Below are 142,290 nucleotides of genomic sequence, written 5' to 3' on the forward strand. Positions count from 1 at the left end.
TTAATTGACGCAGTATAGTTCCGCTAACATTAGATACCCAATACTATCTGCCAATTTTTCCCACACGCACACAAAGGGTTAAAAGGCCCGGCTCTATTGTAAGAGGATATCTAATTTCCTTGAAAGCAAAATTGGCGTAACATTGCCAAGGTGGGTTTTTTACTTTTTTGTACCACTAACCCTTTTGCGCCGGTGGCTTTGTTGTTTTTTAAGCGTAAAGAAAAGGCGGTTAGTTTATATCCGGCCTCCTTTGACATTTCGAGGGTGCACCTATGTTCTCAATGAGCATTAATTATTTGAAGTGGTATTCGGTTTACGAGTGGATTGACATGTATTGTAGGAGGTCGGATTTAAAATTCTTTTTTTTTCTGTAGACGTTAGTTTTTTTACTTATAATTTGTTTTTTTTTTCTTTTATTTATATTGTTCAGTGGAAAGATAAGCGATTTAAAATGATGATTTTCGTAATATAAATATATTTCGTGTTAATTATTTAATTTCTGAGTAATAGATAGTAATTTTATTGTCCAATTTAATATTGCAGTATTTAGAAGAATTATTGGGATATAAATATATTACAATAGTAATATTATTTTACATCTAATAAAATGCAGATTTTTATCAAATGTACTTTTATTACATTAGGTACTATTAAGATTTTATAGATCTCTCTACATCTATACAAATTCTTCTAAATTGATTTGATTAAAAAAAGTGTGTCAGTCAATTTGATTGACTAAAAGTTGATCCGTTTTTACACTCGTTGCTATATCTATATAATGTAAGCATTTTTTTTTTTTGATGGGTGAAAATGGTATGGTAACCCCGCCTGCGCTAACGGGATACGCTGGCGCAGCACCAGTGAAGGGTGATAGATGAGGATGAAGTAGGTCAGTTAGCCCGTCGTGACGAATTCAACAAGAATTGTTCACGATGGTTTCCAAGGTGAACCACGTGGAGGTCGACCTAATAAGGCATATTGCTATCAATAGGGCTGTCAAACTCCATTGATAACAATCCCTTAATCGCATAATGTAAGCATTACTATTAGATACTAATTAGGTACAGGTATTTGGTATTTAGAAAGTGATTTTTTTATTAGTACTTAATATTCATATTTTATTTCATTAAAAAAAAAGCGATTACTATTTTTACAATTAAAACTTATAGGTTGTATTGTATGTAGGTACTACATTCAATTGCTTATAATCTTTAAATAAAGGAAAGTAACATGTTATAGCGCAAGTAAAGGAAAGAAAAGACAAGAAACCCTCAAGGCATATGTTATATTGGTCTTAGTTTATTAAAGGTACTTACCAATAATATATGAAGGAATATTTACTGATTTCATGTAATATTATTTGCAGGAGTATTATTGGATAAAATTAATTGCATAAAATAAAGATAACTTTGAGTAAGTGCTAATTTAATTTTCATTTAATTTAATTTAAGCAATGTTTATCTGTTAATATTTGTTAATATACGTCAAACTATGCAGGTATATATGGCAAAATAATAATTTATATATTATAAGTTTAAAATATGTATTAAAGAAAAGAGCATATTCCTTTTTAAAAGGCCGACAGTACACCAGCAATGCCGTTAGTTTTGCGGGTGATCATGGGCGGCGGTAGTCACTTACCTCCAGGTGAGCCGCATGCTCGTTCGCCTCTGTGTTGTAAAAAAAAAAATAAACAAAAATAAATATTAATATAAAGTATTAACAAAATAATCATTTACTTATATATTTGACATTGTCACGACCTTTCTTATTATTTATAATTATTACAGGCATCCTGTCGATACCAAGCTTTATATATTTTTTAATATCATAATAATCCGTAAAGGGTATTGTAGTTACTGATAATTTACGACGCCGCCATTTTATTTTAATTTATGATGAGAGCTATTAATTTTCACACTTCATCAGACGCCGTGAGATCCGATCACAAACGTGGCGCTTAAAAAAATTGAATTTTACGCGTATCAGGAAGCATCTGCCGCCACCTGTCGGACTAACCCTTGATTACCTTTCAACTTTTTGATTCTTGGTCTCTTCGACCCGCCGCGGATCTCAAAGGGTTTGGCCCTTTGTTTGTGAACTGTTATATTACGGTTTACGGCCAGCTGGTAAGGGTTGCGTCTTCCGAGTTCTCACGAGATGATAGCGGATTTTGCCATTTTTTCAAAGGGTTAACTCTTGCAACTGTTTGTTTTTTTTTTTGAGGGTCATAATGGATTTTTGTATGCAATAAGGGTGAACGACAAAGTAGTGAGGATAAAATATTCTTGTTCATTAATAGTGAAGGTATTTTTTTTCCAATTCAAACACCTTATTGTTTGACTCCATGGAAAATTGGTTTTGATTCTTTTGCATAGATTTTATAATTCTACAACTCTGTACCCGCGACATTATTATTTTTTTTTTTATGCAACTTATAACGGTGAACAAGCTGACGATCCGCCTGATATAAAGACTACAGTGTTATGCCTCTGTATCCAGTATTTTAAATATAAAATTACATTTATTTATACATTTCACCCATTATGAATAAAGTATTACATAAAATATTACAGTAGTTAAATAGTAATCTATTTATGAAAATGTATGAGTGGTATGAGGTTTATTTACTTGAAATTTTATATTATTTAATGTCATAAAAAAGTCATATCATTATAATTTTAAATTTGTCTATCTAAATTATTTTTTGATATTGCAAGAAATACTTCATTCATTTATTTAATATTTAGAAATAAAAAATATTTTATAAATTTCTTATTAGATATACTATAATATTATATGGCAACAAATATTAGGTACGAGTATATGACAGAAAATATAAAAAGTTCTAACATAGAATAAATACGTTCTAAAATACAATGGCAAGTAAAATAGTAGTAATAAATCGAATGTGGTCCTGGAATTCGAATGATATCCATAAAAGTGTCTCCGTGTTCAGGTCATGCGGAGCTTTTATTCCGGTAGACGGAGCGAGGTGAACGCGACGAGCGTGCGTGATTGACTGTCTGGACTATAGAGTGAGGCGAACTTCGGACTAAACATATGTAAAGTGTCTCTCAGAGACAACCAGTATATTTATTTTTCGATATAACAAAATATTACAGGTCAGGTAATACAGAAATAAGTTTTGGCACAGAATATATACGGTCTAAAATTCAACGGAAAGTAAAATATAATTAATAAATAGAATAAATAAAATTATCAACATGTTCAGGTCATGAGGAGCGTTTATTCTAATAGACGGAGCGAAGTAAAAAGAGTGTACGTGCGTGATTAACTGTTTCGACTATAGAGAGAAGCGAACTTTAGCTTTGGACTGAACGTCTGTCTGATAGTGACTCTCAGAGACAACCAGTTCATTAATTTTCGATATGATCAAATATTACGGGGCAGGTAGTAGAGAAATAAGTATTGGCACAAAATATATACGGTCCAAAATATAACGGAAAATATTAGTATGTAATAGATCGATTTGATAAAAGTGTTATCATGCTTGAGTCACGCGGAGCATGAAATCTACAAGAAAATATCTTGTAGATTTTAAGGATTTGTATATGATATGAAATGGTTTACTTTCGGAAAAGTTTCAATCTTGTATGAAAAGTGTAAGTTCTTAATTATAATATGTTTTTCCTTTGTACATAAAAAATATGGGTACATATATTTTATTACCTATTTTACTTAATTCTATGGATCGACACATCTGTCCGTTGTTTATTCACAGCAAACATTTCTCTAGATCGGGGGTGAACAAACACGAGCATATTTTTTCTTTCGTTATGTTATAACAAGTTATGATAAGTTATTTGTGAAGGTTCAGTAAACTGGATTGGGCAAATAAAATTGATACGACAATTTATCAAGTGGAATAATAATATGTACGAGTATATATATATTTGAAAACTACTATTTCTTGTGACACATTCGCAAATCTTGGCTAGTACTTACGTGCCTTGTTGTTTAAGAGATACTAAGACTTTTTTAGTCCGAATGTCCGAAAGTGAAAAAAATAGTTCAGGTATCTTGTTGAATCTTATTTTTCTTTATAGAGCTAGTTACACCTTAAGATTTAAGTCCATTCAAATTTAAATATCCGTGCCTCTTATTAAGTGCCTTCTAGAAGTACCTACTAGGTATAATAATCACAGGTAATTTCAAATTCATGAACAGTTCCATTGCAGGCAATATACCCTATCAGATCGACCTCCACGGAATTCCCCCTGGAAACCTGTGATTAATTATTGTTAAATTCATCACAAGGGGCCAACTGGCCTGCTTTGATTCTCATCTATCATCTTTCACTGGTGACCCGTCAGCGTATACCTATAGAGCAGGCGAGGTCACAATTTTATTTTCACCCACAAAAAAATGATGATGATGATGGTGATGGTATACCGATTATGATTAAGTGTGTTCACATTAAGTACTCTATTTATAAGTAATGCGATAGCCGACTCGAGTTGTTTACGAAACCACAAATGCTATTTGCCGAATCCATCGGCCACTGGCAGTGTCACGTTGCGAATGTAAACCAAATAAACCTAAATGTTTGTTTGTACAACGAAAACCTATGTCTGGCGGCGACGCTTCGATTTTACGGGTTTATAGTTATATGCCATTTTAGAGTTAGAGATATATACGTATTTATATTAAAAAGTGCATTATTATATCATGATAATTTATTTAATTCAAATAAGTTATATATTTATTTATGTACATTTATATTTGTATGTAGGTATTTGTATTACATATTTGTATATTTATGTAATATTTGTTTAATGTATTTATGTATGTATATTTATATAATCATAATGTGCATTAGTTCTCTATTGTATGTGTTGTAATTTTTCTCACCGCATAATAAAATTTCTGTTTTGCCAAAGGTTGACTGCGAGAGAATGCTATATAGTATTAAGTCCGCCTTTTGTACCAGAAATTTTTTGTAATGTGGTCAATAAAGAATAAATAAATAATTAAAAAATAAATAAGTTTATATAAAAATACATATTATATAAGTGTACCTACATCTAAAAAAATTAAGCAATACTAGAAAAACCTAATAGATGTTGTCTCATTATATTGAATTACCTGTGTAAATAAATTTTATTGAAACTAAAAGAAAATATTTACACCATGTACACATATTTGTACTAATGAATAAATAAAATAAATAAATAAAATATTTATATCAACAATAGAATAATTCCAGTATAAGTGTAAATCGATTAAAAAAGGAAACCCAAAATCGATTCACAAAGTGGTAAAAGATCGCGCTTAATATAATGTATTTTATATACGTATGAATTTCTCTTAAAAAAAATATAATTGAATTTGTTCCTTTTTGAAATCGGTTAAAATATGTCAAGCTATCCACTACAGATAGAGAAACTACAAAACCAAAATGTATATGAATAGGAAGCCATATTTCCCAGCGAACCACCCCGGTATCCGTGCATCCAAAAAAATAGTAGATAATCTAAGTTTTTCCTAACGCCCCCTGGCCCCATAACAGGCACCAGTGTAACTTGGCCCGCGATACCCTACCTATTAGTATCAATGTGGAACAAATCCAAACTAATTCCAAGTTCATAATATTTTGGTATTCGAACGTGGGGGCGTTAGGGAGAGAAACGGTAGCAAATCATTACTGACAGTTGACCAAACGGGGTGTATGTCCCCTAAAATATGTATGAGACTACGAAAGGCCTGTTATGGTGTCCGAATGTTGATAAGCCAAGTATTGGGGCGATAGATTGGATGGCATTAGGGGAAACAGGGGTGAAATTATTAGGATTTGTCGCACGAGTCTTTTGGTGTTGCGAATTGGTAATATTAGGACGTATTGGTTTGTTATATATAGGTAACATTGTTTTTTATGCAACTTTTTTTATATCCGTAGATCTAAATACAAATAATTAGTATCTAGGTCTGCGATTATGAATACGGATCTTTTATTTTTTACTTAGTCAGAGAATTATAATGGAATGTTTATCCTATGCGGTATACGCTAGTGAGTGAGAAATAGTGCGTGAGGATGAAAAGTCTAGTCTGAAAATGAGTTAATCAAGAATTAACTATTTTTTTTAAGCAACTTAGAATGGTAAACAAGCTGCTGGACCACCTGATGGAAAGTGGTAACCGTCGCCTATAGACATGAGCCGTACCATGGACATAACAGAGTATACTGTTTCGCCCATGATACCCCCTATGCGTTGCCATTCTTGAGGACTCGGGTGTTATTCCTCTGTATCCTGTAATTTTACTACCATGTCCCGATTTGTTTACGTGTATAAGAAACGAGTAACATAATCGTTTAGATAAATTATAATAGTGCAATATGAAAGTTCAAAAGTTAATATGTAGGTAATAATTGGCTGGCCTCGTACTTTGGTCAACGCATCTCTATAGCTATTCAGCGTGGAAATGTAGCAAGTCTCCTAGGTACTATACCAGTTGGCAGTGATCTCAAAGAACTTTTTTATCTCTAAGTATTTTTTTAAGGTCTTGTTTTTGATATTTATAGTACATAAAATAGTTTGCATAATTGTACTAACGAATGAATAAATAAATAAATAGATGTAAGGTAAAAGTTGTATTTTGTTATTGTCTTCTGTACTTATAATAAATCTGTAGAGAGGTCAATTCTGTACATGAAATATATTTCAAAAATTACTATCAGGGGGTGATTAGTGATCGATATTGATGCCAAAAATGCAATCAGTAAAATTTTTGTCTGTCTGTATGTTTGTTATAGAAACAAAAACTACTCGATGGATTTTAACGAAACTTGGTACAATTAGTCTTCATACTCATGGGCAGGTCATAGTATACTTTTCATCACGCTACGATCAATAGGAGCAGAGCAGTGAAGGGAAATGTCGGGAAACGGGAGAAGTTACTCCATTTTTAAGCGGCCTTAATGGCCACTTTTTAAAATGTAAAAATGTCCACCCGTGAGAAGCCGGGATGGGCCGCTAGTTCATAATAAATTTGAAGTTGGTTAATAAATTTTCTATTCTTTTAATGAGCTATTAATGAGAATAAGATCTGCTATATTAAACTAAGCCATTGTTGTTTATTTTTTATTGTTTTTCTTCTCTTATATTGGTTTATTATTGGTTCTTTTTTTATAATAGAAGTAGATTAAGGGTTGATATTATATTAATTAAGTCAAGATATAAAATGATTTTTATCATCATATTAGCCGTTAACTATCCACTGCAGCATAGACCTCCCCCATAAGGAAGGTTTTGCCAGTAGTTGCTACGCTTGGCGGGAGAATTGACAACCGCAATATAATATTAATTAATAATATAATATGCAAATTCTATGCCGGGCCAACACGGCAATAAAGAATGCTTTTATTGTGGAATAAACAAAAAAAAAAAACAAAAAAAATTATAAATATTTTTATTTAACAGTTGAACTTTTTAATTGCCGTAAAGAAAACAAAATTAAATAAAAATATATAATTTCATATTTATTTCATGTTTTACTCAAAAAATAAAGTTAATAAATTAAAAACTTTCTATTAAACGCCATTGTATGGTAAAAGTGACTACGTACACCGTGAGAATATAGAAAAAAACTCAAAACCCTAAATCAGAACAAATATCGATCTCCACAAACGTCATTGTTGCCACAACAAAGTGTCTAAATCCCTTTAAATCCGAGAAATAGGATTCTGTAAAAAAAAAAACCTAAAAAAAAAGAATGTATTGCTCGTTGACTCTTGCAAAAAGATACAATAGCTGTTACGGGTTTAGTAAAAAAAAAAAATCATTCCAATGGTAGCGATGTAAGCTACCAAACTACTAAATGCAACTGATTGTGTTTGTTTTGCTAGGGTTTTTTTCTAATAAAAAATTTCGAGAGTGTATTAGAGATCACCGATTTCATATTTTTGTAACTGTGTATTGTTAATGTAAAATATTTAAAATAAATGTTAATATTATATAAATATTTATTTAACTAAGTATATATATATATATATATATATATATATATATATATATATATATATATATATATATATATATATATATATATATATATATATATATATATCTACCTATTATGTAAGTATATATTTATAAAATCATTGTACATTAGCATAATGATAAGTGTTCTTATTCTAATACTTGATTTCACCTGAAGTTTATCTTTTATATATCTCAGGTCAGTTTGTATAAATTTCCAAAGATTTTTGTCCTAAGTTATTCTAGATTTCAAAACTGATTGCGTAGATAAAAATAATAATATGCCTTTAGTTTGAATTGCAGTCCGATATACTTAAACAATAGGAATGCACAAAAACATTTAAAAATTAATAAAAAAAAAAACTACATTACATACAAATGATTATATACGTATTCATTATATTCATTAAAATAATTATTAAGAAAAAAAAAATATTTCCAAATTTCCCATCGACAATGACAAGTTAATAAATTAAACGTTATCTATTAATTACCGTCAAATGAAATAAAGTGCACAAAATACCAAAACAGATTCCCTGCAAAACACCATAAAAAGTACAACAAATGACCCTTCAAATCTAAAAAGCTATACAAATATAATTAGTTTTGTTGCGTACAATATATCAAACAAACTGTTTTTACCCCAAAACATTCCTTTTTAACCCCAAAAATGCAACGACCCGATCTTTTTTTTTGTGGCAATTCGTGAATCAGTATTTTATAGTGTCAAGAGGTGATCGCTGTGAAATCGTCGAGTTCTCATGACCCTTGTGATATATTTTTTATTGGTCATTAACTTATTAATGATAATAGGTTTTTAGTTTTAGTTTTGTTGAAATTAAACCTCAACAAAATAATACTATAAAAATTAACAATACTCAATTAGAACAAGTAAATACATTTGAATGTTTAGGCAGTTTAATCACAAGTGATTTCAGCTGTACTTCGGATGTAGTCACGAGAATAGCCGTGGTCAAACAAGCCTTCAATAACAAAAAAAAAAACACCTTTTACAGGCTAAGATAACAAAATATATTAAAAAGCGGCTTATCAAAACCTATATCTGGAATATAGCTTTGTATGGATGTGAAACGTGGACATTAACTCAGAAGGAAAATGATAAACTTAGAACCTTTGAAATGTGGTGCTGGAGAAGGATGGATAAAATTAGCTGGAGGGATCGAATTAGCAATGAGGAGGTCCTGCTTAGGGTTAAGGAAAAAAGACAAACTATTAGAACTATTGAGGACAGAAGGGGAAAAATGTTGGGACACTTGATACGACACGACGAACTTCTAAACATTATAATAAAAGGTAAGATAGAAGGAAGGAGGAAAGAGGGAGACCGAGACATAGTTACATTAGGCAGATCAAGGAAGGAGTTGGTGTCGTGTCGGATCAAGAGGTAGAGACTCGCTAAAAATCGTAGTGAGTGGCAAGAGATCTACCGACAAGAGCGCAGCTCTTAAATAGGAGAGTTAGATGTATAGGTATATATGTTCTGGCATTGAATGGGCTTTTTCTTTACCGTGAGTGTCGTCAGCGATTACGGAAACTTAATGGTCGAGGGATGGGAAGCAGCGTTCCTCTTAAAGCAGTATCAAAGTCTAACTGCGGTTGTCAACCTGCCTGACAAGCGTTGCAACTACTAGCAAACTCACTCTTACTCATTCTCTTTCTATCTCTTACTCGCTCACTTCCCTTACGGGGAAGTTCAGCAGCGAACAGTTAATGGCTGATATAATAATAATAATAATAAATTTAGTTATATTTTATGAATAACAATATTGTATAAAGACATTTTATCTGACTATACAGACGACACATACATATCTACCTATAATATGACAATTAAGTAATTATTATAAAAGAAATGATTAATTAGACACTTAATTTGATTATTAAACTGCTTGATAAACCCAGATTTACATCGTATCTTATTGTAAAGGATGTTTTTTCAATTGCAAAAACATAAAAAAGTTTAAAGTTTATAGTCGCTAATTGGGAATCTATTTTATTGATTATTTTTGAGATACTATATATACTATTTAATGAATATTGATGTTTTCTTAATATGGGATTTACTTTATATTATACTAGTTCATATTGTCTTGAATTAATATAACAATAAACTGGCCTATTTAAAATTAGATATATCTCGTTAACAAGTAACATAAAGAAAACCGTTATAAAAAATACCTGGCCATAGATAATCCCCCTCTATATCTCCAACAATAGAGACTTAACCCTTGCATAGATCACGAACTAGTTTTATTATTTTATTAATTTGAATGTTGCGATTTTTGCGTATACCTGATCTATGACAATGGGCTTTCGAACCTTCGCCAAATCCGCTATTCAGTTTTTGCATAGGGGCATATTCAAATATAGAATTATTTAAAAGAGCATATCCTATGAGGCAGATGTGTTGGTAAATTGTGTTTGGAAAGCTCTAGTGTGGTTTTGATATTGATTCTATTTAAACATGTATAATAATAATATAATAATAATAATAATAATAATAATAATTTATTTCAAAAATAAATGTTACATTTTAAATATAGGTAAAACTCTGCTCCCTAAATAGGTAAATCCTGTACTTTAGGATAAGCAGTGCTCTTCCCTATATGGCACAATGACACAAAATTATACAAATAAAGAAACAATACAAGTTAAGGTACTAATACGGTAATAATTTAATTTGCCCAAAATAATATTTTGTAAATGAAATCTTGACTGTGTAATTTGTGAATGTATGGAATGGATGAGTTATTTTAAAATGGCAGTCATAACCTAACATACTACTAATAACAAATCCTCAGTTTCATCATATGTCTTACTTAATAGCCAATTACTAACAATTCTTTTGCATATATGTTTAGTTTTTGAATATATAGATAATTCCTTATTTGCCTTTTTATATAAATATGGTCCCAAAAATAATAAAAACTTCCGAATAAATGATGTGTGAAATTTATTATAACTTTTTAAAGCTTGAACATCATTAACTCTTCTTTTATGCTCAGAAATATTTGCATCAAACTGATATATAGAATGTTGTTTACTTATAGTATTAAGAATATATAATTTACGGACAGAAAGAACATTACATTTTTGGTATAGCAAGTTTGTGGGATATTGAAAATCATAGAAATTAATAACCTTTAAAACAGCTCTCTGTGCAATCTCAAGATTTATTAGAACTGTCTTAGGAGCACCACCCCAAGCAACTATACAGTAGGTCAAAAGGGACTGACACAATGTAGTATAAGTTAGTTTTAGAATTTTCATATCTGCAACTTGCCTCAGACGTTTGAAAATGTAAATAAGTTTCCTAATTCTACAAGTTAATTTATTTATATGCTGTTTAAATGTTAAATTATTATCAATAAATACACCTAAATATTTTATTAGCTGTGTTCTTTCCAAAGATTTACATGAGCATGTTCTATTGTTTTTTAGATGTAATGGTAAACAAGTATGGGCAGTAATACATAAATTAACAGACGGTTGAGTAGACTCCCGGATGGAAAATGCAAGATATTTAGTTTTTTCTGTATTTAGAGATAGAGTATTATTAGTAAGCCATTGTGTGACTTCATTAATTCCCTCATTTGCAGCACGAAATACCTCCTCCCAAGTATCTGCAGTGAAAAGGAGAGCCGTATCATCGGCATAACATATGATATTACCATGGAGGGGTTTCAGTTTACATAGATTATTTATATAAATTAAAAATAAAGTAGGGCCAAGAATACTGCCCTGAGGGACACCATAGGTTATGGGAAGAGGTTTACTCCTATAATTGCCTATTGCAACCATTTGTGTTCTATTTGAAAGATAACTCTCAAATAGTGCAAGCTGAGTACCCCTTATTCCACTTTTCTCCAGTTTATGTAAAAGTGTAGTAACAGAGACCGTGTCAAAAGCCTTAGCAATGTCCAAGAAGATCCCCAGGCATTTTTTACCCTGATCTAGGCTACTAGATATAAAATTTAACATCTCTTCCACTGCATCATCAGTGGACCTTCCTGAACGAAATCCAAATTGATTATCTGACAAAATTTTATTTTTCTCAAGAAATTTTATTAGTCTAATATTAATAATACGTTCTAATATTTTAGATAGAGACGGAAGAATTGAAATTGGTCTATAATTTATTACACGGTCTCTATCACCACTCTTGTGAATTGGATAAAGTAGGGAAATTTTTAGTGCATCCGGAAAAACACCCTGGCCAAGACATAAATTAAATATGTAAGTTAAATATGGAATTAATTTATTTTTAAATTTTTTAAGAATTACATTAGATATGTTATCCCATCCAACTGAACAATCATTTTTTAGGTTCATTATTAATTGTGAGATTTCATTTTCGTCAGTACTGAGCATAACAAAAGAATTAAAATAATTATTACCGGAAGAAACATAAGGAATATTAAGATAATTTTGTCTAGTCTGGGGTATCTTTCCTGCAAGATTTTGGCCTACATTTGCATAATAGTCATTAATTTCATCAACTGATAGCTGGGGATCATTTAAATTTATAAGCTCATGAGGTGGTTGTTTATTTTTAGCACTATGAGTTATATTTTTTAAAGTTTTCCATAATTTTTTACTATCATTACCAGCTTTACTTAATTCTTGTCTTTCATATTCAGTTTTAACCTTCTTTATAATATCATTACAGAAATTACGATATCGATGGTAAGTTAAACGGATAGTTTCATTATCTGGAAACTTTTTATGTTTTCTATGTAGTTGATCTTTATTCTTTATACATTTTAGTAAACCAGGAGTAATCCAAGGTTTTAAGATTCGTTTAGACCTAGGAACTTTATACGTAGTCGTGTGTTTATTAATCAATGACTGTAGATTAGAAATTAAAAAATTAATGGCATCATTTGGATCGGTAATTTGAAAAATAGACTCCAAGTCAAGATTTTCTATATTTTTGCTAAAACTTATCATATTTAATTTTGAACGAATTGGATCGGAGACATTTACAATCTGATTAAATGATAAGCATAGTAACACTGCTTTATGGTCCGTTAATGTTGATTGAAGTACAATAGTTAAGGCTCGACTCTTAGATTTTAGCATCACATGATCTAAACATGAATTACTTTTATCACGTGTTACGAAAAGGTGTGCTGGAAATAAACCATGTGTTGCCAAAAGAGTCAAATACTGAACTGATCTATGATCCTCACAATCATTTGTTATATTTATATTAACATCTCCCATTACCGCAATGTTATTGAATGTTTTTAGTTTCGACAAAATTAAATTAAGTGATTCAAGGAATTGTTCAATATTGCAGTAAGAAGGCGATCGATAAATAGCTATTATGGCATACTCAGATCCAAACTCCATTACAAGAGCATTACCGTGTTTAAAAGTCGGTTCTTCTATATTAATATTGAGAGTATTTTTCCAATAGATGATGACACCCTCATTCTGATTGTGATAGATTTTGTTTGCACAGTGATTATATCCTTTAAGAGTTGGAATTACAGGGGAGAATGATAACCAACATTCAGTTAAAATCAAAATGTCAACATCTACGTTAATTTGCGCCAATAGCACCACAAGGCCATCAAAGTTCTTACCGATACTGCGAACATTTTGAGTTAAAATTTTTAAACATTTTTCTTTAGGAACAAAGTCAATACACTTTTCCGTGTCACATACCATAGATTTAGATACCTCAATCTGATCCAAATCATCAGCAATATTATTTAATATATTGAATTTTAAAAATAAAAATAAATGAACCATTTTTTTTCTTAATGATAAGTAATGATATCACCGACTTCAAAATCTGAGCCATTTTTAAGTTTTTAGACAAAAAGGCAAACAAATATAAGACCATTTTAAAACAGACAGATGTAATATGATGAGATATATGTGATGTAAGTTGTTGTGTAAATGCATGTACTTTTCTAGAAGTAAATGTGGATAATTTAACAGCAGATTTGCTTAATATGTTAATACTATAATAATTACTACATATAATAAAATAAGTAAGATCAAAGTAAACCAGAATAAAATTAAATGCGACAAACAACAAGAAATCTAGTCAAATTATCTGTTTCGGCTTAGGAAGATCACTCTCGTCGTTAATTCTGTATAGAGGCATATTTTCAGCTTTACGAAGATATATAACTCCTCTGGAGGTCCAGCAAAAAGCATAGCCATTATTTCGAGCATATTCTCGAGAGAGATAAAAAAGTCTTCGAGTTTTTTGGGTCAGAGTTTCAGATACAAATATTTTTTTTTAGGTACTTTCAAATTTAAATGAGATGTATTTAACTTATCATTAGGAGCTTTATTCTTATTGAACTTTTTAATCGCTTCTAATATTTTGTCTCTTTTAATCACTGACGAGAATTCAGTAATGATTGTTTTGTTGAATTCTTTATTTGTATTAATTCTGTATACATCTTTTATTTCAGCATCATGAACTTCAATATTTAGAGACTTCCCCATACATTTAACTATGTTACTCAAGTCTTCCTTCGACTCTGATTTTCCGGTTTCAGAACCACTCAAAGGTACATTTCTAATTTCAAGTCCTGAGACTAGATTTTTACGTTCCATTTGCTCTATTTTGTCCTCTAGAGAGTGAATACGTTTCTTATCCTCCGCTCTCTCCTCTTTAAGAGTTTGTATTTTGGTCAGTGTCTCCTCATATTTTGCGGATAAGAATTCTAAGCACTTTGAAATATCAGTGTTCTGCCTTTCAATATTAGCAACCGTCTGCTGTAGTTCATTGAAACGAGTAGTCTGTTCAAGCGAGAATTTATTAAACATGCTCTTCAATTCTTCCACATAAGGGTTCATGTCACCAGAATCATTTCGTCGTCTTTTACTACGCAGTATTTTAGTACTTTTATCTATTTGTTCTTGTGGAATATTCAAGTCTGGCGCTGAATCATAATGCTGCAGTAGTGATTCCCTAGATGACAGGGAAGCAGTCGACGCCGTTACTACTGATTGGGATGTTGATATTTTGGGTGGAGTTCGTTTCAGGGGCATTATCAGTCAATACAATTAAAATCAGAAGAAATAATAGATACAAAAAATTTTGTTATTTTGTATATAAATATCAATTGCCCACCGACGAAATCAAAGATCAGACTACAATGGTCAGTGCTCAGTTGAATGTACAGATATCCACTTTAATGAGAACTTTAAGTGACACACAAAAAATATCTAGTGATGCACAGGTGTCTTGATAAATGGACATCGATCGCCAAAATAGAACAATATCGCTTTCCGTCCAGTTACGGCTGACCCCCGATAATACAGAACGCACTATCTCCTTCTACCCTATATAATTACATCAATTTGTCGTTTCTTCTAGCTCTAGCTGACAAAATTGCGTGGATTATCGTAATAAAAATTATAAAAGGGTTCAATATCAAACTCACGCAGCAAGTTGTGCTTAATTTCGATGCTCGTGATATACTTGCGCTGTCTTCATACACTCCTAGTATTACTAGAATTATTATAGTGTATTTCTATTTGTTTAGAGTACTATTAAAATAAACTATTGAAACAGAATTTGTACACACGTCCATACACTACGGAGATCCGAGGGGAAGCCTGTTTTCCGTGTTTGAAGATGGTTTGAAAAAGTTTTTATTTCATCTTATATGATTTACTTCATTGTGCATTCAAAACATTATGCTATATACTATATCACTAAAAATTTTTGACAATATATAATTATTCATTATTATGTATATATTTTTTATTTACACTATTTATGTATTTTGAAAATACCGAAAGTTGTGAAATATGTATTCTGAAAGCGATAAGACGAATTTTTTAAATATTAAATCATTAAGATATTAATTTTACATGTATTTGTGTAATATTACGCAGTTATTAAAAATTATTTAACCTTTTTTATTAAATTATAATTAAAAATACAAACAACTCCATATATTAATATATATAGTACATAAGTTATTTACATTGTTTAACAATTCGACACTTTTTTTATATATAAAAAATATAATAAAACATACTAAATCACTAAATCATTTGAAGTGCCTCTTCATATAATATCTGATAATCAAATTTAGAATACAAAGAAATTAAATTAGGCGTATAATTTGAGTGCACTACTCCGCGGCATACGTCAAGTACTCGATGATTATTTCTGAATCTTATCTAAGATCTCTGTACTATAAGTGCGACTGCTTTATAAATGTATTGCCGACCCTTTTATTTTTGAAATAGTTTTTTAAATATTTTTGAATTTTTGCTTGTAAATTTATTATAGATACAATTACTAAAGATGGCGCTGTTTTTAGTATATAATATTACACAATTTAGACTATTATAATATTTTAATTAAATATATTTTAGGTTTTTATTACACTAATAAAGAAACGGAAGAATTTTTATTTGCATACTTACCGTAAAAATTACGGGACTTATTTATCTTGAACTATTTCTCTGTCAGTGGATGTAATTAATTAACTGTATTCTTGTTTGTTTGGTTATTAACACTTCCTTTTTTGTTTTCTTAAAATTAAAGTATATACAAATAGATAAAGTTACACTAATAATAATTAATAATGTAGTTGTTATAAATTAAAAACTTTCACTTGAAATACGTTTGTCACAAAATTTAAAAAAATCGAACTGTTTGAGATCAAAGTGTCAATCGATTACGCTTCAATTCGAATGTCGAACATTAAATGCAACGGTTGGTTATTTCCAAACTGATTTATGGCCAGAGACAAAGTTAAAAAGCGAACGCGTTTTTTTTTTCTTAAATATTTGTATTCGGAACGGGTGTTTTATTTGTGTCAAAAATTTCGCAAGGGTCGATCAGACAACGGTGCCGCGTTAAAGGGTTATTACTATTACTAAAAGAAGTAAGTTTTGTTCGTTAATGAATTATTGGGTTGGGACGTTTCAGGTACATTAGGTAACATGCGAAGGGTTTAGTTCGGTGATAGTGTAACAATATGACAGTTTGCAAGTTTCACACGCGAAAGTATAATCAAGCAGTATGGGGATTTTGCATATTCTTAACGTAAAAGTGTCGTAGAAACTAAATAATTACAAAATTTAATAATTCATTAAATTAGAATGTACATAAAATTTTAATGGAGTACAATTTAAAATAAAATTTTAATAATTAAGAAGTTGTATATTTTAATTAATTATTAAAATATTTAGTATATATAATATAAATAATTTTTACTTTAAGTATTTACAAGCACTTTAAAATAGTCATATAAAATCATAAATATTGACTTATTAGCAAATTAGCAAACAAAAATTAGATGTAGTATATGAAAAAATACACATAATCTGCACCTATTCATATAAAGTCTACATAAGTGTTATAATGTATAATATTAGGTTTACCTAATATTACAATCCGTACAAATTTCAACGTACTTACCCAACACACTAGAATCTCTTTAAAAAACGTCTTTTGTGTAATCCCTAACCTTATAATAATAATTATACCTTTGTATATTAACCCTTTAACACGCCGGTAATTCTTAAACCCCGCTACCTGACCCCCGGGTCTACCTTACTTCCTGAACCATTCTTTATTAGAGCTGTCTCGAGAGTGCGTGTGCGCAATTTGATCGATCTGTGTTCGATTTTTAAAATCAGATGTGTTATAAAGTGATGTGCAAGTGAAAATTATATTTAGTGCTTTAATTTCAATATGGTAAGTGAAGTGTGTGCAGTAAACATAAAAATAAATATATAGATTTAGATATTTAGAGTTTTTATATGTTTTAATTTAAAATTTGGGACTGCAATGCAATTTTATATAAATAGTACATACAAACCTACGTTTCCAACTAGATTACTAAAGTTTAGTCTTGTGAACACATAAGCATGGATTTTAAATTTATAATTACTCCTCTCCATCCAAAGGTTGCCTGGAAGAGATCGCTCTTAGCGATAAGGTCGCCCATTGTTTTCTCATTGTGATTATTTCTTGTATATATTTATAATAAGTTTACTATTGTAATCTTTTGGAGGAAACAATAAAGAGTATCTATCTATCTATCTATTGAGTCATCTATTTTTTAGTATAATTAGATATATGAGGTATACTTACAAATATAAAAATACGTCTGTTCCATTGGATATTTCTGCTAAATATTATATTTTAGATACAAATATGACTGACTGAATATATATTTTTATTATTAATTAAAAAAATAATAATAACTCTGTACAAAATAATATATTATATTATAAAATAGCAAGACATTGCTTTTAGTGTTACTAATGTTATAAATGAATTTTTAATTAATTATTCTGATTTCATATTTATACCAATTACAGAAACATAAGTTTTATAACATTTTATCCTATCATATCTTATAAATTGACAAACAGTCCGGTTAGAAGACACACGTTTCAACCTAATTAAAGAAGTAACCATTTTTCCCTACAACTCCCTGGATTCCAATAGAGACTGTCATAATTTTATTCATACTGCACGATATAAGAAATACGAAGCCGTTACATTACGTCAGCAGTTTTGCCGAGACAATAAAAAGACCGGACTCGTCAGGGCTCGAACGTCCTCGAAGGAGCTCGGTATCCAAGCAGTGGATGATACTATGTTATTTCCAACATATTCCAATATATTATTTTTTATTGCCCTCCCTGCACGGGTGGGGGTGGGAGCGAGGGCGGGGGCGAGGGGCGAGTCGCGTCATGCGTGATATTTGATATAAAGTCGGAACTCAACTTCGTTATGTGATATTCTTTTTTCAAAGGACAATGGATCTGAGACGTAACATATTTTTGAAGAGATAGTGGATATTTTTCTCGTGACGCTCCGATGGCACCAATTATTCTTGACATGAAAATGTTCGCAATAAGAGTTTGTTAGCGATGTTATTTGTGGGTAATTCGTATGTTACTGGAAAATATGATGTCAGTAATATTCTTGGATATGAGCAGACGATAGGTACGGTAACTGTAATATTTGAGATATTTACATTGTTAAATAGAATTCTTTATATAATGATTGAAGTTTTTGAACCATTGTTAGTGGATATATATTTTGAATAACGATATTATATTTAATGATATTAAGTAATAGCTATTTATTATATATATATTTTCAAAAATAATTTGAAACTGTGTTTTTATAATATTTAGATAATAAAATAAAATTCCAGATGCCTTTTTATGAAACATGTCCTTAGTTTTTGTTGTATCAAAAAAAGACCGACTTAATTTTTAATAAATTTAGCATTGGGATTAAGACGAGACTATAGGAGTAGATACTTTGCATAAAAAGTAGTCGTCATTAATAAATAAAGATTGACAAACAAATTAAGGACTCCTTTTTATAATTACTTGAAAAATTAAATAAAAATAAAAAATAATTTAAAATAATTTTAGTATGATAATATTATTTACTTACTAACTTTACTATGTAACAATTTATTTTCATATTTATAAAAATTATAAAATGATAATTAAATAATAATTTGTGTAATATTTAATGAAATGAGAAAGAAAAATCTACTGACACAATTCATTTTCGGTCGAAGAATAATGTCCACAATGCAAAATGTCCGCGCTAAAGGAACGGTGGCCATGGCATGTGCAAATAAAATCCGCAGTAAATAAGCAGGGGCGAGGGTGGCGGTCAGTTCCCCTGGACCCGCCCCTGTGGGGTGGTGTGCCGACTCGGCCAAATGTACCCCACTGTCGTTTGGAGGGTTGGGTCACAATAGTTATTAGTAAAATTGATCAGAATTGTGATTTTATATCAAATTTGCTTATCATAATGTATTTCATATACCCAATAATATATTATACATATATGCAATATTATGTTTTTGTAAATATTATAATTATATATAGAATTAATTGAATATAATTTAGTTATAAATTTAATATTATAATGTTCTCGTAATCGTAAAATATTATAATAAATCGTACTCGAGACTTTGTTTATACGAAGCAACATAATTTTGTGTTAGGCAAATCGTTTATGGATATTATAATACTAAGTATATGAATGTGACGCTCTCTAGTGGCAAAAGTTTCAGGTCATTGACATCTATTAAGGTGAATATTATATCAATTTTAATCAATTTATCCACATGTTTTTTTGTAATCATTTTATTTATTTGATGGTCCTATATTAATTTTGTGATAATCCTTACTAATGGAGAATAATATGAGCTACTAATATGGGTTTTTAACCCGGTCAGTAAACATACATATCCTGGTTACGTAAACGAGGTTGCAGGTAAAAACTAGTATAAGGTAATAGAAAGAAAAAGAAAGAAATATTTTTATTTAATTTAAATTTAGGTGTTCTTAAATAGACATTTTTTTATTATTTTATCTTAGCGCTTATTCGCACATAGAGCAATAGAAGCTGCCGTTTTAAAAATTCATTTGTAGACACACAATTCAGCATTAAATAATTAAATATTTACAATCTTCTATTAAATTGAAAAGATTTAAATTTAGAACACATATTTAAAAAAAAAAAAACTTGATTATCGGCGTATGTTCACTGTCTGTTGTTTTTTTTTTCCGGAGCATAAATACTTATTTAACATTAACTTTTTGCTGATTACGTTCTAAATCTAGGGATGGGACGGTGGTTACCACAAAGCCCCCGACTTTGAATTAAGGGCACACTGAGAGCACGGACAGCGACTAATGTGGCGGTCAGTACCCGTTCTATCCCCTATCATCTCCCCCACCATCCTTGCACCCCTCCACCCACTTTACGTGAATCGTAGCCATTTGCAACACCCATTGTGCTACGATATTAAGAAACACAAAGGTGTTGCTAATTTTTTTATACAGATTTGCGTATTAACCTGTAAACTCAATCTGATAAAAAGTGATATTCATCAATTACAGTCATGAAACTATGTAAGAACATATAGTGACATCTATTGTACGTTTTATACATTACTATCCAAAATTTATAATTATATACCATTCTTCAAATTATAACACAACCTTACAAGTACAGTTTTCTGTGGTAAAAACATAACATAAGCTCCCCCCTTCCCTCATTCTGCTTATCTATTTATTTAAATGTTGTTTAATTAACCTGAATAAAAATAGTATGAATTTTTCACAAAAAAATAATGGAAATATGATAATTTGTATTAGGTTTTCAAAGAATTTTATTAAAATGAACGTTTCCAATATATTGTTTTGAGACGAGTTTTAGCTTGCATGAACTACATACTTTATACATAATACGTTATACATAATTAAAATTTTAATATTCACACACCTATTCTAAGACTTATCCTTATATTTTATGATCATATTTGGTAATTTTTTAAGAGTGATTTTATTCAATTTGTTTAAAACGTACAGAGATAAGCTTCAGCCAATTACTTCTTAATATGAATAAAGATATTAAATCAAAGGTCGTGACATTCCCAATATAACTCACCCTTAAACCCGATAAATCTTCCGGAATTTATTTGAATATGGAACGGGGGGAATCAATTAGACTGGATTCAGATTTCAAATTCCGAACTGGCCAAATAGCCAATAAAGGCAAATGGCGCGAGTCTACATTTGTATGTACGCATTTTACACACATTGACCCCTGGACAGTCCCGAGTTTTCCCCTTTATTATGGGAGGGATCTTAGAAATTAAGAGGACAGGGAGGTCTAGTTAATTTGGCCGACTATATCTAACTTTACGATGCCATTAGCGTGTTTTCTGTTTGGCCAGTATTTTTGCTAACACTGCTTTTGGCCGCTTCCCTTATTGACTTTGTTATGTTATTATGTAAGAGGAGGGTTGAATTGTCTTGACAATAAATCAAATAGATGCCAATGGCAGTTAGGATAAAATGTTATTAAGTACAATTTATTAAGTAATTCGTAATGTAGTAGTTCGGATTCGATTCCTTTTTCGTCAATCTTTCATAAATAGTTTCATATAAAACGACATTAAAAAGGAGATTTTTAGATCATCACTAATTTTGAACTAATGATTCTTTTTTAAAATCGATATTGTCAACTTCAACATTGACATCAAATTCTTTTTTTTAAATTCGAAGCTGTCTTTATATGGAGAAAAAAATCTGATTCATAAATCTACTACCTATATGTATGGTTATGTCGCGTAGTCCCCGCACAGAATGGGCCACCCCTTTCTTTCCCGTGGGCGTCATAAAAGGTGACTAAGGGAACTTAATGATCGAGGGATGGACAGCAGCGTTCCTCTTTAAATATCACCAAAAGCTAACTCCGGTTACCAACTTGCCTGTCAAGTATGGCAACTACTGGGCAAAACTATGCCGATAGGTGGAATCCTATGTCCAGCAGTGGACAGTTAACGGCTGATATGATATTAATGTATCATTCGAATCTCAACATTCGACCTTCAGCAGTAACATCCCATAGGATAACTAAAATAATCCTCTAAACCTTACAATGTAGGTGATTATTAAGAAGAACAACATAGAAAGGATAAATTATTTATTTTATATAAAATCATGTTATAATATTATATTATAACAAATACTTCAGCTAATATGGAATTTTATTAATAATACTTTACATTGTACCAACAAAATCAAATCCAATAACAAACAAAGCTAATCAAAAATCACAATGTCCGTAAACCTTAGAAGGAGTATTACATATAGCTAGCTACCTATCTATGTAAATAATCGGCGGTCACCATCGCAACGTCATAGCAACGCGGTATTAAACTATACTTGTATAAGTATAAGGCATGATTTCCCCTGACAAAAGAACGCGAGATACAAATAGCCCTCCCGCCATAGATACAACGTTACTGGAATGACTCTATTTATATTATTACTAGCTGATCCGGCAAACGTTGTTCTTCCATATAAATACATTTGTCTGGATTTTTTTTAAAGGATGATAATGATATGGTACGCACCTGTGTCAACGGTATACGCTTGCGGGGCACCAGTGAGGGATGATAGGTGAGAATGGCAAGACAGGTCAGTTTGTTCATCATGATGAATACACCAGGAATTCAGCACGATGGTTTTCCAAGGGGAACCACATAGAGGTAGACGTAATAGCGTATACTGCTAATAATGGCACTGGTAGTCCACATTACTAACAATCCCTTCCCCCCCTTTTTTTTGGATTGAGACACTCTAATCATATAGTGATACCTATTATAATATAGACAAATAATTTCATAAAAAAAAAAAAAAAACATTAGAATCGTTTCGGAGGAGTTCAACCACAAACACCGCGACATGAGATTTTTATATATAAAATTAAATTACATATTTCTAGAATTCATATATTTGTAGAAATTAAGTATCTTTTTTTATTAATAAATATTTCAGATTTTGAGTTCTATTATTTTGCTCCGCAAAAGAAATTAAGAGTTTAAATTAGTGACAAAACTAATGAGACCATTACGGGCATAAGCTGTATTAATTAAAAAAAAAATCTAAATCAGTTACCAGTTAAAAAATACAAATTAATTGAGAACCTCCTCTTGCTTTTGGAATCATTTTAAAACCAAATTCTCAATTAGACTTCATTTTATTATTTTATTTTGTGTGTATATCTCCGCTAATTGTAATATATTTTTTTAAATTTATAGTATCAAAAATATATGATTCTGTATATTAGTATTTTATTAATTGTACTTTATTTTCTAAAAGAACTTAATGATTACATTTTAGACTTACATGTTACATGATTTATAAGAGACGAGAATTAACTAAACTTGACGTTAGGGATAGACAGCAGAGTCCCTCTTAAAACACCACTAAAGGCTAATTGTAGTTGCCAACTCGTCTGCTAAGCGTGGCATCTATTCGCAAAACCCTCCTGTATGGGGGAAGCCTATGTTCAGCAATGGACAATTACCGGCTGATATGATATAATGATACGATCTCGATTTTGGCCATGTTACTCCGGCCGTGGTCACGAGTAGACTGATATAGCGCTGTCATGTCTCTGCTTCGGAGAGATGTTTTTTCTTCTACCCACACATTATTCCACAGCACACAAATTTTGACCCTATGTATTTCCTTATTTATTTATTTTATACTTTATTGTATACACTAATAATACATAAAAATATGACAGAGATAAGCAAATGTACAAAGATGAGGTTAACTCTAAAATAGTCAAACCCAAAGTGGAAAGGAACATTGATGTCAGCGGGTAGAGCAGTGTATAATATTGTGACAATTCCCAAACGAACTAAATATACTATTAAATTTATTTCCAAGGTTATTTATATTTATTTATAAATTATTGTCTCATCTAGTAACACGTGCTCTTCGCTACGAAGGTAGTGGGACAGTTAATATATTTGAAGTAAGGTAGAAAAAGGGTTCCTTGTGCTACCTTTGTGCGGGGATGCCCTTTAGTGGGATCTAATAAAACCTTGTTACGGCCAAAGGGATACCAATCCCAATATTGAAAGTGTTCTTTTACATGATACGGAATTTACGGTCTTCCTTCTGATATTAAATCTAGGGAAATCATGTTACTGTGAGATAACGTAATATTGCGGTCGGATATGTATCAATACGGGGCTATGTAAGGGATTTGTACGCCGCGGGCTGATGCTTTGACGTTAATCGTGTTTGTTGGAGTTTTAATTTATTAATAAGTTGGCGGTATTATCAGCTTTTAAGTATGTACACGTTACAGTATATTCTTTGATGTTCATGGTACTGTTCATGTTTATAGGTGATGGTTGCCACTTTCCATCAGGCGAGCCGCCATCTTGGTTGCCATTCTAAGTTGCATAATTAAAAAAATATTACATTGTATTGTAAAAGGCCTGATTGTAATACTTTACATAGGACATTAAAAAGAATTAATGAACAATGATACAATTATCTCATAGAGGGATTTCTTACAGTACATTATATATGTGTACATATAAAATATTATAAATGTTAAATTGACTTTGTTCCTTTGTTACATATAGAGTGCCTTAATGGCTATATATTATATGGCCTTAATGAATATATTGATTCGACAAGTAAAGCGGAGTGTTGCTGCTAGTTTATAAGTAATATTAGTAAGAAGTTTCAACGCGTTATATATATCTTGTTACATTATATATGAAAAAAAAAACATAAAAGTTTATATAAAAGTTCCTATCTGCCATATGATACCTTTGCTTTTTCACTGATTTTGAAGATTTTTTAAATAGTAATTTTAAAAAAATTATCTCTGACAGCTTCACTGGACGAAATTCTATTAAAACTATTTCTTCCGTGGCACAATTACTAAAAGGTACAGGTTTGAATCCCGTCGGATTTAGTTGTCAGAAAAAAAATCTAACAAACATGACAGTAAAAATGTAGGTCAGAAGTTGGTCAAAGTTTAGAGGGATTGTGCGGATCACATTAGCTATATGGGTCCCCATAGGTGGATCGAAATCTCTACCCAGTTTTTTTTTTAATCGATGTCAATAGAGTGGTAACCCCGCCTGCGTTAACGATATACGCTGGCGGAGCACCAGTGAAAGATGATAGGTGACAATGAAAACGCAGGTCAGTTAGCCCATCGTGATGAAGACACCTAGAATTCAGCACGATGGTTTCCAGGGGGGACTACGTGGAGGTCGACCTAACAGGGTATATTTCTAGTAATGAGATTAGTAGTCCGCATTACTAACAAACCCTTCACCCAGTAGGTGCCTACTGCTGGACAGTTTCACCGAGGACGGCCCAGGAAACGATAGCATAATGACTTAGATGCATATAGAAGAGACTGGTTTAAGGTGACACTGAATAGGAAGTTTTCGAGGAGATGGAGAGACCTTCACCCAGCAGTGGGATATCATGGGTTAATAACTAAATGAAATAGAATAAAAGAATATTAAGGTTTCCTAAATGCAGGATTGCCCATTTAAAAATATTATTTAAAATAATAAAGTAAAACCAAAACCCTCTCTTGTTACACAAAAATAATAAACCTAATAATATTAAACAAAGGAAAATGTTTAATATGTAATATCATCTCATAATAATGTACACTTATTTTTTTAATAATATAAAATAATTAAAAACGAACAACCCTAGTTCGTATTTTATGAATTCTTATTTTTTTATTAGGAGCATGTCTCCACATGATATGCAACAGTGGCTTGGTGGTGGCTACGCATGCGCCGCCCGGTGGCCGAGACTACCTGACCGCGGCCGGACACTGATCAATATTAAAGTCCGAGGGAGGATGCTGGGGGATGTCTGTTTGTCTGTTGTATGTATACGGAGTTGATAATACCATTGTGGAATAAAAAAAATATTAATTTACGAGTATATTTTCCCCTAAAATTATTAGCATGCTGGCCAGGCATATTCAACTATATTTTAGTTTTTCCTCCTTTCATAGAAGACACAGTACTATTCCGGCAGCACATGAACTACTTAAACTAGGAATAGCATAAAATTCAGTCAACAAAAACAAAATAATTAAAATGTAAGAATATTGAAATAAACATTCAAAATAACATTTAATATTATTTTCAATTTTATTAAAAATAGTCCCCATATTATTTCTATGTAAAAATGTTTTAATTAAAATTTATCCCGATGGTAATATTTATTTTATTATTATTTATTAAAAAAATATAAAAAAAAATTCGGGGTTGGCAATGATTATTATGATAATTTATCTACTTTTATAATATTTTATTTTTTTGTGTTAAATAAATGTAGAAGCTTACAATATATGAAAGACATAATGCTTTACGGCGCGTAGGAATGCAAACCGATATCATCACACTTTACTCGCTATTATAAGGTATAATTTCAAACATTGTAGTAATAAGGCGTAAAAATAAAAATAAAAAATGTGCATGAAATGCATATTTATAGTATAATAAGTAAAAAATATATTAACTTACTTCAAAAAGCTTAAAACTAGATTAACCCTTATGGGCACTTAACATAAGACAATTATGGTTTAAAACAATCATCAAATTGAAGTCTTAATTTAATAGATTATTATAATTTAATAAAACTTGTATTTTTTTTCTATGGTATATAATATAAATATAACTTTAGTTATTCTAATTAAATACTTAAAAAAATACGGACAATATGTTTACTCATTGGAGGTTCTAACAGCTCCATGTGAATCTGTCTTAACTCACCTTTCTGCGGACACTACGGGGGAGGGTCCAAGAGAAATGACGACCCTTAACTAAAAACACACACATAGACACGTACGGCGATCTCACCCACACGTACATAAACACCTTTCACTTTACATTGATCATGTTGTGTGCGTCTGTGTGTACAAAGGAGTTTAATGTGCATCTGTGTGCGTGTCCAGTTTCCGCGCGCCTGGGTTTTGTTAATTTAATTAGAGGCACAAAAAGATTAAGGATGGAGGACGTGGGCATTAGGAAAATGCTTTTGTTGGGTTACTCTGTGTGTGTTGCTATATATTGGTATATAATATAGAGTTGTTTTGGTCTCGTTAGGGATTGGCATGAAAATAATGTATTTATAGGTACATTGTCGAGCGTTACATTTAAAGGCAATTTGATTAGAACTTTTTATATAGTTTAAATACATTTAAATACAAACTGCGTAATACATTGCTTTACCTTCTAATGGTCGCGGGTTTGATCACAGTACAATACTAATATTTGTATCTATGATTTTATCTGTTTGTTTGTACTCTCAGTGTTTTCTGTGTAAAAAATATATTTATGCAAAAGTATCTAAGATGTCCATCAGTTATCCGTACTATGAGCTCTGCTTAGTTTGGAACTAGATGGCGTTGTTAACTAGTGTTTACGTACTTATTACTAGTTGTATCCCGCGGCCTAACCTATAACACGATATAACTTGTATATGTTTTATTATTCCAATTTTCAGAGTTTTTTGTTTCTATGTTACGGAGTTAGATCCCCATGGTTGAAACAATTTTTACTACACTTTTTGCCATCGATACGGTTTCTTCCTTTCACAATCGACAGGATGTATTTCTATATTGGTTTTATATTAATTTTATGATGATTAAAGTCATTGTTCATGTTAAACTATTTTATGATCAATAAAGTGTTTTCTATTCTATTTCTGGAATTTTACTAGCGTTTTATTAAAGGTTTTCTAATTACGATTTCATTTTCAAAATCAACAAATTCAAATTATGTAGGTACTATTCTTATACTTAGTTACTAATATTATAAATGTAATTTTGGGAGACTTTGTACAAAAGTCGATTGCTTGCGTACCTCTGTCCCATTCGCGTTTCAACCGTGAAGCAGTTGTGTTTGCATGGCTGTGTTTCGGTTTGAAGAGTGGGATATGGCGTGAATTTACTGGGTACAGAGGAATAACACCTGAGTCCTCATGAATGGCAACGCATGGGGGGTATCATGGGCGAAACAGTATACTCTGTTATGTCCATGGTACTGCTCATGTCTATAGGCGACAGTTACCACTTTCCATCAAGTGGGCCGTCAGCTTGTTTGCCATTCTAAGTAGTATAAAAAAATAATGTAAAAGTAGGTTTGTTTGTTTGTTTATTTGTTATCTATTAGCGCTTTAACGGTTTAAACGATCACTGTAAAAAATTTCGTATATACATACTATGGGATACAACTATACAGAAAGACATAGGTTACTTTTCATTCTGGTCATGCGAATGAAGTGGTCGGTAAAAGCTAGTAATCTATAATAATATTTGACTATCGTGAAATCGCTGTGTTTGCCTACGTGGGACCGCCACTCGAGAAGTATTCTGACTCATCATCATGTCACATCAACTTTATATAAAACTTTTAATTTAATAATTAAGCAATTATATTTTTTATCTACTTTCGAATTTAGAAGCCACGGAGAAGATTCAGCCAATAAAATACAAAAGTTTCCACGTACATTCTCCGAATAGCACGTGTAGAGGCTTTGCTGGGAGCCGAAACGTTTATTCTCGTAGTTTTCATAAATATACTTTATGTTTTTTCTATGTTCGTGGTTTATGTACCTTTCATATACGCCTGCTTAGATATTCAGCCGACAAAAGTACTCAGATGTATGTAAATATGATACTTTTTACCAAAGGAGATAAGACATATTTATCTTCAATTTTATCAGTGGAATATTAAATATATACTTGTGTGGTTTTCATCAAAACAGGATAAACAAAATAACAGGTTTAGGACTGTAACAAAACCAATCAATGTACTTACGTACTGGTAGCAGAATTCTGTGCAAATCGCCCGTGAAAATACCATTTTACCTATTTTAGTTGTAACGCAGCGAAGCGTAAGGTTGTACGTTTGGTGCGCCCCGGACAATCCATACAACGAGTTGATTTTGCACAAACAAACAATATCACTTATATTGTAAACAAATGCAAATTGATTAATATTTTTTTTTTATATTATTTTAAGGGCTTTTACCTTCTTCAGGTATATCAGTTCTATTAATAATGAGATGTTGTGTAGATATCTTATATTGAAAATATTTGAATTTAGAACAGAAATCACGTATATTAAAGCAGTTTATTCCCGCAAATAAAAACAGCAGCTTTCAATTTTAAATTATGGAATTTGTGATTAAAAAAAATATTGAATTAAATCACATCATCATTATCATGTCAGCCTTTAACTATCCACTGCTGAACATAAGCCTCTCCTTTGGGGGGTTTGCCAGTAGTTGCCACGCTTGACAGGTGGATTGGCAATGGCAGTTAGGCTTTAGAAATGTTTTAAGAGGGACACTGCTGTCCATCCTTCGCCCTCCTTAGTCGCCTCTTACGACACCCACGGGAAAGGAAGGGTTGGCCTATTCTCTGTCAGGATCACATGATCGTAAACATGTATATTGTTTAATTATTTTTGGAAATTGACAGATAATTGCAACATTGGGACATTTCATTAAAAGTTACAGTCAAATATTATGAACATTCTTAAATTGTAAAAAATATAAAAATCTAATTAGAATTAAAGACGTAACAGCCTAATGGTTAGGTATTACAAATACAACATAACTCATACTGCAGTCGTGGGAGGGAACTGTTGGTAACAAAGTCTAGTGATCCCATTGTTAGCAATATCTTGTTAAACGAATTCCACGTGGTCCTTCCTGGAAACCATCGCGGTTCATTTCTAATGAATTGACCACTGACCTGAAATTATCTTCACTTATCATCACTCTCTGATATCCCACCAATAGCACCATGGGATTATAAATCCAATTTTTTCACATAAAATGCACTGCTTACTTAATTTTCTGCTTGCCTCATGGTTGACTGGTAGAGAACGCCATTAGGTATTTTTTTTTATGGGTGAAAATGGTATGGTAACCCCGACTGCGCTAACGGGATATGCTGGCGGAGCACCAGTGAAGGGTGATAGATGAGAATGAAAACAGGCCAGTTAGCCTATCATGATGAATTCATCAGGAATTAACCATGATAGTTTCCAGGGAGAACCGCGAGGAGGTTGACCTAGTTGGGTATATTGCTAGCAATGGGATTCTCAGTCTCCATCACTAACATTCCCTTTCCCCTCCGCCATTAGGTGTTAAGCTTACCAAATGTACACTTACTTATATTGTATAATTGTCCATTGAAGTTTAAATAAAAGAAGACCTTGTGGTCATTAGTTGAGATAATATTTTATAACTAATTTTTATTTGTGACTTCCTTCGTGTGACGTTTTTGACTGGGATAAAAAGTAAGCTATATCCTTCTACATCACATACAGTTCGTATAAATAGATTTCATGGTGATTGGTTAAGCCGTGAAGGTGCTAAGGTCATCGTCATCATATCAGCTCTTAATGATCCAGTGCTGAACATAAGCCTTCTTGGAGACTTTTTTTAATGGTTGTTAATGGAATGGTAACCCCACCTGCGCTATCGATATACACCGGCGGGGCACCAGTGAAGGATGATAGGTGAGGGCGAAGCAGGTCAGTTAGCCCATCGTGACGAATTTAACAAGAATTGTTCACGATGGTTTCCAGGGGGAACCACGTGGAGGTCGACCTAATAGGGCATATTGCTAGCAATGGGGCTGTTAAACTCCAATGCTAACAATCCCTTTCCCCCCTCTTGGAGGGTTTTGCTTGGTGTAAAAATACTGTTGAATATTCCCTATTAGGGGATTTTGCCAGTAGTAGCAACAATTTTTAGTAGTAGTAACTGCAACACTGCTGCCCATCCTTCGTCCGTATGGTCTTGGCATAAAATACGCCACTACGTCCTTTCCCGTGGGTGTCGTAAGAGAGACTGAGGGAGGGCAAAGGTGCTATTACGTAACGAATAGACAAACTTACAACAAACATTTATAATAGTAGATAAGAATAATATAGCGCTCAACAAAATTTTTTAATAAAACATTAAGACAAATTATATATTTAAATAAGCATAAGCTATGTGTCTAGTAGATGTATATGTGTCTTTTTACCAACCCCATAACAGACTTACACCCTTAGTCATAAAAACGTCAAACCTCTCATGAACTTATATTAGTTATTTAACTGTTCTGTCTCTTTCTTTTATGCTAAAGTTTTAGTTTGAATGAAAGGGAGAAAACAGTGTAATAGTTAAAATAGCCCTGTAGGAGATTTTAGTTCTTATGAATATTTCGTGTTTCTACCGTGAAGCAGTTGTATTTGCATGGTTGTGTTTCGGTTTGAAGGGTGGGATATGGCGTGAATTTACTGGGTACAGAGGAAGAACACCCGAGTCCTTAGGAATGGCAACGTATGGGGGTATCATGGACGAAACAGTATACTCTGTTATGTCTATGGTACTGATCATGTCTATAGGCGACGGTTACCACTTTCCATCAGGTGGGCCGTCAGCTTGTTTACCATTATAAGTTGTATAAAAAAAAAAGAATACGGAGGATAATGTAAATATATGAATAAATTTAAACAAACCTTACCAGTCAACAATCTTCTATAATCTGCTCAAAGGTTTTACAATAACATTTCTTATAACACGTGTCATAAAGCATGTTTGTCTTGAAAACAGTGGGCCATTCGCGATGCCGCGATTCTTTCGAATATAAAAAGTAAGACGATAGCTTACCGCCAAAATTTATACTTTTGGATATCCAAAATATGTTTCAACAACCATCCTAACCTGACCTCCCACACTTCCCCCAATAAAACGTTTACAGGACGCCGAAACGGTCGCATACCCACATATGGGGGTCCAAATGAAATTGGTTATCACAATACTGAATATATCGTATGAATTCTACCCACGGGTGAAAATAACCGTGGTAGTCTCCGGGTTGTTTTCACATAATAGAGCCATTTTCTTTTGTTTTTGTTACGTACGCTTACAATGAAAACAAAGACGGGTGTCTTGTTTCACTGGTTTTTACGCGCGGCCCTTGATAGGCGTTTTATGAATATAGCTCAGTGTGTGATCGGAAATCTAATGGGGGTTGATCTTGAAGGTGAATTATGGTAATAGTAGACAGTGCTATAATGTGTTTTAATAAAACAAATCGGCTGTGTGGTCCCGGCATAAAATAGACCCTTCCTTTCCTGTAGGTGTCGTAAGAGGCGACTAAAGGAACATAATGGCAGAGGGATGGGCAGCAGCGTCTTTCTTAGAACAACTCTAAAAGCCTAACTGCGGTTGTCAATCCACTTGTTAAGCGTGGTAACAACATGCAAAACTCCCCTTCTGGAGAAAAATTATGTTCAATAGTAGACAGTTAACGGCTGAAATGATGATGACGAGTAAAACATAATAAAAAGTTAACCAAGTTTTATTGAAATTATCACAAGAATACTTTATAAATGAAATTAGTAACGGATCGAGAACATTCGATCAATTAGTCGATTTTTTTTATTTAAACGATAGAAAACACTGTCCACTAGATAGAGGAACGACTTCGGATACATTCTAGGGAGTTAGTGAATGCATCTGTCTCGGGATCGTACCTTATGTCATTCTAGGGGAGAGGCCTATAGTCAGCAGTGGAAATTTAAATATTTGGTATACAAATAGACAGTATCCAGGTTTATACATAGAGTACTTTATACTTACTTACGAGGGCAAAGCCATGAGATACAGATAGTATGTTTAATTGTTAAATCACCATCCCATATAGTACGTGGTTGTCAAATTTTGTGACGATTAACTTAGTGGTCAAAACATCTAAATGAAAAAAAAAAAACGCTAAAAATTACTTCCACATATACAGCATTAGGTTATAAAATAAGTAAATTACAAATATCTATTTATTTATTTCAACTTTATTGCGATAAAAATATTGTACATATTTTTCGGCAAAATTAACACTGAACGGTGTTCTCTACCAATCAATCATTGGACAAACCGAAAAATAAGTATTTTTTTTATATAACTGCCATCCAATCATACCAATCACTGGTCCTCAAGATAGAATACCCTGTGTTATGAGGAGCCAGGTTATGAACAGAATCCAAAATCCAGATCATTCAGACATGAGCCAACTTGGAAAAATTCGTTTTTTAAATTGGCTCGACCGAGAATCGAATCCGAAACCTCATTACCCAAAGCAAGCATCTACCGTTGCTTAACAAAGATCGTGAAGTTCTGTCCTATTCTATTCTAGATATCTAGTACGAGATAGTAAAGCCTTTTTAAATTTTATATGCAATGTTAACTAGTTTGCAGTTGGAATGTACATTTCAACTGGACGCTCGGCAATAGCATTGGAAACGCGAGGAATTTAGTTCCATTTAGTTACCGTTGCCTCTACTCTTTGGCAGATGTTTGGTTACTGTGTCCATTCAGTTTGTTAAATGGTGGGACAAATAAAGTATTTCTACTAATAACAGTCAACGGTCTGTACGAAATTGTATTAAATATAATTTTTTCCATTACTACTACTCTTTTTAATATATAATATAATTAAAAGATTTATGCATTAAAACAATTCATTAACGTCCCATTGCTGGGCATTTATTTGTTTTAAGTTTTGCTTGTCTTGCTCTCTTTTAATTGTTCTCCTTGTTCGCTTCTTACTCTAAAAATCTGTAATGTATTATTTATTTATTTAATAATTTATTTATTTATCTATTACTAGATAATAATTTCTCAAAGTAGCTAGAACTAAATTTTACACTTTACAATTCTCTTTTCTGTCGAAGAGAAGAGAATGATGTTTTTCGGGTGTATGTATGTTTGGATTATTTTGGAGATATGGACCTATAGTGTAATTAGAATTAATTAAATATTATTTTATTAAAGCGAAGTAAGGGACTACGTTATAGGTTACATTAATAGAGCGTCCATCTATTGAAATTTTGCACTACATTATGCATTATTTTGTACAATGTAATTACATTACAGTTGCACTTTCACCTTCTTAGGTTTTACCGGTAAAATTTTTCTATAAAAACGAATACTAAAATGTGAGCTATAATACTATAAAAGCATCATTTTCCAATCTTGAAATGTACGGACATAAAGTTCAAAACACCTCAATTGTAATTATTATATTTCTCGTTTCGTTTCGAATCAAGAATGTCCCATTTTTTTATGGTCACCCCCTCAATAAGGAACTTGCTGAAATACAGCGCAACTTGTTACCGGTCGGTTGCGGTACAAATTCGTAACATTACACTATTTGTGCAGCACTACTCACAAAGTTCTTTGTGATCCTGTTTCGAAGAGACATATTGAATCGCTTAGAAATTGTGTTATATTTTTAAGCGAATTTCAAAAAGAGATGGTCTCCAATTTGTCTTTTTTTTGTGTGTATGTTGCGCGATATCTTCGCCAATCCTGAATCGACTTTAATATTTTTTACAACCAATAGGATATATATATCTATAAGAGTGTTAGTCCTATATTAATTTTCAACCTACTTCAAAAAGAAGAGGTTCTCAATTCGATTGTATTAGTTTTTGTTTTATGTTTCGTATTTCATAACTCTATCAGTTAATAAATAAAATGTTATTATCAATCAAATATTTATTACAATATTTTATGAAAGAGTGCAGGTATTTTTTCTAATAATATCAATGTGATGCATATATTATTAGAAATTATATATTTGAATTTGACCTTTATCTTTTAGGCAATACGTTACATTAATGTTGTAAACAGGAAAGACTAGATTTTTTTAACCATTTAATAAAAAAAATCTTTCACCTACAGAAAGTGATATTATCAAATAGTAACGTGGATTGTAAGGGGAGAAAGGGATTGTTGATAATGGAGTCTAACTGACCTATTGCTAGCAATACACCCTGTCAGGTCGACCTCCACGCGGTTCCCCCTGGAAACCATAGTGGTTAATTCTAGTGGAATTTGTCACGATGAGCTAACTGACCTGCTTTCATTGTCACCGATCATCTATCACTGGTGCCCCGCCAGTGTATACCGAAAGCGCAGGCGGAGTTACCATTCCATTATCACCCATTAAAAAGAAAACATGGATCGTAATTTATTAAAAAAAAAAAAAAAACACGAATCCGGCACGTGCCTTTAAATACATACAAATATACAGCTAAACACGAGTGCCTCACTTCCTTCGTGAGTGGGTAAGAACAATTGGAATTGTGGATTTGTTTTTAATAATACACTTATTTATTTGTTTTTTTTTTTTTTCACTTGCAACATTATGTCTACCTTCAACAGGCGACGTTATCTTAACATGTCCAGTCAGTGCGAATGGTTCCGAATTTCTGTCTCCCTTTAGAATTGTTACCTTTAATTAATAATTTCTCTACAAACGACAGATACATTACTTAATATTGTATGTTATAATAAATTAGAAGAATAGAATAGAAATAGAATAGAACAGAAATATTCTTTATTTAAATAGACATGTTTGCAAGCTCTTTTAAATCTTTATTTTTTTATAATCGTATTGATGGGTTCGGGATGTTATCTGGTGAGAAAAACCCATAAGAAATTAAACAGTTACTCTTTTCAAATTATTATGTAGGTACAAGATGATTTTACATTTGCATGGGTTCTGTGACTATTTGTATGTATTATTAAATGGAAAATAAACAATTCAACATATGCAGAACTGTCCTTATAAGCAGTACCCGTTCACGAGTATGACGGATAAGTCAACAATCATTGGACTCGACGATATTTTAGGGAATACGACACGGTGCGTCACGCCGCTGTCAAGAAAAATAGCAGGTATAGATTTTGTATTATCTGATATCTATTTATAGTTGGGAGATTTCGAAAAACGATTTGCATTCTACTTTTTTTATTTTAATTGTACTGGTATATAATAAATAAGTATATTTGAATTTTGTTGGTGTATTGGTAACAGTTCGGTATGATTACTAAGTATATGTAAATATGGTAAAATCAAATTCATTAATAACTTTTGAAAACAGTATTCTAACAGTAAAAAAAAACAGTTTTTGAAAGAAAGATGGGTCGAAAATGACATGAAATTTAGGGCCTCCCGTACTTATTTTTTTGCTTACACGTGTTTACCCTCATCACGTGATCATGTGACATTATCGTCGACACGTCCAGCCAGGGACCCAGGCCGCGCCCGCGGTCATACTGTTGTCACTTTAGAATAAACAGCCTCCCTAGATAAGTAGTAAGCAAATCTACCGTTAGACATGTTTTCGTCACTTCACGCATGGGATAGAACAAGAAGCCAAACGTCATTGTCTCTTTCTATTTAATGTAAGTACCCAACAACCATAACATATTTATCAATAGACTCGTATGGCAATTGTCTAGGGGTAGAATAACTAAGCTATAACGTTGACTCTACTCGCGAAAATTAAGATGAAAACTATCGCAGAGTTTTAATAATGTATTATAATTTTTGTTTTTGTGAAGCAAAATATACTTACCAAAATAATAAAAATGTATTTTTTACTTAGTATCAATATATATATATATATATATATATATATATATATATATATATACATATATTGACATACCTATTTACTAAAAAACACAAACGTATTTAACATACATTTTAAATAATTATAAACAAATCACATACTTACACATAATTATAAAATAAAAATAACTTTAAACATGTACACAAAATAATAGAATATAAGAAAATAACACCAATTAATATATCAACACGACCAAAAAATCGTGCACGCACTCACGCAAAAAATGCAACAAAAAATAACAAGGGGGCGAGTTGGGTGGACCCCTGTCCCACCCCACCGCCTACTGGCCCCTCATATCTCTGCACTCGCCAGCGCTAATCTGTATATTTTACGAAAGCATTTTGTACAAAAACATTCTAACTGAATTTGGTCTCTATATTGTATTATTCAAGTGTAAATTTCGTTTGCTCCTATTTGGCATGTGTTCGCAAAAGAGTTTCCCAAAACGGCAGACAGGGGGAGTGAGGTCTACCTACCTAAAAACGTGGAAACACTGATGAATGTCCCCCATTAGATGTTATTTATTTAGAATGTGGCCGAGAAAGGGACTCGGCCGTTTAAGTTTACCTAAAGTTTACTTAGGACCGACTATATTGGGTTAAACTGAAGACGTTACAGCTCAAGACAAATGGTGCACAGTTACAGGGGTCCAGTTTTTCGAGTTTTGGCTTATGATCGTATTTATCATGACGATGTTCCGACACTGCAGTAAGGAACACTCACGAGTCACCAGTAATATATTTGTGTTTGTAGTATTATAATATAGTTAGGAAATAAAGTAAAATGCTATAGTCTCAAATTGTATATACGGGACTTCTCAATTGGCTTATTATCGTGAAGTCATTAAAATAATTGTAGCTAGTTATTATATTTTTCATTTTATATATTTATCTTGTGTATGTGTACATTTCAGAGGGAAACTTTGTACAAAAGTCGATTGCTTGGGTACCTCTGTCCTATTCGTGTTTCTACCGTTAAGCAGTTGTGGTTGCATAGCTATGTTTCGGTTTGAAGGCGTGAATTTATAGAGTACAGAGGAATAACACCAGAGTCCTCAGGAATAGAAACGCATGGGGGGTATCATGGGCGAAACAGTATACTCTATTATGTCTATGGTACTGCTCATGTCTATAGGCGACGGTTACCAATTTCCATCAGGTGGGCCGTCAGCTTGTTTGCCATTCTAAGTCGTATAAAAAATAAAAAAATAAATACATATATATATTCCTTTATATTTATATATGCATATTATAATCATCATTGTATGATATCATCATTTATTTTATTTAAAATTTTCACACCTTTTCCCATGAGAGTCGCGACTAAGAGAGGGCAAGGGATGAGCAGCAGCGTCCCTCTTAAAGGCTGACTGCGGCTAACAAGCCCAAAGTCAGGTCGACCACCACGCGGTTCCCCCTGGAAATCATTGTGGTTAATTCTAGTGGAATTCGTCACGATGGGCTAACTGACCTGCTTTCATCGTCACATATCATCCCTCGTTGGTGTCCCGCCAGCGTATACCGATAGCGCAGGTGGGGTTACTATTTCATTATCACCCATTAAAAAAAATCGCCTGCCAAGCGTGGCAACTACTGGCAAAACTCCCCTTATGGGAAAGGCTTATGTTCAGCAGTGGACAGTTAACGGCTGAAATCATAATAATAAAATTGAATATATGATACTTATAACAACTGGTTGAGTAGTTACGACGTAAAGAGGTGACAAACAAATAAACATAATAACTTTCACATTTCAGGTATTACTGAGAAAACAAAAATTCGAATTTATATAGTAAATTTGCGATAGGACAGATTATGCAGCGGTCTGTCTGTCTGTCGGTGCGTCAATAGGTAACTAATGGTATCCGCTCCGCCTACACGGACGGCCCCGTAACGTGAGTGATGGGACGCCATTTAAAAAATGCCAATCTGCGATTTATACAGTAACATAGGTATATACTGTGACTTCACATACGTGACAGATAGAAAGAGTAATACAGAAAAAATAAGACAAAAAATCTCAGAGTCTCGACGTCATATTTTTTCAAATTTTGTAAATAAACAATATTGATAGAAATGTCTAAATTAAATTGATTGAATGTTTTCTGTCTAATTTTTTTTTGTGTTCCATTTATGCGTGCTGGTTTTTTTCTTGTAATATAGATTTAATAGATTTATTTATTTTCTCTACAAATTTCACAGAAAAAAGACAGACCTGACCTTTTCTCCTGTTTTTTTTTTTTTACTACTTAGAATGGCAATCAAGCTGATGGCCCACCTGATGAATAATGGTAACCGTCGCCTAGAGACATAAGCAGTACCATGGACATAACAGAGTATACTGTTTCGCCCATGATACCCCCCATACGTTGCCATTCCTGAGGACTCAGATGTTATTCCTCTGTACCCTGTAAATTCACGCCATATCCCACCCTTCAAATTGAAATACAGCTATGCAAACACAACTGCTTCACGGTAGAAACATGAATGGGACAGAGGTACCCAAGCAGTCGACTTCTGTACAAAGTCTCCCTCTGGTAAAAAAAAAGTAAGTTACATAAAAATAAAGTTTGTTGCTTGGTTCCTCAAAACACTATACACATAGCTTGAGGATCAGGCAATTTATGTAATTGTGTGGTAATTACTTACAAACATCACAATCTGGGGGAGGGGGATTGTTAGTAATGTGAACCACCAGTCCTATTGCTAGCAATACACCCGGACAGGTCGACCTCCACGTGGTCCCCCCTAGAAACCATCGTGCTAAATTTCAGGTTTTTTTTCTTTTGATGGGTGAAAATGGTATGGTAACCCCGCCTGCGCTAACGGAATACGCTGGCGAAGCACCAGTGAAGGGTAATAAATGAGAATGAAAACAGGACAGTTAGCCCATCATGATGAATTCATTAGGAATTAACCATGATAGTTTCCAGGGAGAACCGCGAGGAGGTCGACCTGGTTGGGTATATTGCTAGCAGTGGGATTCTCAGTCTCCATTACTAACAATCTCTTTTCCCCCTAATTCCAGGTGTATTCATCAAGATGGGCTAACTGACCTGCCTTTTCATTCTCATCGATTATCCTTCATTGATACCACGCCAGCGTATACCGTTAGTGCAAGCGGGGCTACCAATCCATTAGCGTCCATTAAAAAAATAATCACACCCTAGAACCGTTAAGGCGCTAAAAGATTACAAACAAATTCCCTTTCATATTTTAATGTTAGTAAGTATTATATTAGGGAAACGACATCTTTCGCCCCTTATAATCTTGTTGTGGCAAATCTAATATGAAGAACGCCATATCCAGGTGAGTAAGTACAGTGTAAAGTAGCAAGTAATCCTATCACATAGTTTGCACTATACCTGTGTTATATGTCGTATCGGGCACGATATTATGTCGTATTCATGTCTAATGTATACTGTTTTTTAATACATCTACCTATCAACTCGCATTATGGACGAGTGAACAAGTACGGTGAGCAGAAAAATCTTTGTTTTCGATTATTTGGCCGATAATATTAATTTCGTTCTTAATTTGTATATATTTATTTTTGTTTATATGTTTGTATATATGTCAATATATTAAGAAATATAGATCTGTTAGAGACTCTTACGACATGTCCTTTAAAATATAGTTATTATCTCAGGAATAATCTCCATAGAAAATATTGATTTAATTAATTAACAGTCATTAAAATCAGAAGAAAAAAGTAATTATTATACCTTTCAAATTAATACGAAATCCAAATCCACGGATTATTTTTATTTAATTAGTAATTTATTTTATAATATGCTTTAGTAAAAAGAATTGTTTTTAAATATATATATATAATTTTCTTTCATTTCATTTTAAAACATTGTTTGGAAGTTTATTATAAAAACATTTATAGACTCTATGAACGATCGAGTATATTTCCTGTCAACCCAATCGTTTGAGCCTATTTTTAAATTTTCAAATGACCACAATAAGAATGAGGCTCTAAATTCGGTTCTATTTTTGTTATTTTTGTTACCTTATAACTTCGTTAACTGTAAACAGGTTTGGACATATCTTTTTTATCTGAAAGAATATACTTATTGATTAATCTTATAGAAATTTTATTAAAATAGAATCAGTAGTTTAGTTTTTAAATCAAATAACTGGTTTGACAAACACAATTGAAATTAATTATAATATTGCCACAATTATTTTTTTTATGTGGGGAAGTAAGATAAATTTTATTTTGTTTGAATTACGTTTTATAGACATTACAATTGTGTTATTTGTATGGCAATTCGTTTCGAACTCTGAATATCACGTAACAGTTAAAAGACGCTTAAGTATAAAATAATTATAGACCTGTAAGTTAGATATTTCCAGTAAAATTTTCACCTAATAACTTTTTCTTAAAAAGTTAACTTTATTACAAGCAATTTTGAGTAGTCATTTTTTTATTAATCTACCGCCCATTCGAAATATAATGTCAGCTGATAAAAACGAGCAAGAAACTTAACTGTTGCTTCTTTCAACAAAAGTTGATTTTACATTTGTAGTAACAATACAGAGTAGTACAAGGGTTATTTAAATTATTAGATAAATCAAGTTTATTATTGTAAATATTATTATGAATTAAATATGTCATTTATATGACAAACAAATTATATTCAGATATATGGCAGACTTCATTCATAATATATCTTATGCATGGATATTTAGAGTCAGGCACGCTTGTTTTGCAAGTATTGGTTTAAAGGCAGGAAACGACACCACCACCACCTGTAAAACTGTATAAATTATTTTATCAATGTAATCTTTACCTTTTTTTGCCAACTGTACGCCGCCCACGTCCCTAGCAAATGTTGTGGTGAATTTCATATTTTTGTAAGTATCTACTTCGTCTGTTTATTCTCCATGTGTTTCGGTTCACATGAAAATTTCTTGATTTTTTATGCTTTCATAAGCTTTATATGTAAGCGGCGTGTTTGAAGAGCTCTCTTACATATGGAATATCATATTAGAGCACTTTCTGCTGACTCATTATTTTATTACTTTAGAAAAGTGCTCGAAACATTATAATAATGTTTATTTTCAAGAATGTATTATTTTATTGTAGTTTTATTGGTAGATACAAACGGATAGCTATCGTTTTTTTTTAATTTTCTTCAAAAATTATACCTTAATTGTGTACCTCATTAAATCGACTTTAAAAACAAGTAGGTTCTCTTATCATTCTTAACCGACTTTGGAAAATTATTTTGTTATCGGAAAGGATATACTTTCAGATTAGTTCCATAGAAAGTTTATCAAAATCGGTTTAGTAGTTTAATTTTCAGATCTAAATAACTGGTTTTGTCACAATTAAATATGGTTTTTTAGTGGGATTTTAATTATTAGGTATTAAATTGAAATTGTGGCTGTATTCTTAATTAGCTATACTAATTATGACTTTGCTCTTATTAATTGGAAATAAATACCTTATATTATTTTTATTATATTTATTACATTACTGCCTATTATTATTATAGTATCAGTCGTAATACCATGTTGTTATACTATACTGACACCCAGTAATATATCGAAACACCATGATTTATCCCAAACAACGAACATAGATAAAATTTGAATTTTTTTTTTGTATATTATGATTATTTACTTTTTTTTTTAATAAAATAACTAGAAATCGACCGCAGGATAGATTGGTCAGTGTAAACCATTTTTAAAGATGCTTCCGCAGCGAATATTGGTTTGCTGGCGTTTGTAATTTTTATGTTGTATTAGATTTTTTTTTATACAAATTAGAATGGCAAAAAAGCTGACGGCCCACCTGATGGAAAGTGGTAACCTATAGACATGAGCAGTACCATGGACATAACAGAGTATACTGTTTCGCCTATGATACCCCCTATGTTGAAATGTTAATGTGTGTGTACAATTCACTTCTATACTTAAGCACTCAAATTTTCTCATATTGAAAAATGACCTCCAAACTCCAAGGGATTTACTGTTATCCCAAATGTCATTTCACCCCTTCTTGAACAAAACCTGGCTCTGAAGCGAACGGATTGCTCGGTACATTGTCTAAACAATCCTTAAGTGATCAATGAATCGATCAAAAAGTCTCATATAACTGACATCTTTGTTCAAAACCGGACTTTATTATCTGATTATTTAGCTATAAATCAGAATGTTGAATCGTCGACTTTGTTTTTAAATTTAATATTTTCGACGCTAAAGCGATATAAAAGAATAAAGTGTTGTTAAACTAAAAGCTGCATTTTGCACTATTGCAAAAAGTCGCTATTCGTTCGGTGCGCTCAACTTTAAAGCGTCCAGTGACGTAAGTTTTTTGCTTTAAATTCAAAAAGACATAACATCAGTTTATTTTTAAAGCGATTCCAACTTTAACGTCCTTATTTTAAAATCGAAAATAGGGTATATTTGATAGCGAGTTCATCCAGTTTCTTCAGGGTAATTGCTCCAGTAGTCGGTCCATAACAAAACACATAAATTAAGTGCTCAATAATAAATGGAAATGTCCCTTGCAGAGGACAGGGCATTAGGGCGGGATTATGAGCGGCAGAGTGTTGGAGTACCCTCTGCACTCTCGCCTCCAGACCAAATGTCTGTATGGACTGAATAAAGGTTATTGTTTAAATAGAATTGTTTTCCAATTATTTTATTTAGACTACCGTGTTAATATTTTTTTTCATATTCATTCTTAATATTAACAGATACTTATGTTTTACCTATTGCATCAAATGGTAGTTCTAATTAATTCTAATTAAAATGTAATCATGCTCTTGATTTTACATCAAACTCTTTTACTATTCTTACTTTAAGATTGTTTAATTTCTTTATAGATAAATAGTTGTGTCCTACGATATTGTTTGAATAAATTTATGTTGAAAATACAGGGTAAATTGTAGTGTCATTTTAATTTGTTTCTTTGTTTGTATAACAAGAATAGATAGATATATAAACAGAAAAAATAATAAGTAAAATAAATCACACACCAATCTATTGACAAGCATTATTCCATTTTATTTAAAAATAAAATACGATAAGTATCTACACACACATCAAACTTGTCGATTGCAAACACACACACACACACACACACACACACACACACACACACACACAAACACACACACACACACACACACACACACACACGCACACACATGCATACACTCATATACATGCAAAAATATAAGTAAATTGAGAACTTTTTATTTGAATAAGATTAAAATAATCACCAGATATTTTATTACGAAATTCTTTTAAAGAAATAATAAACAAATATTTATTCTACTGTCATTACGAGAACAGGTTAAACACGCGACTAAACGCATAAAACGAATTTATAAGGGAGACGAATCTTTGGTGTCCATTTATCCCCTGTCAAGTTGACCACAAAGTGGCCAAATGTATGGGCTGTGTCAAACCGCCTTTTATGATACAAGTACCTGTAAATAGACATAAAAGATATTTATCTGTATGAAGTCAAACGGATCTGAGATACAGCATCAATTTATGTGCTATAAAACGAACGCGTGGACACAGGGGTGTCACGCTTGACCAGTTGTGCGCGTGAGGAGGCAAGGGTGTATTGGTCAGCACGCGCCCGGTAGAACCGGTTAGTTATTGGACAAGGGGAGATTGGGTAAGTTGGATGACCGGTATTCGATTGGAGGATATTCGCCAGGTGGCTGATTCGTTTAAAATTGAATTTGGAATTGGCTTATAAAATTTAAATATGTTTTTTAAATATTTTTTATTTACACGAAAAGGTATAAAAGAAACTATAAATAAGTAATTAAAATAAATATAGAAAAGAGAAATAATTACCTGTCATAATAAAATAAAAAGAGAAATATCAGAATACAAATAAAAAAAAATTGTTTTTAATTAGTAGAAATTTGCAAAAAGTTAAAATTATTTACTCTACTCTAACATTTTACATAGTATTTCTACTACATATAAAAAAAAAAATTAAATCATCCATACTGACCTTAGAAATTCTCCATTTTCTTTTATAAAAAATCTCTCATGAATTCTATCGAATCTAATTGCCGGGGACGGATAGCGTGGCGCGGCAAATGCGCGCAATCCGTTTGATATTTAATATGTCGCAAACTGAATACTTTCGAATATGCATGCATGCACGGATGCACCCGCGTTCGTTGGATACTGATCGATTTTATACGTGCAACTTTGCCCCATTTGTCCGCGTATCCACATTGTATTAGCGTTGCTTTGAATGTGGAACGTTCTTTATGTAAGTTTATGGACTGATTTAAAACAATTGTATATTTTTTTAATGTAACTCAAAATGGCAGTACCATGGACATAACAGAGTATACTGTTTCGCCCATGATACCCCCCATGCGTTGCCATTCCTGAGGACTCAGGTGTTATTCCTCTGTACCCTATAAATTCAATGCTATGTCTCATCAGAGAACTGCTTCACGGTTTGTATCTTTTTAAGTTTTTAATTATTAATAATTGATTTTCATCATTATCTTTACAATAGGTAATGTTTACACGTTTGTTAATTACATATTATAATAAGTAATATTATTCAGTATCCTATTTTTTAAAGATTAAAATTTCGCTTTCAAATGTTACATTAAGCATTTTTGTTTCAAATTAATATTTCCTATTAAAATCTAATTGTTCACCATGGAATTTCTTCGGAACCTGAGATTCAGAGAATAACATAGAGAACAACATCTTTAGTACCATAGAGTACTCTGCGATGCCTATAATACTTTTTATACTTTGCTATTCTTGAGGACTAAGTTAGGATCCTGTGGTTTGACTATCATATCCTTTCATGAAAAGGTAAGATACAGATTTTTCAATTAAAATACCACCGTGAAGTATACCTTTTTGACAGCAGAAACACGAGTGTATAGAGCAGTTAATGCTTCCATGGCCTTAATGCAGGATGACTTTCGTACAAAATCTCTTACGATGCCTATAGTAAGTGTATGTTTCTACACTATTTACACTAGTTCATTTTAAAGTTTCGCGTTGTTTACATATATTTTATTTCAAATACACAATTGAGACTTAACGCGATGATAAAACCAAGACTGTCGTGATCATGTCGTGGTGCAATCCATGTCGAAACGTCGGCAATAAAGAAGCAGGTATATAGGTACTACATATTATTTACCTGCGAAGGTTTTTTCATCCCGTTAAGTCCCAATTGTGTAATTAAAACTACTTACACTAATTATAATTAATAATAATTCTTCCAAATATCTTTTCAAACACATAATATTTGTAATTACGTCACACCAATAATGTAACTGGGGAATAATCATTTCTTTATAGTCACTCTTAGCAAGTCACAACTTTCCAGACAGCAAATAACACAAACAGAATGTTACTGCTAAAACTATTTATTGTCCAAACTAGCTTTGATAAATTGCGAAATTTAGTTCCACATCAAGATTTTGTAACTAAGAAGTCAATAAATTTATTATAAACATTTTTGAAGGGTCATTTTAATATTTCTACCATCTAATTTGACAAAAAAATAACGCCACATAAAACTCTTCTGACATGCAATTGAACAATAATCCTCTGAGCACATTTCCATTCTCAATAAACAAAATTGGTGGCATATGGGAAGCATTCACTTGTTTGGTCGAAACCCACCTTAACGTAACTCCAATAACCATAATACAAAAAAAAAACAAAGGCAACATTCGACGAAACATCGCACACTAGTAAATTACAATTTGAAGGATCGTTTTGGGAAAACAAAAAACATTTATATCAATGGCGGGCCGGTTCTAAATTTAGTAGTCATTGACAGGCCGTAAAGAGGCGGGGCAGATCTCTTGAGAGCCATTCGACTATGGATGTTTGTACGTAGATAAGAAAAGGAGATACTGCCCTGTTGGTGTGGCCATAACCTAACTACGTTTACAGAGCTGCTAAATACCCCATATGTTGTATAACCGTGTTTTGTAGAAATTTAAATATATATTGGTTTTAAATTTACTGTCATCTTTACTGTAATTTTTGTTCTCTTAAGAAAATTCATATATACCAGGCACTGTATTTACACTCCAATCATCGAATTTCCCATTAAATGTAGCACACTAGCTAATGTTAGGTACTAATATTAATTTCTGTTTACATATCTGGCAATAAAATGCAAATATTGGCTCGTGCTAACGTGATTTTGGTACATGGTACAACAATAACAATGTTCTGCCTTGTAACCACCGCTCGGAATAAAATATTTATTCCACTACGCCATGGTGTTTTCATCTTTGCAATATTAACATTTGAGGGGGATAAGGGATTGTTAGTAATACGGACTATCAGTCCCATTGCTAGTAATACACTCTATCAAGTCGATTTCCTCGTGGTCCCCCCTGGAAACCATCGTGCTGAATTCCAGGTGTATTCATCACGATGAGCTAACTGACCTGCCTTTTCATTCCCACCTATTATCCCTATTATATATATATATATATATATATATATATATATATATAATAGGGATAATATTATACTATATATATTATAGGCGGAGTTACCATTCCATTATCATCCATTAAAAAAAAATTAACATTTGTTTTCCATTGCCATATTTCTCTAAGTTTTATTTCTGTGTACAATAAAATTTATATCAATAAATAAATGAAACTCTCAAGAAATAAGAAAGAAAGAAAGAAAGAAAACATTTATTGACAACAACAAAAAGTTACATACATTATGAATTAAAAAAAAAAAACTTTACATTTATTATTGCCAACGTGGTCACCACTCAGCATGTGCTGCAGCAATTTAATTGCTACAGCGCTGATATTCTGTGGTGCCCATACGTGACATTACGAACGACGACAGCAAACATACGCATATATATATACATACACATATATATACATACATACATAAAAGTAACAAACAGATGGACCGATTCGTATTTGTATTAAAAATCAAATACGTTAATCTAATACACTACTGTTATTCTAATTAAGAAATAAAATAATTTAATCGTATAAACAACTCTACGTTTATCCTATTGCACGGTCAAAGGCAAACTTTTCGGACGGCGGTTGCCCAGGGGACGGGATGGGGTTCGAGCCCTGGATAAAACTGTGGGTAATTCGCACGTACTACCCCCACATTTGTCAGTGGACCGCATATAGTTTGAGGAATATGTATCTTAGTAGTTGTCTATTGATGCTAAACTATTCTAAGTACCAATACAAAGTAAATGTAAATTTATACAAAGTAAATTTATATAAATCTTTAGATATATATATATACCTATCACTTACCATCAGGTGAGCCGCATGCTCGTTTGCCCCCTGTGTTGTAAAAATATATATATATATATATTGCATTTTGCGTGTACATTTTTGACTCTAAGTTATTTGAGAGAACCTAAGTTTAGGCTAAGGTTAACTGTAGTTAGGATTTGGTGATGTTTTAAGAGAGACGCTGCTGCTCATCCCCCAACCATTAAGTTCTCTTTGTTACCTCTTACACACGGGAAGGGAACGGGTGGTCCATTCTATGCCGGGACCACACGGTCATCTAGTCACATATTAAGTAAAAAATTGTACTACTGTTACTACACTACTGATGCATATTCTTATTTTTTATATACATACATATTATACATAGAAAAAACTCAGACCGATACAAAGAAATACGTCCTCATCAATACATATGTTTGTATTGTGCGGGAATGCTACTTTTTATTCCGGTCACTGAACATATCCTAGACACGCGGACAAAGACGCGGGTAAAAGCTAGTAAAGTCATAAAATTTATAAATAAATAACTTTAAAACCTTATTTGTCACTACTATTACCTAATGTTTTTATTTTATTGCTTCTAAAATGAAACCCTAATATGGTAAAAAGTCTACATAAGATTGTACAACTAGATTTTACGAAGACCAAGTAAAGGTATGGAGCGGTGTTCGTCAAATATTTATATTGATTTAGGTTAACCCTTGCGCGGCAGTCTGTCCATCAGACCCGTGCCTCGCGGGACCGGCCAGGTATTATAAAGATCTTCAAATAAACAGACAAGAACTGAAAGAAAATGTACATACTTTTTTTAAGCAAATCCTAAATAATTACGAGTAAAGTTTGTGTTCCACAAAAAAAAAAAGAACTAAGTGCAATTGTATCAAAATCAGTTGTTTTGCTCTAAAAATTAAAATATGAAACTGATTTTCATAACATTTCTTTGGACCATTATGTAAGTATATCTTATCAAATAAAAAAAAACATCTAAATCAGTTTAGAACTGACGGACTTATAAAGTAACAAATATAAAAAAATCACAACCGAATTGAGAATCTCCTTTTTAAAGTCAGTTAAAAGAGGAGTAAGATATTTTTTGGACTATGTTACATATATTTTTTAATGAATAAAGATTGAATGGTGCTCCCACGCATACTAATGGTATACATGGTGGGGAACCAGGGAAAGATGAAATTATGAAGATGAAGTCGAGTCAGTTAGTTGTGGCGAGTACATTAGGAATTGAGCACGATGTTTTACAAGGAAGAGGTGAGGCGTGTGGAGGTCGACCTAATAAGTACTAAACTATATTGTGTGATCACATCGCTAATTTTGAACTAATTTTCAAATTAATTTTAGCAACAGATAAAATTTACTCCCATTTAAATATTGTGACTATTGGAGCTGATGTTTTTGTTTGCGAAGTGAATGCCATATGTAAACATGGAATATGCATACATTGTATCTAAGATATATCCCGTTGTTTGGAGTATTTAACATTGAAGTAATTTTTTATCGAAGCAAACATTTGTTTATTCTTAGAAATAAGTTACTAATGCAAATATGTATAGCCCGCCTGATGGTCAATGGAATTACTGTCTAAGGATACTTGCGAGATTCACTACACTACAAGAAAAATAAAAAATATTGTCGTTTTTTTATTTACGTAGCATTTGTTTCAAGTTTATAGTGTAAGTTAAGTTTGTAAAGTACAATGTCGAAGGAAGTATATCAAAACATATATTTGCAAAATATATGTTTTTAATAATATCATATATTATCATCAGTTTGGTCACATTTTTGTTCTGAAACTGAAGACAGATGTATTACTTTTTCTTTTTTAATATAAGGAAATTTTAAAATATACGTAACAGTATCATAAATAAGGAAAAGTTTCTAGAATAATTTTTCAGGACCAGCTTTTTTTATACAGCTTAGAATGGCAATCAAGCTGACGGCCCACCTGATGGAAAGTGGTAACCGTCGCCTATAGACATGAGCAGTACCATGGACATAAGAGAGTATACTGTTTCGCCCATGATACCCCCCATACGTTGCCATTCCTGAGGACTCAGGTGTTATTCCTCTGTACCCTGTAAATTCACGCCATATTCTACCCTTCAAACCGAAATACAGCCATGCAAACAACTGCTTCACAGTAGAAACACGAATGGGACAGAGGTACCCAAGCAATCGACTTTTCTACAAAGTCTGGCTGTTTCAAATTAATATTATTTATTCTTCGAGTTTATATAACCAAGTTTTTTCTTTTTTGTTACAGGGGAATACTAAGAGACCACCATGAACTGCTACAACTACTCCAAAGCTGACAAATATGTAGTTTTAATACTCAGTTAATATGGTAATTTTTTATTATTTTTTTGTTCCCGTCTATAATTTCTTAAGCCACGGTCCGAAACGAGGGTCATCCCAAGCAACCCGCAATAAAATATGCGTGGCAGGACGGTATGGATGTAAAAATGTTGTTTTTAGGGCTCTCCTCAATAATGTATCCTTTTAGAAATGTTAAGTGCTACTATGAGGGTCGGTGGGTGGAGTTTGCGTCTTGTTTTATTTAGTTCAAGACAGAATTTCGCTTAGTACATTTACTAGTTTGCTACAATATACTACAATACAAACAGTAGTAGTACTACAGTAGTAATCATTTAGATGATTTTCAGTGAGATATCTGTCTTATTTCTTCTTGAAATCTTTGTCTTCAGAAAAGTTGATATTTCTAGAAAGTGTTTTATAAAAGATTCCTTTTATGTTTCATTGACATCGTCTTTTCTGAGAACTTGTAGTTCAAAGTATAGTCAAAAAGTCTACTGAAATTGGACTGGGGTCGAAGTTGCTGATAATGACTCGCCTATGGGAACGGTCTAGGATTCGATGTCGTGATTAAAGGAAAAGAAAATTTCTAGTCTTAAATTCTGCATCCATATTTTCTATTTGTCTCGGTCGTCTTGTTTATTTTATATTGAATCATACATATATATAAATAGAACTCAAAGCTAATTATAGTCAATAGTAGCCATATATGTAAATGTAAAATTATTTCAAATAAATTGAAACGAGTAACTGTTGTTTCTTGCGCGTTCTTATCAGTTGATAACAATATACAACAAATCCAGCAGCAGAATCCTAAAAAGTGACGATCTCTTTGCCTTTTTTTGCACATAGAATGCATTCAATAAGAACAAAGTTTGAGAAAGTGCTTTTTATAAAGGGAGTTTAAGACAACGGAATTTAGGAAAGACTGAAAGACAGCTAAAAAGGTAATTTAAAACGAACTTGTAAACAAATCTATTCAAATAAAGATTGTTTCTATTCTTAATTTATCTCGTCGATAGTTCGTCTTTTGACAGTCAAATGTTTTAATAAGCGGCCAACGACAAAACCGGTCAGAGACCGCAACACAATACTTTTGTCTGCACAGAAATATTCTGTTCCAATATTTATTTACGTTCTTAAATAGAGAATGAATAAAATTAGTTAAGAATTAAGAAAGATATTGTATAACGTGTCTATACAGAGAAAAAATTAATACATATCTACTCCTTTTGAAATTTGTTGAAAATGAGATTAAATCTAATAATCATTTATTTATACAAATAAGCATACCAGCTCGCATGATGATGGTGACTGTAGGCTATGGACGTCTGCAACATTATGGGTGTTACATGTGCGTTGCCAACCCTGAAGAAGCCAACATTACAATGTGAATGTACAAAAGCATATAAATAAATAAATAAATAATTACAATCACTCTTGTAGGTCTATGTTCAGCAATGGTCAAAAGACATAGTTCATAATATCGGCCTTTTATGTAAGAGTGTTCGTAACATCGCAATAATTTGACAATTTTCTCAAACAATTCAGGAATTTCCAATGTTTCCGATTGATTATTTCAAAAGTGCTCTTCTTACGATTATAAATATTAATTATGGAATAATATTTTTATAAAGCTGCCACTGGAAATTGTGACAGCAACTGGCAAAGGATGAAGGTGTAAAGATTTTAATGGTAAACTTTATGCAACGTATTCTATGGTTAATATTTTAGTTCGCTTACAAAACACTTTTTAAATATATTCTAATAACATTATTGGGGCTTAACGTGACGAAAAATTGCAGGGAAATATGGTATATTTTAAATTTGTTTGAACAACGCGAAAGTTTAATTTTTTTTAATAAGCAGTTAGAACCATGGTAATTAATGCTCCTTTCCACTCAAGGTTTGCTGGAAGAGAACTCTTACAGAGTTATGCTCGCTTTTTATACATCTTTATTTTATATAAATTATAACAATGTGAATTTTGTATACAATAAAGTATAATTAATAATAAAGAAACCATTGAAAAACGTGAAATTGTTTTTGAAAATTGATAGCTATTTGAGGAGTTGTTCAATATGACGCTCACTGCCACTTTCTATTATCGTACAGCTCGCTATCGACAGAGAGTTCACCTCCATATCTTAGAGACTAGGTCCCGTACAGTGCGGTTTTAGAGATATTTACTCCCACAAACGCTCAGGTTATTGAGTGTCAAGGTTTTTCCAAGAGACTACAGCATGAGGTTTGTCTTAAAAGGGGTAAAAAGGTTTCTTCAGGGTTGGCAACGCGCACGTAATGCCCCTGGTAATACAAACGTTTATAGGCTACGGTAACTGCTTACCACCTAGTGGGCCGTATTCTTGTTTGCTACCTCAGTAATATAAAAAAAATGAAAGGATGCTACATTTCGGTAAGCAAAATTTATGAACGTTCTTAAATTAACTAAAAATACAGACAGATACCTATATCCCTAATTTACTTTGTGGTTTCATTAATCACATCAAATTTTATTACTTAGATAATAATCATCAATAATATCATCATGTGATGATATGAAATGATGGTTTGATAATATTTATTCTCAATTCGGCTCATCTGTCACTAAATTACAAATTACCTTTGTTAATAATTAGCCTCGTTCCATTTCTTTCATTGATTTACCCAAAATTTATGGGGGGAAAAGGACTGTTAGTAATAGGGTCAGCCTCATTACTAGCATTTGCAAGTCGACTCCCACGCAGTTCCCCTATAAAACCAGCGCCGTTCATTCTTGTGGTGTCAAGTAGCTCATCACTGACCTGTTTTTATCCTCATCTATCATCTTTCACTGGTGCTCCCCCAGCGTATACCGATAGCGCTGGCGGGGTTACCATTCCATTCTCACCCATTAAAAAAAAAAACTTAATTTAATCTAAATTTTATGTTACAGAGCTTGACAGTAAATTAGTTGATGGATTAATAGAACTATTTTCTGGCAAAAATTCCCATCTTCACTTGATTATCGTCTTTGACGTCGAATAAAGAAAAAAAAAAAAGAGAAAAAATACTATTCCCAGTTAACGTAACTCAGTGAACTGTCGGTTAACATTCACTATCAATAAAGTACGAGCCGATGGGCAAAGGGCGCCGGTGATCGATGGAACTTCTAATTTATACCCAAAGCCCTAAGGCCGTATCGATTACTAACTTTGCCCGGCCCGAAGTACCCGTGCTCGGTGCTTTTTGCAAAATACCAACCGTTGTCTCTTGAGGGTTGAGTTCGCTTACGCTTGATCGTTAGAAAATTGAATTGCGTTCGTGTGAACTCATTTTTAATTAATTGTCACTATTTTTTTTAAATCGTAATGCAGTTAATGTAAATAATCTTTATACACTACGTTTTAGGCAGCTTCTTCTTACGCGCAGATTTCGGAAGTAAGAAAGCCTCTGACCTGGACCATTTTTATATGATATTAAAATAAACTATACACCAATTTTTTAAATAGACTTTCAGAAACGCAATACTGAATACCGCGTTGATTTTGTTTTAGAATTTTTTTGCGTGATATCAGAACAAATACATAGACAGTCCAAATCTTTAAAATAATATTATGGCTTCCATTGTATATTTGTATGTATCAGCCGTTAACCGTACACTGCTAAACATAGGCTTTCCCCATAAGAGGGGTTTTGCCAGTTGTCGCGACATTTTTGGTAGGTGGTTTGACAACCGTAGTTAGGCTTTGGTGACGTTTTAAGAGGGACGCTGCTGCCCCTTTATGCCCTGCGCAGGCGGGGATTACCATTCCATTTTCACTCATTAAGGCACCATAGAAAATGAAGTAAAATCAAGTCAAGTTAGTTAACTCTTCATGATGAATTAATTTAAGAAAGATACAGTTGCATAAAGTACAATTTAATTAGAAATTAACTAAAATGGTTTCCAAGAAGTACCACACTGAAGTCGACCTGATAGGGTATACAGCAAGCAATGGGGCTACTAGTCCCCATTACGGATGTACTAGATTTGACGCAAACTGTACATTTCAGATTATCCCGAACCCAACGATTTACTCAAATCTTTCATTAATATTTAGTTACCAAGTTAAGGCTTAACCTTTTGCGCACTACAAGAGGTATTAACTCGCGCCATACACTTCGTTAAGCAAGGGTCATCCCAAGGGTCACGTGGGACCCTCGATAGATTACATAACTCTAGTATTAATTGCTTACCCACATATAATGTTCACGAAGCTTAATGTTTAATAGATAATAATATATTTGGGATTTAATAATGATTGCATCGACGTATCATGTGGCACTCGTGATTACTCTGAAACACTGTTTTAATTTATAAAATTTACTAGCCGTTTCTGGCGGCTTTGCTTGCGTGTATCAATGTATACAGTGTGCTATGGGTTAAAATACATCCTACACATGCATCAAATCTGCGATTGATAACAAACGTCCAAGTATTTTTAAAAACTTTTACATTTATACATGTATATGTACCAGAGCGAGATTGTATAAAAGTCGTATGATTGGGTACCTCTGTCCCATTCGTGTCTCTACCATGAAACAGTTGTATTTGATTGACTGTATTTTGGTTTGGAGGGTATATTGTAGTGAATTTACAGGGTACAGAAGAATAACACCTGAGACCTTAGGAATGGCAACGTATGGTGAGTATCATGGGCGAAACAGTATACTCTGTTATATCTATGATACTCTTGATGTCTATAACCGACGGTTACCACTTTCTATCAAGTGGCCCGTCAGCTTGTTTGGCATTCTGAGTTGCATAAAAAAAAACCTTTCTTCCTTGTCAGTTGTTTTTTACAACACGAGACAAATGAGCATACGGCTCACCTGATGGTAAGTGACTACCACCGCCCCTGATCACCCACAACACTAACGACATGAACGAGAAGATGCACAGAGATGCAACATCTCTACGCAGTTTCAGTGAATCGAGTCGGACAGTAAGGTACTAATCATCAATAATTCGAGCCGCCCAACTTTGAATGCGGTCTATCGGAAGGAACTAACACTGTGACGCTCCTGCCTATAGGTGAGCCCATAGTTGTTATTTCTTCTAGCTACCTAACCATTGCCACTTCAGCTTGCACATTCTTCGAGCTATGTTGGTCACTTTAGTTCTTTTGTGGATATCCTTATTACGGATTCTATCATATAAAGAAACTCTGAGCATAGTCCTCTTCATACCTCCCTGAGTAACTTCTAATTTTGGCATACATGCACTAGATGAAGTAGTATAGATTTATTTATAACTAGCAATAGGCCACAACTTTGTTCACGTTAATATGGGGACAACTCTGTTGGACAATCCTTGACTGTGGTCCGAGGATCCAATATCTAATCTTAGCACCACCTGAATATGAAAGTTTATTATTAATAGTTAAGTATTTTAAAAATTATCGTATGATAAGTCTATTCTATATATTATAATAAAATTCATTTCAAATTATTTAATTCATTATTAAAAAAAAAAACTATAATATATTATATTTTCTGTAAAGAAGGCGGCCAAATTCTTAACACCAGAGGGCAACATCTTTGCATGACTAATAGTAGCCTTACATCAATTTCCTTACTTATCAAATAGAAGTAAATAGATAAATAAACACAAAATAAAGCAGTTAGAGTCAATATTGCTAGCAGCTAAGCTAGTTAGGGTCATCATTGGGCCAAAACTCTGGGGGTTTACTTCGATACACGATTAATTAGGGAATTGGGGATACGAGATGGTCGGCTCCACGATCGAGGACAGTCGGGGGGTAAAATCTTAGGTATAATTTTTAAATTTGTCCCACATAAATATTGACTTTAATTTTGAAAAAAATAGTATGTACTCAGCAAAGATCCACTATGCGAATAAATATTGTCGATAGTAAAAATGTCAATAAATTGGTGAAAATTGTTAAAATTTAGAAAATAAATTGTTTACAATAAATTTCCATTTTTTTTTATTGATAAACTGAGCAATATTATAAAAGATTTATACGTATATTAAGATTAACATTCAGATGTTAACGAGAAGACAAAAATGTATACTTGCAAGAAAAGAGCATATTCCTTTTTAAAAGGCCGACAGCACACTTGCAATGCCTTTGGTATTGTGGGTGATCATGGGCGGCGGTAGTCACTTACCATCAGGTGAGCCGCAAGCTCGTTTGCCCCTTTTTTCTAAAAAAATGCTTGTTGTTTAGTACAACTTTTTATTTTTTTTCAACCAGCTTCAAAAAGAGGGAGGTTTTCAATTATGAAGTATTTATTTTTTTATGTTCGTTACCTCATAACTCCGTCAGTTGTAAACCGATTTGGGGAATTCTTTTTTTATCTAAAACGACATACTTACATATTGGTTCCATAGAAATTTTATCAAAATTACTACATTAGTTCAGTTTTTAAATTAAAATTGGTTTTGCCACATTTGAAGTCGATTTTTTTTTGTAGAACACAATATTAGATTTACATAAAACACTTTTGTACGTAATTGTACTTAGGTAAGGTATTCGTCCAGCGGTCGCGTAACTGAATTACCTATCATTTTGATTGAACGTTGAGAGTCTCTGGAGGGGCTATTAGATAGAACCTCTATTTACTCGTCGCGTTACCCACCTACGAGATCACCCACCCCGGTCCTGATTATGTTTAAAATTCCATTTTCAATTAGGTGTTCTTAATTCAAATTTGAAATAAATAATGCTCACTTTGCTTTTTTTCTGTTTTTATGCAATTTGGAATGTCAAACTATCTGATGGATAGTAATAATGATTATTTTATTTATAAAAAAATAATGATTGTCTATAAACATGAATACCATTTTCCAACCGATAGGCCGTCACCTTATTTTTTGTTCAAAGTATCATGAAATAAATACATAAAATTATATGATATAATATTAGTATGATTATTTCAATATATAACTATAATTATGGCACTATATTAACTATATTTTTTTATCATATCTGCCCTTCATACGCTTTCTGTTTTTACTTAATGCTTAGCTGGTAGAGAATGCCAAATGGCATTAAGGTCGCCATTTGTACAAAGTTGTATTGTGCAATAAAGAATAAATAAATAAAAGAGAATAGTAAGCTATCACATATAACTAAGAAGCTATCACATTATCGTTATCATTTCAGCTATTAATACTCCATTGTCAAACATAAGCATTGGTTAGTCGATTAGAATTATTTTGTTTAATTCCGCTACCATTAGTAAGCTCGCGACTGCCATACGCCTGCCAACATGATACCTTCTTAGTTAACATACTACAATGTCTCATAAAAAGCATATTCCTTTCTAAAAGGCCATCAGAATACCTACAATTCCTTCAGTGTAGCGGATGCTAACGGGTAGCGGTAGAACTTACCATCATGTAAGTCGCATGCTCATTTGTCCCTGTATTATCAACCTTAAGCATTTGATGCGTAAATTAAGCTGTTTTATTAAAGCCGCCAATTTATACGCTTGATTCAAGCTACTTGACTAATCGGCAAAGCTGTTTCGAAAGAATTTGGTAACAAACACACGAGAATTTTATTATAGTTTATTTCCCTGATGTTCAGTTTGTTCAGTTCAATTTCAGTTTTTTTTAACTCAATGTCCAGTTTTTTTTAACTTTATATTAAAATTTAGAGCTAATGACCGCTTGTGCGATATTTTCCTTTTAAGAATATTATTCATGTCTACACGTTTCTGTATAATATCGTAGCAGGTAGCTTGTTTCAGATAAATGTACATAGAAGGGTTTAGGGTACAATACACGTCTTAAACAAATATAAGAAGGCGGTGGCCGGTGACCTTTGTCCCTTCGCCGTTGTGTGCGTAAGGGACAGCTGTAACTACGCACTAACACTTTGAAAACGTTTGTATTTGCAAATGTGACCCTTCAGAGCTAAGAGTCGTTAGATAGGACATTATTTTTTATTTTAATATATAAGTAATAATAATAACAGCAACCAATGCTTCATAATTACACTAAAAGTTTAGTCGTCAAGTTGTCAGAATCCAGAACACAATTCAGATCTGAATTAATTTGGAAAAAATATTTTTTAAATTAACACGACCAGCAATCGAATCCGAGCCTTTGTTTATGAAAAATAGCTTCTGGCGCGGCGGTCATTTGAATGAGGATATTTAATTCGCATTATTAAATACCACGAATCTATTTAATGAAATGTTCCTTATCCAATTACAAAACATGTCTTTTAGTTTATAAAGTTTAGTTTATTTATAAAGTTTATAAAGTACTTTTAAGTGAGTCGCCTGAATAGATGACATCAATTTATCCGATTTTGTTGTGAAGCAGCATTGCGAGGATTGTTTCATTAGAATGTTAAGAAAATCTGTACAATTTTTTTTTTATATAAAAAGCATAACACTTTCTTAGAAGTGGAGTCCGGGAATTAACTAAATACAATAAAATACTACCTATATAGTGAATTATAAATTCCATATAAAAATATGCACCAGAAAGATAGACGCCACTTTCCTAAGTACACAAATAAAAGAACATATTCCTTTTTAAAAGGCCAGCAACGCACCTGCAATTTCTCTAGTGTTGCAGGTGCTCATGGACGACTGTGACATCTGACACTATAGTTAATGTACTCGAAGAAAATTTGTGAATATTTTGTAAACAATATAAAGTAATTGTCTTTTATTAAACAATGCCCCTGTCTATAACATGCATAACTCTACACTGTGTAAGCCCGTTAAGGCCGGGCCACCTTCCGATACAATAACAGCAGCTATTCTACCCTTTCTTTGGGTCCGACCCGCTTATAAATTGCGGTGTCCATTGGGTCCTGTCGCACGAATTGCCTGTTTGTTTAATATTGTATACAAAGTTAGTTTTGTCTATATAAGTATATATATATTTATTGTAATGGAACAGTTGTTATCGTTGCGGTATGTTAAGGATATAGCTTCGTTTGTATTGACCTAAATTATGTTATGAAAAATTTACAATCGACAAAAAAAGTAAGGTTCTGAATTCAAATTCATTCACTAGTTAGATGTAGGTATATATAGTATAGTATAGAAAAACATCGCAAGAAGCATCTTAAACATAAAATTAAAAGATAAAATAACAATAGATTACATAAAAAGAAAAACAAAATTGAAAGATGTAATAAAAACTGTAAAAGAGCTCAAGTGGAGGTGGACAAGACATATTATGAGGAGAGAAAATATCACATGGACACAATCAGTCACAGACTGGTATCCAAGATATGGGACAAGAAAGATAGGATGCCAGAAAAAAAGATGGGAGGATGACATGAAAAGAGAACAGCGGGAAGTTGTGGTATAAATTAACGAAAGATAGAGAAAAGTGGAAAGATCTTGAGGAGGCCAATTCAAAGGACAAGGTGGAAAAGTCAATTAGAATTGTAGTGTTAAATGTTTGTAAAATGTAAAAGTTTCAGCAATAAAGGCTGTTATATATTAATTATTATTATATTATATATAGTATTTTAACAAATTCAGCACTGGAAATTACAGTAAAAGTAGATTTTTTTTTTACAACACAGGGGGCAAACGAGCATGCGGCTCACCTGTGTGTAGAGTGTAATTTGAATGTATGTGTGTGATGGTAAGTGACTACCGCCGCCCATGATCACCCACAACACCTACGGCATTGCAGGTGTGCTGCCGGCCTTTTAAAAAGGAATATGCTCTTTTCTTGAAGGTTATGTTGTCGTATCTATATATATATATATATATATATATATATATATATATATATATATATATATATATATATATATATATATATATATACTATATGTATATATAGTATAGTATAATATATTTTGCCGTATGGTCTCTACGTAGAATGGGCCACCCCTTTCCCGTGCGTACCGTAAACGGCGACCAAGGGAACTTAATAGTCAACGATTAGGCAGTAGCGTCCTTTTTAGAATATCACCAAATCCTAACCGCTGTTGCCAACCCGTCTATTATGGGAGGAAAGGGATTGTTAGTAATGGAGACTATAATCCCATTGCTAGCAATATACCCAACCAGGTCGACCTCCTCGCGGTTCCCCCCAGAAACTATCATGGTTAATTCCTGATGAATTCATCATGATGGGCTAACTGGCCTGTTTTCATTCTCATCTATCACTTATCACTGGTGCTCCGCCAGTGTATTCCGTTAGCGCAGGCCGGGTTACCATTCCATTTTCACCCATCAAAAAAAAAACCCGTCTATTATTATTTTGCAATTACAGGGTTTACTATAAAATTTTAGGCCAATCCTGTGATTTTACTGCCATATCTATGGCATGCAATGTACACATGCCTTTAAACAAAAATACAGCCATGCAAGCACAGTTGATAGTAGAAACACGAGTTTATGGGGGGGAATAGATTGTTAGGAATGGGGAGGTTAGGCCCCATTGCTATCAATATAGTCCATGCAGTCAAGTCGACCTCTACGCGGATCCCCCTGGAAACCATCATGACTAATTTATCGTTAAATTTGTCACGATGGTCTAACTGACCTGCTTTTTCATCCTTACCAATCATTCTTCATTGGTACTTAGCGGGGTACCAGTGAAGGATGATTGATAAGGTTGTAAAGCGATAGCGCAGGCGGGATTAAAAAAAAACACATGAGTTTATGCGTGCAGTGCAGTAAGAAAACTATTTGTTTATTAAAAGGTTTAATAATTGTTAATTTAGCACTGCACGTATTAGATTAATGTGTCGTCCCACCGTTTTTATCTTAATTTCCTATATTTATATTTAGTACGTAAGATCATTTCCATGTATATCATATTGTCAGCTGAGAGCCAGTTACAGTCAGTCAATTGCAATATGTCTCTACCAATCCTGTCGTGTCAATACAATCCGCAACAAAACACATGACTTTTATACAAAGACTTCCTCTGAAAAATATCCAGACTGCTACCAACATTCTATAAAAAATATTAAATTTCACTACTCGTAGAAAAAATTTCAATTATACCTTATATCTAACAACTAAAGACTAACTAAACGCTATGATGGCGTTAAGTTATCTATGGATAAAATTATAAAATTTTTGGATATATTTCTATTTTAAAAATGCTTTTGAAACAATCATTTCTTTTTTTTTGTATCCTCCCACATTTATGTACAATGTGACTACAAGGTTAACCGTTTAATTTATATTTATGACGAGTCGTTACAATATTACCTCTGAGGGCACTCCTTGCGTCCGCTTCAGAAACAAATATTGGTATATTACGCGACCCCTGCCCCTCAAACTGTAATAAAAAGTTAGATCTTGTTGCTACCACCTACACTTGTATTATTTACTCTCCACCGGTGGGAACCGGCGAGAACCGGTTTGAAGTTTTTGGTGGCGTTTCATCCAAACAAAACCCATCTGAAAATTCTGGAGGGAATAGGACCAATGTAAAAGTTTTTATTCTTAATTAACTTTTAAATCAATATTTATTTATACTTATTATTTTTATCATTTCAACCATACATTAATTAATAAAATATAGGTTCTACATTTTAATACATTTTAACATTTTTTTATAAATTTAATAATTTGAAATAATAAATAATAATATAAATATAGGGCGAGGGATGAGCAGCAGCGTCCCTCTTAAAACATTTATAAAAGCCTAACTACGGTTGCCAACAGATCTGCCAAGCGTGGTAACTACTGGCAAAACTCCCCTTATGGGAAAGGCTTATATACAGCAGTGAACTGTTAATGGCTGAAATTATATACATACATATACACATATACATTATATCCAAACTACCTACTAAAATTATTAAGAAAGTTCGTTGTAATTGGTTATTCGATATTTGGTAATTTAATTAGATTCTGATTATTAGACTAAACGTAACAGAAAAATCTGTGTAATAGAAACATGACTGTTACATACTTGATTATGCATAAGATTGATATAATGGTATGATTCATAATGCACCTTTTGAAATATTTTTTTTTTTAATATTAGAAATTTTCATTTATTCGATACAAAACTTTATAATTACAATCGTACCTAATACGTACATATATACTATACATTTCATTCAATATATTTTGTCGTTTTGTGTTAAGTTTATTTTAAGTAGGCGATTCATCCTACCGTTTAATTTTTCTCGGATGAAATGCAACCTAAATTGGTTTGAGCCGGTTCGGACCGGTTCATATCGGTCCGCTTCGGGACAGAGGGTTTTTCATTTCCTCACAGAACATGTTTTTATTAAAACATCGGGACGGACTGTCCCTCGTTGTGTTTTCCTATAGACAGTAATATATTTGTTTGATGTCATACATAACTGTTTTACGCGTAACAGTTTACGTGAAATGGTCAATAAGGATGGAATGTTACGAAAGATTATGTTTGATAATAAACGAGAGTTGTAAATAAATACAACCGTCGTTAATAGTAATGCGGTTTTTATAACAAAACGGTTGAACGCAAAATTTTCATAGTTATTTATTTATTAATGTATATGAAGCAATTCAATAGAATATAATATAATAATAGAACTCTTTGTACCCTCTACACTCTTATTCGAAAGTCCTAACTACTCCAGTCTCCTAACTACTTAAGGAGTAAATTCCAGTATCTTTTTGAAACTCACGATCGTAACCTTCGTTCCAATAATACTCTCCAATTATCTTTCCCCTCTCACCGTACTGGTTACGCTTCAAACTCTTTTCTCCTACATTCTTCACGACTCTGGATTGCGCTTCCTGATGCCATTAAGAGTACCGACTAAACCGTCTAAAAAAAACGTTCACGCTCACTTTTTTACTTTATCCGAGCAGTAAGTGCTTTATATTATTCTCAATTTCGTGTATAATATAGTATATGTCATATATGTGGAAGTATATTTGTTATTCATATATATTTATTCATTTATATATGTAATTTTAGTATGTATGTATATCAATAATTACTAGTACCGCATTCGAGTATTCTGACACTTCCCTACGGTTGACTGGGAGAAAATGCTTTTAGCATTAAGTCCGTCATGTACACATATTGTATTGTATTGTAAAATCTTTATTGTACATAATTCAAATTAAGCACTGATACTGATATTTGTATTAATGAAAAAAGAAATAAATAAATACTGATTATATATACCTACTGAATATAATAAACATTGTTCCAAATTCCACAAATTATGCCCTCAAAGCTCAAACAAAAATATTTTACAATACAATTGATGGTTGAGTTACTTACATGTATATCTATACTCTGTTACTAAGTACATAGCTACTGATAATTTATTATATTATTTTTACACCATATATGTTATACTTTCTATACAACCCCTATAGACACTTTCACCTTTCTGGTTCTCAAGGTTGACTGGTAGAAATCCTTTTAAAGGATAAGTCCGCTTGTGTACATTTTTGTTATAATCTAGTATCTATACTATAAGTGAATGTACAAAAGCATACAAACAAATTAAAAAATAAATATTCTTTATTATTTCTTCATTAACTTTCTAAATAAAATTGCTTACTTGCATATTTATGAATAAACGTTTAAATAGGTAGCTACTATGTGTATTTCGTTAAAAGTAAATAAATAAAATGTTGTTACGACATCTTTCCTATTTTAACAATTTAATTCTGAATACCTTTATTGATAACTTTAGAAATACTAGCCATAGACTAAAAACTTGACAAAAAAGTCCAAGTTTCCGATTCTTAATTCCCAAAAATAAAATTTACAATTTGAAATATAATCAAATACAGTAGATAAGTTATCACGTAATTAAAAAAAAAACACGTCTGTATATTGTGTACCTACACATACGAGTATATTTATCAAAATGGCGACCACTTTCGTTGATTCTGACAACGAACACGTAGTTAATTAACTTTCGTGTGCTTTCTTTTTTACATATACCTACTTAAATTTACTTTGGCGACTTTAAATAAATACAAATTCAAAATCTATTCTCATATATCAATGAAAGTAATCGATAAAAATAAATATTATTATATATATATATATATATATATATTATAAATAAAAATGTTCTATTTATCTATTCCTTCAAAAATAATGGTGAGAACTGGGTTTTATTTTGATTTATCAAATGAAACTTACAATATATGTTTCTCCTATCTATTAAATAATAACTATACATTTGATATCCTTTTTCATATAAAAATTGACCTCTTTTTTGGCAAAATGTTTGTATTAAGTCACTCTATCTATTAGTATATGATCTAAGGTCCAAATAATAACCCCGTAAGAGACCTTGCTTGGAGATAGGATTAAACAAACAAACAAGTGTAATTATAAAGTTATTATATAGTTAAAATACACGGAGGTACGTTCAAACTTCAATACTATCTAAAATCAAGCACGAATCTCTATTGAAGTTAAGCAAAATATTTATTTTAACTAACTCATCCGACTGAATAACAATTGGTACTCAAACTAATTCTACATTAAAATTGATGTTCCCAATAGGTACTTACTGTTTTAGTGAAATCTCAAATATTCTCAAACTACCCTCAAAGTGGGATCTAAGTACAAAACAGGTAGCCAAATAAGTTAGGTAACTAATATAATCCCAGTGAAAAGCTTTGCAATATCTGTGCTTAATGTATGCACAATGGATACTCCCTTGTGTTGCTTAGTTGTTGCTTAGTAACTTGAAAGTTAAGTATATTAAAATAGTATTAAATTTTCAGTTCGTATTGTGATTCTAGAATTAACAGTTCGATGATTCATATTTGAACGTAATAAACGGGTAAATTTGAAATCTAAAATTTTTTCTTTCTTTTTTTGTCTTTTTTTTTTATTTGTTGTGTTTTGTTTTATTAAAAATTGTAAATAGCGACCAGTAAGAACACTACTTAAAGAGGCCACAACAATATTTACATAGTACGGATCATATTTGAAATCCAAATATTTAACAATAATAATTTAACAATAATACCTGCGACACTATCTGCGTGACCGGGATACGTTTACCGATCGGGAGAAAGTAAACTATATCCTTCTACATCTCATATAGTAAGTGTGTTTCATAGTAATTGGTTAAGCCACTATAAGTTAACAAACAAACTCACATTTACATTTATAATATTAGTAAGGACTAATGATATTAGTTCTTAGTGGATGATAATGGATTAGGCTATCGGTATACGCTGGCGGGGCACCAATGAGTGATAATAGGTGAGGATGTAAGCAGGTCAGTTAGGCCATCGTAACGAATTCCACAAGAGTTAACCATGATGGTTTCCAGAGGGAGATCGATCTGATAGGGTATTTTGCTACCAAATCAGGCTGTTAAACCCCATTATTAACAATTACCTCCCCCCCCCCTCCAGTTTAAAGTTCATATTTTTTCATGTGATAACGTCTATTAGATTACTAGTAATAATAAACCTCCACGAAATACGTTCTGGTTTAATTTTTGTTTTTCACAATTAGTAACATGGTATCTATAGAGAAAAAAATGGCGAGAAATTGATTGCTTAATTTGTATATTAGTTTCTCAGATAAATAGGCAAAATTATATGAAAAACGCAATTGTTAAAAGTATAAATAATATTTGTAATTAAAATTAAACTCACCATCATCATCATCATTTCAGTCATTATCCATCCACTGCTGGACATAGGCCTATGGGGGATAGGCTGCCATAAAGAACGGTCCTGAGCCACCTGCAACCACTGACTCTCTGCAGTGCATTTCAGGTCGTCACTCCATCTAGTGGGGGGTCGTCCTACACTGCGTTTGCCCGTACGCGGTCGCCACTTAGGAACCTTTCTTTAAATTAAATTAATACCTATCTAATTTCAAAATGGATCAATTATTTACACGCCATTTCAAAGGCAGAATGTATAAGTGTAGTTCATCACTTTTATATGAAAATTACCTACATTCTTGCAAAATAGATAAATGTAATTTAATTTCAAGGTCAGACACTATGCTGCCTTAAATATTGTAAGTTTACCTATATCTGGAAATTTATTGGTAAGACGGTTTTTTATTTAATTTTAAAACCCTTATTTTTTAAACACAATATTAACTTTATCAAACTTCAAAGAAAGCAGTATTGAAATATTATATTGTAATTAGCTGCTATATTCTTAATATATATAATATATAAAATCAAGTGTATTGTAAAATAATAATATTACACGAAATAGTATTTATTTTGTGTAAAAATATTTAAGAGTCGTGAATACAATTTGCCATAAGTATTGATTTATGTACCTCGATAAACAAAAAAGTAAAAATAAATAAATAAATAAATAAATAAAAGTAACTACTAGGTACCTACTTTTATATATACAATGTTTAAGTTGCTTATGAAATTCAATAATGCCTGTGGCGTTGTAAGTTTCATAAGATTTGGTGAAATAAATGAGGTATATATTTTTTTACAAAATGTATACATATCATAGAATCATATATATATCATAGAATATAGGTAGACTTTGTACAAAAGTCGATTGCTTGGGTACCTCTGTCCCATTCGTGTTTCAACCGTAAAGCAGTTGTGCTTTACGGTTGAAACACGTACGTATGGCGTAACATAACAAATATGGCGTGAATTACCTAGGTACAGAAGAATAATATCTGAGTCCTCAGGAATGGCAACGCATGGGGGGTATCATGGGCGGAGAACTCTGTTATGTCCATGGTACTGCTCATGTCTATAGGCGACGGTTACCATTTTCCATCAGGTGGGCCGTCGGCTTGTTTGCCAATATTAAGTTGTATAAAAAAAATGTCTCGTTACAAATGCTTTGCTACCAATTATTTTTAATTTATACATATTTAACAATAGACTTACAATATGATTTCATTATCAAAATTTTTGAAAATGACCATCATTTCAATTAATACATATATACCTATTAATTTATAAGCAATATTTAGAAATATATATTTATATTAATAAGAAAAAAAAATAGTTCCTAATTTAAATAAAAAAAAATTAATAAAAAATTGCGCATTTGTTTCGTTTATAAAATATATTTGCCAAAATTCGGTCAACCAAAGTGACATTTAACTGACAAAAATTTGACTTATTTATGACACTTAATGTCTTTAATTCAAAATCATTAAACTCTTTGACACTTAGAATCTTAATAATTAAAAATATATAATAAATTATATATAATTTATACGCTTAAAATTATTTGTGCAGAACACAGACTGTGCTAGTACCCCAACTTGACTGTGTAGTGGACAAGAATGCAAACGCAGCACCAACGACCCTTTGCGGCCAGCTCTCCCTAACTGTGGGCAGTCGTCCCTCCCTTGTTTGTTATAACAAAAAACATTACATCCACCCTTTAAACGCATTACGAATTTAACCTTATCTTGTATACATTACGGCACTATTTACCATGAGACGGTTTGTTGTGGGCAGTGAAATGTTAGGGGGACGGCCGATCGACCCATGGCTACTATGATTGTGTAGTTTTGATTTTTTGTTTTTGTACAAAAAAAAATATTTGTTATATTATGTAACAAGCTATATTTTTATAGGCACTTTTGTCATTAACAATAATTAATACAGTAATAATGTTACTAATTAATTATTAAAATAATTAATTAGTTATACACTTTGTAATGCTAATCTACTATTATCTAATTAAAACTACGCATAATACATTACTATTATTAATTACCCCCCTCCCCCCTTATGGAGAGGCCTATGTTCAGTATTATGTTAAATTATAACTTTATTATTATTATTGTAATTATTAAGCCGCTTGCCAAACTTGGCAATTACTAGCAAATCAATATCTACCATGATAGGATTGTATAGTTCAAATAGTAATAACATTCTTGTATTTTGCAACACAACATAGTAATCTAAGTAAGATATTTTTTTTATACATCTTAGAATGGCAAACAAGCTGACGGCCCACCTGATGGAAAGTTGTAACCGTCGCCTATAGACATGAGCAGTACCATGGACATAACAGAGTAGTATATTTTATTAAAAACTGTATAAATTGTTACAAAAAAAAAAATAAACTGCAGTACGATTGGAGTGATTAATCGCAGCGTGTATGGCTGGCGTGTGTTATAACAAATCTGGTTTGAAATCATTACAGTTTTGCACTTTTTTATATTTTGAAACTATATTTTACCCGCGACTTTGATCGAATATAATAGGTCAAGATGGTTTCCAGGGGGAACCACGAGGAGGTCGACCTGACAGGGTATATTCCTAGCAATCTCATACTACTACTACTACGGGCTACTAATCCTCATTACTAATCCCTTCTCCCGCCATATGTATAGGTAGTATATATTGGTTGGTAGATTGGAGGTAATAAACAAACAAACAAACTCACTATCACGTTTTATAATATTAGTAAAGTTTGACTCACCTAATAATATCTTAAGTCGTTCTCAAATTTTTTATAAAACGAAAGTCACTCAACTCGTACGCGGCACGTTGCGTTTCGCCAAATTACGTTTACATGAGTTTCGGAATTGCTTTGTATTTTGCCCCTTTTTACCCCTTTTTTCCGACATGACACCACCAGTGTTTACACACGTAGCCCTCGTGAAGAAATACCTCCCATGTGTAGATGTTAACTTAGCTACAGTTGGGCTATGCCACAAGTGACGGGTTGTTAGCGATTAGGCAAAAAAAAACGTGTATTGTTATATTACAGTCTTGCAAATAGTTATTTAAAATAATGAAATGAATACATATAAAAATACGCATTAGTTTTTATAATTTTATTTAATATAGAAATTATAATTATAATTTATATTTTTTATATTTTAATATTAATCGTTTATTTTGGAGTCGAGATAAATATTTTTAAATGTTAATAATAAAAAAAAGTTTAAAAAACCTGCACTATATTTCCTATAATATTGCAATCACTACATAAAAACTACTGGGATTTTTATATATTTAAATAAAGGTTGTCTGTAAGAGATTGCCCTAGCGATAGGACCGTCTTTTGTACCTTTATGTGTATATTTCAAACTGTATTTATGTTATTGTATTTTACTTGAATTATTCACTTGTCATTGTATATTTTTATTTATGGTGCAATATAGAGTTAAATAAATAAATATATATATATATTTTAATTATTTATTACTTTCTTATTTAATATTTTATTTCCTATACTTATTGAACGTATTTATTATTAAATCTTATTAATTTGTTTAAAATCTATTAAGCAAAAAGTTTATGTAGAAATCTACTTAGATAAATATCCAATTGGAACAATTACGTTAGTATGAACAAAAATTGTTTAAATCAGAATTGTTTCAATTGTAGCCAATGAATGCCATATTATTTTATTACATTATATAAATATTATTTTATTATTATATATATTATTTTATTCTTATTTTCATTCTATGTTAAAATATTATGATTATTAAGAGGTTGTCACTCTTTCATGTCAGGAGTATTAGATTGTTTTTGATAACATAAAAGACTATTTAAATGAATGTGAACGTAATTAAAATTTAATTATATTACTATTATTATTTAGTATTTTAATTATTATTAGTAGTAGTCCTAGACTAGGAATTATAGAAATAAACTTTTGTATTTTTACTATTTTAGATATTAATAGGGTTAAAAAATTTACCGAATAATGAGTTGCACTAGAAATTTGGCATTTAATTTATATTTTCCTTCCAATGTTTTCAAATATATTTTGCATATTTAAATCCAAATTTATACTGACAGGTTTATAAGAATCATGTCTCATTTTAAACATAAGAATTGAGAATAATACCTACCTATTGTGTATAGAGAAATATAAAATTTATAAAATATATAATTTTCAAAAATATTGAAAATTATTGGATTATTTTCGAAAATTCCGCGTTACTACATTTTGGTATAAATGCTCTTAATTTTTAAATATTATATAATAGTTTATTTTATCGCTACCGCTAGTGATTTAGGCGGTCCTAGCGTCCGTGACAGCGTGACGCGGGTCCAGCCCCGGTCCGAAATAGATATTTTCGCCGGCTGTCACGTTATTTGTGGCATTTCCAAACGAGTTACACGACGTTAGTTTAGCTTTTACGTGAAATAACTTTATGTGGGTACTGCGGCAAAAAGTAGCGAGCGTTGTGCCCTTTTTCGTATTAAGTTTAAGTAGTTTTTTATTAGTCTACTATAAACATTAATGTGTGATAATAATTTTAATTTATATTCTGTCTACTACATTGTATTATCGATTAAAAACTATCCCCTGGCGTAAGTTTTTTTTTTTTTCGTCGCCTCTTTTTCTTGTTAGACTAACACACTTTTAAAATGATTAATTTCACAGTATAAGTACTGTTGCCTCCAGTAATATGGTTATAACCATTTCAATCAATCAATTATATCAATCAAATCAATTATATCTACTACAGTTTGTTTTCGAAATATTACATTATGGGAATTCAACTTTATGACACACAAAATCTTATTAGAAAAAGTAGTCTTACAACGTACAGCGCCCTCTTGTATCGGATAGCACGTAACATTACAGAATTTTGTTTACATGATATGCCATAGAGGGAGCTACTGTAAATTAGCCAAAGGCGTTACTCTTAATTATAATGGAAATAATTTAATGTAAATGTAGTAAGAATTAATATAATTTTCAAGAAGTTTTGTTGAAATATATCGTGAAAAATTCATAATTATTCGCATTTTATTATTAAAGATTTCTTGATAAAATATTTTTTTAGTAAATACTGCTTGTGTGTAGTTACATATTGTAGCTTCTTGATATAATAAATGCAATAATTTAGAACGATAGATAGATGAATGGATTTTTGTTTGTTACACATACAAGCAAAAACTATTGAATGGATTTGAATTAAATTTGGTACACGGACAGGTTACATCCTAACTTATTATATTAGGATTATTAAAGCACTGATTCACCCAGGCAAAGCCGCGAGATATAAATAATAATACAATTTTATTAATATTAAATTAATGTATGGTTGAAAAATACATTAAATAAATTTAAATTAAATTTTTACAACCAACCTTCAAAATAAAGTATTTAATTTTTACATTTTTGTTAGTGTAGTGGTTTAACAACTTTCCGATCCGAGCTGTGGGTTCGAATCCAGCAAAATATAAATATTAATGTTTTCTATCATCAACATTATATCAACCGTTACCTGTCCACTATTGAATACAGGACTCCCCCAAAGGGGAGGTTTTGCCAATTTTTGGCAACCAAAAACAAAATTAAAAATTCGCTTGGTAGGAGAGTTGGTATCCGCAGTTAGGCTTTTGGTGATGATTTAAGAGGGACACTGCTGCTGAGGGACACCCACAGGAAAGGAAGGCAGCCCATTCTATGCCGGGACCATACGTCGACGGTGTTTTCTATATACAATATATATGTATTAAAATATTAAATTGTTTAGTACCATTAGTGCAAGCTCTGCTTAATTTTGAAATAGATGGCGCTATGCAATATCTCCAGTAATATTTATTTATTATATTACAAATTTATTTATTTATTTATTTAACTCTTAATTGCACCATGAATAAAAATATACAATGACAAGTAAAAATAATTCAGGCGAAATACAGTTACATAAATACAGACTGAAATATACACATAAAGGTACAAAAGGCGGTCTTATCGCTAGGGCAATTTCTTACAGACAAATTAATAAATTAAATTAAAAAAGTAATAAATTAATAAAATAAATATTACATAAAACAGCATTAAATTTGCACTTCAATAACTGCTCTGCATAACATTCGATATTAGAAACATCAAAAGAACAACGGTTATAAATTTAAAGTAACAAATTGGCAGCCTTAATGTAACATTGCAAGGATTGTTTAATAGTTATAACAAATACCCACAACTCACTTGCATTTCAAATTGTTTTGTTGTAAATTCCAAAATCACAGCTCCAAACCTACTTTTGATAAGAGGAACTAAACTTTAAAATAATTACATTGAATCTCTTAAGAGGTCTATCGGAGTTGCCGCAGCGAAAGTTGGCAGCGAGGGGAATGAAAAATGCAGGGAAGTTCTCACTGAGAATGAAAGTGAAAGACGGAAGTCCGTAACAGTTTTAAACTTGTAACTTTTAACCCGGTTTTAAAAAGGTTTTGGTTTGTTGGTACGCCGCGTTTTGTGGTAGTTCGTAACTTTATATTACTTACTAAAATACTAATATTTTATTAAGATATTTATATTAAAAACGTAGAGCATTTATAGAATCATTTAGATTAATCGCTAAATGTCTAAAAACGTCTCTTAAAACCTTTGACAATCTTTTGCTTGACTTTGATTTTTTTTAACGAAACAACGAGATATTTCGATGTTGTTGCAATTATAATTAGAATATTTTAAAATACATGTATATTTAATCATTGTAAAATTGCGGAAGTCTATATATGATATGTGATATAATTGCAAAATAAATACAAAATGGCGTTGTTTTTGGCAAAATCATCATTATCATATCAGCTTTTAACTGTCCACTGCTGAACATAAACTTCCCTCTTGGAAGGTTTTGCCAGTAGTTGCCACACTTGGCAGGCGGATTGGTAACCGTAGTGAGGCTTAGGAGATGTTTTAAGAAAGACGCTGCTGCCCATTCCTCGCTCTCCCTTAGTCGCTGCTTACAATACCCACGGTAAAGGTAGGGACAGCCCATAGCCAGGGCACACACGGCGACCTAGCAGAACAAGGTTATTTATTTATAAAGTTAATTATTTTTTATATAAATAGATAGATAGATAGATATATCGTTTATTTGTTTGTTACTAATCACACACAACATGTTCATAAGAATAGATAATACATAAAACAACATAAGATTTATAAAATTGTGTTATTATGTGTGATCTGCAGCAATACAAAAAGGTCGAAGCTCAGCGTGGAACATTGTTCAAGGAACAAAACACTGATTTTCAGCTTTAACCCATTTGAGGGTACGTGAAAATAATAATTAAAATAAATATAAAATAAAAAGAGCAATATTTTTGGTGATTGTCTGTGCGGTGTGTGTATAATAAAAATAATGTAAATAGTTCAGAGTATAATTTGTAAAATAAAATTTATATTACTTCTATATAGATGTACATATGTACTAAAATCACATCTAATTCTGTTCACGTGTTTACGCCTTTGTGAAACGTGAGTAACATATGGAGTCATATTTATGTTTATGCGTACAGTGCAGTAAGAAAATTGTTTGTTTATTAAAAAGTTTAATACCTAATTGTTAATTTAGCACTGCTCTTACTAGGTTAATGTATCGCCTCAATCATTTTTATCTAAATTTCCTATATTTGTATTTAGTATGGTATATAAGATCATTTTTATTTGTTAATATAACTCAATTGAGAGTCAGTCACAAGTCACTGGAAATATATTTTTCTACCAACCTCGTCGTCCCAGTCCAACCCGCAACAAACACATTTATTTAAGTATGTATTAGTAACTTAAAGTATACATTTATATATTCACATTATTGTACGTATGCATATATGTATTTAAAAAAAGAACAGAGAACGTGCCTCCAGTCAAACTGTTTAAATTACTCCTCTCCATTCAAAGGTTGCCTGGTAGAGATCGCTCTTAGCGATAAGGCCGCCCATTGTTTTATTACTGTAATATTTTCTTGCAATTGTTAGTGTTTATAATAAGTTTGCTATTGTAATCTTATGGAGGAAACAATAAAGGGTATCTATTTATCTATTTAAATAGCCATAGGTCTAAACAAAGTTACACTTTTATAATATTTACTTTTAATTTATTATTTATTAGAGGACTAGCTGATGGGGTAAATATTAATTTACCACCTATTGCTATGACCTATAAGGTCTATTACTTTTTACCACTACAAAAACCACAGATAATATAATTCTATACTAAATAATTACTATCCTGTCTTTCAATTCGGAGGCGATAATACGCACACAAAATTGTATTAAATTGGTTAAGCGGTTTTGAGGGGAAAGGGATTGTTAGTAATGGCCTCTAACAGTCACATAACTAGCAATATGTCCTATCAGGTCGACCTTTACGCGGTTCCCCCTGGAGACCATGGTAGTTAATTCTTGTTAAATTCGCCACAGTGGGCCAACTTGACCTGCTTTCATCTTTACCTGCTTTCTCTTACTGTTGCCTCGCCAGTATACACCATTAGCAAATGCGGAGTTATTTATTCCATAAACACCCGTCAAAAAAGACAAGAATGACATCAAAAAACAATGAACATCGTATACGACATTTTTATATTTTTTTTCATAATTTTTAAACAAGTAACAATTATTCCTTATGTATAAATAATAGTTATGTCAAATCTTGTATACCTATACAAGAACCTTGAAATATTATTTTTAAAACTTATATTCCATTTTTAACTTTTTTTTTATACAACTTAGAATGGCAAACAAGCTGACGGCCCACCAGATGGAAAGTGGTAACCGTCGCCTATAGACATGAGCAGTACCATGGGCATAACAGAGTATACTATTTCGCCCATGATACCCCCCATGCGTTGTCATCCCTGAGGACTCAGGTGTTATTCCCCTGTACCCAGTAAATTCACGAATTTACTGGGTACATTCTGTTTTTAAATATATTTAAATAAATAATAATTGTTAGGCAAGAATAAAAGAACGATGTCACAATAATGTTAATAAATATAAATAAATATTCGTTGAAATAGCAATAAAAATATTTTAATCTAATATTGTTCAAGTGTAGGTAAGGTAGGCAAACTAACCCCTCCAATCACTCCCTCAACCTGACCTGAGTTGGATTTACTCATTTCCGAACAAAAATCCGTTTATCGGCTCCAGTTAAAATGGGCGGTTCGGGCCGCCGCCATATCCGTTAGTCCGATTGCTTGATGATTGATCAACCGCCCTGTGATTGATCAACTGATTGGGTAACGTGTGAGTGATTGAGTGAATCCCCGTGTTAGAGAATAAGCTTAGGGTTGAGCCTTTGTTTTTAGGATTCGATATATTTATACACTTGTTAGAAGAAAGTGAATATAGATAAATTATTTTGTTGAATGTTAGTCATTTTATATTCTATTCTTACAGGTAGATGACAAGATAAATTAGTATTTTATACTAGCTAAAATAGGTTTTTTTTTTTTTTATATTTTGGGTTACCTTATTGTATTTTAAATAGCATATTTAAAACTTAAAATCGAAAAAGGAATGTTGCGTTGGTTTGGCCATTTGGAGAGAACGGATGAAAGAAGAATTACGAAAGAGATTTATCGAGCAAGAATGAATGGAAATGTCGGTAGGGGCCGCCCTAGACGGACGTATATTGACTAAATAGGCGACGTGCTGAAGAAGGGCCAAATTAAAAGTATCCGTAACCGGAAAGCGAAAGAGGTTTGTTTGAATCGAAGCATTTGGCGTTCCATTGTTTCTGCCTACCCTAATGGGAGACAGGCGTGACAGATATGTGTGTATGTATGTAATTATCTAATCTCTTACTGGAAGTGAAATTTTGGATTTAGATGACAAAAAAGTATTTGAAAACCTCAAAACCAAAAATTATTCGAAATTTTCAGTGTTAGATTTATGTGCAATTTGTTCCATGGTATTATATTATATTCATGGTTAAACATGGTACTTTATATCTCAATAAGAGCACGAATATTTATTTATTTATACTTTATTGATCGCATAAAAAAAAATTTGGTATAAAAGGCGGCCTTTACCAGAGGGAGACTTTGCACAAAAGTCGTTTGTTTGGGTACCTCTGTCCCATTCGTATTTCTACCGTGAAGCACTTGTGTTTTCATGGCTGTGTTTCGGTTTGAAGAAAGGGATATGGTGTGAATTTACTGGGTACAGAGGAATAACACCCGAGTCCTCAGGAATTGCAACGCATGGAGGGTATCATGGGCGAAACAGTATACTCTGTTATGTTCATGGTACTGCTCATGTCTATAGACGACGGTTACTACTTCCCATCAGGTGGGCCGTCAGCTTGTTTGCCATTCTAAGTTGTATAAAAAAAAAAAAACTTAGTGAATGCTATATAATATAGAATTCTCTTCTAATACAATACTGATATTTATATGTTTAAAAACAAACCACCTAATGAATTTTATTTTGGACACGGCCTGTTGAACAGTACAATCACTTTCCCCTGACTTCCTATACTTGTCTATATATATTATAGAAGTAATATATCACATAAAGTTATTATAGACCGTTCGTCGTCATTGTTTTGTGGCAACCCTATTGAAACAACAACAATATGACATCCCAGGACCGAATATCATTATCGCATTGAAGTGACATCCATGACTACCTGTTTAGTTCTAAAGAACCTTAGGTTGACTACACACGGCGCGATGCGACGTCGCAATGTAATATTTACGATTAAAGTTGCTAAAAATTTTTTTTTATGGTTGAAAATGGAATGGTAACCCCGCCTGCGCTAACGGGATACGCTGGCGAAGCACCAGTAAAGGGTGATAGATGAGAATGAAAACAGGTCAGCCCATCATGATGAATTCATCAGGAATTAACCATGATAGTTTCCAGGGGGAACCGCGAGGAGGTCGACCTGGTTGGGTATATTGCTAGCAATGGGATTCTCAGTCTCCATTACTAACAATCCCTTTCCCCTCTCCTAAAAATATTATATTTCGTATATGGGTATACAAGTTTTTATCCACGACTTTGACGACGATCCTGTTATTGTTATGAATGTAATGATGGATAAATGTTTGTTACTCTTTCATGCAAAAACTACTGAACGGGTTTAAATTAATTTTGATACACGGGTAAGTTATATCCTAACTTAGTACATAGGATGCTTTATGCATTGATCCACGTGAGCAAAGCCGCAGGATACAACTAGTAAGTAATATTAATTATGATTAAATGGTGTCTGCGTCCTACCAAAAATATGTACAAAATTTCATGACGTTCAGTTCAATTGTTATTAAGGCACCAAATATAGAAAAATATATTAAAAAACTCATTGGCGTGAATTTACTGGGTACAGAGGAATAACACCTGAGTCCTCAGGAATGGCAACGCATGGGAGGTATCATGGGTGAAACAGTATACTCTGTTATGTCCATGGTACTGCTCATGTCTATAGGCGACAGTTACCACTTTCCACCAGGCGGACCGTCAGCTTGTTTGCCATTCTAAGTAGCATAAAAATAATTTCACATTAATAATATAAGTATTAATATAATATTAGCGGCAATAGCCCAAAATTTAATTATTATTTGTAACTAATAGCTGCTTAACTAAATATTACGCAATCAAAGTCATATGAAAGAAAAAAACAAAAAATATTTATTTGGCACATACAAATAACAGTTACAAAAAAAAACATAAATAGTCATAAATTTTAATAAAACATTAAGGAAAAAAATAATCCGATAATTCTATTAATATAATAAATGCGTAAATTTGTAAGTATGAATGGATGTATTATTTATTTATTTATAGCAGCCTTTCCCAAAGTGAGCGATAACGGTAAGAGACCCAGAAAAAAAGGGGGGCGTTGTAGAGGCTTGGGGAATGATTTGTAATTTGTAGTAATAGTGGTTTTCAAGTAGGTGAAAAAATGGGGGCGCTAAAAAATAATTTATTCTCAAAGTGGGCAATAGACAAAATAAGTTTGAGAACTCGTGCTTTATAGGATCACCAACATAAGATACAGCGAAGCATTTCAATACAATACACTAGTGAATTAGAGTTAACTGTCTTAGATTTAGAGGCAACCATATCATTTCAGTGATTACCTGTTCATTGCTAAATATAAGCTTCTCCCATAATCTGCCATAAGGAACTGTCCTGAGCCGCCTGCATCTACTGACACCCTGCAATGCATTTGAAGTCGTCACTCCATCTAGTGGCGGGGTTCGTTACTCTACACTGTGGTATGAAAATTTTTAATAAAGTCTATGTTTTGATCTCTATCGTTGTTTATTTGTGTTATTGTATATAATCTATAAGTATGTATGTATATTTATGTATGTATATTAATATATGTGTGTATGTTTTATGATATATATTTGTATATTTATGTATTATTTGTTTAATGTATTCATGTATGTATATTTATTTAATCATAATATGAAGTAGTTCTCCATTGTATGTGATATGATACTTAAATATAATAACCGCATAATAAAATTTCTGTTTTGCCAAAGGTTAACTGCGAGAGAATGCTATATAATATTAAGTCCGCCTTTTGTACCAGACATTTTTTTGTAATGTGGTTAATAAAGAATAAATAAATAAATATGTTAAAATATTTATTTACTGTTTATGATTATATTTATATAATTTTTGAAAGCAAATAAACGAAAAGAAAACCTGTTATTACTTATATTGGAGCTATCTTCTGTCTCGTTCTCTGTGAAATTTCCAGAAACCCTCTCATAGTGGACACCTACGTGTAAAAGGAACCAGTATTTATAATTTCAAGTTACCCACGCAGCAGTCTCTAAATTTGTTTGTGTTCGTAATTTTCTTTTTGACCTTGATCTTAGTACAAATAACTTCGAAGTAATTATATAATGTCATCCAATTCAATGATAGAAAAGAACATAGAATATGTTTTACCCTATTGAGTCAATACGTTTCTGTTACGTGGATGAAGCCGCGAGTAAAAACTAATAACATACCACCAACCACCGTTGGTTAATATGGTTGGTTATAATTTTTATTTTTATACAACTTAGAATGGCAAACAAGCTGACGGCCCACCTGATGGAAAGTGGTAACCGTCGCCTATAGACATGAGCAGTACCATGGACATAACAGTACACACACATACTGTTTCGCCCATGATACCCCCCATGCGTCGCCATTCCTGAGGACTCTGGTGTTATTTCTCTGTACCCTGTAAATTCACGCCATATCCCATCCTTCAAACCGAAACACAGCCATGCAATCACAACTGCTTCACGGTAGAAAGACGAATGGGACAAAGGTACCCAAGCAAACGACTTTTGTACAAAGTCTCCCTCTGGTAAGCTACCAACAGATAAAAATCATACACACTTTTATATTTCTATAATTAGTAATATTATTTTAAAAAGAACAAAGTTCACGTCTCCCCTTTTAAAGAGAGGAGATGGCAAACTAAGCCCCGGCAGAAGCACAGTCGGCCGGGGTTCAGGGCCCCAGGGAGAGAAACTGACGTACTATGCGGGCAGTATCTAAGAGCAACGCTTTCTGCATCTTTCCCGGGAGTGAGCCGCCTCGGAATCCCAACCAAATTTATATTATACGGTATAATTACTATACTTTTTGATTTATGCATTTAGGTCAAAAATAGTCTAGTAATTTGTTGCTATTCTTAAAGGCTGCTACTATTACAACACTTTTTACTTTGTAGTATTATGTTAACAATTTATATACTAGTTATTTAGTTTAATTAATAAATATATAGAAATATAAAAAGTAATATTATTGTAACAAAGTAATGAAACACTTAGATATTATTACATTTGCCAGTATTATCTCAGATGGTATGACCTTGACCGAATTATGGATGTCAAGGTGATGGTCCGATTCTATGATTCCCTAAAATCAAGAGTTTGCTGGTAGAGCATGTCTATAGCATTAAACTTTTTATACAAAGTTTTATTGGTAAATAAATTTTAAATACATATTTAATAAATTTTGGGACTTTTAAGTATTTATTTTTTTCACATATATTATTTAGTCAAGGTTATACAATATACATTACGAGGTCATTAAAAGGTTTTGCTGAAAACTCATATTCTACCTTACGCTACAGATTTTTTTTTATACAACTTAGAATGGCAAACAAGCTGACGGCCCACCTGATGTAAAGTGGTAACCGTCGCCTATAGACATGAGCAGTAACATGGACATAACAGAGTATACTGTTTCGCCCATGATACTCCTCATGCGTTCCATTCTTGCATACTCAGATGTTATTCCTCTGTACCCTGTAAATTCACTGCCATATCCCACCCTTCAAACCAAAACACAGCAATGAAAACAACTGTTTCACGGTAGAAATACGGATGAGGCAGAGGTGCCCAAGCAAAGTTTTTTGTACAAAGTTTACCTATGGTAAAACTTCTTTTATGGGAAAGGTTTATGTCCAGCAGTGGACAGTTAAAGGCCGATGTAATAATATCATAATCCGACTAATATCAGTGATATCGAAATGGGCAATTAGATTTTTCTTTCACCAAGAATATTCAAAGAAGCTCAATATATTGTATGTTAATTAATATACCTGTTGCCGTCACCGATTCTCTTTATATTTTTATTTTACACATTTTGTTCTATGTGCCATGTAAAAAACAAAAAAATACAAAAAGATGAAAACTAAACGTAGTTTAATTCTTACATAATAGGTACGTTTCTTAAAACTAGTGTTAATATTCATTAATAGGATCTCAAAAATAATATTTATTGCTAAATTTTTTTTAATACCAATAATGTATTTAAATTCTCGAAAAAACAGAACAATCTATATCTGTACAAACACTACATAGAACAATGTATGTAGGTACATGCCTATTATTATGTGGTGTCATTGATAATTTTTTTTTAGAAAAAACAATGGTTTTTTGGACCCATTTAATAAATAGTAACACTAGTTTTAACGAATGGGTTACGTAATTTAATATACCGTGTATATGAGAAGATATAATTGACAACCGATGGAGAAGAATTTTGAGTAGCGACCCCGTACGGGCAAATACGGTGTAGGACGATCCCCTACTAAATGGAGTCACAATCTCAAATACACTGCAGAAAGTCAGTGGATGCAGGTGGCTCAGGACCGTTCCTTGTGACAGTCTATGAGGGTGGTATATGTTCAGCAGTGACAGATAACGGCTGAGATGATGATGATGATGATGATGATGATGATGATATCAGAATATCGGCTCGGTACCTATATCACTTATGTCTACTAATAACTTCGAACCCACCCTGTATACAAGGCGACTATGTCTCGACACAGTCTGAATATTTCTTTGTACGTACTCTGTAACTTAAGCTCTCATTATTCCTGCTACCTCATGTGTAAATATCTGAATATATTTATGTTATTTTTTGTTGCGTATAGGTGTTTTAGTAACTACGACTCGACACGGTATCGTATGGTTTTACCGTCACGACTTACGTCACGATTTTTAATATTAATACAGGGAAAGTTAAAATCTCTCCATACATTTGCTTTTGATCTTGTATTATATTGTATCTTGTAAACAGTTAGGTGTACAATTTTATTCTGTTCTGATCTGTTCTGTTCTGATCTGTCTTATTCTATTCTATTATCAGTAACAGATCACTGGCATATGTGGAAAACGAAATAATTCGAAAAGAAGGAAGAAATATTTATTTAATTAAAAAAATAACAAAAAAAAATGTTAACAATATAAATAAAAAAAGAAAGGCAATAAAATAGTACTACTTAGCTATACGCTATGTCTTTTATAACATGACGTTGATTTTCATTTACTTTTTGTATTTAGATTTTTGTTTTTGCTTTATAACTTACTAATACTATAAACGTGAAGGTGAGTTTGTTTATAAGAAAATCATATTTAAAAATTTACCGGCATATATTATAAGAAAATCATATTTAATAATTTACTGGAATATATTACATGAAAATTATATTTAAAAATTTACTGGAATATATAACATGAAAATTATATTTAAAAATTTACTGGAATATATTACATGAAAATTATATTTAAAAATTTACTGGAATATATTACATGAAAATTATATTTAAAAATTTACTGGAATATATTACATGAAAATTATATTTAAAAATTTACTGGAATATATTACATGAAAATTATATTTAAAAATTTACTGGAATATATTACATGAAAATTATATTTAAAAATTTACTGGAATATATTACATGAAAATTATATTTAAAAATTTACTGGAATATATTACATGAAAATTATATTTAAAAATTTACTGGAATATATTACATGAAAATTATATTTAAAAATTTACTGGAATATATTATATGAAAATTATATTTAAAAATTTACTGGAATATATTATATGAAAATTATATTTAAAAATTTACTGGAATATATTATATGAAAATTATATAATATTTAAAAATTTACTGGAATATATTATATGAAAATCATATTTAAAAATTTACTGGAATATATTATATGAAAATTATATTTAAAAATTTACTGGAATATATTATATGAAAATTATATTAAAAAATTTACTGGAATATATTATATGAAAATTATATTTAAAAATTTACTGGAATATATTATATGAAAATTATATTTAAAAATTTACTGGAATATATTATATGAAAATCATATTTAAAAATTTACTGGAATATATTATATGAAAATTATATTTAAAAATTTACTGGAATATATTATATGAAAATTATATTTAAAAATTTACTGGAATATATTATATGAAAATTATATTTAAAAATTTACTGGAATATATTATATGAAAATCATATTTAAAAATTTACTGGAATATATTATATGAAAATCATATTTAAAAATTTACTGGAATATATTATATGAAAATTATATTTATAATTTACTGGAATATATTATGAAAATTTTAAAGATGGCGGGATTTGAACCCGCACCTTTTACGCTGTATCAAGGTCAGTACTATTGACAGTAGAGCTTCAGTTTCAACTGCCCGCTTTGAAAGTTTTTAAACACATAATAGTTACTGAAATATGATTATCATATGTAATTTTATAATATTTTTATAATAATTTCCAATTGGTTTTTTATTATCAAATCATGAATAATTAAGATTGTGTTCCACGGAAAAAAAACCGCCTTAAATTTTGGTAAAACCCGTTATTTTGATGTAAAATCTAAATTGCTGAATCGATTTTATTAAAATTTTTACCAACCAATCAAATTTATCCTTTCAGATAAAAGAGATTTTTTTCAAATTGATTTACAACTGACGGAGGTATAAGATAACAAACATAAAAAATGCTACCGAATTCAGAATCTCTTTCTTTTTGAAGTCGGTTAATAAATGTTTTCAATTACCATTTTATTTTTGCTTTTGCCGTGAGGTCCCGGCGTAGAATGGGACATTTCTTCCTTTCTCATGGCCGATGTATGAGCAGCATACGTTCCTCCTAAAACATGAAAGCCAAACAGCAGTTGCCAATCCGGCTGCCAAGCATGGCAACTACTGACAAAACTCCACAATAGGGGGAGGCCTATGTCCAGCAGTGGATAATTAACGGCTGATACAATAATAATAATAAACCCAGAGATATTTGTCTTACAAGTACAAATTGTTATTGCAATTTGTAGCTACCCTTATATGGTCACCCATCCAAATAATAACCGACCCCTACGCTGCTTAACCTCTTTGATTGACACCAAACGAGGAGTGTTAATTAGAAGTATGAAGTACATACATGCATATATATACTTTTAAATATTACATAAAAACAGAGAAGAGTCCAACACGCAGGACATAATAGCCCCATTCTATTACTATTAGTCAGCAGGGGTAAACGTGGGTGGGCACATGTGAGACAAATATATGTAGTCGTGAGGCGCGTGAAAGGAATGAAAGATTATAATTAACGGACACCAGAATGGCGTCACATTCCGTGCTAGTAAAAATAATGGGTGCCCTGTTCTCGAGATGAAAGTTTTGAAAAGTATTAAGTTTTTTCTTCATGTAATCTTTTTCTTTATACCACTCAGGTGGCAAACAAATATATGGCCCACCTGATGGTAAGCGATGACCGTTGTCTATGAACGCCTGCAATACCATGGGTATTACGCGCGCATTGCCGACCCTGAAGAAACCTCTTTACCTCCCTTTTGAAGAATCTCAAGTTTGAATCCCAGTCCAAGTCTCTCAAAATATTTATTTATTTATCCTTTATTGTACAATAAAACTGTATAAGTGGAGAACTTAATGCGATATGGCATTTTCAGCAGCTACTCATTAGGTAAAAAGAGAAAGCGTATGACGGGTAGATGTGAAAAATATGTTACATAATTATAGTGACATACTAAAATAATTATACATAACACATAAAAAATACACATATAGTACATATACATTACTTTTAATATATATTATATATATAAGCATTATGAGATTGAGTCATTTGTAGCTAGAAATTTGCACTAGTTTAACGTGTGTACTGACTTTGGGATATAAAATTATAAATAAACATTATTAGACCGATTAAATAAATACTGAAAATTTTGTGCAATTCTGTTAAATTGCCAATGTTTTAAATTATATTTTTAGTAAAAACATTTATAGCCAAAATAATAATCTAACAGAAATAGAATTTCAAATATATCGCTTTTAAGCGACTTGAAAAAGGACGAGTCTCGATTCGTCTGTATTTTGTGTGTAAGTTACACAAAATCGTTGCTAATTCTAAACGAATTCAATTAATTAATTTTACAATTAAAAACACCAGAAGGAAACTTTGTACAAACGTCGTTTGCTTGGGTACCTTTGTTCCATTCGTGTTTCAACTGCAAAGCAGTGTTTGCATGTCTGTGTTCCGGTTTGAAGGGTGGAATATGGCAGTGAATTTATAGGGTACAGAGGAATAACATCTGAATCCTCAGGAATAGCAACGCATGGGGGATATCATGTGCGAAGTATACTTTGTTATGTTTGGTACTACTCATGTCTATAGGTGACGGTTACCACTTTCCATCAGGTGGGCCAGGTCAGCTTGTTTGCCAATCTAAGTTGCATAAAAAAATACAATCGATACGATTCACTTCTAGTGGTTGCTGAATTAGTTTCACAATTCCATATAATTTTGTCAGATTTAAAGCTACTGTTTCTTTTGTGAAACAAGATCTTGCACTATCAAATAGAATTAAGATTAAGATCGATTTAATAATATTATATGTTCAAGATTGTCAAAATATTGAGAGATGAGCCACACACATCTTTGTTTGTTACTTTAGTACATTGTCAATATTAAAAAATATATCTTCTTATTTACTCACCCCTTTTCCACTAAAATCAGGACGTAAACAACATTAGGTAGAATAGTAGAGGAATAATTCCATAGGTATGGTCCATTGCATATTAAAGAAAAAAAAAAACTAATTACCTACTATATTTCTGGAATTGCCAAAATATCGGAAAATATTTATTTAAAGTTATAAAATTTTCAATACTGATAAGTGAATAACTGAAAGAGTACATTGTAAATAAACTGTCTTATATGTCTTCTCCTTCCCCTCCCCCCCTTCTTTCTAAAAACAAATCGTAAACAACATTAGATAATACAGTAAGTACCTATAAAAAAAACCTAATGTCTAATCTATTTTTAAAACTGTGTTTTTTTGTTATTCAAATGTTTTTTATAACGAATAAAGAAAATTATGTGTAAACATATATTTTTATATACTCCCCCCCCTAAAATCAGGTCGTAAACAACATTAGGTAGTAAGTACAGTGGGGGGGGGGGGGATGATTCCACACGCACGTCCCTTTACATATTAATCATGCGAGCGCGACGTCGCTCGTTAATCATTGTGGGCCGCGGCCCGCAATCACTGGGCTGGGGCTTTTTGTTAATTAATCTGAAATGTATCGAAGCCGGGGTTATGTTTTTATTCTGTGTACATAGACCTACTCGTTAGTTATGTAAACTGTGACATGTGGATATTATTGAATCGAATTTGAAGGAAGATCGATTCTGAACACCAGAATTTTTCTAACTCAAATCGTAGTGAATCGCTGTCTGCAGTGATTGAGCTGTGGCTTTTTGTTAATTAATCTAAAATGTATCGAAGCATATATATTTATTATATGTGCATAGACTACTATATAACATTATAAGTTAGTTATGTAAAATATTCTAAAATAGGGGGTTTAAAATTAAATCGAATCGTAGGATCGAATCTCAATATAAATTACTGAAATTTTCAACTTAAAAATTGTTTACCCGGTTAAGAAAATATTTTTATTACGTGTAACTGTAATAACTGTAAAAAATCCACTAAGACCGAATACCAGACGTCCATGAGTGCATTTCTAATTTGTACATACCTTTGTAGGTGGCGTGGTGGTAGCGGGAGCGTCGGGTGCACGGGCGCGCCATAGCCAAGTTCCCCCCAGAATTCTGGCGTCGCATTCCGCTTGGTCATTCCACGAGTCATAATTCCACGAGCATATGTACCGGTACGGGAAAGTAATTGTTTTTGTGTTTGCACAAGAATTTGCATATGTGTAAATTCTCCTTTTCATCTTTCATAATTCATAATATTGTATTTTTTCTTTTTAGTTTTTGAATATTTAATAAGTTTAAGAACTGAGGAGAAGTTTGCGTGTATTAGCAATGTACTTGTCTCCAACTATGTGCAAATATAGTTGGATATTGAGTAAGTTGTTTGACTCGCGATTTGCAGGCATAATCCCTCTTATACTATTATAAAAATTTTGGGTTTGATTTTTTGTTCAACATTGTTCAATTTATTTTACCAAGTGTCTGATTATAATGAGGTAGTTATATACATAGCTCTCAACAGAAGTACCAGCGCCTGATATAGTTTGGAGGATTTGCTAGTTAAAATGGTAATGTGTGGGTCATATGGCTCGAATAATTGAAAACCTATTGAATGAATTTTTTTTTTATACAACTTAGAATGGCAAACAAGCTGACGGCCCACCTGATTTAAAGTGGTAACCGTCGCCTATAGACATGAGCAGTACCATGAACATAACAGAGTATATTGTTTCGCCCATGATACCCCCCATGCGTTGCCATTCCTGAGGACTCAGGTGTTATTCCTCTGTACCCAGTAAATTCACACCATATCCCACCCTTCAAACCGAAACACAGCCATGCTAATACAGCTGCTTCAAGGTTGAAACACGAATGGGACAGAGGTACCCAAGCAATCGACTTTTGTACAAAGTCTCCCTCTGGTAAAGTTCTCGAGAAGAGATTTATATACATTTCTTTTTGTGATAGAACGTAATGGAATGGTAACCTGCCTACACTAACGGTGTACACTAGTGTGGCATTAGAGAGGATGAACAAAGTTCGTGACGAATTCATCAGGATTTCACCACAATGATTTCTAGAAGGGAACCGCGAGGAGGTCAACCTGATATGTTTGAGTATATTGCTAACAGTAGGGATGTAGAAACTCATTATTACCAATCTTTTTCTCTATAATCCATGTAGGTAAATGTAGAGTAGAATGACTTTTCACTAGATGGAACAATGAACTCAACTTATCATGTTAAAAGATTCGGTGGATATATGACTCAGGGCCGTTCCTATTAGCATATTTACACAGAAGAAAAAATTCTTATTAGAACTCACGATATAAGGAATCTCTATTTAAAATTTCATATTTCTAAAGGCAACAGATTCGTCTATGCTTTGATAATGTCAGTTAGTCAGTCAGTTTATTGTTTTAAATATATACATATTATGTGCATAGATTCCTCCACATCCATAAATTTTTTCATACACATTTTTTTCGTCGGTTACAGGTATTCTTAATTTGGCCCTTCCCAGCACGTCGCCTATTTGGTCGACATACATTCTTCTAAGGCAGCCCTTGCCGACATCTCCATTCATTCGTGCTCGATAAATCTCTTGCATAATTCTTCTTTCCTGAAATGGCTAAACCAACGCAATATTTCTTTATTTATTTCTGCCTCTCTATCGTCTTTCAGTCCACACTAAATTATTTCTCTACTAGTCTCCCACTTAGAATAGAGTGTATAACATTACTCCTATCTAATATTACACTAATAAATAACCTAATGTCATCATGATCATAATTAATATAAATTTTAATAAACGTAAGTTCTACCACAGACCCTACATACGTCGTGGTTCCACACAAGTTATCTTACACTATGCTTTCTGATTCGCCGTATCCACTCTGGAATATATGCACTTAATTCTATGGTAGATTGTTTTATACCACTAAGAATATGACTAGTTCTCTTTCTTTCTTTCTTTCTATTGCCATTTCAGTTTGCAAACCAGTGAACTATATCAGTAACTTCGGTCCTCATATTTATTTGTTTTGAACTCGATTCCTCAGAGATTTCCAAGCAAGCTCTTTCCTAAGCTCACTGAGCGACTTTTAATTGGTGGACTAGCCTTATTGTTTTTAATAAACGCTTACTATAAGACTAGTCCACGAGCTAAAATCTTATCTATCATAGCCTGTGGAGTATTGATGCTCAATATTTGAAACAGTCACGAGTTCTTTTTATAATTTCAATATTACCCTGAAGAAGATAGGTATGATTATCCCTTTCTTTTTATACTTTTTTTTTTTTTTTTTTTATACCACTGTGGTGGCAAACAAGCATACGGCCCACCTGATGGTAAGCGGTTACCGTAGCCTATGAACGCCTGCAATACCAGAGGTATTACGCGCGCGTTGCCGACCCTGAAGAAACCTCTTTACCCCCCTTTTGAAGAACCCCATGCTGTAGTCTCTCGGGAAAACCTCGGCAGGGAGCTCATTCCATAACCTGAGTGTTCGTGGGAGAAAGCATCTCTGAAACCGCGTTGTACGCGACCATTTAGGCTGTAAGGTATGAGGGTGAACTCCCTGCCGATGGCGAGCCGTACGATGATAGAAAGTGGCCGTAGGCATCATATTGAATAATTCCTCTGAGCACAATCCGTTGTATAAGCGGTAGAACACGCAGAGTGAAGCAAAATCTCTCCTAAGACTTAAGGGTTCAATACCGCTTGCAAGCATGGAATAGAATTATAATAATAGATTTTGTAATAGAAGCCCACAATAGGTCACGTATCTTGGCAAGAGATTCTCTTTCCAAGTTTACTTTATTTCCTTTGCTATCTCTTATAATATCCTGGAGTTGAAAACAATTGATATATTTAAATAAGTCGCCCACAATAGGTCACGTATCTTTGCAAGAGATTCTCTTTCCAAGTTTACTTTATTTCCTTTACTATCTCTTATAATATTCTGGAGTTGAAAACAATTGATATATTTAATATCGTATTCTCACTACATGGAAATAAAAGAAAAAACATAAGGATAACGGTTTCTGGGAAATATTTGGTTATTGATAACTACCTGTATTAATTACTAATCTTATAAATGTGGCTCATGACCGTTCTTTATGGCACTCTATGGGGGAGGCTTATGTCCAACAGTGGACGGATAATGGCTGAAATGATGATGATTATAAATGTGAAAGTAAGTTTGTCTGTTAACTTATAGCGCTTTAACGACAACCAATTATTATGAAATATGGAATACCCGCACTATATAGGATAATGAAGGACATTTTTTTTATTTATACAACTTAGAATGGCAAACAAGCTGACAGCCCACCTGATGGAAAGTGGTAACCCTCACCTATAGACATGAGCAGTACTATGGACATAACAGAGTATACTGTTTCGCCCATGATACTCCTTATGCGTTGCCATTCCTGAGGACTCAGGTGTTATTTCTCTGTACCCTGTAAATTCACTGCCATATCCACCCTTCAAACTGAAACACAGTTATGCAAACACAACTGCTTCACGGTGGAAACACGAATCGGACAGAGGTACCCAAGCAAATGACTTTTATACAAAGTCTCTCTCTGGTAAAATGGATTTTTATTCTAATCGGTGAACATGTTATGGTTATTCGGACAAAGTCATGAGTAAAAACTAGTATATTTGTAAAAATGTTTGAATAAGTAATCAAATTGTATTTGAACAATTTCACATAGACCAGTATGATGAAAGATAATTGTTTTTCAGTTCGATGTAAAACGTTACCCCACATTATACGTCGCTATTTTAATAGTACTTCCCCCATAGAATTTTGATGCTTACTATTTCGCATGGTCATTGCCATTTTCACAATTCCAGTGTTACTCCGACTGGGTAAGTATGGATAGCGGCTTCTTTTAAATACTTATACCTTTTTTTCTCTGCGCAGCAAAAAACTGCTTATTGCAAAAAAATCTAATTGTAGACACACGACTTTAATATTTTCTATCTAACGTGTCTACGATTATATGATCCTTTCAAAACATTTAAAATAGAAAGTTACTTAAAATTTGCTATCATGCAATAAAGATCTTTTTAAACTTATAATAAGGATCTCGTATTTCAACCGTGAAGCAGTTGTGTTTGCATAGCTGTGTGTGGGATATGGCGTGAATTTACTGGGTACAGAGGAATAACACCTGAGTCCTCAGGAATGGCAGCGCATGGCGATTATCATGGGCGAAACAGTATACTCTGTTATGTCTATGGTACTGCTCATGTCTATAGGCGACGGTTACCACTTTCCATCAGGTGGGCCGTCCGTCAGCTTGTTTGCCATTCTAAGTTGTATAAAAAAAAGATTTTAGATTTATAAACGACAAAATAATATTTGGAAATTTCAAAACTGATATATATAGTAATTTTTTATATTATTTTTGAGCCCAATATTCTATAATTGTCAGGTTATTCCGATACTATAACACTTTTTAAGTAATCATACAGAAATATTAAAAAAATATTTACCAATTTTCGAAAATTTACGATCTGGAGAGAGAGACAGAGAAATTGGTAGATTCATATTTAAGTTCCAGTATTAAGGCTCTTAAATAAGATTTAGCTGAATCCACTTCCATATAATAGAATACAGATATTTGCAGAATGTGGGTCTACACTTGATATTTTACGCGACTCGTTTTAAGCGGCCGTAACACATTAAACGAATAATTATACCGTGTAATTATGTAAGTTGGCACGACTATTATGCACACAGTCTTGTGTTCATGCCTTAACTGATACATAGTCGTGAGATATTTGAATTTGTAAATGGAATACGTTTCTCGCAAATGTTTACAGGTTGAGTAATAATTATGTACGTCAAGCCGAAACCGTGTGATCAAGAAAGTATGGAGGAAAACGTCTCATTCCTTTTCCTTCGATACTTTCCTCCAAAGAGTAAGTAGCGAATACCAGCAACAAATGCATCTCTAAGAGTTGACGTTAAGCAGGCAGCTGGTGGTAAATCTAGCCAAAACCTTGGGATTACTTGAGATGGATGAAAAAATATTGCGTGTTTTCCGCAAATGGTCACTCTTTTCTCCTTCTTTTGTATTATGTGGCACTTCTACTGGGAGTACTTCTGCGTACATTTTAACTATAGGGATTGTGGCTAAAATAGCATAAAAAAACTGGGCGTTCAGAGCACGACAATACTTCACACCGGAGCAAATCCTTTTGCTATATAAAGTACAAGTAAGGTCATGTGCAGAGTATTGCTCGCGCCTCTAGGATGGCTTTTCTCATTACATTGCACATGTTCTCAATGTTCGGTAGAGATGACCTATCCGTATCGTGAGAGACGCTGAGGTAAGCAAAACTCTAGAACCTCTACAAATAACGTAGAGATATAGCCTCCCTTAGTGTCTTCTAGGGCCTTTTCTTTTTGTATACTATCGAGGAGGCAAATAAGCATACGATCCACCTGATGGTAGGTGATTACTGTAGCCTATAAACGCTTGAAATTCCATGGGCAGTGCTCAGAAGAACTTCATCCCTTTATTCTACCTTCTCCTTTCTGATATACACGATACACTGCCCGCACTTGCGTACAAATAAGTTTGCCAAAGCTTACGTGAACTATTTCCCGAGACGTGTTTCCTTCATCCTATAACCTCTGATCCTTCAAACGTAGCGTGGAAAAGCACTTATTGAGTCGGCATGGTGCAGCAAAATATTCCCTTTTCGATTCTATGAATGCGCATGGATCATACTATCCCTGTGTTCACTCAGGATGACGAGTTGGTATGTTGTTGCTGACAATTGTTTTTTGCCGACTACAAAATTTTATAAATAAGATAAGATAAGAATAGGAAGATGATTTTTTTTATACCACTGAGGTGGCAAACAAGCATACGGCCCACCAGATGGTAAGTACCGTAACCTATGAACACCTGCAATACCAGAGGTATTACGCGTGCGTTGCCGATCCAGAAGAAACCTCTTTACCTCCCTTTTGAAGAACCTCATGCTGTAGTCTCTTGGGAAAACCTCGGCAGGGAGCTCATTCCACAACCTGAGTATTCGTGGGAGGAAACATCATAAGCTAAATATAACAGTAATAAATTATAAATCAACTCGAAGTGTATTATTTGTAAGTCATTCGTTAGCTTATATTAGATCTTGTTTGCATCAATGGCTTAAAAGAGTGGTGTTTTCCATTTTTTAAGTCGTAAAATTCTGAAAACTTATTTATTAAAGTAATATAATTACACAAATATAGGTAGATATTTACGTAATTTTCAATTTAGTTTGTTATCTCTCAGCAGAGTCAACAGCTGTACTAATTAAAAATTTGATGGACTACCTATTAATTATTATGCACACAGTGTACAATATAAAAACGCATAATTTTTACATTACGCAGTTGCATAACTAAGTAATATATAGTACAATCTTCAATTCTGTCCATTTCAGACTTCAGACAACCGTACACAAATGCACATACCCTAGACCCAAACCACAACGGGTAGGACAAGGCATGAATATGCGTTCTAACCCTTCAGGTCCATGCGGCAATTATTCAAACAGAATAGTTTAACAGAAAGGATTGTAAGGACTCTGTTCGCCGTACAAGAACAGTCTAAATCCATACAACTGTCACGGAATTCACAACATTAATTTGAATGCGTTAAAATCGAATTTTAAACGTGTTTGACAGTTAACTTAAGATGGCGCTGAGAAAAGGGCGGGAGTAGGAAATTTCTGTATATTTAGAATATTTATACATTTGTCTGAACTGGCTTTACAGAGACCGATACGGATGAGACCCCCAGCACATAATAGGTACAATGATTTAGTACGGTAGCAGAGATTTCGGCGAAATTAGTCTGGCCGAAATTCGACCGCCATTTTGTTTATGATAGTCGTTTGTCAAAAATATGGAAATTAATGTTGTGTTTGTGCCTGTGCGTGAAACAGTTGTGGTGTAAGTTCAGTAATTTGAAGTACCTATTTCAAAACATAAGGGTCATCACGCCTAAGACATTTCGTAGTTATAGATACTATCTATTTAGTTTAGTATAAATATAGTAAAAATAAAATTAACAGTATTGATACTCCTTGCTCTGTGTCGAGCGGACATTATTTTATTTTTATAGTTCAGAAATGACCGTTCGAAAAGCATCCAAAATGTTAGCATTTCTTTAAATACTCATTCTATCTGTGAAACTGTAATTTTTTTAAAGAAAATGGAATGAAAATTGATAAAAAAGTAAAATTTTAATCTCAATACTAAATTCATTCCTGGAGACCTCGTTTTGGCTTAAGAGGCTCAAAATATTTTTTAGTATTTCCACCTATACGAAGTTTTAGTTCTTTATTTATAAAAATGTCAAACCTCTCATAAATTAACTGGGATGTTTTGTCTTTTTTTGCGCCAATTTCTCAATTTCAATGACAGCGGCAATACGCTCATTCCATATCACCCGTTAATTGTCCACTGCTAAACAGAGGCCTCCCTCCATAGGAGGTTTAGCCAATATTTGCCACGCTTGGCTTGGCTAACCCGTTTAGTTAGCAACCGAAAATAGTGGGTGATATTTTAAGAGGAACGCTGCTGCCCATTCCTCGACCATTGGGTTTCCATAATCGTCTATTACGATATCTACGGGAAAGAAAGGAATGGTCTATTCTATGTTAAGACCACATAGTTGGAATTCATACAATAGTTGCTAATAAAGGAGATAGTTCCTGGTGTAGCAAATTCCCCTGAAATCTGTTTTGCCATTAATAAATTGTCATGTTTATAATATTGGTAGGATGTGCATACACTAGTTTTCCCATTTGGCTTTATCTCTGCAGCCATTGATCACAAATGCTCCTATAAATTAATCTCCCATATCTGCGAGACAGTTGGGAACTAGCCTGGAGGCAACATGGCGACCGCTAAGCAAACTTTACTACATTCGTTACAATTAATGCTGTCTGGACGTGACTATATCGTTTCTTTGTCTATTCAATATTAGATACTAGTTCTAACCTACAGCTTCGGCCTCAGTCCCACATAACCGTCAAAGTATTTACTAGTATTTACTAGTTCAATACAAAACCTAGTAGAATCACGTGCAGTTTGTAGATCCCTCAAGATATACAGGTTGTTTAGATTATATACGTATATTATGTTAATTAAAATAATCTATTCTTTAAAACGTACTGTATAGATGGAGTGTCTCCATTTACAATAAATGCTTCGTTAAAAATAATTCAACTTTTATCCATGTGTATGTGCAAATAAATGTTAAATTAAAAACGATACACAATTCTTACAAATATACATTTAAAAAATAATTATAGATTACTCAAACATTTCATTATATCAATATATAGTCAAAGCCAGAAGTCTTGTTTTTTTTTTACTTTTTCAAAATTTATTTAATTTCAAATTGTGTGTTTGATTTAAATCAATGCGATATTTTAGAATTAAAATAAAAAAAAAATCTTCAATGTAAAAAAATATTTTTTTTTAATATCGCAAAATCATTTGTTATAAGGTAATATTAGTTCAAGTATATGAAAAAGATATGCATTTTGAAACTCAGAAGTAAAGTTTTCTTGTTTAATTTTCAAGAAAATAAATGTTTTAAAGTTGGAAGTATTATTCATTTCGTTTATACTTAAAATAGTTCATATAAATCAAACTAGATGTCGCTGTATTTTTAATTTTATTTATGCAAAGTATATTTCATATAAAATTAAATATCATTGTATTTTTTGCATTCTTGGAAGCACTGTTGATAAAATATATTGCCATTTTTTTTTATATGAAAGCAAAACTTGTTTTTCCTATACGAGTATATCTAATTACGTTTAGTTAAAGGTTTGAATAACAAAGTCTAACCTTTAGTATTTACAATACTAAATCGATTTATTTTAGAACAAAATAAGTTTAGATTATCACAGATTATTTTATTTACCATTGCATTCATTCTTGGAATAAAAAACTGCGTATTAAGTCAATTGTTGCAGGGATAATTGTAGAAAATATTTATTTATTATTAAATAATTGGAAAATGTATATTTGAATTAAAATAAAACATATTTTATTATTATAGTCGGACGGATGGAATTTTTAACAATTCCCTTTACTGCTCTACCCCTATTGATCGTAGCGTGATGAAAAGTATACTATAACCTGCCCAGGAGTATGAAGAATATTTTTTGTTAAAATCTGTTGAAAAATTTTTGTTTCTATAACCAATATACAGACAGACAGACAAAAATTTTACTGATTGCATTTTTGGCATTAGTATCGATCAATAATCACCCCCTGATAGTTATTTTGGAAATATATTTCAGGTACAGAATTGACCTTTTTACAGATTTATTATAAGTATCGATAAAAAGTATCTGCTGATTCGGCTAACTGGATTTTGCGCCGTTTTTGATACTCGGTACTCCATCTATACATTCTAAGATCTGCGGTTATCGGCGTTCCTAATTTTGTCATTCATTACAACGATAATAATATACAATATTTTAATCCCATTAAGGGATATAATCGTGAGAATATTTTTTCTTCAGAGTATTTATTTATTTACCATTTATAAAAGTAATAAATACAGTCAATTTTAGTGAGAAGTGATAAAAAAGATGGCCTTATCGTTAAGCAATCTCCAGACAATCTTTGTGTAGAGGACATTGTGGAAAAGACGAAGGGTAGGTGGCGTTCTGTTATTTAAATACAAACATATGTATGTATATACATACACATATGTAAACAAGTACATACATACAAAAGAATAAAGGAGGAAGATGAAGAAAGAGCACAGGAAAATAGTACTAAAGGGAGAGATAGTAGGACTTAACAGAGGTTTTGAGGGGGAAGGGATCGTTAGTAATGCGGGCTACCAGTATCATTGCTAGCAATATACCCTATCAGGTCGACCTGGAAACCATCGTGCTAAGTTCTAGGTGTATTCATCACGATGGGCTGACTGACCTGCTTTTTTCATTATTCACCTATCATCCCTCACTGGTGCTCCGCCAGCGTATACCGTTAGCGCAGGCGGGGTTACCATTCCATTAATCGTGCATTAAAAAAAAACAGAGGTTTTGAAGCTAATGAGAGTTCAAATTAAGTTCTGTCGAACCAATAAACCTTAAATATATGCAAGCGTATGTAAAAGACCCCTTAATTCATGAGTTTCGTGTTCCATATAAATGATAAACACTTAGTGACGTCATATTTAAGGGCCGATGAGCTAATTAGCGTATCTAATCCGTACCCTGACATATGGCGTGTTACCCATCAAGCATGCAAGTCATCTTCACTATGGGGGACCGTGGAGTGTTATTAGTTTCCATACTTCATTGAATTGAATATTAAAAAATGCTGACTGTGTGCCGCGTCTAGGTAATTCAAGGAAATATGTTAAGATAAAAAAGTAAACTATACTTGCTCATGTCTTTATATAGAATGAAACTTATTTCCCTGATTATTACTGGTTATTTTTCTTAATAAAACTTGAGTCTAAATATGACTAAACGCCTATTAGAAGCGTCGGGTAAAATTAAAAAAAAGGGAAATAAAAAATGAAAAAATCTTCCACCGTGCGTTTTTCAAGACACTTTCTTCCACGCACAACCATTCTTTGGAATCAACTTCCAGCAGCAGTATTTCCGAACCGATACGACAACATAACCTTCAAGAAAAGAGTATATTCCTTTTTAAAAGGCCGGCAGCACACCTGCAATGCCGCTGGTGTTGTGGGTGACCATGGGCGGCGGTAGTCACTTACCATCATGTGAGCCGCATGCTCGTTTGCCCCCTGTGTTGTAAAAAACAAATGAAATTAGGTAGTAGTATTAATTTATCCAAATCTTGAATGAATGTTGCCTTAGAAACGGGAAACGTAATAGAGGTCGAAAACGCAATGATGGAAAGAATAAACTGAAAGATGGAAGAATAAACTGAAACAAACAATAGGTTACAATTGGAGAAGAATTACAAAAGACAGAAAACAATAGAAGTCGAAGAGGAGTCTTTTGCCAAGAAGCACACCGAACTTTGAGACATATTATAAAAAAATCAATAATAAATCACACATACATACATATGTAATATTAAATGAAAAGAGCTTCGGGATATAAAGGCTGTTATATCAAATTATCTACAATGAGAAAGAAAAAAAAAATTTTTTTTTAATATAAAACATCGTTTTACGTACGTTCATAGGCAAAGGCGCAACGTTATACATCTAAAATCTCTAGTCAATAGTTAATAACGAAGTTCGCACCATTACATTTGTACATACGTTAATATATCACAAAAACGATCAACCCCCAAGTCGCACATCGCAAACACGAAACGTAATCACCAACTTTACATATTAATTAGGTAAATACCATGAACAAACACAATATCCACACACCCAACTCGGAATATTTCACTAGATATCCGACATTTCTTATCCCAACCCACTTAAAACATCCGAAGGGCAATGGGTCCGCGGAGTGTCATTCATCAAGCAACTCGCTTCCAACTTTGCATGTACCTAAACCTCTTATTATTTGCCACCCTTGACTATAAAATTGAACCGAACGTTCGCAATCCCTGACCGTGCAATTGTCTTTTATTGCCTACACGATAAGGCGCAGTTTCCAGTAATTGTGCGAGTTTAAACAGTCGTTGTGTGGGATTCATTATCGCTTTCGGCCCCGGTTTTAGGGTAACCCTTTTGGAATTTTCGTCCCTTACCTTCTGGACTAGAGGGGTGACCAACCCTTAGAGGTCCAGAAGCGTGCCGTAGTCATTAGAGTACGCTATATATAGATAGTTCTGTTTAATTTCAATGCTGATCTTTGTGTAGGTGTTTAGAAGAGTATTGCAAACATTGTCGTCTAGCTTTATAACCGATATAAAAAAAAAGGCTGTTCCGTATTTTCTTTTAGTTTATTTTTGAAACCGTATATGATTTAAAGTTAGATCTTTTTTTATTATTTAAAAAGACATTCGTGTTATTTTTTTGAATACCGACGCAAGTTTGAATGTATGTTTGAACTTATTATGTTTAAGTTTACTTTTTACATATTTGAATCGAAGCATTTGGCGTTCCATTGTTTCTGCCTACCCTAATGGGAGACAGGCGTGACAGATATGTATGTATGTATATGTATATTTTCTGAATTATTAGGTAGTGATTAGTGGCTATAATAAAATATTTAATTACTTTCATATTTCATATAGTATCATAATTATTAAAAATTGTGATTTTTTAGAGATATCGTTAACAATTTTAATTATTTAAATATATTAATTATTAGAAAATAACTTCTATCCCAATGACAAACTCAGTTGTGTAGCAGTTTAACAGAATTAAGTTAATGATTTCTTTGCTATTTTATGTAAAGTTAAAGCAAAATTTCATGAAAGATTAATGAAAATAAGTAATCCTTATTTATTTTATTAATAAATCGATTTCATACTTACTTTCAATAGTAAGGACATATTTTTACTGAAAAGTATATGTTTACAAATTTATTAAAATATTTAATAATAATCATCATCATTTTTTCAATCATCATCCGTCCACTGTTGGACATAAGCCTCCCCCATAGACTGCCATAAAGAACGGTCCTGAGCCACCTGCATCCACTGACTCCCTGCAATGCATTTGCGGTCGTCACTCCATCTAGCGGGAGGTCGTCCTACACTGCGTTTCACTAGTAGGGGATTCTAAAATTATTATGACTGCCTTTTGTACTGTATTTTATTTTAATTACATATTTAAATAAATAAATAAATGTCAAATGGGTAGGGCGGTGTAGGTATAATACTGTGACAATTTAAAAACAAATAAGAACTAGACAAACTCAAGTTTATACATATTTAATAATAATCTATATAAAATCTATTTATTTATTCTATACATTTATTTATACTTCATTGTACATATTAATAATACATACAGAAATAATACAATAATACATACATACTGGCGAGCTTAACTCTGCAAGAATTTTTTTCCAGCAAACCCAAAGTGGAAAAGAGCGTCAATGTCCCAAAGGTTTACAGGTCTCTACCTGATGCTAAAAGCAAGACTTACTTACCGACTAACTTAAGACTACCTTTTGTACCATATTTTCTTTTCATCAATATAGTTTCATTTTTAAATTAATAAATAAATATCAGAAAATAGGGCGGTGTACAATACTGTGACAATATAAAAACAAATAAGAACTAGACAAATTCATGTTTAGACATAATTAATAATGTTAATGTATGACACCATAACAAATACCATACACACAAATTATCAGCAAAATAACCACCCCACCTGTCATGGGTGAACGCGCAATAAGATTTACTATATGCAATACATATACTGTTTATGTAAAATTAGTTTTCCAATACAAAATCCACCAGTGTTCCGAATTAGCTTATCTTTACACTTGGCACGTTGTAAATTGGTCAAAATCTCGTTGGCTCCACTTCACTATGCATACGTGTAGGGTGGATATATTTTCATATTGTTTGACAAAATGTTGGGACAATTCTTGAAAAATAATATATGAATATTTAAATAATAATTTGTCTTTATTTATTGGGTGAACATGTATAAATAAACATAAATTATAGATGTACTTTTTTTTATTTAATTATTTAAAAATAAACGATATAGTTTTCTTATTTAATCATTTAATAAGAAAATCTCTTTAATTTACTTATTCGTTTCTTTTACGGAATATTATTGTGATTAAAAGAGTTTATTAATATATTAAGAATAGAAAAACAGATTATAGCCAACCTACCACCGTTTAATCTACATATTTAAACAAAATTCACCAATTAAAGCAAATGAATTCATTCGATCATGTTTTTTCGAAATTCATTTGCTTTAACGAAATCTTAAAGCAAATGCTTGTTTGCTCGAAAAGTAACATATTTACCTCCCCATGTAAGCATCAAAATAAGCAAACAAATATATTTTGGCCAATAAATAGTCTTTTTTTCTCAAGAATAAATTTATTAAAAAAATGTAATTATTACAATTATACGTATTATATTATTTTTTAAAATGCAGTATAACCAAATGGGATCTGTTCTATTTCAATATGTGCTACAATATAAACTCTAGGTGAGATAGTCTGAAAAAAAAATCATTTTTTAAATCTTACCAGTTAGCAGTGACCATATTGAAATCTTTTACATTTAATTAATGTATTAAGGATTTTCTTTCCACTGAAACTTTTTATACATATGCATATATTAATATTTATTAATCTACTCATAAATATTTTGTTTCTGTTTAACTTTCATATGATTTTTTTTATTTTTGTTAAGCGACATAAAAAACAGGTTTTCATTTGTGAAATATCTTAAAAATTTAGCATCGGATGGCCACCCTATTAACAAAGCTGGTGATTCAAGAGCCATATCACCGTCTCTCTGTGCACCCAGTAGAAAGATATCATCGACTAATACACAATATGCTCCATTATTGCTACAACTTGAGGGGCATTCATTAGTACATAGATTTATTATATTTGACGTTAAGTGTACTTAAGATATAAGGGTGGTAGCTAGTTTGAAAACAGTAATGTATTAGAATTTGTATTGTTTTTGTTTATGTTTATCATATATAAAGCATACAAGATGAAGTTAAATTTACTAGTAAACTTATAAAAAAATATTTTACTACTATGACTGAATATTTTCTTGTAAGAATTATAAGTCAAAAACGATCAAAAGCTCGATTCTTCCATCCAAATTTAGCACGTTTTACAGGCCGGTTAATACAAAAATAAAAAAAACTCTAAAAAAAGATAAAAAAAGAGAAAACGATAAAAAAAGAGAATTATATTGTAAGTAAAATTTTATCAAATCTCATTTATAAAGCCTCCCCTTATTTGGTTTGTATATTGTGGATTAAATGGATAGTGTATGTATTATGTGGATGTAAATCTTATATAATTTTATTATCTAAATTGTCACTTAAATAAGTAAATTAAACATAATAAATCAACATCTTTATATAATAGGAAACTAAATCCGCGACTATTTGTCCTTCCGTTTACTTCTCCTAAATCACACAATGAGGGGGGAAAGGGATTGTTAGTAATGGAGATTGAGAATCCCATTGCTAGCAATATACCCAACCAAGTCGACCTCCTCGTGGTTCTCCCTGGAAACTATCATGGTTAATTCCTGATGAATTCATCATGATGGGCTAACTGGCCTGTTTTCATTCTCATCTATCACCCTTCACTAGTGCTCCAGCAGCGTATCCTGTTAGCGCAGGCGGGGTTACCATTCCATTTTCACCCATCAAAAAAAATCACACAATGAATGTTGATACAGATGTCATTGTTATTTAAATATTTTTACTGAATTTTTTTATAAATAATTTGTTCAAATAAATTAAATTATTGAAAATATCAATTAAGGGTAAAACAGATCTTACTAAATGTTACTAAAAGGGGCTCAAGGTCCAAATATCGAGAAAAAATCAATATTCACAGGTGATCAATGGCCCTTAGCCTCGCTTAATATTAAAACATTCAATGCGTGTCATCGCATTTGACCCGCCATTAGCAAATATTAGATGTATACGCCGCTCATATAGGATTCTGTGAAACTACATTAATATTTCAGCTCGGCACAAGTTGGGGTCCTTTCTAAACAGCCCTTGGTCTTCTCAAGTTATTCCAACTTTGTTAACAGTTGGGAGCCTTCGCTCTGGTGTGCGTGCAAAGATTACTTTGTACGGAGTTGGTTGGTACCTTATCTTTTAGTTTAGTTCCTAGTTTGTGCCTTTTGATATTAATATTATATGTTTAGAACTGTTTGGACCACCGGTATGCTTGTCTGTATCTACTAATGTTATAAAGATGGAAGAATTTGTGTTTTCCTTTTTTTTTTTAATATTTTTTTTACTTGTAGTAAGTTTTTTTTTTTACGATAAGTAGATTTAGAGATGTAACCCCTAGTCGTATGAGGCATTGTTTTTGAAAGATGACTTTTTGACGTAATCTAATTAGGATTAAAACGAAACCGTATCATCTAGAAGACGTCAAAAGGACATCAATTTACATATTATTTGACGTCTATTTGATATTATGTTGATTGGTGCTTATGATTATTTGGAAATCGTTATTAACTAATTTAGTATTCAATTTTTTTTTATATTACTATGGTAGCAAACAAGCATACGACTCGTCTGATAGTAAACAAAGTTCCTGTAGCCTATGCACGCCTATAACAGTACGGAATGTATGACCTTAAAGTTCTAATTTGGCTGAGAAAAAAATCTTTTTTTGTTTATTTCTATCAAAAATTTGCCAGTAACATGTATAAAGAAGTGTAAAGACAGCATTAAAATCGTCTTAAACAATAACAAAACATTTATCTATATTTAAAAATTATCCCGAAAAATAACAGTCCCTTATCTAGAAGCAGTACATAGCTAATCTCAATAATAAATTCAATACTCCCAAATATTAACATGTCAAGATAACCCGAATCTTATCTCGATTCGTATAAACGCAGAATTACAAAGTGGACATAAATGGTTGACTTCGCATTCGGTTTAGGCACGGGACAGTTCATAAAGGAACAGACTTGAAGCATGAAATTTTCATATGGAATAATTTTATTTTAAAATTTCATTAATTTTATTACAAATGAAATTTTCATGCGAATCACGTGATAATCATAGAGTAAATAGCACTTATTAAAAATCACAGATAATAGCTGCCTTCGTATTTCACAGTAATTAATCGGCAGGTTTTCGATTTTTAAATCGAATCTCAATTAGAGTAAATCAATCATGGCAAATACGTACATAAAAAAAAAAAAAACTAGATAAAAACAATAGTACTGTCTGTGATATAACTTTTTTATTTCTCTGGTTTGGAGATTTTTAACAGTGACTGATCAGTAAATTTATTTCATTTTTATTTTATAGTGTTTTCATTATCCAAAATATATAAAGGTAATAACAATACAGTTTACTAAATAAGTACCAATATTACAACATTTAATTCTTTAAAATGTTAGCTAGTAAAAATCACTACGATAAAGAAAAATAATTAAATAAAAAAAAAATTAAGAATTAAAAATAGCAAACATCTCCATGCCTAGTTCAGTATACCTACGCACACTACTACAAAACTCACACGTAAGTGTACAAACACAAGTACAGTTGGGGCTTTTCAACATGGCACACGAAGTTAGGGGTGGACTAGACTCGTGTCCTTCCTACTGATTGCAATTAATTCGGAAACTAGGGGGGCGGGTGGGGGAGATAGGGTTTCGGCCAATGCGCAGGGCCGAACTTAGAAATGAATTGGAGTAAGTTACAAGTGTTTGGTTTGGTTAGCGAACGTTAGTGTTTTCGAGTTTGTTTGTGATTTATGGGGGCAAAAATGAGTTGGGAAAGTTTAAGAGTGCTTGTTTATTTACCTACTTAATTTCAAGTGGTCTAAGAGAACGACAAATCGAAATCCAAAAATAATATTCGTAAAACGGAACAACTTTTTTAGAAAACAGGTCGGAATATGTAAATGGCTTTTTAATAGATTTATTTATATAAACTATTACGTTAAATATATAATATATCAAACTTAATTCTTACTTGGTGAGAAAGGTCGGCAGCACACCTGCAATGCCGTAGGTGTTGTGGGTGACCATGGGCGGCGGTGGTCACTTACCATCAGGTGAGCCGCATGCACGTTTGCCCCCTGTGTCGTAAAAAAAAAAGATTTAAGAGATCATCTCGTTTTTTAAAATTTAGTACGAAAAAAATAAGGTTGATTGGGCTATCTTATATATATAAAATGTCATGAGTTCTAATAAATTTGTATGTCAATTTAAATTTCTGATTAACTCTCCGACGATGGAAAACAGCGTCAACGAATCTCGTGAAATCAATGGTGCTCTTCAGATGAACATGTTGAAATATCTTTCACTAGTATTTTTATTTTATATTGGTGTTTTGGCTTGGAAGCGTGTGGTTTTGATATTACATATCTACATATGATTTTATTGACACTCGTCTTAACCTCTTAAATTTGAGTTTATTTGTTTGTATATTAATAGTAATATGTAAAGTAATATATTTGTTTCATTTGGTATTGTTTAATTTGTTTATTTTCGTATTGTTTAATTTTGCATTGTTTAATTTGTTTAATTTAGTATTGTTTAATTTTGTGTTTCCTTCACTTGTATCACATTTGTGCAAATTTTAGTGACTGTCAAATTACTATTTAAATGTGTAATTATGTATTGTTCTAGCTGTCTGTTTCGCCTTAAATAAATAAATAAATAAAATTGTTATTATTATAATTAACAAATTTGTATAATTCAGTATGATTAATTTTAATTACTTTTTAATGATTTATTATTATTACGTACATTATATTATGTTTACTGACCTGATTAAAAAGTAGCTTATAGCCTTTTCCATCTCATATAGTACGTGTATACCAATTTTCATAATGTTTGTTTAAGCCATTAAGGCGCTATAAGGTAACAAACAAACTTAATATCACATTTATAATATTAGTTGGGAGAAAAAATTATTTTCACAAGATATTAAATCTTCTGTGCGGCGGGATATAAACAAATTTACCATTCGAATTAAATATTTTATAAAATTTTAATTATTTGAAAATAGAACACGGTTATAAAAAAAAAAAATATGCTAATGATTTCGTTCTCTGTATTGTCTCTAACGTATGCTAGTTTTATCCCAGTTAATTAATAATAATACGCCGTGTGGTCTCGACTTAGAATGGGCCATCCCTTCCTTTCCCTTGGGTGTGGCAAGAAGCGACTAAAGGAACTTTTTTTTTTTATACAACTTAGAATGGCAAACAAGCTGACGGCCCACCTGATGGAAAGTGGTAACCGTCGCCTATAGACATGAGCAGTACTATGGACATAACAGAGTATACTGTTTCGCCTATGATACCCCCCATGCGTTGTCATTCCTGAGGACTCAGGTGTTATTCCTCTGTACCCGGTAAATTCACGCCATATCCCACCCTTCAAACCGAAACACAGCCATGCAAACACAACTGCTTCACGGTTGGAACACGAATGGGACAGAGGTAGCCAAGCAATCGACTTTTGTACAAAGTCTCCCTCTGGTAATGATCGAGGGATGGGCTGCAGCGACCCTCTTAAAACGTCACCAAAGTATAACTTTTGTTGCCAACCCGCCTGCCAAGCGTGGCAACTACTGGCAAAATTCCCCTTCTGAAGAATGCTTATATTCAGCAGTGGACAGTCCCCCTAGAGGGTGTTTGCCAGTAGTTGCCACGCTTGGCAGGCGGAATGGCAACCTCAGTTAGACTTTGGATATGTTTTTAGAGGGACGCTGTTGCCCAACCCTTGCCCTCCCGTAGTTGCCTCTTACCACACCTATGGGAAAGGAATTGGTGGCTTATTCTATGCCAGGACCACACGACCAATAGTTAGTGTATAAAACTTTAAATCCTAACACAAGCCCGACTCTGTTTCTCAAACTATCACGTGCATAGCTTGCGTTATAACACCCAGACAATTTTTTATCTCAAACTCTCATGTGTCATTCAGCGCCATCTCTACAGCCCTATAGAGTATTTATAATAGCTATTTCCGGATATTATTAATAATTAATGGGGATAAAACTAACATACGTTAGAGATAATATAGAAACGAAAATTATATATATAACAACAAACACACAAACATCTTTACTTTTATAATATCAAGTAAGATTTTTTTCATCTATCCGTCATGAGGACCTAAAGATATCCATGGATGCCATAGTTTCTGTGATGCCTTAATAATTACATATCAACATCTTTACATTGTTTTATCTATCTTCATGCCAGTTCTCTTACGAGGTAGGCAGTGTATAAACCGCTATAATATTATTATGTAAATCCGCTTTGCTTTTTTGTTACAAATACTTACTAATATTTATGAATGTAAAAGTGAGTTTGTTTGTTACCTTATAATGCCTTAACATTTGAATTAATCACTATGAAATTTGGTATATATGTAAGTACTATATGGGACGGAGAACGGCCAGTAAACATAACCCGATCACGCAAACGAAGTCGCAAGTAAATGCTAGTATAATATATAATAAATCATTAAATAGAAATAAAAATGAGTCATACTAATTATATAAATCCTTGCTACTTATAATGAAAGTTATATATAAATATACAAATAAATAAATTCAAATTTACGAGGTTTTAGTTTTTATGAATAGTGGGTTAGTATTTGGAATAGATAAATAGCTTTCTTTTAGCGAACAATAACCCCGGTAACAACTAGTTTAGACTACATACATGCTTGGGTACCTCTGTCCCATTCGTGTTTCTACCGTGAAGCAGTTGTGTTTGCATGGCTGTGTTTTGGTTTAAAGGGTGGGATATGGCGTGAATTTACTGGGTACAGAGGAATAACACCTGAGTCCTCATGAATGGCAACGCATGGGGGGTATCACGGGCGAAATAGTATGTGTGTGTACTGTTATGTCCATGGTACTGCTTATGTCTATAGGCGACGGTTACCACTTTCCATCAGGTGGGCCGTCAGCTTGTTTGCTATTCTAAGTCGTATAAAAAAAAATATATATATATAGGAATAGAATTAATATTTTACACCCCTGTATTTAAAAATTACCCTGTAACCAATAGATAACCCTTATTACGATCTACATACGCAGCATCCCTTTGACCACTGACCAGTCATGACCTTTCACCTGACCAAATTGACCCAATGGACCGGTCTGTCATCTCATAAGTTCATCTCCCTAACTAACAGATTTGAATAGGGTCGATAACAATAGTTTTATTATAATTTTGACATTTGTAAAGTTTTTTTTATTTATATAGATATATATATTATAGAGATTAATTAAAGTATTTATGTCTATAAATTGTTTCCCCCATAGGTACAAATAATTACAAGAAATGATAACAGTGAGAAAATAATGGGTGACCTTATCGCTTAAAGCGATCTCTTCCAGACAACTTTTGGATACAGAGAAGTACAGGAGATAAACAGTTTGATCAGAGGCACGATGAAAATTTTGTCATTTTTAAATGCATATAAAAATGCAAAATATGCAATAATGTAAATATATATACCCTACTTATTATTATATATATTTATATAACTTGGAATGGCAAATAAGCCAAAGGGTTCACTGATAGAAAGTAGTAATAAACACCTATAGACATGGACAACAGCTTGGATATCACAGAATACACTGTGACGCTTTTGGTAACCTTGTTGCGTTGCCATTACAGAAGATTAACATTTTATGTTTCTATATCTTCCAATTACATTTTCCCACACCTAATGCTCTTCAAATTAAAACATTGCCATGTAAACACATTTTTTAACGTAAGTAACATAAGTGGGTCAAAAAATATCCAAGGAGACAATCTTTGTATAAAATTTTCTGCTGTTGTTTTTTAAATAATTTCATCTAGTCTGTATCATCATCATTATACCAGTCGATAACTGTTCACTGCTGAACGTAGGCCTCCTCTTCGGGGGGCAAAAGGACAATATCTTAACAGTATCTGTTAAGATATTGTCCCTTTGCCATTAAATCAAAAAATAGGCTCTCGACAGTCTGTTATCAGAGGATTCTCGGGTACTTCGGTCATATTGCTTGTCGACAGTCCAACTATCTGGACAAGCTAATGGTTGTAGGCAAGATAGAGAGGAAACGACCACACAAACGACTACCTAGTCGATGGCCGGGCCAAGTAACCACCGTTATGTGACTTACAACTGCCCTGCGAGAGGCTGAAGACCGTGCGAAATGGAATAACATCATAAGAGAAGCAACAGACACCTTTCAAGGACACGACCTTCAGTAATGAAATGAACGAAGAGAGAGAAAGGAAACGGTGTTAAAACAACGTCTGTTCGCGAATAATGACGATGTAAATAGAACCAACTACGTGTACAGTAGTATCAAGCCTCATTTATCCGAAATTATTAAGGACACATTATCAAACGCGATGTATCAACAATATACATTTCAAAGGCTTCGTTTCGAGTCATTAGTGAAGTGTGATATGCGATGGGGGAGGTGGGGGGGATTTTTAGTAATACGCTCTAGAAGATCTTCATTGTTAACAGTATTTCTTTTTTATGATAATGAAATGGTTACCCCGCTTGCACTAAAGGTTACGCTGGCGGAGTATCAGTGAGGGATGATAGATGAGAATGAAAAGGCAGGTCAGTTAGCCCATCGTGATGAATAGGTATTCTCGGTTGTACCCTCTGATGTTCATTGTCTGGATCTTCGTAATACAGGGTATCTTAGCCAGAGGACCATGTGATTAGTGTGCTTGTGTGTATGTACTTATTATTAAGAGTGGATAATATATATATATATATATATATATATATATATATATATATATATATATATATATATATATATATATATATATATATATATATATATATATATATATATTTATAGAAAATTGATGGTGATGGTGGAGTAAGAACAATATGTCATCATAATATTATTATTAATCCATATTTATTCTACGATTTAGTTCTATTAGTAGAACCGAAAGGACTAAAAAATTCGTTCTGTTGACCAGTACGGATTTATAATAAAGAAACAAATGCACAATACATCAGTGCAAATGAAGAAATTATTTCAATGAAATTGTATATCAAACCGAAAATATGCCTTTTTCACCTGCCTCGGAAGCGAAGGCATAACAGTGTTACACCGGTCTACTCGTGACAACTTAATCCTGGTCGAAACACCAATAAAACTAGATTAAACTCACGTAATAGTTTACCACTGTTTAGTATATCTTTACAACAACAAAAACTGTAATGATACCAGTTATTAGAATTTAAAACTTAACTACTGATCGGAAGTTCTTCCTCAATTACTATATGCACGCACACACAAATTCCTACAGGTTCTTCAGGCCATATACAGTTTAAAAAAAACACATTACATTTATTTTACAGGAGCAAGCGTCCGCGCACATGCCTCCATTCAGTCAGTACTTTTTTTTATTCGTTAAACTAAGGTGGGAGAAAAATAATAATGACGGACTCCAATATTGTAAACAATCTGTGTTTTATTACAAACGGATTAAGGCTTTATTTTGAACAAAAAAAACAACAAAATTTAAAATTTCCTTTTTGAAGTCTTCTGTTAAAAATGAACCTACTAGTTGGCGAAAGGACTAACGTATTTCATGACTTCTAGTATCTTATATATGTAATAGTATAAATAATAGTATTGCCAATGGGAATATAGTAGATAGTATATGTAGGTGGCATGCCCTTTATTTGTCCCCTCCTCCCCCTCATGCTGAGCTTACTTCTTTATTCTAATATTAAAAAAATAATTATCATGAAATACGTTTTATTTGTTATGTGGGCAAAGTCATGACACTACAGTAAGTGTATATATATATCTTTAAGATATTACCATATTTACCCATTTAAAAGAGGGAGACTTTGTACAAAAGTCGTTTGTTTGGGCACCTCTATCCCATTTGTGTTTCTAACGTGAAGCAGTTGTGTTTGCATGGTCGTGTTTCGGTTTGAAGGGCAGGATATGGCAACACCTGAGTCCTCAGGAATGGCAACGCATGGGGAGTATCATGAGTGAAACAGTATACTCTGTTATGTCCATGATACTGCTCATGTCTATAAGCGACGGTTACCACTTTCCATCAGCTTGTTTGGTATTCTAAGTTGTATAAAAAAATATTACTAAAAGTCACGGACAAAGTCGCGTGCCACAACAAGCATCCTCCTTATACGAATCAAAAGTAGATTACACACGTAGTCTTCGTAACGGAACCCTAATTTCGACACTAGCGCCATTTGAGCGACAATTGGCGCAATTTATCACCGTTATACTTCGATCATTAAACACACAATACGAGCATCACAAACAGCAAGCCTTTGAATTTCAGCCTTTATGAAACTATGAAAACATAATGACCATGCGTCACACCGTAAAATACCTAACGAAACAATGGGAGCTCGCTGAAATTAATATATCATTATGTCAGACCCATGTACTACCAACCCCCGAATTCGGTGTAGCCCCGTCCCGCTCGCACGCGCGCGCCCCGCCATCTTCCGTCCCGCAGTCAGGGGCGGCAAACTTTGGTATGAATACGCGAATCTCTCCCGTGATTGGGATTTGTTAATCTCGCACGGAAACTATAGAACTTAAAATTCTAATGTGTTACAATGCCTCTGAGTGATATTTGTTTTTGTTTGTATGAAATATAGTATGAAGTTTTAATTATTATATGTGGCGGCATGTTTGCGAACTTTTTTTTTTTTAATTTAAGACACTTTTAAGAAATTTCAATTAACATTGATACTTATTCGTACAAAACAATTTTTCGAAATAATACTTATAAGCTAGTAGCAAATTTATTAGTAGGAGAGAAGGAGAATTATAAATATCCTTTCACTAGTATTTACCCGCTGCTTCGTTCGCATGACCAGGATATATTTATTGATTATGTTTACTGCTTCTTCGATTAAATTATTTCTTTCTTTCTTTCTTTCTATTAGAAATTTCTATTAGAAGAAAGAATAGAAAGTAGTTTATTTTCTTCTTAATCCAATATAGTATGTGTGTACTAAATATAGTGATTGGTTCAGCCTTTAAAGCGCTAATTGGTTATAAATATAAAACAAAGTTGTATAGAAAAAAAAAAAATTACTAAACTATTATCTAAATTCACTTTACCATTTATCCACTATACCATTTGGCCGGTGTAGTAATACTATACCGGCCAAATGGCTTGGTGTAGGGCACATAGTTTTATTTTTAATCTCTCAAACAGATGTATTTTACTTTTTTTCTGTAACTGTTTCTGATGGCATTTTGGAGATAAAATAAAGAGCATTGTCAATATTAATACTCCAATAAAAGCATAAAATATTTAACGTTACTAATATAATAAAATTATAACTAGATGATGTAATGAGAGGTTTTTCAACAAAAATTAATATGAAGGGTCTCAGTAAGAGCAATAGAAGTAAATAGTATTTTTTAGAAATTTTCTCTGTCTGTCTGTATTTTTGTTCAGCATCATAAAAAAACTACTGCGCCAGATTGGATGCGATTGTAGGTATTAAACGGTTGTATTTCTGAACTAATTTAAAACCTGGTATATGTTTTACCTTGATACGCCATCCAGAAGTAGTCTATTTATTGGTTTTTCTACTTCTGAAATCCACGCGTACAAAGTAATGGATATAAAGTTCGTATGTAATGTGTTACAAAGGGGGAGAAAGGGATTATTAGTAATGATGTTTAACTGACCCATTGCCAGCAATATACCCTATCAAGTCAACCTCCATGCAGTTCCCCCTGCAAACCATCGTGTTTAATTTTTGTGGAATTCGTCACCTGTTTTCATCATTACCTATCATCCCTCACTGGTATTCCGCCAGTGTATACCGATAGCGCAGGCAGGCTTACCATTCCATTATCACCCATTAAAAAAAATATGTTACAAATAGCTACAAGCGTAAAGATGCTTAATGACTTCAATTAAAAATAAAAAAAAAAAACAGTCAACAAAAAAAAATACACGTAATTTGCTAATGTTCCGTGCACACACACAAAAAAACAGCATCAATGAAAACGGGGCCAATGATAGAGCGCGTTGTGAGAGCTTTGCGCGGGCTCAAGCCACACTGCACTTCACATCACAGGCTAATTTGCACCGGGCCGCCACAAAGAAAAACACGCTAATTAAAAACTGAGTCGTCACAAAGTGTCATTGCAAACGGAAAGTCGGGGAAACGCCGGCAATGCTTGTATGCGGACTTGTCTACAATGGATATGGGTCTTTATTATTTTTTTTAAACCTATTTTTTCTTTGCCACTTATTTGTTGATGGGTAATGAGTTTAGAACATTTATTTTCTCATAAAAATATAATGTTCATTTAAAATGCAATACAGATACAATTATATCACTCCCGGGAAAGATGCAGAAAGCGGTGCTCTTAGATACTGCCCGCATTGTACGCCGGTTTCTCTCCCTGGAGTCCTGAACCTTAGCCGACTGGGCCGGGGGTTAGTTGCCATCTCCTCTTCTTAAGAGGGAAGATGTGAATTTTGTAGAAATCTAAATAATAATAATAATATTTATTAAATCTAAAGATACATGTTACAATTTTACATTTGTTCCCAAGACTTCACACTAGGATTCCCTGTGTCGCGAAGTCTTGGGCCCTCTTCTACTTATAAAACTTATTAACTAATATATAATTTTTTTCTTTAAAAGGAAGGTAAAGAGGTTTCTTCAGGGTCGGCAACGCGCGCGTAATACCTCTGGTATTGCAGGCGTTCATAGGCTACGGTAACTGCTTACCATCAGGCGGGTCGTATGCTTGTTTGCCACCTCAGTGGTATAAACAAAATATATATAATTTTCAAAAAGAAGGAGCTCGTAACTCCATTAATTGTAAACCTATTTAAATTTTTTTTTCTTACAGATTGGTCTTATAGAATCTTTATCCAAACCAGTTTAATAGTTTAGTTTTTATATCGAAACAACTTGTTTTTAATCAAAATTGAAGTCGACTTTTTTGTGGTACACAATTTAATTATTGATTTTTATTTTTAAATACAAATATGTTGGTAACACAGTATATTATCACATACTTTTAAATTCATCGCAGCCTAACTACAATGGTTTTTTTATTTCTTAAGTTATGTGTGTTTAGTTGCATGTTATCATATCATCATATCAGCCTTTAACTATCCACTGCTGAATATAGACATGCCCTATAAGGGTTTTGCCAGTAGTTGCCATGCTTGACAAGCAGGTGGACAACTGCACTTAGGCTTTAGTGATGTTTTAAGACGGAGGTTGTTGCCCATTATCTTGTCCATTAAGTTTCCTTAGTCGCCTCATTCGACATCCACGGAAAAAGAAGGGGTTGTCTGTTCTATGGCAGAACCACATAGCAAAATGGCAAGCGGGTCGACAATCGCAGTTAGGTTTAATTATGCTTTAAGAAGAACGCTCCTGTCCATCCCTCGAACATTAAGTTCTCTTACGGGCAAAGAAAGGGAGACCTATTCTCGATTGAATCGAATGTACATAGAATTTTTCTATGCATTAAAGTTTATTAAAAATAAATAAATAAATGGAGAATCTTTTCGAAGTCGGTCGAGAATACATTCAACAATTAAAAATTTGTCATAACGAAGTAACATAACCATATGAATGTCTATTACGTTAAAATATAAAAGGTCTCTCGTATCTCAAGAACCTTATTAAAATATATCGATATAAAGAGCTCACATTCTAGCATTTCAAAACAAGATGTCGGAAGGATATGACGTGGGATGCTCTTTAATGAGCTAGTGCGTACAAAATGGGGTACCGACTCGGTATGTCAACAAAAGATCTTTATGCGATACGTTACAAAGATTGTTATGTGGACGTCCTTAGGCTTGTTCGTGGAAATAGGTATGGTGTTTACATGGCGTCCTAATATTATGTGAATTAGAGTAGCTCAACACGAGCTACTCTAATAATATAATAATAGGACTTAATAATAAATAGTGGAAATTTTTATAGCTGTATAATGATTTTTTTATGTTTACCACTTACCATCAGGTGGGCCGTCAGCTTGTTTGCCATTCTAAGTTGTATAAAAACTTATATTCACAAAATAATTATAATTCTCTGTTGGGCTATGGTTTGCAAAGTGCTTTTTGTTAATATGGTCACAGGTTCGATTCTCGTTTGGGCCAATTTAGGGAATGAATTTTTTTGAAATAGCTCGATTTTGTATATTCTGAGTTTCTTTAGAGACTCGTTACAGGATCAAACAATTGGTATCAGTGTACGGCATATTAAAGTATATAGTAAAGTATAGCTTGATGGGGGAAAGAGATTATCAGTAATAGGGACGAATGGCCCCATTGCTAGCAAACCCTGTAGGGTCGACCACCACGGGGTTCCCCCTAAAAACCATCGTAATTGATTTATTGTTGAATTCGTCACGACGAGCTAACTGATCTGCTTTGTTTTTACCTATCATCCATCAATGGTGCCCCGTCAGTTTAACCGATAGTGCAAGCGGGGTTACCATTTCGTTATCACTCATTAAAATATACTATAGCTTGATACTTATTGTATATATATGTATAGTTATTTTTAAAAATATGTTACCATTTACAGCATGGGGTTCTCGAAAATGGGGGATAACGAGGTTTCTTCAGGGTCGGCAACGCGCGCGTAATATATTGCAGGCGTTCATGGGCTACAGTAACCGCTTACCATCAGGTGGGCCGTATGCTTGTTTGCCACCTCAGTAGTTCAATAAACCTATGTTACAGATTTATAAAAAAAAAAAAAAACTAAAAACCAATTTATCCATGAATCCATCATGATGGGTTTATTGATCTTACTTCATCCTCACTTATGAATACTCACTGATACCTCCTTCTGCGTCATTGTAATAACAAAAGGAGGTACACTGTAGGTACAATACATTATTTCTTACAAAGTCTTCATACATACATAGTCACATACAGTTTTGTATTTTGTTCCAGATCCGATCCGAGCATTGAGGATGTGAATGTGGAGGCATCAAGAATTAAAAGCCTTTTAATGACAACCTGCAAGCGACATCGGCTGGATGGTGTTACGCAGAAGAACACCATGAAAATTAAATAAATAAATAAATAAATATTTTCACGATTTCTTAATTAGTCAAAGGCAATTGTAGACTGTTGTCATCGTGATTAATGTAAAATTCGCTATGCCCACAATTCGCCGATCATATTAATATCTAAATAGATTAAAAAGACACTAAAGATGCAAAAATAAATTATATGTTTTTCTAATAATAGACAAATTATTTTAGAAGGCGTTCAAGTATTTTTGAAGCAATTTTTGAAGATTTTTCACCTTTTTTTCCCCACTATGTAACACGTCGTAACATTTATTTGCATGCCTCTCCCGCTCCCTAAACGATATAAACAATGTATTCTCCGTAAAACATAAACAAAAAGAGTTGGCGACTTGGAAGATTTAAATTCTCTAGTTTATTATATAATTAAGAAAAAATCAATGTTACGTAACGTGTTATTCGAACTCCACTCCCACTCCTGTAACGCATCGTAACGTTTTACAAAAGCTCCCTTTCCTCGAATTGTGTTACGTAATACTTGAACGCCTCCATATTAGATTTAAAAATAAGAGAATCGAATATGGGATTACATTATTACACTTTAACTGCAAACGTAATTTCGGATTTGACCCAAATCAAAATATTTGTGCATATCGAGTGTTATGTTCCCCACATTTTGTTTTGCTTTATTTTATTTTATGAAAAAAAAATAACAATAACAAATTGAGAACAGACAATGAGTTTCTTCTTATTTTTTTGTTTCATTAGTTCTTTTTTTATTCAATGTATAATATATGTATAATGTGAGTATTATATAGGTTATTTTAAAATTAATGTTTTAATATTAATTTTGATTTTTCTATTTAATTGCTCATTACGTTGCACTGTCAATTATATTTTTTGTTATTCCTGCTAAACAGTCGACTGGTAGATAACGCCATATGGTCTAAATCTGCCATTTTCACTAAGTGTAAAGTTGTTATAAATAAAAAAGGTAATGAAGTGTCACTCCCGTTACTGGGGCAGTCAACATGGTTACTTTTGGCATAACACCGTCACCCCTAAGTGCTCTTCGCTTCTTAAAACCACCTATGGTTTTATCGAAAAGCGTGCACGTACAGACTGAATGAACGATTTTCTATTTCTTATAAATGGCACATTAAATATTCAAGTACAAATATATTGTGATCATTTCACCTTATACTGTTATTATTTTTCAGTAGTTTTTTTTAAGGAATGATAAAGGTATGATAACCCCTGCGTGATCCGGGGGGAAAGGGATTGTTAGTAATGGAAATTGAGAATCCCATTGCTAGCAATATACCCAACCAGGTTGACCTCTTCGCGGTTCTCCCTGGAAACTATCATGGTTAATTCCTGATGAATTCATCATGATGGGCTAACTGACCTGTTTTTATTTTTATCTATCAGCCTTCACTGGTGCTCCGCCAGCGTATCCCGTTAGCGCAGGCGGGGATACCATACTATTTTCACCCATAAAAAAAAAAACTCCACCTGCGCTATCGGTATACGCTGGCGAGGTAGCAGTGAGTGATGACAAATGAGGATGAAGTCAGTCTAGTTGACCCATACTGATGAATCTCGACAAAAATCGATCAGGATGGTTTCCAGGCGAAACCGCGAGAAGGTCGACCAGATATAATATTGCTAGCAATGGCGGAAATAAAAAAAAAAATTAGCAAACAAGCAAGTTACTATTTAAAATCATTTTGCTATGTGGTTCTGCCATCGAACAGGCAACCCCTTCTTTTTCCGTGGATGTCGAATGAGGCGACTAAGGAAACTTAATGGACGAGACAATGGGCAACAACCTCCCTCTTAAAACATCATTAAAGCCTAAGTGCAGTTGTCAACCTACCTGCCAAACATGGCAACTACTGGCAAAATCCCCAAGGGTGTGGCTTATGTTCAGTAATGGACACTTAACGGCTGTGAACAAGTCGACGGTCCATCTGGAGGCCAGATGATGCTTAATAAAGTACTATTTAATACTAATAATTCCATTCTATGTATAGAACAAATAAAAATTAATATCACTTGGAAAGCGCCAAACGTAATCGCAATGCCAATCACAACGTTAAGTACCCTACCTCTATTAATTGGCATACGTCATTAAAAAAGTTTAAAGCATGCAACACTATAGACAATGAAGGTAAAAGTGCCAATTCTCGTACACTCACAGGTGCAATATTGCACTAATTAAAGCAATACAGAAATGACATGATTGTTTACTAGCATTTCTATTTTTTTTTTCTTTTTTCACTTGGTAAAGGCAAACAAGCTGATAGGCCACTTAATGAAATGATAACTGTCGCCTACAATTACAGTATAACTAGCAACCTGCTTCGTTTACGTGCGGTTTTTTTTTTTTTGATAAATTTTAGCCCATTTTACTTACTGATAATGTAGCTTTCTACAAATCATTTTTTGTGATCAGTTAATAATTTTTTTGACGAAACTTAACTGATTTAAAATTAGTTCAAACAAAAAATGTTTCCTCTTATTGTTTATATGAATGTTACAGAATATCCTGTGCCAGCCGTTGTACGACGCACCTTTTCGGATTCCTCTTGAATTTATAGACAAAAACAATTGTCACATATAGAAATTGTCATATTTTGTTTGTTCCTTTTTACTCTTTTTTTTCTTTGTATTGGTGTATATTATTATAATTAAATTACCATCTTTAAGACACCCTGTTTTTATATCAGCTTACAGTCCTTTCACCACAACAGTTCCAGTACCACTTATACTTACATCGTCACTCCTGAGGACCGATGGGATTTCATGAATATTTCGGAACGCAACCCCAAAAGACTATAATTGGGTTCCATATACAGTGTTTGGGTAAATGTACGTAAATTCAGCGGACTGTCGCGTCGTCCAATAGTCTAAAAGCGGTCGTTTCTATGTAAATGTTAATTTCTGCCTACGAGATATCTTGTATAGCCTTTTTGCCACAGAGACGTAGTCGTAGAGTTCACATCTGTAAAACAAAACAATTCTTATTAAACATAGACTAATATTAAGAAATATTTTAAATATTTTACGATAACTTATCTAGATTACAAGGTTATAATTTTTTAATAGTTTTACAAAGTTATATGGAAAATGATGTATTGTCCATATAAATAAATAGTTTAATCGATTATTAGTTTTTTAATTTTGCAAGCATGACAAGTAACTAAAAGGAATGTAACTTCACATACAATTACGGTGGATTCTAATATACATACATACTTGTCGAAATTAATTCCATTTGAGAATAATATTAAAGAAAGCTGTATCATAAAATCATCATAATTATCACAACAGCTGTTAACTGTCCATTTGTCACTTATAGCACTTGGCTGAGGAAATTGGCAACCGCAGTTTGTCAAGTTTGGTGATGTTTTAAATGGAACGCTGTTATGGATAACAGAGATGTGGTCTCTCGACTGTTTAGTTCCCTTAGTAATCTCTTACGACACCCACGAGAAAGGAAGCGACGCCAAAAAATAATCCTTAAGCATTTTATTTATATTATCTAAAACGAAACAATAAATCTATAGTAAAAAAATAATTTAATAATTATATAATATTATATACATGAAATCTTAGAACTGTTTTTAGTTACGAAAAATTATATATTTCACTGTTTAACAAATCAACTCTACACTTGTATCCCTGTGGTTTTTCTTCTTGTACGTATATACAACATTAGTATTGTTACCTAATAAGCAAAAAAGTTGTTAAGTAAGAAATATTAAGATCACTTTTTTATATCTGTGCGAATGGTAAATGTGTATGTTTGCCACTTTTGTAATATAAAAAATAATAATAAAAAGTATCTACTGCATAAACATACCTAGCTTCAAGCTACCTTTATTGGGACATGAGAAATTAGACAAAGAAACCCTGGGAGTGCACCCTAGAATATTCAGATCAGAACCAATTTAGAAAAAGATCTTTTAAAATGCATCAACTGAGAATTGAATCCAGGAAAATGGGGGGGGGGGAGGGCTTGTTAGTAATAGGGTTTAATGAACCCATTGCTAGCAATATACCCTATCAGGTCGACCTCCACGCGGTTCCCCCTGGAAACCATTGTGGTTAACTCTAGTGGAATTCGTCACGATGGGCTAACTGACCTGCTTTCATCACATATCACATATCATCCCTCACTGGTCCCCCGCCAGCGTATACCGACAGCGCAGGCGGGTTTACCATTTCATTATCACCCATTAAAAAAAATCCAGGAAAATGCTTAGGTATGCGATATCGTTCCTAATTTTAGCTATTTTAATTATTATAAAAATTTTAGAGTATTTTAGTAAATTATAATAACATAAAAATAAATAAAAATAAACATAAATTATATTATTTCAGTTAAAAAAGGTATGAATAAAAAATAATCAATGTATTAATATAATGTTTTATTTTCTTTATTAACTGTGAATAATTATTACAACAATAAATTTATAATGTTTTAGTTAATTTTCATAAAATAAAAATAAATAAATAAAAAATAATCAATGTATTAATATAATGTGTATTTCCTTTTATCTTCTTTATTTACTGTGAATAACATTACAGCATCAGGTGGACCTTCTGAAGCGTGTCCAAGTGGAAATAACATACAAAGAGATAGAACTTATTAGAGGATAATCGGGTAAAAGGGCCCTTTGTCTAACCGAGCCGTGTTACGTACTGGTAATATTTTTCCCCGTTTCACTTTAAATAAGTAAATACATTTTTAACGATCCTGTCGGCTTAATGACGTGAACAGTGGTTTCTGTCTAAAGAGATTTAGATTCGAACCCGTGGTAAAATTTGGTAATGTAAAATATTATTCTATAGGGTTTAAGTACAGTATAATATTGCATAATCTATGCTGTTATTCTTGGTTACTAACCATACAATCGATATGTTCTTTACATTGTTTTACACAAAAAAGAACCATCAAAATCGGATTACAGTTGGCGAAATAGGTGTAAGTAATACAGAAAGTTAGTGAAAACAAAAAAGTAATAACGAGTAGTAATGTGATCTGGTTGTCAATCCGCCTGCCAAACGTGGCAATTCTCTGACAAAACTCCCCTTATGAGAAAGGCTTATGTCCAGCAGTGGACAGTTAACGGCTGAAATAAAAGGTGGATTGGTAGAGAATGCTATTAACATCGAGTCCGTCTTTTGTACCATATTTTCTTTTGGTCAATAAAAAATATCTTAATAAATAAATAAATAAAAATATAATAAAATTATATGTAATATGAAATTAATTGATCTCCATCTATAACTCAAACATCATCACTTATTTTGAACAACGAGCGATAATTTGTCAATGTTAACCCTACAATAATGGTGAGGGTCCATCGCGCCTTCTGTTGACAAAACTTTATTACCGAAAATTAGACAATATTGGACTAAATCGGGTAATATATTTTTTTGTTGGCCCACCGCGCAGTTGGTGTGTACTTTCAATGGGATCGTCCAGTTGTGTGACCCCAAAATGCTGTTTGTAAGGTAACAATGGTGACTAGAAATTCTGGTTTGTGGATTTGCCTCGTGTTTGAAATTATCCAAAGGTGAGTTATATAAGTTCATATTGAAACTCAAATGCCAATGTACGAACTTGTGACTATATTTAGAAATTAAATAATATTTATTCACTAACTTTATCCCACGGCGTTGTCTATGTTTTTTTTTTTTATACAACTTAGAATGGCAAACAAGCTGACGGCCCACCTGATGAAAAGTGGTAACCGTCGCCTATAGACATGAGCAGTACCATGGACATAACAGAGTATACTGTTTCGCCCATGATACCCCCCCATGCGTTGCCATTCCTAAGAACTCAGATGTTATTCCTCTGTACCCTGTAAATTCACGCCATATCCCACCCTTCAAACCAAAGCACAGCCATGCAAATACAACTGCTTCACATATTTTCTTACCTAATTGTGCTAAATATAAAATTTGGCATACTTAGTTATACTAATACTCCTTTAAGGATATTTTAATCGATTTACCACAATGCTTCTGCATTTTTGTCATGATAACGTAGTATAAAGAATATACCAAAATGAAACAGCAGCTAAACTAGTAAAAACTCTCAACAAGTATAGAAATATAACTTTTGTTTATTCGTTGTGTGGCGCTTTCTGGTGCTTCATAATTTCTAGGCCGCTATCTTTGGAATGTAAATCTTATCTGAGGACAGAGTTACGTGCTGTAATGTAAATGACAATTGTAATGGAGTAAAATACACATATTATTTTAAAAAAAATAAAATATGGTCATAACCTAATTTGCCGCTATAAAAAATTCAAAATTGGAAAACGGTAAAACAATGGCGACTTTCGTTCACTCACTACACTACAGTCCCGTCCGTCTAGCACTCTCCACGAACAATGGTGACCTATTGTTACAGCGTCCATTTTAAATGAACAAAATGGCGGCGTCGCGTTCCAAATTCAAACGTTAAAGCGAAACTCGGAGATTTGAAACAATGCTCACCTAATCCTCGTGAAGGGTTAAATGCATGCTATTGGTCAACTCAGACCCCGCGGCAACTTTTGTTCGAAGTTTTACTCATGTGTGCGTTCAGCAGTTTCCACTTTGTATGTGATTGTAATTATTCTGCATGTGTGAAGTGTAGAGTCGGCGTTTAAATGTTTTGTACTGCAAAATTTTAGTACTGTGGCATGGAACTGGAACGAAGTCGAGAGTAATTTTACCGATCTCTATATATATTTTTCATGTAAATAATATTTACAGATAATACCTATAAGCTTGTATGTCGTTCCACTTAACTATATCTTGTAAAACGGGAATAAACCCTGGATTTGTTAGATGTACGTAGATAGAATATGAATTTCTTATTAGGTGTAAATTTAAATTTAAATCAAATAAATATTAACGATAGGAAAACATGACAGAAACTTTGAAGTTATAAAATAAAATATAATATAATAATACACAAAAAAGATTCCGGTAATCGGGCATTGGTTTCACAAAAAAGTTATTAAAAGAAAGATAAAGATGCCTTCTTCATTTTCAACCGCCTTTAAAACAAAGGAAGTTCTCAATTCGGATGTATTTTTACTACATTTAATTTAGTGAAACAACATATTATGAACACGCTGTATCATTTAGTCGTTACTATCACTAGATTTATTTTTTCTCATTTTTTCTCCTTCCATCATCTGAACGTCTTCCATCATCCTAGTAGTCAATGAAGATACTTGTATAAAAAAAATCACGTATCTCAATTTTAATAAAAATCAAAATCACTGTGTTATTAAATTGAAGAAAGAATGATTGATTGAAGAAAGATTGCTTGGGTACCTACCTCTAATAATTTAAAAATAATTTACAGAGTACAGAGGAATAACATCTGAGTCCTCAGGAATGGCAAAGCATAGGGGATATCATGGGCGAAACAGTATACTCTGTTATGTCCATGGTACTGCTCATGTCTATAGGCGACGGTTACCACTTTCCATCAGGTGGGCCGTCAGCTTGTTTGCCATTCTAAGTTGTACAAAAAAAGGTGTATATATATATATATATATATATATATATATATATATATATATATATATATATATATGTAATAATCTATTATATTATTATAAATTAAAATTTTCCAACTTAAACCATATTGTAGAAACAAACTGCCAAAAACTCGAGGCCACCGCACAAGAGGGACGTTTCGGGACGATTCATCGAACCCGTCAACCGCGACAGCCGAATCGCAATCAAAACTTCCTCCGGTACATTGTACCCACGCATGTCCCACTTTTCTCCAAAGACTATTATTTGAATGTCTTTCAACCCGTGAGAAGGGTCCAAACACCCCAGACACCCCGCGCGTGTGCTCGCCTGATAATGTAATTAAAACAACACCTTTATTCGTAGCAGTCACATTTCGTAAGGAGTTTTAGTCTGATGTGTGTAATGTAAGGAATAATAATTGCTACTTCGAATAGTATTTTCACATAAGTAGGTATGCTAAGAAAATATAGGTATAAAAACTATAAAAGAAAAAATGAAAGAGTCCATGGAACTGTTTGCTTCTATATCTTCTCTTTGATGATGAAAAACAGCATCAACCATTTTACCAGAGGGAGACTTTGTACAAAAGTCGATTGCTTGGGTACCTCTGTCCCATTCGTGTTTCTACCGTGAAGCAGTTGTGTTTGCATGGCTGTGTTTCGGTTTGTGGATGGGATATGGTGTATGAATTTACAGGGTACAGAGGAATAACATCTGAGTCCTCAGGAATGGTAACGCATGGGGGGTATCATGGGCGAAACAGTATACTCTGTTATGTCCATGGTACTGCTCATGTCTGTAGGCGACGGTTACCACTTTCCATCAAGTGGAACGTCAGCTAGTTTGCCATTCTAAGTTGTATAAAATAAAATCAACAAATCATGTGAAATCAATAATGATATTTAGATGAACATGTTTTTTTCTATATTCGGATTTTTGGCTTGGAAGCGTCTATTTTGACATTACATATTTATGATTTTATTGCCACTCGTCTTAATTACGTTTAGTTTTTTTTTTTTTACTTTTTTTTAACTGCTGCATTGTATTTGAAATATATCGATACTACCTTTTACCCGCGTGACTTTAAACGCGTGACCGGGATATTTACCCGGAATGGAGATTCACTGACCGGAGCAAAAATAATCTATGCCCTTCTCCATCTCACATAATTCATGTATACCAAATTTCTAGGTTGGTTTAATCGTTAAGGTGCTAAGAAGGTAACAGACAAACAAACTTCCATTCACATTTATCATGTTAATAAAGATATAGGATCAGCGCGTGAATGTATTTATAGTAATAAGTATTAGTTAATAGTTTTTTTTTTTTTACCTTTATTTATTTAGGGATTTTCGTCCTTTTAGGCACGTCAGTCTCATCGTACCTTAATCAATTTTAGGACATCATTGGATATATTTTACCAATCAAAAGACACCAAATCAAATAATATGAATGGAAGGAATATCGTGGAACAAAAAAAACTTAATTTAAATAGTTAATATTAGAAAAAAAAAATATTTCAATAATTAAATATATGGTATATGTATATTATATTCAATCACATACATAAAATATGGAGCAGAATCGTACTTCGTAGCTGTTTCTTCCTGCGTAGACACGTCTCTAAAACACTCAAGTATCAGCTCGAATTCCCGTGTGGTCCCGGCATAGAATAGGTCACCTTGTCCTGTGGGTATCGGAAGAGACATCTAAGGAAACTTAACAGTCAAGAGATGGGCAGCAGCGTCCCTCTTAAAACATCTCTAAACTCTGACTGCGGTTGGACTAACTGCGGACTAAAATCTAAACTGCCATTCGTGGCAAACACGTATATGTTATGATTCAAAAACTAATATGTTAAAATCTATTATTAAAAAAAAATATATTGGATAATAGATTTTTAACATATTCGAATATATTAGAATATATATATACCGATATGGGCGGATGAAATATAGATATCCGTCATCAATATCCAGAGGAATCCAATATTTAGATATCGGGTCGGTATCCATATTACCTATGCCTACTTGTATTGCAACGTCTCAATTATATATCAATTTTCAAAGAATAATTTTCAATATTTCTAATTGATTGTTTAAAAAGTGCTCTGCTATCAAATTAAATGTTAAAATAATACATTGCGTATAAATTTACCATTAGAAACTTTACGCCTACTTCATGTTTCGCTTCGGAATTTTTCAAATACATTTTTACTATCAAAATCCATATTTTCCGTAATAATAAAGGTTTTGAATCATTTGAAGTAAATTAATAATCAGCTAATTTGAAATTAATAAATTTCAAAGTGAAATAATTTTTATTCAAATAGACTTGTTTACAAGCTCTTTTAATTTTTTTTTTTTTTACAAGATTCGGAAAGTTGTTATCTATTGAGTAGAGCCTGCAAGAAACTCAATAGTTGCTCTTTTATATCTCTGTTAACATTGTGTGTATTTATTTAAATGTACTATGTCTAAAATTACATAGTCATTAAAAACTCGTGCATAATCGAGTAACATAACAGCATAACATAATAACTTTATAAAGGTTTTAGTTCGTGATCAGAGAACTTTTTCACTTATCATTTTAAAAACATAAAAAATTGTTTTTAAAACTTGACAGTTAATTGCGATGTTGCCGTAGCTAGTCCATTGCTAATACTCTTAAAAAAAAAAAACAAGAAAAAAAAATATAATCATCAAAAATACTTGAAGAAAATCGTCCGTAGCTTAATCTTTAAAACAAAGCAGTGTCGTACATTAAAATGGTTGGTATTTGAAAGTGTGGCGGACTGAAATTTTCGGGGTAACATTATACCCGTACATTAGGGCTAAGTGATAGCGTCACGTTTGTTGGATTAATTCATCATCTGAATTGCCGTGGCCAGACTGATGGGCCGGAACGCCCCGCTCGCCCCACTCCACGTCCACCCACCCCGGGTGGGGTCGGTTACCTAACGCGCGTCGCTATTACGTACGATGTTTTAATTGTGAGAAGTTTTTATTGTTTGTGTCGATATTTTGTGGAATTGCAAGAACCGAATAAATTTGATGGAAGTTTACTTGTGATGTTTTTCTATGGACGTAATTGTTACTAACAACTTTTTTTTCTTTTTTTATTGCTACATCTGGAATTTATGCTTGTAAATAGGTATGGAACTGTATCCTTTATTTTTCAACCGACTTTATAAAGAATGGGGCTCTTGTATCAGTTTTTTTTGATGGGTGAAAATGGTATGGCAACCCCGCCTGGGCTAACGGGGTACGCTGGCGGAGCACCAGTGAAGGCTGATAGATGAGAAGGAAAACATGCCAGTTAGCCTATCATTATGAATTCATCAGGAATTAACCATGATAGTTTCCAGGGAGAACCGCGTGGAGGTCGACTTGGTTGGGTATATTGCTAGCAATGGGATTCTCAGTCTCCATTACTAACAATCCCTTTCCCCTCCCCCCCCTCTTGTATCAGTTGTATTCTTTTATGTTTGTTAGCTTATAACTCTGTCAGTTGTAAACCGATTTGGAAAATTATTTTAAAAAATAAAATAGATAAATCTAAAAGGATATACTTACAGATTGACTGATAGAAATGTTATTAAAATTGGTTTAGTAGTTTAGTTTTTAAATCAAAATAACTGAATTTGCCAGAATTGAAGTCGGTTTTCTTTTTGTGGGACACAATTTAATTATACAATAAAGATTTTCTATGTGTTACATTTTTGATAATATTGTTCAGCTGTTTAACCATAATTTAGTAACAAATATCGTAATTTTCGATACTAGAGATTGTTGGTACTTTATGAAAGTTTTACGTCATCTTTATATAAGCGAGAAAATATAATTGACTATGTAGCCAAATATATAGGTCGTATTATATATATAATACAACCTCAACAGTTTCTTGATATTAAGGCATTACCAATGGAACTAGTCTCATATTTATATTGTAATATAAGGTATATTAGATGATACAACATAGCATAAAATATAATTTTATTATACTTATATTTTGGCATATCGTACAACTGAGTAAAACTATTTTGGCGCTTTTCTTTTCCTTTTTATTTATTGTTAAATATCTTTCGTATAATTAAGTGTTAAATAACAATATATTAACAAAGTTAACAATAGATTATAAGCGTAGTTAAAATATTTTAAAGATATTGCTTAACATGTTTATACATAAAAAATAGAGGCCATGCGAGGAACGTAATTTTTTTGAAGTCGGTTAAAAATCCACTTTTAGTTAACAAACTTAAAACAGCGTAAAAAATGTCTACTACATAGATTTTAACAAATCCTTTAACTAATAGATGGATAAGCTTACTTTCTTAATACATACTTAATATTAAAATGTAATAACTTTAATTCACACTGGACTAATCCTAGATTAAAATAAATGAAAGCTCAGTCGAATATCAAATCAGCGCTTTCAGCGTTTAGCTGGATGCGCCAGCGCTTTGCCCTTTGCCACCCCGAATTAGGCGCGCCACCCGTGGGGGCGCCACCGTAGGGGGGCGACAGGACACTGCGAGTGTAAGGATAAATGGGAGGGCTGGCTCTTCTGGTTAAGTGTAGATTTTCCGAATGCGGTGTTGATGATGGCTGACTAGTGCTTAACAATGTGCTATCGATGAAAACTTTTTATCGATAGAATATTTTTGAATTAAAAGAGTTTTAAATGAAGAAAAAAATAAAATTTCGTATGTCTGTTCTGTGTCAAATATCTTATGAGTGGATGCAATCAAAATGTTTGCAAACATTTTGATACTAGTAACTAAATAATTCGTGTTTAAAATTCCCTTAACTATATTAATAAAATGTTTTCGAACTCATCTGTATACTGTTGCTCTAAAACAAAAGAAAGTATTTTCTACATAAATATAATAATAAATAATTATTCATATTACATCTATTAATTAAAATCTTGTATATTTATTAATTAGGCAATAGACATGAAATTACATCATTATTTGTAATCAACCAATACTTATAAGTAGCGTCGTGGTTTCTCCTGCAAATAATTTTCACCTTATTACCTCTAATTTTATATTTTCTTCACCTGTATAATTATTTTTTACTTTTTGCATTAATAATTTACACGCGTAAGATAATCTTAAATAAAATATTATTATCTACTATAAAAGACACAGAGTGATCAAGTCTGAAATATTTATATTTGCTGAAATAGCAATATACCAACCATTTTGTATTGAACACTAATAAAACTTGACGGAGAAGAAAGCGCTGATTTTAACACGCATATAATAAAAAGCTCTAATTTCACAAAAAATATAGTGATCTACATACATCGTTTAATTTCTTAATTCCTATACATAAATGCTAACATCAATATAATAATAATTTAAAAAACGTATTTATTTTTAAAATTAAATTAAAATATCGATATCGATTGAACCGATAATATATTCCAGCTCTAAGTCGGCAATTTTCCGAGACCGTTGGACAGTGGGGTTGTAAATACTCGTGTAAAATTGTCCACATTCTCTCCCTGGAAGCCTTTTGTGTTATATATATTCTTTGTTATTTACCTCTGCGCAACGCGCGCGGTACATTTGTTTGTTATTTTCAGCTAGCATGTTTATTATGTTAATACGTGCATATTAGTGTGTTAATTTTGCGTAATAAATTCAAATTGATAAATAAATAATAATATTCTTCACTAATGTTATTCTTTCGTAGGATAAGTAAGCTGAAGTGGCAATTGACTGGTCACAGCTCGAAGAACCGAGAACCGATGGGGAAGAATGGTTCTTGAATGGCGACCACGTACGGGTAAACGCAGTGTAGGACGACCCCCCACTAGATGGAGTGACGACCTGAAATGCGTTGCAGGGAGTCAGTGGATGCAGGTGGCTCAGAGCCGCTTTATATGGCCATAAACTAGAATTTCATCCCAACCATCTGGACGAGTGGCGGTCCTTCACCGTTTGTTTTTCAAGGCACTTTCTTCCACGCACAACCACTCTTTGGAATCAACTTTCAGCAGCAGTATTTCCGAACCGATACGACAACATAACCTTCAAGAAAAGAGCATATTCCTTTTTAAAAGGCCGGCAGCTCACCTGCAATGCCGTAGGTGTTGTGGGTGACCATGGGCGGCGGTAATCACTTACCATCAGGTGAGCCTCATGCTCGTTTGCCCCCTGTGTTGTAAAAAAAAAAGTCTATGGGAGAGGCTTATGTCCAGCAGTGGACACATAATGACTGAAATGATGATGATGATGATTATTCTCTATACGGCTACGGCTATTAGAAGTACAGTAATTATATACAAATGGAAATAATGTGAGCGAAATATTGAAATCATATTACAATAATTATCTTATGATTGTAAAAATTGGGGGGGGGGGGGAGAGGGAATTGGTAATAATGGGAATTAACAACCTCATTGCTAGCAATATAACTTATTAGGTCGACCTCCACGTGGTTCCCCCTGGAAACTATTGTGATTAATCTATTGTCAGTTACGATAGGCTAACTGATCTGCTTCATCCTCACCTATCATCTCTTACTGGTGCCCCGCCGGTGTTTACCGTTAGCGCAGGCGGGTTACCATTCCATTAATCCATTAAAAAAAATTGAGTTACTGTTTCATTAGACTCCCGATATTGAAATATGAATAAATACGTAATCCCTCACCAGAGGGAGACTTTGTATATAAGTCGTTTGCTTGGGCACCTCTGTCCCATTCGTGTTTCAACAGTGAATCAGTTGTGTTTGCATGGCTGTGTTTCGGTTTGAAGGGTGGGATATGGTGTGAATTTATTGGGTACAGAGGAATAACACCTAAGTCCTCAGGAATGGCATCGCATGAGGGGTATCAAGGGCGAAACAGTATACTCTGTTATGTCCATGGTACTGCTCATGTCTATAGGTGACGGTTACCACTTTCCATCAGGTGGGTCGTCAGCTTGTTTGCCATTCTAAGTTGTATAAAAAAAAATAGTTGGCATGCTTGGCAGATGGGTTAGTAGCCTCAGTTAGGCTTTTAGTGATGTTTTAAAAGGTACGCTGCTGCTCGTTTCTCGATCATTATATTTCTTTAGTCGTCTCTTATGACACCCACGGGAAAGGAATGAGTGGCTTATTTTATGCCGGGACCACATGGCGGTAGCAGTACTTACTACGTAGTAAAATTACAATTAAAAATGTCTATATTATTAAATTTAATAATTTTTTTTTTATTTATTTAACATCTGGAGACACAACCCAGAACATGTATATCTGAGGCAATTCAGAAAACTAGAGAAGTTCGTTTCCTAATTTGGCTCGAACGGGAATCGAATCCGGGACCTCATTTACACAAAGCAGCGGCACGAAGGTCGTCTAAATATCTGGAAAATGTGCTATTTTCGTTACAACAAAGAGGTTGCCCAGTGGGCGGGCGGTGCGAGCGTAATACTTGTGTTACGCGTTCGGCTCACGAATTGTACGGGTTAATTGCTAAGCACAAATGAGTGGCGCGGTGGTTATGGCCAACCGACCGCCACCTGCGGGCAGGCTCACCGCACAGTGCCACCTCGATACGCGTGAGTAATATCGCCACCGCTCCGATATCTATGTACTCGGTCCCTCTGGATATCGAAGGCCGCAAGAAAGGTTATCATCCCATTTCGATATCGCCTATACTAATTTGATATCTATATTAATTTCAATCGAGTTCTTTATTTTTATTATTAGGTAATCAATATGTATAAAAATAACTAAAACATATAGGCTGCTATATATTAAGTAGTACTACAGCCTAAGTTTAATACCTCCACATTACATCTATTCAAGGTAGTCCAAATAAGTGACGTGCTGGAAAAGGGCCAAATAAAAAGTACTTGTAACCAGTGAACTTGTATGAATAGATTGATGAATTATTAGTATGAATATTTTTAGAGAGTTTGTACGCTCAAAATTTATTAGATATCCTTTGAGTCATGTTTGTTTGATAAAATAATAGAATATTATTGCTAAAATATTTGTTTAAAATAATGCTTCGATTCGATCCTTTATGGTCACTCCCTGCTGCCCTTCAAATTGATCTGACCCACTCTCCATCATTCGAATATAACTGCTCGTGATATCGTATTTGAAATAAAACACTTGGTCTGTACACACACATTTGCGTTTGTATATACAGACATCATTTGTATAAATCTACACGTAACAACTACACGCATCATATAGTTGTGACTATTATTCACCTCACATTCGTGTAAAATGTAAGTGGTGTAGACTTACAGAGTTGGTGTCTAAAAGAAGTCAGATTTGTTACTACTGACACAATAACAAAGATTGATTGGGAAAAAATGGGGGGAAACTGAGTAAATATAGAATATAATTAATAACACACAGATATGAGGAATGTTGTTTTAAAAGATAGCGAAAGAAAATATAATTTGAACTAAATTAAAATTAAATTAAAATTTTGAAAATGTTCAATATACGATGTTCTTAACACCAAAATGTCTCCCTTTCACCTTCTACTTTCGCTTGGATAATCTTATTTTCACCGTCTTCAAGGTGCTGTGGCCTTAACCCCTGTAATTATAAGGTCTAAACTTCTATAACGACACACCGGGAGTTAAAATGTATTACCTTTTATTGTGATCCTCAACACGGATTAAGAGAGAGCGCGGTTTTGAATTTTGATTCGGATTGTAGCGCCAAAAGTGGCCATTTTAATTAGATCTTTCGCTGTCTAAATAGTCTCCCGTTTCTAGTCTCATTGTTAAACGTTTACGGGGGTGCTGGGGGGTCAAGATATGTTAGCGGTGGGATAACTATGCACACCTATTTCGTCTATTGCTTTGATTACATTCTGCAGAATGGTCTTTAATGAAGATTTTGAATGTTGAAGGCGTGGTTTTGGATATTTGGTGACTTAAATAGTTGCGATATTATTGCCTGTTACGGTAATGGCTACAAGAGTGCTAAAGGATACAACTGAATTATTTATGGATGTTTTTTTATGGAATTTGGATGGGAAAGGGGAATTTGATAACCGATACTGATAGACATGAACAGTACCACGGACGTCACAGAATACACTGTGACGTTCATATTATGTCCCGATACCCAGTATTTAAAGGAGTTGAAACGTTATCTGCTATCGCTAGCTGGTGTAGACAATGTTTCTATTTTTAAAATGATTGGATTTGATATATATATATTTATATATATATATATATATATATATACTAACTTCCTTATTCATAAAAATGTCAAATCTCTCATAAATCTATTTTATCTATTGAAGTGTTTTGTTTTTTTCCTTTTGCGCTAATTTCTCAATTTGAGAGACAGCGACAAAAAACTCTAATAGTTAAAAGAGGTTTGTAGGGCGTTTTATTTTTGTGAATAAGAGGGTAAATATATTTCGATCCATATTCGAAATTCCTTGGTGTTGTGGGTGATCATAGGCGGCGGTAGTCACTTACTTTCAGGTGAGCCGCATGCTCGTTTGCCCCCTGTGATGTAAAAAAAAATATTCGAAAATTGGCCATTTTTAAACAAATGAATGACTTTTTTTATTTTTCCCTTCAAAGAATGATACAGATTAAAGAGGTTAAAGAATATATACACAAATAAAATGAATAATTTATTATGCAAGAGTAAGATAAAGGGGTAACAATAAGCAGCCATATCGTTAAACAGCGATCTCTTCCAAGCAACCTTAGGATGGAGAGGTATAATTAAAATTGTATCTGGTCAAGGCGAAATAGAAAAATAATAAGGAGAAAAAATGGTGAAAAAAAAAAATTATATAAGCATTTATTTTCCGTGTGATCCCGGCACAGAATAGACCGGCGTGGTCCTTGTCCGTGGGTGTCATAAGAGGCGACTAAGGGAAGGCGAAGCATAGGCAACAGCGTCCCTTTTACAACATCTCCAAAGCCTAACTGCAGTTGTCAATTTGCCTGCCAAGGGTGGCAACTACTAGTAAAATCCCCTTATATTCAGCAGTGGACAGTTGATGATGATGATGATGAAATATATATTTATGTCTAATAGCTGTAATATAAATATATTTGCATTTTAAATGCAAATAAAAAATATACAGTAAAAGAACGTTTTTAAAAATAAGTAGGTACTTAATAATTTTATTTTGGCTCCAACATTTTATGTTACACCCTCAAGGAGAGTTTCTGTGTAGCTCCGCTTTCAACCCTCGCTTCACGAACATGGGCAGTTATTATGGCGTTTTAACCCTTCACTGCGGACCCCAGCCGAGTGACCTCTCCCGACCCGTTTACCAGTTTTCTGTTAAAAATATTACGTACCGCTATCGCGTGCCCATTGTGAGGGCAAAAATATTATTTTCACATAATAATCTTTTATTATTTATTGTCGAACACATGTCTGACGTTATTATTTTTATTGGTGTTGATGCGATGAGTTATTACTATGTGTTGTGTTTGTGGAAATGTCTCGGTATTGACGTATTTGTTTACGTATTTCCCGTTTATTTATGAGTAATACACTTATGAAAAATACCAAAAAAAAATGTTTGATTTAAAATTCATAATACTGTTTAGAATTTTATTTTTTACAACACAGGGGGCAAACGAGCATGCGACTCATCTGATGGTAAGTGACTACCGCCGCCCATGATCACCCACAACACCAACGGCATTGCAGGTGTGCTGCCGGCCTTTTAAAAAGGAATGTGCTCTTTTCACGAAGGTTATATTGTCGTATCGGTTCGGAAATACTGCTGCTGGAAGTTGATTCCAAAGAGTGGTTGTGCGTGGAAGAAAGTGTTACATTATTCATCATATCAGCTGTTATTTGTCCACTGATAAAGACAGCATTCCCCCATAAGGTAAGGTTTTACCAGTGGTTGCCACTTCCACGAGACAATTTAGGTAAATTAACATTATGGCGTCTATTGTATAAGTAGGTACGTATTATATTTATTTATAGTATATGTATTTATGTAATATTTTATTATGTATCTTAATATTTTATTTAACTGTACATATATTTGTTTATGTACTCTAAATATTAATAGTTGTAGCACTTCAGCTGCCCGCTAACAACATGCTTTCTAAATGCATTGGGTTGACAGGAAGAGATCTTTGTCAGAGATAAGTCCACCCTTGCTCGCAATATTTATAAATACATTAACAATGTAATTTACAACTTACTAGTATATTTACTTATGCCCAGCAGTGGACGAATAATGGCTGAAATGATGATGACGATGATCATAGTTTATTCTTTATTGTACACAAAAGGTTATTGAAATGTAAAAACAAACATAATAGTGCATCAAGGCGAGCTTATCTTCAAAAGATATTTCTTCCAGCAAACTCAATATGAGAAAACTGTCAGTTTATTAGTAGTTACAGTCATACATGTGTACCAATCGACTTAAATGTTATAGTTAAAAATAAATAAATACAATGTCTTTACAATTGAAAAGACCGATAGGTATAAATAAATAAAAATATATATAAGTAAAAATACATATAAATAGATAGATATATATTATATATAATACACAAATATAATAAGTACGTACATCAGCACTGTGAGAGGTAATAATTCTTCAGACGTGATTTGAAAATCCCAATGTTTGGGCTATTTCTAATTTCACAAGGAAGTGTGTTCCATAATCTAATTGCAGCCACAACGAAAGAGAAACTGAATACGCTTGACCAGAATGAATCGGAGTTCGCAATAAAGAACGATTAAGAGTCGCTAGTATTGCTTTTCGCTCAATACAGAAAGTTACCTAAATGATCGTGTTAATTCTCGTCTCTTGTAAGACGTTAATGTTAACGTCATAGCGTTTAAAAACACTCGCCCATCGAAAATGTTTATAACCCATTAAAAAAGTTTTGTCGTTAAATACGAGCAGTTTTAAATAATAAATCCATCATAACATTATATTTATCTCCGGTATAATGGTATGTTCATGTCCAAACAAAATTAACTATATTTACCTATAGATATGTAGATTAAGCCCCGTATTCATAAAGACTAACGCTTTTACTCACAAAAACTAAAATTACCTACAGAATTATTTTAACTATTACCCTGTTTTTTTTTAATGGTTGATAATGGAATGGTAACCCCGCCTGCGATATCGATATACGCTGGTGGGGCACCAGTGAGGGATGATAGGTGAGAATGAAAAGACAGGTTAGCCCATCGTGATGAATACATATAGAATCCAACACGATGGTTTCCAGTGGGAACCACGTGGAGGTCGACCTGACAGGGTATATTGCTAGAAATGGGACTGGTAGTCTGAATTACTAACAACCCCTTCCCCTCAATTACCATGTTTTGTCACTGTCATTCAAACTGAGAATTTAGTTTAAAAGCAAGAGAAAAAACTTTTCAATAGCTAAAGATGGTTTGTGTCAGGTTTGGCGTTTTTATTAATAATGGGGTACCTATATGTTATTTAACCAGAGGATGACTTTGTACAAAAGTCGATTGTTTGGGTACCTCTGTCCCATTCGTGTTTCAACCGTGAAGCAGCTGTGTTTGCATGGCTGTGTTTCAGTTTGAAAGGTGGGATGTGGCGTGAATTTACTGGGTACAGAGGAATAACACCTGAGTCCTCAGGAATGGCAACGCATGGGTGGTATCTACCTAACTATAATATAACTTGAAAAATATGTATGTTTCCACATAAGAACAATGAATTATGTAGATGACGGTAGTAACATCTACCTAACAACAAATAACCAGTTCTATTAAATGTTAAAATCCTAATGCATATCTGCATCTATGAAGAGGCAAAACGTTATAGGACCTGATGATTTTTTAAAAAGCATACTAGAAAGAAAAATAGAGAGTTAAAAAGGAGTGGGAAGACCGAGAAATAACTACATGGGACAGATAAAGGAAAAACTAGGTGTCATGTCGTCTAGGGAGTTCAAAGACTTGGTCTGGAATAGAGCTGGCTAGAAGAGAATGTATGAATTAGTTGCACCGACAAGAGGAAACTCTTAAATGGAAACAAAGATCTGTAATAGATACTAATATTATATAGAGAAAAGATTTGATTGTTTGTTTGTAATTAATAAACTACAAAACTTAATCAAACTATTTTAAAAAGCCCTTCATCTATACAAAGATACATTACAGCAAGTGACTATAATCTAAGCAAGATATTAATAGAATTCTTATAAAGAGAATTCTTATAAAGAAACTCTTATAAAGAGTAATTATTGTCGAAAATTCTATCTACCCATGCGAAGCCGGGCGGGATTGCTAGTATACATTAATATGTACATTAATAATATAAGTAAATAAATACTCGTTTGGCGAACGACATAACGCGAATTATGAATGCAAACTATAAACCAGTTTTTCTTGAAACACAACCCTTTGCACTTGCAAAATGCGTTTCGCAAAAAAAAAAAGCACTCATTGTTAGAACAGCAGATGGTCAGAATATAATAGCCATAAGTTATATTAATAATATTAAAAATATCACAACGGTTATTTTTGATTAATAAATGATAACACTTAATAAAATAAATATTTATGTACGTAGGTATCTAGTAATAAAAAAAATATAAAGCCGTATCCAAATTACGAAATATACTGAATTATATAATGGCTTATATTAAAAAAAAAAAGTATTAAAAAAGTAATTACTCATTCAAAAAGAAATAATAATAGGTATAAATAAGAAATAATAAAAATAAAAAAAAATTCAGATATAACTGCACTTACTGCTTACTGAATCTTTGCTCTGAATATTTGATTTGTAACGATATGAGTTTATTTATAAATTTCATTACAGTCTACTAACTTATAACATATAATCCGTGTCGGTCCCGGCATAGAATGGGCCACCACTTCCTTTCCCGTGGATGTCGTAAGAGGCGACTAAGAGAACTTAATGGTTCAGGCACCAGCGTCTCTCTTAAAACACCACTAAAGCCTAACTGTGGTTGCCGATTCGCCTGCCAAGCATGGCAACTACTGGCAAAACCTCTATTATGGGAGAGGCCTATATTTAGCAGTGGACAGTTACCGGCTGATGTGAAATTTGAATGAACATTTGACATTTCACCTTTTAAATAGTTCTTAAATAAGTGTACATCGATTTTTACGCTGTTTAATAAATGAAACTATATAAAAAAACAATTAAAAAAAACATAATTGTAAAAATTTTCCCCGGATTTACAAAGACCGAACATACATATACAATCTTAGCTATATTCAATCCACGCGTACCCTTCTGGAGTGCGTGCCCCATACGTGCCCACTGTCCACTCAGTGGGCGTGGCGTAGCGTCCACTGCCCATTGGTCAGTAATCCCGCGTCACGCACTATTTGTTACGCGTTTCCAATTTGACGGACGTTACTCTTATTGGATTTTTTGGGGTCGGCGTTCGAAGGGTTGTGAAAGAGCACGATTTTTTATCGTATCGTCCAATGAAAATGAGTTATTTTTTTATATATAGAATATTTCTTTATTCTAAGTATAATAATATTAAATATATATTAAAAGTGTAATGAGACTTACATATATCCTTTCTTTAGGTTTACTCAGTAGCGACATCTACCACTTCCATTGATTCCTCAGAAAATTCCAACGTTTAGACGTCATGAATGAGTGCCTAGACACTAAGCTGAGTGGTGATCATTTTGTTCGCATAAAACATTCTTAAAACATCTCCAAAGCGTAACTGTGGTTTCCAATCCGCCTGCCAAATGTGGCAACTACTGGCAAACCCCCCCTAGGGGAAGGCTTATGTTCAACAGCAGTGGACAGTTAAAGGCTGATATGATGACGATGAAAAAAATAAACAATTATCTTTATAATTGTTTTTTTTTTTTATTGTAACTATTAGTGGTATACGCTAAATAAATATTTTTCTTTCTTTCTTTATAAATTATAAATATGCAACGCTTTTGATATTTAAAGACGTCGCATATTTAGCTTTATCTGTAGAGTTCCCCCAAAAACGTTCACCGGAAAATCACACAAAAACTTTGACTGCATTGCGTAGGCCAGTCGCTCCTGTCCATCCCCTGGGAGGCAGTTGGCAAGTGGAAATAAAACTTTAACATTATGGATGATAATGATCATTTGGAATACTGAAATGATAAGTCGAGTTAAAAAAATACATTTCTGTAGTAAAATTATTATTAGAAAATTTTAAACTTTCACGTTGTTTACAAATATTTTAAAAACACTATCGGGACTTAATATGATGTGAACTTGCAGGTAAATAGTAGCTACAGACCTGCTTCTTTATTCCCAACATGTTGAAGTCGATTGCATCACGTCGTGGTAGGTATACCATGAAATGAAATTTCAAATTTTCAGGCTCAAATAAGTGTATTAGTTCGTACCAAAATCGGCCCAGTAAATGGAGCTCGGGGAGTTTTTTCAGTAGATGGCCCGCCTACCTACTGGCAATCTACTGCCAATACTCCTCTTGTTCGAAAGACTTAGCAATAGACAGTTAATAGCTGAAATCAAAACCCAAAGAAACAGGCTGCTTCTAGATGGCATATCAAGATAAAACATACATCAGATTTTTTATTAGAGTTTCAGAAACACAGCTGTGATAACCGCATCCAATTTGATGCAGAAGCTTTTGCGTGATCCCGGAACAAACATGTAGATAGACATGTCAAGACATGTCTAAACATCATATAGTTATGGCATCGATCGGTCTCCTCATATTTTTTTTAATATCTCCTATGTACGAACATAGTCTAATAGCAATTTTATTGTACTAGTAAAATTATATTTATTATATAAAAGATCATCTTAATTTTAGGATACAGTAGTATCTCAATATAGTACGTTAGTGTATATTATTATTTTTTACCATAATATAAAAACCATAATATAAGTACCAAGAGGAAAAAAATTATTTCCATGTTCATAACACCTATTATTAAGAATAATATAATTCATTGGGCAGGAGCGCCACAGTACCAACTCCTTCCGTTAGGCATTAAAAGTCGGGCGGCTCGAATTATCGTTAAATATCTTAAGAATTTTCCCAACAATAAGGTCGCTTTATTATATTTATACAAGTGTATGTGTTCTTATCATTTGTGTTTAAAAGAATCAACATTCTCTATGTTATATTATACAAATAAAGAATATTTATTAAATTAAACCTATTAACTATTTGTCTATTTATTTAACTTCTATCTAGATCCATTTCACAAATGTAGTGACATCTATGTAATTGTTATTAAAACTATCATAACGATACGCCATCTGTTGGAAAGTCGTAGTACCTATTAAGTATAATCGATGTACAAGCTTTTATATTCAAAAGAACCTCTTATAAATGTCTGATTGATGTAATAAAATCTGAAAAGAAAAAGTATCAATGAATAAATAACAGAAATGGCAATAAATAAAAATATTGAGCCAATAATAACATTGTATTTAGTATAAAATAAAAATTAATAACATATTTAGTAAATTATATTCTTTTGAAATTACATTATAGTAATTTATATATAAACAATTTGATGCATAGATTTTTTTTTAATAACATAGGTAACAATATATTTAGATAATGCACTATCTAGTATACAGTACCAACATAATAATATCTCTATTTTTAATTAGCGATTTTGGCTGCGTATTTATAGCCAGTCAAGACAAACGATTTTGTAAGTATAGTTAAAATGAGCTTATGTGTGGAAATTAATATGCGAGCACATTAGTATTTAAAAGAAATTCCTACTTAGAAGAAAAATAAAACATTTTACAATAGGTTCCATATAGGTACAATATATAGGCACTAAGACTATAATCATACAATGAGGCTAATTATTTATTTTTTTAATTATTTAACAGCATACTTACATCAATTTTTTAAATACATCAACACTTTAATAACATAAAGTATAAAGTTTCAAAAACGGGGATATCTATGTTTTGACATATTTTTACTGAATATTACAAGCAAATGGTGACCAATTAGAAAAATTATCCATATTTTCTTATAGGATACCATTTGCTTGTAACGAATGGTTAAAATTCAAATCAGACAATTAGCTGCTACTCCCCGACAGATGGCGTTAGGTGTCCATATAATTATCGTATTACTGGCGGGAACGTAATACAACAGTCTCAATTTTAACACAAGAACTAAATAATTTATTATAACTACTATTATAAGATCATAATAATAATATGTACTATGAGTGAATATTATATAATAGTATTATAATTTATAATAAGGTGGTCGATTCTAAAACTTTATTCTCATTCAAACTAAAAATTAACTTTTTTATAATTTTTTAACATAGGGGGTAAAAGAGCATGCTGCTCACCTAATGGTAAGTGACTACCGCCGTCCATGATCGCCCACAGCACCAGAGGTATTGCAGGAGTGCTGTCGGCTTCACATTCTGGTAAAATAGCAAATTATTCTAAAGAGTAGTATAAATTTACTCTTTGGTGATGCATTCTACTATTTAGGTAATAATGGTTGACAGATATTGCCAGGGATGAATTGACGTGTCAATTCATCCCTGGAAGTTAGTTGATCCCAATCCATCAACTAACTTCATCGTGATGAAGTTAGTTGTATTGTATATTTCGACTTAACAACTGATTAATAACTGACTTGCAACTTGCTATTAATACGCGATAAATATTAACTTATATCCTTAAATGACAAACAAAGGACATTAAGAGGGAGACTTTGTACAAAAGTCGATTGCTTGGGTACCTCTGTCCCATTCGTATTTCAACCGTGAAGCAGTTGTGTTTGCATGGCTGTGAAATTTCGAAAACAATGTCCTTATTCCAATACACGTGAGCATTACAATTATACTTCCTTACACTTTAACAAGACCGAGAATGATAACTTCTCAAGCAAAGCAACGCGACAGACAATGACTTGTTTTATTATACCTATATGTAATTTTTTTCTTTCACTTTGAGCAATTTTTTCTATTTTTTATTTATTGTTAGGGAGGCGAACGATCAGACGCCCACTTGATGGGATAGTTACCGTCACCCATTAACGCCTTCAATACGTGAGGAGTTGCTTGTGAATTGCCAGCCTTTTAAATGTTTGTAGGCACGTTTTTTGAATTGCTTCATACTATACTGTAAGAGGAAAACTGAAGATAAAACTTCATTCCACAACCTAGATGTACGAGGTGGAAATGAACAAGATGCACGGTGAATTCCAGCTCTATGGCGAGAGGTACGATGGTAAAATGGTGATGATGGCATCAAGTCATATAACTTCTTGGAATATTCCCCATTTGTAATTTTTTTATGCAATTTTGAATGACAAACGAGCTGATGATAAGTCTGATGAAAAGTTATAAATGTTGCCGATAGAGTAATTTAAATCAATAAGTATCATTACCATGATTTTACGGGATACACTATGACGTCCATGATAAGTACTCTTCGATTTCCGTTGCCATTTGTGAGCCCTAGTATTTATATTTACGTACACACCAATTTAAATTAAATAAATGAAATCAATAAATATATTTACAACTACTTTTAAATGTTTTTACTTGTCTTAAATTTTCGATGCTTACTACGAGTAAATAAATTTACATACATACATACATACATATCTGTCACGCCTGTCTCCCATTAGGGTAAGTAAAAACAATGGAACGCCAAATGCTTCGATTCAGGCAAACCTTTTTCGCTTCTTCCATATAAATAAATTTAACTATTATAATTTATTTATTACTAATTGTATTTTTTATTTTTTCATCCTTATATATATTCAAAAATGAACCCTAACACGTTTTAATTTAATTTATAATTAGGATAAAAAAATATATATTTACTAATATTATAAATACTAATGTTTGTAACTATGGATGGTTAGACGGATGTTTGTTACTTTTTCAACTAAAAACTACTGAACGTATTTGAATGGCATTTGGTACACGAGTAGGTTATATTCCATTTTAGCACGTAAAATACTTTATATGCTGATTTATTTATTTATTTAAACTGTATTGACCAAATAAATGTGGTACAAAATGCGGATTTGATGCTATAGGCATTTACTATCAGCCAAACTTTAGAATGTGCAGAGATACCTGATGGCGGTTTAATAAATAAAATTTGTTTATATTTTAATATAAGATAGTAATTTAATACATACAAATATTCATAAATATACATACTTATTACTGATTCACACAGATGAAGTCGCGGGATATACAGCTCTCTATTTGTATGCGAAATTTGATTCAAATCCATTTAGCTACTTAAGCATGATTGAGTTACAAACATCTAAACATCTTCATGAACTTTCAACATTTGCTGAAGATACCCTCACTCTTGTTTCTGTCACCAAGTATTTCTTCTTGCATCTATATAGATTAAGTATTTTTTTAACACAACTTAGAATGGCAAACAAGCTGACGGCCCACTTGATGGAAAGTGGTAACCGTCGCCTATAGACATGAGCAGTACCATGGACATAACAGAGTATACTGTTTCGCCCATGATACCCCCATGCGTTGCCATTCCTGAGGACTCAGGTGTTATTCCTCTGTACTCTGTAAATTTACGCCATATCCCACCCTTCAAACCGAAACATAGCCATGCAAACACAACTGATTCTCTATTGAAACACGAATAGAACAGAGATA

The 142,290-nt window shown here is 32.7% G+C and overlaps 1 long non-coding RNA gene across 2 annotated transcripts; it reads left to right on the forward strand.

Moving 5' to 3' along the window:
• Positions 1-17,519: 17,519 nt before the first annotated feature.
• On the forward strand, positions 17,520-117,505 carry LOC128200563 (uncharacterized). Of its 2 annotated transcripts, none has more exons than XR_008252772.1 (4): positions 17,520-17,712; positions 50,407-50,487; positions 86,497-86,620; positions 115,038-117,505. It is a non-coding gene; the product is annotated as an uncharacterized LOC128200563 (long non-coding RNA). The 2 variants fall into 2 exon arrangements; XR_008252773.1 differs by lacking the exon at positions 17,520-17,712 and adding an exon at positions 39,894-40,161.
• The last annotated feature ends 24,785 nt before the right edge of the window (positions 117,506-142,290 follow it).

The sequence above is a fragment of the Galleria mellonella genome, unplaced genomic scaffold (genome assembly GCF_026898425.1).
Source record: "Galleria mellonella isolate WM207_F2 unplaced genomic scaffold, CSIRO_AGI_GalMel_v1 utg21, whole genome shotgun sequence".
Classification (NCBI taxonomy): domain Eukaryota; kingdom Metazoa; phylum Arthropoda; class Insecta; order Lepidoptera; family Pyralidae; genus Galleria; species Galleria mellonella.